Source organism: Lates calcarifer, linkage group LG11, assembly GCF_001640805.2.
Source record: "Lates calcarifer isolate ASB-BC8 linkage group LG11, TLL_Latcal_v3, whole genome shotgun sequence".
Lineage (NCBI taxonomy): Eukaryota > Metazoa > Chordata > Actinopteri > Centropomidae > Lates > Lates calcarifer.
This window is the reverse complement of record NC_066843.1, coordinates 21,670,958-21,815,136: the sequence shown is the minus strand read 5'-3', so window position 1 is coordinate 21,815,136 and position 144,179 is coordinate 21,670,958. Positions and strand designations below refer to the sequence as shown.

The 144,179-nt window shown below is 42.6% G+C and overlaps 8 protein-coding genes and 1 long non-coding RNA gene across 18 annotated transcripts; 1 reads left to right on the top strand and 8 right to left on the bottom strand.

The window, feature by feature from the left end:
- Positions 1-2,559: 2,559 nt before the first annotated feature.
- On the bottom strand, positions 2,560-5,331 carry hoxb1a (homeobox B1a). Its single transcript, XM_018698423.1, has 2 exons — positions 4,426-5,331; positions 2,560-2,906 (listed from the first exon to the last, which is right to left on the bottom strand). Exons 1-2 carry the CDS (start codon positions 5,285-5,287, stop codon positions 2,560-2,562), a joined length of 1,209 nt encoding a protein of 402 aa, XP_018553939.1. The 5' UTR covers positions 5,288-5,331.
- A 19,690-nt stretch (positions 5,332-25,021) lies between these two features.
- hoxb2a (homeobox B2a) lies at positions 25,022-29,657 on the bottom strand. The gene is made up of 2 exons (XM_018698430.2): positions 28,182-29,657; positions 25,022-26,579 (listed from the first exon to the last, which is right to left on the bottom strand). Exons 1-2 carry the CDS (start codon positions 28,663-28,665, stop codon positions 25,726-25,728), a joined length of 1,338 nt encoding a protein of 445 aa, XP_018553946.1. The 5' UTR covers positions 28,666-29,657; the 3' UTR covers positions 25,022-25,725.
- Positions 29,658-29,802: 145 nt separating this feature from the next.
- On the bottom strand, positions 29,803-121,424 carry hoxb3a (homeobox B3a). 9 transcript variants are annotated; one of them, XM_018698427.2, is made up of 6 exons: positions 120,527-121,424; positions 74,268-74,664; positions 49,080-49,146; positions 41,025-41,719; positions 36,563-37,437; positions 29,803-31,374 (listed from the first exon to the last, which is right to left on the bottom strand). In XM_018698427.2, the coding sequence occupies exons 4-5, from the start codon at positions 41,596-41,598 to the stop codon at positions 36,566-36,568; spliced, it is 1,446 nt and encodes a 481-aa protein (XP_018553943.1). In that variant the 5' UTR covers positions 41,599-41,719; positions 49,080-49,146; positions 74,268-74,664; positions 120,527-121,424; the 3' UTR covers positions 29,803-31,374; positions 36,563-36,565. The 9 variants fall into 9 exon arrangements, with proteins under 9 accessions (XP_018553943.1, XP_018553941.1, XP_050929757.1 ...); XM_018698425.2 differs by lacking the exon at positions 29,803-31,374 and having other exon boundaries at positions 33,659-37,437; XM_051073800.1 differs by lacking the exons at positions 29,803-31,374; positions 120,527-121,424 and adding an exon at positions 90,955-91,119 and having other exon boundaries at positions 33,659-37,437.
- On the bottom strand, positions 76,528-81,168 carry hoxb4a (homeobox B4a). Its single transcript, XM_018698434.2, has 2 exons — positions 80,283-81,168; positions 76,528-78,695 (listed from the first exon to the last, which is right to left on the bottom strand). Exons 1-2 carry the CDS (start codon positions 80,758-80,760, stop codon positions 78,394-78,396), a joined length of 780 nt encoding a protein of 259 aa, XP_018553950.1. The 5' UTR covers positions 80,761-81,168; the 3' UTR covers positions 76,528-78,393.
- On the bottom strand, positions 98,286-101,830 carry hoxb5a (homeobox B5a). Its single transcript, XM_018698431.2, has 2 exons — positions 100,912-101,830; positions 98,286-99,623 (listed from the first exon to the last, which is right to left on the bottom strand). The coding sequence occupies exons 1-2, from the start codon at positions 101,615-101,617 to the stop codon at positions 99,376-99,378; spliced, it is 954 nt and encodes a 317-aa protein (XP_018553947.1). The 5' UTR covers positions 101,618-101,830; the 3' UTR covers positions 98,286-99,375.
- hoxb6a (homeobox B6a) lies at positions 105,489-109,618 on the bottom strand. The gene is made up of 2 exons (XM_018698432.2): positions 108,829-109,618; positions 105,489-106,815 (listed from the first exon to the last, which is right to left on the bottom strand). The coding sequence occupies exons 1-2, from the start codon at positions 109,406-109,408 to the stop codon at positions 106,532-106,534; spliced, it is 864 nt and encodes a 287-aa protein (XP_018553948.1). The 5' UTR covers positions 109,409-109,618; the 3' UTR covers positions 105,489-106,531.
- On the top strand, positions 109,817-114,164 carry LOC108898533 (uncharacterized). The gene is made up of 2 exons (XR_001963450.2): positions 109,817-112,293; positions 113,251-114,164. It is a non-coding gene; the product is annotated as an uncharacterized LOC108898533 (long non-coding RNA).
- Positions 121,425-125,451: 4,027 nt separating the features above from the next.
- On the bottom strand, positions 125,452-132,237 carry hoxb7a (homeobox B7a). Its single transcript, XM_018698435.2, has 2 exons — positions 131,548-132,237; positions 125,452-126,529 (listed from the first exon to the last, which is right to left on the bottom strand). Exons 1-2 carry the CDS (start codon positions 132,116-132,118, stop codon positions 126,252-126,254), a joined length of 849 nt encoding a protein of 282 aa, XP_018553951.1. The 5' UTR covers positions 132,119-132,237; the 3' UTR covers positions 125,452-126,251.
- A 3,869-nt stretch (positions 132,238-136,106) lies between these two features.
- On the bottom strand, positions 136,107-142,709 carry hoxb8a (homeobox B8a). 2 transcript variants are annotated; one of them, XM_018698436.2, is made up of 2 exons: positions 141,475-142,709; positions 136,107-136,846 (listed from the first exon to the last, which is right to left on the bottom strand). In XM_018698436.2, exons 1-2 carry the CDS (start codon positions 141,905-141,907, stop codon positions 136,446-136,448), a joined length of 834 nt encoding a protein of 277 aa, XP_018553952.1. In that variant the 5' UTR covers positions 141,908-142,709; the 3' UTR covers positions 136,107-136,445. The 2 variants fall into 2 exon arrangements, with proteins under 2 accessions (XP_018553952.1, XP_018553953.1); XM_018698437.2 differs by having other exon boundaries at positions 136,107-136,843; positions 141,475-142,701.
- Between the last annotated feature and the right edge of the window lie 1,470 nt (positions 142,710-144,179).

Here is a 144,179-nt window from a genome sequence, read left to right as displayed (position 1 = left end):
TTAATGAGGGCCTTAAACTAGGACCTATTTTCTCAACTGGGTCTCTATATGATGTAATAAAGCAAGATCCACTCTGATCATGTTGATTTCGTGCTTTAGTGGTGCACAGTCACAGTTTTCAATTAATCAAACAAGCACAAATTATTTAACCTGGATCTGGGTTTCTGGGATCAGTGTCACACTTTGGACTGCTTGTAATCCTTCATCATTGCAATAATCATAGATGTAGGCAGTTATTGTATTTTTTTTAACCCTTTTTTTTTTTTTTACTTTCTGTACTTTAGAGCAGCAAAATTAATGTATTCCTGTGGCTGGAAACGCTGGATGTGTCAGCAAATGTGTGTAACTCATGAATAAATGAATAATAGTTTAAAGAGCAAAAAACATTTCTGAGCTGGATTGACAAAATAACATTTACTTGAGGTAGCTTGAAGTAGAAAAAGACAGACAGGAACATGATTGGGGTGTTTCTAAGGCAGCAGAACTAATACAACTCAGTCAGTCTGCTCTCATTCAAAAACAGCAGACATAAATACCAGTGACAACAGTTGACAGTACAGGCCAACATTTAATCTGACAACATTACACATATGAAAGAGATTTACTCCGAAAATTATGTGGAAGGTGTACTTTATCCCACTGTTGGACACACCTCCTTTTCATTTCTGTTTGTTGAACTTGCACAAGTCAGATTTAGACATATTTTGGAGTAAAACTATTCACATTCTGTGATTTTGCCAAGTTTAAAGTATCATGACCTTCATCAGTTACAAGAATTACCCTAGGGAAAACACCCCGTGCATATTCACAAAGTTTCCCATAACCCACAGTCAATAATACAAAATGGATCCAATAAGTTATTCTCCTGGGAGGAAGGACAGACAGTAAAATATGAATTGTCCAATTTTTCTACTCAGCAAGGAGGCATGTGTCTAACAGGCTTTTTTCAGTAGTTTTCTGTAATCATGACCCCCTGTACACACTCACATGCCAACACACACACACGCACACACACACACACACACACACCCCAAATTAACCCTGAGTCTCTATAAAAGCATCACAGCCTTGTGTCATCATTCATAAAAATAAAAAATAAAAATAAAAAAACACAGGAAAACAGAATATTTCACTGATGCATATTTGAGCTTGTATGTCCAAGTTACATGAAATCTGGAAGTCACCCTGGCTATCAGCTCTCTGTCTGAAGTGTTACCCTGTGGTCACATAGTGCAAAGGCCAGAGCTGTGGAGGTGAAATGTACACAGAGAACATTACATAAAGCATTAAAAATGAAAAATGATAATATTAATAAAGGTTTTAAAAGTGGAACAAAAACAGCTACAATTCAATCAGAAAAGTCAATAGTGTATTTTTGCCATCAGAGGCTCCCTGTATTCCTGATCATAAGGCTCATTTAGTTATACTGGGCTTAGACTGGTAAAGGATCTACCACAGCTTGTCATTTAATTGTTTTTTTGTTTTGTTTTGTTTTTGTTTTTGATTTTTTTTTTTTAGCTTTTGTTCTTTTCATTCTTCATGTCAAAATGACCATGTAACACACAGCTTTGTCTCTATTGACTTAAGTGGTTAAGTCTTTCTGGGAGAAATCTAGTGTCCCATGATGCTCTAAGTCCATATCACAGGTTGTTTCACATTCAAATGAATGGCAGAATGGAAAAAAGATGAAGACAAAACAAAACAAACAAATAAGAAACCAAATATCAAGCAGGCAATGTGCTATTCGACCTTAAAAACCCAATACCAGGCAAACCCTGTAATTCAGACATAATTCAAATATGCCAAAGTGCATCTTATCATTATCACAGTAGAAGGATCCATCATTACCCTGTAGCCTACACCAGATACTGTATGAATCATTGTACAGTTAAAAATAGCCCCTATTTTCCCATTTCAGACAAAAATGTGTAAAATAAAGTGTGTGTGAAAGTCCCACACTTCAGGAATGTCAAAGTTTTTGTTCTGGAATAATTCACCACAACCAACTCCTTAGGTTCAATAAGGCAGCGCTTACTGACCATTATGGCTGAGTCTTCTTGTCACCCCACAGCAAAGGTTATGACCTTAATGTATTTTGTGTATTTTGCATCAACCTTGTAACATTTTGCTCATGCTGGTTGACTCGCAGTAGATCTCATTTCATCACACATTGGCAGTCCCAATAGATCACTGTAGGTCATACATATATGGGAAAACTTTAAAGAAACAAAAACTTTCATCTAAAAAACAGCTGATTAATTATCACCCACCCACAGAAGCAGCAAACAGGCCAGAACAAGAAAATCTGATTAAGGTAACATGATGCAATAATTTCTCTGGATCGAAAAGTCTTTTCTCTACCTACATGTAAAACTAAGGAATAGGCCTTTAAAGCACAGGCGAAGGAGTGGGGTTGTCATCAGGAATTCTGGGACATGTAGGAGATCTGCAACTAAAGCTCAAGTAGGTGAGACAGGCTGATTATTAAAGAAATATTATTCTTTTAATGTATTACATCAAGAGGAATGAATTAAACCAGTCACATCGCCGGCCTGTCCACTACGTCTCCGAGCTCGGAGACGCGCCTGGAGACATGGACGCGGAGGAGTTGTCGGTGTCCTCCAGGTCCTTGTTGAAGCCACCGCCGGTCCCGGAGGAGGAGGAGCGAGCCGTGGCAGACGCGCCCTCCCGCTCGCGTTTCTTCTGCTTCATGCGCCTGTTCTGGAACCAGATCTTCACCTGCGTCTCGTTGAGCTCCAGTGTGGCAGCGATCTCCACGCGCCGCGCCCGCGTCAGGTACTTGCTGAAGTGGAACTCCTTCTCCAGCTCCGTCAGCTGCCGCGTGCTGAAGTTGGTGCGCATGGCGTTGTTGTGGGCGCCGGCGAGGCCGAAGTCCGACACTTTGACTGGATGGAGGGAGGGTGGAGAGAGACTGTTGTGAATGTGTTTATGGACCTATTCAGTTTATACAACTGACAAATAAACGAGGAGGATTTCACATTTGTATTGGCTTTGCTAAGACAAAGAAGAACACAGAATGTCTCCCTAAAAATATATCATTGTTTTCAACCAAATATATACACATACCAACATATGGAAATCAGGAAATAGACTGTTCCCGTTGTAAATGTCCCCCTTTCTTGTCTTGTGATTTGTGTATGATTAGTTATTCATGTTCATTTTATGGGTTTGAGTACGCTGATGCTTTTGGTGTTAATCGGGATATTTAAGCCAAGCTGGAACAACATGTGTTTCATTATCTGCACTAAAGTTATCTCCAGACCAACACGTCACAATGGGAAAAGGGGAAAAAGGGGTGGGGGTGCTTTTAAAAGATAACAGACCAGCACAGACTTCCCAGGGTGAAATAACCCGTCTGCTATATCCATTAAAAAGAGACACATACACAAAGAGAGAGAGAGAGAGAGAGAGAGAGAGAGAGAGAGAGAGAGGAAAAACATATCAGACATCTGGGACCATAGTTGACATCTATCAGAGCTATATGTTCTCTTTTATTGTTGTTGTTTTGTTTTGTTTTTTTGTTTTTTTTTTACTTTCAGGCCTAAAAGACAAAATGTGAGTGGTTAAGGCCTCTGTCATAATGAGAAAATTAAACGTCTTAATGCGATGCCCCATATATATGCGCAATTACAGTATAATAATTACATTTTTCTTCAAAATTATATCATAATGAAATTGTCTTCCATACTGGACGGAGATTATAGGCCAGCGCAGTAGGCCCAACCTAGGCCCAACCTCAGCAGTGTATATACATACACACACACACACACACACACACACACACATATATATATATAGAGAGAGAGAGAAATAGAAAAATGTAATTATTATACTGTAATATATGATGCCACGTTCGAAAATTCATTGGCACACGTCAGATTGTTGTTACCTTTTAATTCTTCATTGCTTACAATAAAACTAATAGGCTTGATTTAGACAAGAGAAAAGAGAAGGAAAAGAACAGTGGGAAATTAAAATTCACATAATAAATGTAGGCCTATAAAAACAGGAAATTTAAAATGAGGTCTGCTGGAAAGAATAAAAACCTCTATAGGCTTCATGAACAGTCCCATTTATCAAAGTGTTGTCTTTCACTTGTAAGTCGCTTTGGATAAAAGCGTCTGCTAAATGATTGAATGGAAATGGAAATGAACCTCTTGAGCTCCGTTAGAGACATGTCTATGGAACAGCTCCATTGCTGACTACAAGCTATATTTTTGCAGAAATGCAGAACAGGCCTCAGCGCTGCATCTTCAGGCCTCTGTTGGAAACCTCACACACCAACAGACTATTAAACATGTAGTCTGAACATTTTACTGTCCAGCTCCTTCATAATACTTATTATGACCTGAAACTCAAACTAACAACAAATTATCCACACAACAATCACCAGCCCTCTCTTACCTGTCTTAGGCGGGTTCCTCTTCACCTTCATCCAGTCGAAGGTCTGCCCCTGCCCGGCCTGCTGACCCTCCTCATCACCCCTCTCCCGGTCTTGAGAGACGGGCAGTTCCCCGTAACCTCCTCCGTGCGGAAGCCCCAGGTAGCCCGCTGCATCCAGACCCCCGCCGAGCTGCTGTGGGTACTGCGACCCTGCCAGAGCGCCCTGTGGCCCGCAGTAGGCCCCGGCCAGGGCCCCGTAGCTGGGGCCGACGGTGGGGGCTGAGCTGGGAAAGGTTGATTGATGATAGTAGGTGGACGCCACAGACTCCTCCATGAAATACTGAGGATGAACGGTGCTGGGAGGGCCCGCTGCGGCAACGTACTCCGAGCTTGTAGAACATGCCTGCCCCACATAGGCCCCGGTGTTGCCGTTATTCCCGCTATTATAGGGATGCAATATTCCGCTTTGTAAGCTTTGGGTTTGGTGAAGGTGCGGATGATGGTGGTAGCCGTTGTGCGTCTGCTGATGCTGTTGCTGCTCATGATGATGATGATGATGATGAAGTGGACGTTGCTGATGATGCTGGGTCACGCCTGTGGCCCCATGCACCCCTGCACCGCCCGTGCCCGCTCCGGTGCCCCCGTACAGCCGTCCATCCCCCGTGTAACTCGTGCTGTCACTCCTCGTTCCAGTAACTGGAGATTGGGATCCGGTGGGTCCCGTGTGGAAGGCGCCGGAGGTCACCGGGAAGCTCTGATGCTGGTCCAGAGAGTGGTGATGATGATGCAGATGATGGTGGTGACCGGATTTGGGTGCAGAATACGTGCCGCTGCCCGGTCTGTTACAAATAGAGTATTCCACAAACGAGTTCATGTTGTCCATGCAGACAGAGGCACAGTCTGACTGAATGAATGAAATGTAAAATTACCAGCAAGAGGCAGGAACCCAGAAGCAAAGTTAATAGGCAAGAAATTAGCTGGAAAAACATCAAAAATCGACAAATCCCATCAAAAGATATAAAACGAGTCAACAATGTAAAATAGAGCAAATAGTATGATGTGGAATCATAAGGTAGAACGAAAATAAATACGGGGGAAAAATCACAAAAGAAAAAGTATCTTAGAAAAAGATGAATAAAATGCGTCAATTGGAAATTTTCAGCAAAATCAAAGAAAAGTAAAAATAGAAACAGCGGAAACTTCCAGTGTGGAGGAAAAGAAAGTGGAGGCGGCACGTCCCAAATCCGACGTGCTCTGCTGTGATGAGTGTCGATGTGTGTGCGTAAACGGAAGGCCTGTCATTGACTCAACTCAAATTGCGTTTCCAATGGCTCATCAATGACAGTGGAAAATACCGCGAGAAGACAGAGGAGTGTCAGGTCACCTCTTCACCTCCACACAGGTTACACACTGTCTTCCTCAATTCCGTCGTTTCCCCCAAGACTGTGTTTTCCCTTTCCCGTGACTCTCTTTCTCCCCTCTCTCTCTCTTTTTTTCCATCTCTTCTTTTCTTACCACTGGGTCACGTGGCCCTTCGTGCGTCGCCTGTGGTGACCGGAGGCCAAAAGTTTGTCAGCCGGTGACGGGTGCGAAGGAAGCAGTGTGTGTGTTCACGTATGTGTGTGTGTGCTGAGGAAAGGAGGGGGACCTTTCGATTCAGGAGTGGAGTTTGCGCGCGCGCGCGCATTGGTATCGGCGCACGCGCCTCATCCATCACTTGCCGTGACATTAGCACGACAAAGAGACTTCAATCAAATCGGCCCATCAATCTGATATCAGCACGGATCTGTCAGAGCAAAGAGAGAGGCAGAGAATAAAAGAGAAGCTGTGAGCCAGCCTGCTGCTTCCAGCAAGCCTCCCCCCTGCAAAATGCCCCCAGAAATAACACAGAAACAATACAAACCAATGTACTGTACAGTGGTACTATGATACTAGTGCTTCTGGTCACTTTTTAGAACTCTTAACAGCTAACAGCTACATACTGCTGCTTCAGGTCAAGCCAGGTGTATTCACCAAGCAGTTCTCAAAACAGACTGTTACTGCTGTCACAGTGTTATTACTATTACTGCTGCGATGTTAGTAGGATAACAACTACTGGTAGTTTCTGAGATCTCACTGCCTTATCCCTTCATTGGTCTGACAAGGCAAGAAACATGAGCACTATAAGACTAAATTTAACTAATCTTGTCTTGTTTGTCTCAAAGCTGTCTGGCTGTTTGTGTTTGTTGCTCCATTGGATGTCTTTGGGGCCATGCTGGCACATTCCCAGATCTCAGCAATTTACTAAGTGAGTGCAGTGTTAGGAATGATGTCCAAACCCAAATAAGACTCAAGCCGTAATAAACTGAAGTTAAAATTACTGTTAAGTTGTGAAAGGAACTAAAACAGTCTATACAGTTGTTATCAGGTGTAGTGTTTTGTTGTCGTTTCACTAAAAGCAAGGAAACAGAAGTGTGAAAAGGCTTTAATATGTTCAAACCAACAGCACCAGTGTTCAAGAGAAACCATTTATTAACTTAGACTGTAAATCTGCCATGAACATCTTGCTGCTACACTGAGGCTAACACTGTGCTGAGAGCCAGCTGTTTGGCTCTGACAAGCAGACTGACTGACTAATCTCCACTGTAACATCCCACCTACATAACATGCCAGTCCATCTCCTGTCTCAGTCTAAAGATGCTTTTCTGTTTTTGCCATCAGCTCTGAACTTTTACCTTTTCTCCATCCTTACTTGACTAACACTGATCGTCACTTAAAAAAATATTGATTTAACTTTATCTATTCTTTGCACATTTTCCCTACAGAAAGCAGGAAATCTTTCTATGGATCAAAAGGTTTCTATTGATCATGCAGTGCACCACATAGAGCCAGATCACAGGGACTTTTGGGAATCACTTTACTTTTCAACAATTGGATTGGGAGGCCATAGATTTCGGATGGCTGAGTGTGCATGTGCAAGTGCATGCATGAGAGTGTGTGTGTTTGCTAATTGAATGAATGAGCTGATCTGTTATAGAAATGAGGTTAAGGCAGACAGGAGGCCTTCTGGTCGACCAAACCCTGCCGCTCCAGCAGGACAGGAAGCAGGGAACGCCTTGACAACAACACAATGTACTTTCTGTGAGCTTGTGTGTGTGTAAAACAATGGCTTGCAAATGTGCACATGATTGAACTTTTTACATAGAAGAGAGGTTTTGTTTGAGTGTATTTCAAAAGCAGTTTTTACCTTTTATTCTTAAATTGTGTGACTTTGAAGTGACACAATTCTTACCCATATCAAATCTTGCTCCTGAAGTGTGTATACCCCTCCCTCCCCCCAGCTATGACTGTCTCCAATGAACCCATCAACCATTTCTCCCCTCAAGACACTCTGCAAAGGGCCTGGCAGCAAACGCACCGCTGTCCCACTGCCAGGACGCAATCAGGACAAGCAGCGTGGGCGTGCGACAAGGACTGAGGTTAATGATCAGTGAGGGGCTGAAAGGGAGAAGAGGGAGAGCAAGTGGGCAGGAAGTCTGCAGAAACAGACTGCGACAAGAAGAAGATTAAATGACACCCACACGGCTGTCTGGGTGGTGGAGATACTATGAAAGTGTGAAAGAGAGAGAGAGAGGTCAAATGGTCAATGTATCTGCATTTTGTAAATTCATGTAGTCATTCAGCTCAGTCCTTGTTATTTCATTATTTGGTCAATAGTTTGCATGTGTTTATTACATTTTGTGTATCATTTCCACCTCATACTAATATGTGCTCTGTATCTGGATACATTATTTGGTTAATGACATCTGATCATAAGTCTTTCCATTTACAGCTGGTGATAATAATCATTGTCAGGTCACATCCAGTTTCAGTCCAGACTAAAACAGGGTCAGAGGCTGTGTGACAGTAAAGTTAAGACAAGACCAGTGAAGACAGTAGATGTCCTTAACTTCTACTGTGATTGTTGATTTTAAATACCATTATAGCTGAAGCTGAATGCACAGCAGAGCTGTTGTCATTAACTGAATTTAATACTTGTTCAGTTGTCTGACAGCAAAGATAGAGAAACATGTAAATGAGAATAACTATATTGTGAATCCAGCTGTATTAAAACATAGTGAGAGTGACCACAGAGAGCAGAGGGACACAGAACAGGCTAACACCCTGCAGAGTACAACAAAGTAGCTCCATCTTTTTCTGTAATGATGCATTTTAAACATTGATATACATTGTTGCCCATAAAGTTGGAATAAAATATTTTTTACCTCTTCTCATGAAATGATTGTGACAGTGTGATTTATTCTTGATAGATAACGTGTACATCTTCTCAAAACAAATTGGTAACAGGGACTCAGTATGTGATCATTGCACCTGGTCAAAGGTGATTACTGATGTGTATAAGTAGGAATAAAAAGAGGGAAAAAAAATATTCCAACTTTATGGGCAACTAGTGTAGTTGATGATACAGCACAATTGTTGTCATTAACCTGCATTCATATTGATTTTGTCAGATGGTGTCCGGCTGATACAATAATGGTTTAGTAAGCTAGTGTGTCTGTCTCAGCAACAAGATTACATCAGTCTTGTTGGTTTGCTGACTGAGAAGATGAAGAGTTTTAGCCTTTTTCAGCTGTTGTTGTTGTTCAGCTGCTTCACCATAAATCTCTTTAAAAAAAGAAGAAGAAAAAAACATTTTAAAATTTAGACAAATTAAAGTAATTGTCATCTTTTTATCTCTATACTTCCTGCATTGTGATGAGATCAGAATATGCAAATTAGGCAGGTATAGGACTATTCAATAAACATGGTGCTTTCCAGGCCATGAAAAGAATGCTACAGTTTGGACTCTGCAGCTAATGATTGTTTTCATTTCTAATTAGTCTGCAAATAATTTTTTCTTGATTAATAATAATGTAATAAGACCAACACACTTTCCTAAAACTAAGGTGACGTCATCAAAGTGTTTGTTTTGCCCAGTCAGCCTAAAAATATTCAGTTTACTATCAAATAAAACAAATCCACACAAATGGGAGGTTGGGACCAGGAAAGAGTTGTTATTCTAACTTGAAAGGACAAACCAAATTTACTCCACCAACTCAAAACACTTGTCAAACAGTTGCCTTCTATTAGTCTACTGACTGCAGTGACTCCTTGGTGTTGTAAAATAAGGCCTACAATTGTATCAACCCACAAGTTCTCAGTCAAGCACTTGGTCAGCACATAGCTGAGGTGACATGTCAGAGCTACGTAACATCAATCATCACAGCTTCATACTAAGCTGAGACTCACCTGGACAGCAGGGGAGAGCATACAGTGGCAGCAGAGGCCGAGTGAGAAAAAGTTTCAGTCCAGACTGTCAGTTTCCACAGTCTTCATAGTCTGTGCAGGAGGTCGCAGGAGCACACCCTGTTAGAGCCAACCAACTACATATAATGTTATAAAACAAATCTATCCAGCTATTAAAATGCTATATAAACAATATGTATGTAAAGCAGCAGTCATATCATTTAGCTGCTGTATATAAATCAGCTGACCAGACTTCACCAGAATCACACTCCTCTTAACAATAGTTTTTAATACTTCAGGAATTAAACCAGCCATATTTGTGTTGTAGACAAGAACTATCAAAGATTGTTTGCAGGCTATCAACATCATCTGTAATGAAAGCTGAGCCTCTGGCTGATAAAAGTCACCACTCACCACACAACACTTACTCTGTTAACAGAATAAATTTTCATAGTGCAAAGTCCAAGACACTTAGATCTTTTCCTTTTGACATGTTGGTAAAAATCAGTGGGCCTGCTCAGCATGTTTAAACATGCCACAGAGCATGGGTAATTGTTTAATTGCACCATGCAGTGCACCTGTGTGAAAGGATCTGCATTCCATGTTTCTGTACACATCTATTCAGGTTTATTTCCTCAGCTGAGCACTGACCAGTTAATCGCCAAGTTTAATTCAGTCTGTGGAGACATCTCAGCCTCTGTTGTCCCTCCGATGATCAGAAAAACTGAAGGCAAAAATCATCCCCTGCTGAACAACAACACCTATGCTCTTAAGCAGTTATGTAGATAAATAAATAAGTAAATAAAAAAAGACAGACAGCAAGTTTCATATGTGATATTAAAAGGTTGTCATGAAAATTATCAGCAGTGAGAACAAAATATTTTGCCCGCTTTATAACAAAAAAATTCTTACAGTCCCAAAGTGATGTTCCCTACAATTCCTTCCTCAACCCCTTTTCTACTGCTTGTCCTAATCTAATATTACACCCCCTGCCTATGGTCCCTCTGTGGTATGTGCTTGCTCTGCTGTGCATAATGAGTTTCAGCCTGGGTCTCTCCCTCAGGTTTCAGGGAGTGTCACAGCACAGAGTCTGCTCCTCTCAGAGTCTCAAATGACCTTATACAATCTCTAGACTGCAGTAAATGTGGTATTTTAATCCTTTTAGACCTTAATGCTGCTTTTGATACAGCTGATCATCTGTGTTTTACAATACTGTGTTAAGGACAAGGTTTATATCAAGGGCACTGCCCTCCAGTGGTGTGCCTCCTACCTAAGACATAGGACCTCCTCTGTTAAGATTTAGAACATCTCCTTACCTGCCTTCATCATCTGTTGGGTACATCAGGGCTCCATTTTAGTGCCCATTTTATTTACTTTGTATCGCTCCCTTGAGGGTTTATTCGTAAGCCTTGCACTAGCTAATGTTAAAAACCCTAGATAACTATCTAGAATAGCATGATAACATTAACTGGTTTGGATCTGTAATTATCTGTTTGCTAAATTTACTAATGTTGTTGAGCTAATTACCTGAGACCTATAGCCTGTTTACCTGTGTCGTCCTAGACCCAGCATTCACATTTCTCTCCAGACATTTTTGCAAACACACTGAAGTAAATTTCCACTCAAACCAGGAACTGAAAAACAGCAACTCATTCATTTGACAATATAGACAGGCACGTCATACGTGTGACATCTGTGTGATTGACACTGACTAACATTTAGCTGATAACAATGGCCTATTTTTTTGGAAGTGCGTACAAAGTCAAGCATGATTTTTTTTTCTCCCAGTGATATTTTTTTTCCCTGAGCCTTGTGAGCCCTTTATATCATCAGCCATGATTGTAAAGGCTAGTTTCTCACTTCTTTAAACAGGAGGACAGTTTTTTCTAAATATTGGTGAGCATACCAGTTACATTTCATGTGGTGTTCAGCAGCCATTTTATATGACAATACTGTACATTTCCACACAATGACACATAACTTGTTAGTGCTTGATGATCCCAACTGTTTAAATTGTTGTTTTTTAACAATATGTCTGTAGAATATTACAGTGTATATGTGTAACAATTTCTGCCCGTTTGCAGGCACTCCACAGTCTTCACAGACTGCCCTCTGTACCTCTTGTGGGGGGGCATCTGTCTTGTCTCAGGTCAGGAGTGGAATCTGAAGATCAAGACCCACCCACAATCCCAGACTATCTGTTACTGTTTGTGGCTTATTCTTCATGCCCATCCAAGATGTATCATAGTTCTGGATCAGGGTTAATTAAAAAGTATTAACAGAAAGACCTATTTAAAGTCGTATGCACTCTCTTACACACGGCTTCACAGAAATGCACCAATCTGGATGGACAAATACATTTCCTTTCTCGTTCGCCACCTCCTGACAGGTAAAATGACTCCAGAACCAGGAAGTTACACTCCAGAATTCCTGGAAAAGTGTGTGAATGTGTGTGTCTGTGTGTGTGTGTGTGTGTGAGTTTGGGGTGGGGGGTGGGTGGGTGTTTGTGTGTGTGATATGAGGGGCTTTCTGAAGATCATGAAAGATGATATAGGAGTGAGAGATATTGAAAGAGAGGAAGAAAGAGAGGAGTTGTGCATCCTGACTGCTGACATTGTTGCTTTAGCTCAGAAACCTGATCCACTGATGCAGACACATAACAGCATTTATTAGATTTTATTAATAACATTTACACACACACACACAACGCAGCTGATAGAGAAAGAGAGAGGGAAAGAGGCTGTCAGCACGGCGGAGACTCATTTTTTTCCATCCATGTTTTAATGCCATCAGATCAGATCTGATACTGATTAAACTGCATGCAGCCACTTAGTGTGGTCAGCTCCTTACTTTTTCCTGAGATTTTTTCATTTTCATCTGTACAGTATGTGACAATAAGTAGGTGGTCAAGTAGATCTTCAAATATATAAATTAACATATCATCATTATGTTTAGATGATAATGATGATACTACATCACAATTATAACTCCCAATAAATGTATTCGCTGCCGCAAATTAGTTGTATATGAATGTCAATTCTACGAGACAGGGTTGACTAAGCAGGTAACAGGTCTCTGTTTTTTTTAGTGTGATTAACTAATGTTGCTGGTAATGTTAACAAACCCTCACAGGCACCATGCAGTAGACATTCCTATCACTTTAATACACTGTACACTGTTTTTCTCTCAACAGTTTAGAGAAATAAGGCCCTTTCCTAAATATGTTTTCAGAAACCTTACAGACCTACTGTATATGCCTCTTGATGACTAGATTTTGCTTCATTCATCCTGAATGTGCACTGTCTTCTGATTGTAACTGTAATGCTGTATGGTTGATCATACTTCTTGTTCATTATGAAAAGAAATAAAAGCAAAATTAATCAAACATGTCCTGGTGAGCTCTGACCAGTGACTACATCTTTGTAGCAACTGCTACTACTGAAAATATGTCATGCAAGTAGGCAACAAATATCACAAGTGTAGCACTGGGACCTTTTGTACTTCATCACAGATTTTCCCATTTATTTCAGTTAGTAACCGTGTTTTGCTTGTCATGCTGGAGCAGCTGGAACTTTTGATTATGTCATCAGTGACATCATTATTTATGGTATATTCATTTTCTTTTTGTTCAACAACTGCTCATCCATAATTGTCACCATTGACACTGCTTTTCCTTGGGCCCTCAGAAAGACACCTGCCAAGTCTGGAGTTGATCAGATTGTCAAAAAAATTAAAGGAAGACAAAAGACAGGAAGACAGAGATTAATCACTTAATCACTAATTAGATACAGTGAGAGATGTCTTAGCAACAGAATCTAGTGGCATTTGGAAGAGCTGGACTTCAAGATACTCCAGTGTTGGCATCATCATGCAGCTTCTCCAGTCAGTGCTTGGAATAAAATAAATATCAGTTCAAATGTTCAAACAGAGGTCAAAGGTTGGAGGTCACAGCAGCTGTGTAATATTCCTGTGACAACAGAATGATAATAAGAGAGCAGCAGACAGCAGAGGAGTGAAATCAGAGCTTGAGGAGCTGGCTCAGTACTATCAGCCATCTCTGATAAGATGCTGTCAGCTCTGCTGCTCTTATCTACACAACACATTTACACCCAGACTACAGCAGAGAAGAGGGTCCACAAAGGACAACTACTGCCTCCATCTGAGAGAGAGCCTTTCATATTTTGTGCATGGACCTCTAGGTAAAAGTCAAATCACTTGAGATTTTAAATTCAAATGTTAAGTGAGAAATGTTGTGAGAACTGGAGTTCATATTTAGTATTTTTGTAATGCAGGTGGATCTGGACTGTTTCCCACTGTCTCTGTATCCAAAGTCTGATTATTCCACTGTGCCATGGAGCTCCATTGTTGCCTATGCACTTTTTAAAAAGTTAATAAGCCACATTGTTGCACTGGATAACATGCCCCTTAATTACTATAAACATACTATAGTTTATTTTGACTCCATACCACACACAGTCTGCTGTTTCCAGAAATACTCACTAGAGCACCAAATGTGGATGAATCCACCTCTGCAAACAGTCCCCAGCAAATGCAGGATTAAGTCCTGTTGGAGTAAAGTCAGAAGGAGTCAATGGGCTTTGAGCTGAGTAACACAGAGTATAAAGTAGAAAAGTAAAAGGCTTTATTGAATTCTGTTAAAATGACCTTATGTAAATACCTTGACCAGAATTAACTGAACAGATAAAACCATGAAACAGATACCTAATTAAATTTTTTGTTACAATACCTCTGTAAATTTTCATGTGTAACAGAACAGAACTGAGCAGTAATTTCCAGCTTATCTTGGTATCAGTTTGGTATCAGTTTGTCATTAAAAGTGTCTTCATCTGTCTTATGGAAGACCAATTTCTGAGCACATTAAAGTAAAATTGGAATTGTACTGAACAGGGCTGTAGGACAAAAATCTGGGCCCATATGCAGTTTCAGTGGGTTCCCTTGTCTGTTCAATAATCCATTGCCTCGTCTGTATGAATAACTGAATCAAGGAGTGTAAGCCCATGCATCTGTAGCAGTTATCATGGTTATCAAAAATTTATTGTCAAAGTCTGTACATTTTAAAATCTCAGTATATTTCAGCCTCTTTTCTCAACTTCTGTGTGAAGCTTTCACTGTGAGTTTTAGCAGCATTACAAAACATTATTTATATCATAGTTTTTAAGGTCTTCATTATACCTTGAGCATAAAAAAGGGTAGAAAGCCATCTTACTCTGGCCCCTACACTCAGAGAGTACTACTCTTTCTGTATTTCATAATAAAAACATCTCACAGGAATCATGTTTTATTTGCCAGTGAATTAGTTTCCAACTAGTTCAAGTCCAGTCTGTTGCAACATAGATAGATGCGAGAAATTATCTGTGAAACTATTAGTTCAGCCAACAGTAATAGTTAACTCATTATGCTATTAATGTTAATAATTGAAAATTACAAATAAAAAACTTCCAGGCTTTGTGAGGACCCTGGTAACTATGATGCCCCTGGTACTGAGACTATACCTTCTTTTGCATGGCACATTATTATATTCAATATAACCGTTCCAGGCTGTGCCAAGGACCTTCAGCATGGTTACCAGAGCATGTCATATGACCTAAGAGCTGTCTTATGTCAAAATTCATTTTTAGCTCCTTCTTAATCATTTTATTACCTCAAACAGTAGCTTGCTGGTTAGTGGTTTGAGCTGACCACTCAGCAGTCTATTTACTCTTAGTCTGTTAATTGGTCCAGTTCAATTGACTGACAATTGTCTATGTTGGTCCCTTGGTAAATACCAGTAAATCCTTTGGAATGGCTCTTTATTGACCTAAGAGACTGCATGGGGGACTTGTGTGCATCAACAAACACACAATGATTTGTGTTTGGTGTGTATCCCCACTGTACAACTCAATATACAGATGTGTCTATGTGTGATTGCATGGTTAGGGACAACTATCCAGCCGGCTCTCTCACACACACACCAAAGCTGTGTATTGATGGAACCCTGAGAGGCTGAAGCATTGATCATCTGCCTTTGACTCACCTAAAGAACAGATGATGACTTAGTTTACTTGATGCTAAAAACACCCTATTCACACACATAAGAAAATAAACAGAGAGAGGGATAAATGGTGGTCTGAACGCCTTTTATCTAATGCTGTGAATTGTTGCTAGAGTAATTGCTCACAGTAAATAAAACAATATGCTTCTATTTCTCAGTCATTAGCATTATAGATGAGATGAGGTCAACGGTCAGGGCCTTGGAAAATTGTAAAGTGATGTTAGATATATTGCAACTTATCCAAGCACATAATATTATCATATATAAATATAAAGACAGCCCTGATTACAAGACAACCCCTTATACCAACACATTTTTGTAAAAAAAGAAAAAGAAAAAAAGAAGCTACCAGTGCTGTTGGGAAAGTTCCCCCATGACACTAACAGAAAGTCCTTATCCTTGAACCCTTTCACTTCTAAGTATGAAACATGAAATACTTCCATTATGCCAGATTGTAAATTCCACATTTGTTTAGCTTGTCCGTCAATTGCACACTGACGCTCCACTGTCAGGCTCATGGGAGTGGCCAGAATGATTTTCTCTGGCAGTTAACATTTTTTAAATAGTCTTTCAGAGGTCCTTATCATAACATTCAGTCACAGTGATAACTCTTGGCTGCTTGACATGTGATTTTGTCCACTGTCTGTCTCATAAATTTATTCCCCTCAGTGGCAGCAATGTACATTACACGAGATGTCAGAAACTGCTGTTTGTTTAACTAGGCATTCTAAACACTTTTTATGCTGATTAAATCCAAAACACTCAGTAAAAACAGACTTGCAGAACCTCGTGAGCCTAACAGCATAACTGCTACAAATGACTTCTAATACAACATTCTCTGTAGGGGCCAGTATTACACTGGTACTCTCCACCCACCTTTACAATCATAATTTCAGATATCATATATCATCTTCAGTCCAGTATGGTAGATACTGTACACCTGGTGATGCTGGATGTTACAATGCAGTTAAATTGTGTAGTTATACAAAAGGTTTGCCTTGCTGGTTTTATTTATTTATTTATGTATTGTATTCAGATATACTTATTATACTTTATATTATCAAATGAAACCTGACAATTTGGAATAATGGAATTCAAGTCTCAAAGAGTAACCAGGAATTTTTACTCTCTTTTAACCTAAAACCTTTACCTGAGATTTTTCATTTATCCAGCAAAGACTAACTCAGGACAACATAAGTAGAACCTTACATATAGTAGAACAGATTAAAATCTAAACTGAGGCAATGATAGTGGGACTAGATGCAGTTGAAGTATTTCATTGATTTAGATGAGCATTTTTGAAAAAAAAACTGGCATTCAAGATACACTCACCAAGCACTTCACTGGGTTCACCTGTACACCCACTTACCCATGCAATTATCCTATGAAACAGTCATGTGGCCGCAGAGTAATATTTAAAGTCTTGCAGATACAGGCCAGGAGCTTCAGATAATGTTCACATCAAACATCAGGAATGGGAAAAAATGACATCTCTGTGACTTGGACTGTGGCGTGATTGTTGTTGCCAGATGGGCTGGTTTGAGTATTGAAACTGATGATTACTTTGGATTTTCATGCACAACAGTCTCTAGTTTACTCATGATGGTGTGAAAAACAAAAACCATCCAGTGAGCAGCAGTTTTGCAGATAGAAATTCTCTGTTGATGAGAGAGGCCAAAGGAGAAAGGCCAGACTGGTTGGAGTTGACACAAAGGCTATGGTAACTTAGATAACCACTCTTTGCAACTGCAGTGGGCAGAAAAGCATCTCAGAATGCACAACACTTCCAACCTTGAGTTGGATCTGCAACAGCAGACAGCCATGTTAGGTTTCACTCCTGTCAGCCAAGAACAGAAATCAAAGACAGGAAAAACATAGCCTGATTGACTCTTGACTTCTTCTGAGGTATGCAGATGGCAGGGTCAGATTTTGGTGTCAATGACATGGACTCAACCTGTCTTGTGTCAACAATACAGGCTAATGGTAGTGGTGTAAAAGAGTGGGAATGTTTGTCAATCATTGTTTGATTCCCACAGTTTATCTATCTATCTATTTTTGCTGACCATGTCACAAAGCAGGAGTCATCTCAACCTGGTTCCGCAAACATGAAAACTTTGGATTGTGGTAGAACCGGAGATTGGCAGCATTAATGACAAATCAGCAGAAATTAATAATAACAATAATAATAATTATAATACTCAGTATTATTACGGTGTTACTAATCAATATAATTATCACTGAGTGTAGATTTTTTAAGAGAATTTCAGATGTTATAGCTAGAGCTGGAGATAAATGTGCACCTTTCTGGCTATTTTGTTTTAGGGAGAGGAGCCACACAGGCCTGTCTGATTTCCTCTTTTCTCTTTCTGTTATTTATTGAACCCCAGGGCCAAATGTTAAGATAGAGTGTATTTTGTCAAAGGGACCAACATAAAACATAGGTTATGACTCTAGGCATCAGGATGGCAGGGATTTAACAGAGGGTGGCACTCTTTGTTGATGATGTTCTAGTTTATTTGAGAGGGCCTGAAAAATCATTGGTAAGAATGCTGTTTGAATTTGGGAAAATATGAGTTTGTAAGCTGAATGTACAACACAGGTTATTACTCTAATTTGTACTGCCCCAAATATGACTGTGGGAGGCTGAATCATTAACATAATTAGGAATGACCCTACCAAAAGATCTTTCAAACTTATCACAAATAAATTATGAGCCATTACCTTCAAAGATAAGGGCAGATATGCATAGATGGAATCTTATCCCTTTTCCAAGTCTAAGTAATAGGTAATTATGGTCAAAATGCACATTCTGCAGTTAGGGAAAGGAAAGAGGAGGAATGAAACTTCCACATTTAAGAATTTATTTCTATGCTTCACAGCTAGCTCCTTTGATATACTGGTGTATAAGACCAGCCAGACAGAAGGAACTAGGATTTGGAATGACTACTAGTTTCTCTCCACAAGCCACAATTTTCAGCCCAATTGGACAAGATGAAACCCTCAGTAGATCTAATCACTAAAAATATGTTAGAAGGTAGTTATTTCATGTGGAATCCATACATGTTGAAGATTTTCAGATGGTGAGCTTACGTTGCGGAATTTTTTCCCAACAGAGGAGATGGAAGATTTGGATCCCAGAAAAGGAAGGAATAACAATCTGTTTCTCATTTACACATAAAAGTGCATTAAAAAAAAGTTTTCAATCTCTACAGGACTTTTTTACAGGATGACTACAGCTCCATTCAACCAGTTCTCTTCACATGTGCTGAAAGCATCAGTGAGTCCAAAATGGTTGAAATAGAGCTCTACACACTTAGACCCATGCAATGTTTTCACTTCACTACTTTGTGAGCTTTTGGTCTATCATACAAGCCTGGTATACTCTGGTAAACCGAAAGCTCACAAAATAAAGTGAAAACACTACATGGATCTATGCATGCAGAGATCTTTTTGCCGGACAAACCTGGCCTAAAGTACAATGACTTTTTTACACATCTTAAAGTACAACATAATTTTAATCAGAATTGTGGAGATACAGACTGTTCAGCAGCAGAATTTTAGTTTCTTAAAATCCTGAAATCTGCCGTCGTCCCCTTTTCACCAAAAATGAAAACACCTTGTACTTAAGAAAAGTGGGGGCTTCAGGGAAAGTGTGCAGCTTTCAGTGGTCCTCAACTAACTATTCAAACCAGACAGAACACTACTGGAAAAAATATTATATAAAAGAATGAATGAAAAAATGTGGATTGAACCTGTCACTCTTTGTGTACATAATGTCTTAAGAAATTTGAATTGGAAAAGTGGTAAATAGAAGGCACCATGTATATGTTGTTCACCCTCATTGGGAAAATATATGCCAGGGTACTGGAAAGGAGGCTCTGACCAACTGTCGAACATGTTTGGAGTGAATTGCTGCCTCAAGTGAGGGAGTTTAAGCATCATCTTGTTCAGGAGTGATGGTAAGATGGGACGTGAGATTGATAGGTTGATCAGTGCAGCATCAGCGGTAAAGCAGACATTGTACTGAACTGAGCAGGAGGACAAGGCTTTCGATTTACCAATCAATCTATATTCCAGCCCTTACCTATAATCATCTTTGGGTAGTGACTATGATCATGAATAGGTGTGACTGATGTGAGTTCCTTCTGTGAGGTGACTGGACTCATCCCTACAGAATAAAAAACCAGACATCCAGAGGGTGCTGGGAGTAGAGCTGCTGCTCTTTCACATCAAAAGGAGCTAGTTCAGGTGATCAGGATGCCTCCTGAGCACATTCCAGTTGAGGCTTTCTGGGCATGTTCAACTGTTGTGACGGTCCATGGTAGACCCCGAACACACTGGAGAGACTATATATGTAGTATTCTTTAATGCTTTTGTTTCTTAATGAATGGAGCTCTACATTTATTAATGGCAGCAGAGTCACAAGGTAGTTGAGGTGGACTGGAAGGCATAACTAGTTAGGTCTAGACAAGTTAGATTAGCTATTCAGTTTTTCTGTATGAAACCAGACCACAATCTTTCTGTAACCATAACAAATTTCTGTGAGTACCTAAATGTAACCATAACCAAGTTTAACAATGCTGTCATCATTTTAAGGAGATATTGTACTGCAAGATGGGATATTATGGCAGAAAACAAATGTGTTATTATTTTACTGATATGATCTGTTTCAACGCATTATGACTTGCTAAATATGTAAATTAACAGTCTATCCTCATTATGGTAATACATAAGGTAATTCACAATTACATTTCCTACTGTTACAGTAGTTCTAAACATTATAATGACAGGGTTGCCTCCATACATGGTTTAATAAACCTACTCTGCTTGGAATAATATTAATATTGGAATAAAATTAAAATTCTTATAACTATGTCTTGTCTTTTTTGTCATCAAAATATCCAGGGTCTATGAATATGCAAATTTTGCTTATTTTGAAAGTCAAACCACTGGAAATAAGGTGTCTCCTTCTTAAAAACAAAGTGTATGTGACCTGCAGAGTTCAAGTTTCCACATCACACCATTGTTGCCTTCCAAAGGAGTTGTGATGTCACAAATCCTGCTGGTGTTTCCATGTTTTTAAACTCATCTTAAGAATTCTTTAGTGATCATTATAAGCCACTGTAAAACAAAGACAATGATGTGAATATTCTCAATTATGTTTTTTTTAATTCTATGATAACTGAATTATTAACGTTTTACTGATACATAAACTTAGGTTTCTTACGTTCTAATAAGCCACGGAGTCTTGAGATATAAATGCTAGTAAGACAGTATTATCATAATTCATCCAGTGAATCCTTCTGAAGAAGTCCCTGATGCAAAAGATGCCATCTTATCATCTTTCAGAAACTATTTGGAACCTATTACTTTGACCTATGCAGTATAAGACCTACCATGAGGAGACAGTTCTATTGACTTGCAGGTTGCAACATGTATCATCAACAAATGTCCACATATAGCAGTGAAGCAGGACTGACTGACTGTGAGAGCGAAGGTAAAGTTTCCTCTTGATGCCCAAGATGATAAAAATCTACCACTCACATATTTCACTACTGCCGCTAAGTGGGTGATCTATCACATCTGAGTTATGCAATATCACACACACAAACACACCAGCAAAAATCATAACAGTGATGGTGACGGTGATGCTAGAGATAAAGGAGCAGTCCGTGTATCACAGCATGGCAGCAGGCTGACAGGCGGTGACAGCCAGAAGAGAGAGATTATTGGAACACACACACACTCTCACACATGCACACACACACACACTCCCTCACACATACATACAGGCACTCAGAAGGTGAGATATGTCTCCCAGCATAGAGATGTACTCTACTGTAATCTCTTTGTATACAAGATACTCTTAGATGGATGGTTACAGGAGAGAGAGTGTGTGTGTTGCAGTGATTGTATGCCAGTCCTGTAGTCAATACGCTTTATAGGGGCTTGATATAAAATTAATATGTTAGTTTTATTTTAATTCAGTTTTAGTTAATATGTTTAGTTTTATACTTTTTACACAGTTTTTAAGGATAAGCCTGTCATACTATATGCTACATTTGTAAAAGTTTTTGTAATCATCCTGTAATCATCCTCTCCATGCTAGCCATGAATAGATCTCTTGCTAGTGAGAAGACACAGTAAATATGACATATAGACTATCTTTATTCTATACAGAAATATGTTCTAAACTTCAGCCAAATTGAATGTAATGTTTACAAGTCTGAATTAGTCAAGTCAAGTAGGTATCTTTATCAGTGGAGATGTCCAGTGGTTTATTTCTGTTTGTTTGCATCCCAGCAACAATGGGACAAGTATCACCTCACTGTGACTCTACACGATACCCCACTGGGAAAACACAATTCTACGCTGAGATTTTGTTCTGAAAGGTTTGTAACTGTAGAAGCCTTCAGCATCAGCTGAATGAGAAGTCAAAGCTAGATGACTTTTATCTTTTATTTTATTAACTTGAATGTGGCCAAATAGAACAGACTGCACTTCCGCCTGCCTGAAAGCCACACAGTGCAAACCAGATCAACCTCAGGTCCATGTAAGACACATATTGCATTTTATTATTATCATTACTGTTATTACTATATGCATATATATATATATATTTTAAAACATGTCCACAATGGCTAGTTTGTTATTCTGAAGGACTTTTAATGAATAGTTTGACATTTTAAAAATTTGCTTTTTCAGGAAAGTTAGATGGGAAGATCGGTGCCAGTCTAATGTCTGTATGGGAAATAATTGCTGGAGCCAGCAGCCAGTTAGCTTAGCTTAGCATACAGACCGGCCATAGTCTCTATTATACCTGTGTCTCAAACACCTCTGGGCCCACATGTATCAAGAGCCACACTATGGATCTTCTCTTAAGTGAGCACCTGACACTGTTCAAGCCTCAGGTATAGAAGTCAGCTCTGCGTTCTACGCTGATGGTCATTTAATTTTGATGGAATGTCTTAAAAGAACACGGGAATCCAGGGTCAGTATTAAAATATGTGTTTAAAATAGCACTTTTTACGGTTCTATACCAGAGCCACTATTTTTTTCTGTCTACATTATGCCACTAATTCCCATTACATTCAGACACAATATTGATTTTAAGTTTTATGCAGATGGAAGTCTTGGTATCCAGCCTGACAGGGGACCATTATTATTATTATTATTATTGTTGTTGTTATTGTTGTTGTTAGCAGTAGCAGTAGCATAATTATTGTCCTTTTGGTATTTTTATGGCCATGTTAAAGCTCTGTCTTGTACATACATACTTACCTGTTGTATTTGTTGTAGTTGTATCTATATTCTCTATTTTGCAATAACAAATCATGTGCATTGTGAAAAGTGAAATTGCACCTGCAGCTCAGTGAGATGTGATTCAACAGAGTTTCATGATGTCATTTTCCTGTCATTAATAACTAATTTAGATTAAATGATACAAAACATCCTGCTGCAGCCCAGGTGTTGGATACAGGACTTAGGAGCTCATAAACATACAAGAATGTCTTTTCTGATTGGATACTGTGCCTATTGGTTTCCATAGGAACAACATCTACACAGCACAGACCTCTGCTCACACAAAGACCTCATGTAGGTTTATCTCAGTGCAGCTTGTGTGTTATATTATTCCAACAGAAAAAAAGCCATATTATATTTGCTGACAGTTACTCAATAATCTGTCCTCATCACAATCATCTAACATTAATATGTAACCATCAGTCAGACACAGTGAATATGTAGGTCTCACAGTTCAGGGATCCTGTATAATTGTAGTAGTAAAAGTATAAATGTTTAAATGAGTGTAAAAAGAAAGTCAGAGTGCACTAATGCTTGTTAAGTTTGCTGGACTGTTAAAATGGTGTTGCTTACAAAATCCATATTGTGCCACTTAACTGAACACAATATTGTGTTCATTTTGAATGAATGATTCATTTCAATGTAAATATGTAGTACAGTGGGAAAAAAAAACCAATGGTTTATATAGATTCTAATGTATTCTTCCTCAGTTTATCCAGTGCTAATGGATTGAGCAGCAGCTGGCCAGTGGAGCTTTCATTTAACATTAGTAGGATACATTAAACACAAACCATTTTAAAAATTATTATTCATAGATCTTGTAGAACTTATAATGTTACAATATCAGGATATCAGTATGTATATCAACCAGCTGACTTTTCTTTGTATTACAAATTGTTAAATATTATTATTATTATTATTATTATTAGTAGTAGTAGTAGTTAAGAATAAGTAAGTAAAGCTATCAGCCATAAACCTGTCTTGACTGTCTAGCCTAAAAAAACGACTCATTCCTCTGTCTTTTTTACTTTCTCCCTCTCCCTCACACACACACACACACACACACACACACCATGCTTGTCACAGTGAGCCAGTCATCCTGTAATGGCTGCCACTGCTCATTGTTCACATCCTGCTTTGTCTTCAGCGCCATTTTGACTCTATGGGAGGAGGTGCAGCTACTTAGCATCATACACACACTAAAGGCAGGGAGCTAGCCATGCTAACTCACAGTTCAATTCACTTTCACCATAACAGCTTAAAAATGGGAGAGAATTAGCAATGCACTGAACCTCTTGCTCACACACTGTCAAGAGAAAGTGGGTCATGTTACTCTCTGGGTCTCACAAACTCAGTAAAAGGCTATACTGTTGTTACTCTGCTAGTTTCACATGGTGATACTACTGGTGGAGGGCTATGCTATGCTAACCATTAGCCCCTACTCAAAGGCAGAGAGCTAACCATGCTAAGTTAACATGTGGCAGAGAAAAACAGATCTTCCTATGGGGTTCAGACTGGTTTCCCTCTTTTTTATCTGCTCATTCTTTCTCAAAGTCAGCCTTATCTCTATGTAAACACACATGGGTTGTGCCATACTGGGCCATACAAGGCTGTATCAGACTATGTGTGTATGCTGTATAGTGTGGGAAAACTAGAAGGAGCCAAGAATTGTAACCTGAAATCTGTAGTCAGCCATAATTATGAGCCAGAATTAAAAAAAAAAAACATATAAACTAAAAAAAAGAAAATTCCAATTACCACGAAACTATAACTATATAGTTACATATATAATAACTATATAACTATACACACACACACACACACACACACACACACACACACACATATATATATATATATATATATATGTATATATATATATATATATATATATATATATATGCACACACACACATATATATAAAATATATAATTATTACAATATTCAGCACTCCATTAATTCATATTCTATAAAACAAAATAACATTGGCCACATCATAAATGTTTGTATGTTTTATTATTATTATTCCACTATGAAAATATATATACAATAAATAATTTGGATTTTCACTATTAAAGAATCTCAATAAATAAACTAGGGTCTAAAACTCGGGTCATCAGCAGGTCTTCCCTCTCGTTGTCTCGTTCAGAGAGAGAATGAATTCATTCTTCAGTTTAGATTTTCTAATAGCAGCCCAGCTATCTGCACCTAGACTCCAGTTCCTGAGAATTTATTAAGGATCCATGAAGCTGCACCAGAATGGACTAGAGGAAATAAATCCACACATACTGATAAGGGTTAATAATTTTGACAAAAAATTATCAAAAACAAGGAAGGCAATAAATACCTGAAATTTGGGCAAGAGGGAGAAAAAAGTCCACAACGTTTAGATCGTGAAAAAAAACTATTTTCCTTCGATGTTTAAAAAAAAGTAAAATAAAATGAATCGTATCTGTTTTAAACTACATTATCCGCAAAATAAAACCAGCAAGAAGACGAAAAAGTATATTTCAAAACGAACACAATTTTCATTCAGAAATGTTTCAGGAATGTTGCCGAGAAGCTTTTGTTCTTTTTAAAACAGTCCTTCTCCTCCGCTCGATTGTTCATCCACACAGGCCTGTCCGTCCACTCCTTTTACTGTTTGTTTTTGTTCGTTTTTAATTTTATTTTCGTTTACTATTAAACGTTGCAGCTGACCTCAGAAGTTGAGGTGCTGCAGGTCTATGGTGCACAGTGTGCTTGTGAACAGGTCGAAGTCCTCCTCGGAGAAATCCACCGGGCTATCCAGGGAGCTCTGCAGGCTGGGTGACAGGCAGGCGTCCCCGGCAAAGAAAGTCAGGTCGGGGAGCGCAGATGAGGAGGCGGCAGGAGGAGCAGGGGCTGCGGTAGCGGTGATGTCTCGCTGCTCGGAGAACGACGAATCGGACGCTGCCGCTGCCGCTGCTGCTGCGTGCCCGGACTCGCTCAGCTTCACCAGGCCCGGGATGTCGGTGGAGTTCGTGGCGGTGAACGACGGCGGGGAATGGTGAGTCGCAGCAACATCTGCGGGGCCAGATTCCCCAGGCAGCGATGGGCGTTCGTGACGGCTCAAACGGCCTCCCTCCTCTGGCGTGGGCTGTGCATTGTCCCCGCTGTCAGTAGCGTAGGCGGCGGGAGCAGTGGCCGAAGACGGATCGCCGCTCGCCGCCTCGCCCTCCACAACAGTTTCCCCGGTGCCCGACGCCTCCAGCGGCTGGCTTGAGTATGGAGATGAGGCGTCGGCGCCTTCGAGCGGCTCGAACCCGCCCGGGTCACTGGATTCGTGGCCCCCTCCTCCGCTGTCCCTGTGGTGCGTAGTCTGTCGCTTGTGTTTCATCCGCCGGTTCTGGAACCAAACTTTGACCTGTCGCTCGGTCAGATCCAAAAGGGCGGCGATCTCCACCCTCCTGGGCCGGCACAGGTACTTGTTGAAGTGGAACTCTTTCTCTAGCTCCAGCAGCTGCGTGTTGGTGTACGCAGTGCGCAGCCGACGGGACCCGGCTCCTCCACCATCCAGACCCGCCTGGCTCGTGTCTGCAGAGAGACGGAGACAAATCAAAGAGGGAGACAGAGAGATTTACTGTGCAAAATTTTAAACTACGCTTGTTTTATCTCGAATTTTATATTTCGTTTTAACTTCAAATTGTAATCTACTCCGTGATAACCCTGTAAAACCTCTACAGTTTTATTGCGCGCAAGATTTCAAGCCAAGAAATAAGCTGCTTCAGCACAGAGCAGAAATCCCCTCGGCTCCTCTCTCTGTAATAAAACAGTAATAAAACACAAAAGTCTCATAAAAAATACTCCCTCCAATTACAGTAGCAGCCAAACGTATAACGGTGAGAGCAGACCAATTTGGTGCTAGTTAAAAAAGAAAGAGAAAAAAAAAAAGAAAAGAAAAAGGAAACCCCGAACAAAGCCCAGATAAAAACATATGATCATAATGTCAAAATGGGTTTTCCCCCTCTGTAAAGTGGAGCGAGCCTGCTGTGAGAGGCTGCAGCGCGTGATCAGAGAAATGCAAGAGAGGAAAATAAATACATCATGGGATAGGGAGGAAATGTGCAGGGAAATGTGGGAATATCGTTGTGAAACGAATGTGGCGGTATCTGTCAGAAACACAGTCGTGACCAGCGTGGCTTTGTGAATGAGATCAGAAAAGGCAGGAAATTGGGCAAGAAAGGGAGACAAGAAAACAAGAAGTAACATTAAAAATGAATGTGGGTGGGATTTTGTGTGTGTGTGTGTGGTGTGTGTGTGTGTGTGTGTGGAAAAGCAAAAAAAATAATAAAATAAAATAAATAAATAAAATCAAATGAATGAAGGCCAGTGTAAAATACAGAAATGACCCAAACCTCTAGAAAATCAGATTGTGTGCAGTCCTGTGTGTTGTGTGTTTGTAGCTTATATCCCCAACCCCCCACCTCAACATAGTATGACCGCTCCTTTTGCTTCGCCATTATATTTCCTGCCTCAATCCAACATGGCTTCCATCTCAGTTGTGCTATGAATATATAATATCATGGCGATGCTGCTGCTGCTGCTGCTGCTGCTGATCTGAAGTCACACCACCCCAGGAACAGAGTGAGTGCAGCAGCAGTCATCTGCCGGCTGGATGAAGAAAAACGCCATCTGCGCGTCTTTAAGCACAATGAATGATTCTATATTGATAGAATGCATATTGAAAGTTTAGGTGCAGAAATATCAGGATGCTGCGACAAGTCTGCACTCAGAGTAAAGCTGATACACACATATATATTGGTCCTTTAAATGGCAGAGATAACGTGAGGAAGACGTTAATGGCTGCATATTTAAAGTCATAATGAGAGAGTGTGCACAGCACTGCAGCATAATGCAGGGGTCTAGATATGGCTTCCCTGTTGACACAGCATCACAGCACTGCACAATACACGTACACACACACACACACACACACATGTATATACACACGTACACACACGCTAAGGAAGAAAAAGGCAATGTCATCTAACCAAACCCATGCTGTATGGAATATGATGAATGTTAGATTATTTCTGAAGTGGATGTGAAATGAAGATGCAAACAGAAAATCAAAGTGCAAGCTGCTCAGCCCTCACACCCCCTCACACACTGGCTCCCGCATCCCAGCTTACCGACCTGTGGGTGACTCGATGCCCGCCGAAGCGTACCCGGAGGCGGTCGGCGACGGGGAGGACGAGGCGGGGGGGATGATGGATCCAGCACCGCTGGAGCTGCCCCCAGGCTTGGGGCACTTCTTGGATGACTTCTTCTCCTTCATCCAGGGGAACTCGTGGGCCAGCGGACCGGCTGGGGTCGCCGTGACCAGGGCAGGGGCCTGGCCTGGCGGTCCGGGCTGCTGGGCTCCTCGGTGGTGCGTCTGGAGGCCATTGGTGGCGGAGGTTCTCCGGTTCTGCTGGCTCCTAGCAGCCGGTCTCGGCTGGCTGGCTGTGCAGGGGCTGAGGCTGGGGATGGTGTGCTCGAAGGGAGGCGGAATTACTGTCGACTCCTTGATTGATGAAGTTTGAAATGACTCCAGGGCGGCGGGGAAGGACGTCAGGCACTCTGCTAGGGATGGCTGGCTGTTTATAAAACCGATCTCCCTTTCAAATTCAAAATTCATAGCTCCCTCAAACCGGTTTCACCCTCAAACGGCGAGACCCCCGAACAATCCCTTCCCCAAAATAAAAAAAACAAAAAACAAAACAAAACACATACACACGCACGCTGCACACACACGCACAACACAATATGGCTTTTAAAAAATAAAACGAAATGAAAAAACGCACGAGCATGGAGGTTCCCGACCGCAATGGCGTAAATGCGGTGTCTATATAATAATTGTGTATATTGGTGATATTACTAGCGTATGGGGACCTGGGTAAGCTAAACTGAAGAACTATGGGACGAAATTGCAGCCAATTCCTGGTCATGTGAGCCAAAACAGCCAATCGGGGGCCGGGGCCTGGCGGCGGCGATGGCTGTGGGAAGCAGCATTATTATTTTTCCACCAAATGCTGAGGCAAAGAGAGGCTACAGCACATGATAGATGCTATTGTTTTGTCTTAACGGGGGGTAAATTCTGGGGAGAAATAACGTGAAGGCGGCCGGTTGCCATGTGCGTCGTGTGGGCGGCGGGTCGGCGCATCCCGGCTCTCAAACAATGGAGCATCTCTCGAACATTTTTTCATTCCTCTGAGTGATGTAATGACGGTTAACATTAGGTGAATGGAGCTGGCCGGCTCTGTTTGCAATATGGCTCCATCAGAAAAAAAAAATGTTTACAATACTCAGCTCATTAATCTTATAAAGTGTGACAGAGGCTGAAAATCCCCAGCTTAGACAGTAAAAGTTGGGGAGGCTTTTAGACTGCGCAGCGGCCCAGGAGGAGAGGATGAAGCGGTAGTGAAGATGAGACAGAGCAGAGAAACAGAAACTTAGATTTAACTGTGAGGAGGTGAGAAGAGAGTCAGAGAGAGGGAGCCTGAAGGTGTGTAAGTGCACATTTTTTGTATTTAATAGGCTTTTCCGATGTATTTAATTATTCTACTTTTAAAATAACTATTGGAGTCGAGTATGTCTGTTGTTTTTTTTAAGAAAAAGAGAAACCGTAATATTGTCTAAATATAATCTCAACCTAAAATAGTCTCTGCGCACATGCTCCAAAATACTTCTTGCAAGCTACCACGTTTCTCACGCACTCTCCTCTGTGTGTGTGTGTGTGTGTGTGTTAAAATGTTCGGTGTGTTTACGCCGAGAAAGAGAGTTCACAGCGAGGTCGCTCCATGATACTATAAGGGAGGGGAAACCGCTGCAGACATGTTCCTCTAATAATAAAAATAACGATAGAGTTGCCGTAATGTGAATGCTAATAGTGAGTGAGTGGGTACAGCGATGCCCTAAGACTTAACAGGACGCGCATGTAGATTTTTATAAAGATCAGGACCTCGGGAATTTAGCGGATATTTTGGGAGGGCCCGTGGAGCCCCGAGTTGAAAAAAAAAAAAGAAGTGCGGTGATCAATCTTTCTCTGCCTGCAAAGAGCCTGACAGCAGCTCCGCTCTCCCTAAATAACAGCCTTCTCCTCTCTGTCTCTCTGCTTTAGGTCCACTATTCGCCTTGTTTTGTTATTCTCCCTCCACTTCTATGCGCGCATTGAAAACGTCACACAGAAATATTTTATCCAGTTAAAAATATATATCAGCTTCCAGGCTCAGATGGATAGAAGCTGTTTAGCTCTCTCCCTCTTTTTCCCATGCCATTTGGCTTCGCCCGCTAACTCTGAAAAAGAGCCACAAAAGGCAGAAACGTGTGTGGGAGTGAAGCCATTGAGCGCAACAGAAAGCACCGACAGTGAGTAGGCCGAGGCTGCACGGTCACACACACACACACACACACACACAAAATAAAAGCTCAAACACAGCAGACACATCAGACTCAAGCTGCTGACTGAGCTCCAGGATCACAATATGCTGCACCGCTTTGGTCAGACTCCCTTTTCTTTTTTTTTTTTAACTATGTCAGACAGATTATTATACTTTTTTTTTTTTTTGGTAAAATTCCAACATGTTTATCTGGAGCTTTTGGTGGAGAGCAGAAGCGCGGACAGCCTACTGAAGATGGGGACATTGTATGACTGATTATTTCAATGTTATTTTATTTATCAGTTACTGATAATGGCAGAGAAACTGTTTCTTTCCCCCCTTTAGCAACTAAATTTAAACTTGATTTAATTCTAATTGTAATTCATAATAATTGATATTTGAGATTTTGATTTTAAAATACATGGAAAAGCTCTAGATGTTACGTAACTAAAACCGTCATTCTGTTTAGTCTTAAGTAAAACTAATGACATTTTGTATCGCAACAAAACTACTATTATTATTATTATTATTATTATTAGTAGTAGTAGTAGTAGTAGTAGTAGTAGTAGTATAATTAGTATTTATAGTATTATAGTATTATTATTGACTCAAGTCAAACTGATAATAACTTGATACCAGAAGAGGACATCTGGTCAAATCTGAGCGTTTTAACAGACTGACCTGATTTTAACAGTTCTAATCTGAACAGTTCTGTAAAGCAGCGGTCTCAGTGAACGTGTTCTACAGTAATAGCTGAACTGTTTTCAGCTGTGCCTGCGCTGCTGAAGCGGAGCCGAGCTCTTCGTCTGTTTTTATGAGGCAATAAATTAGATCCAATCTCTGCTTATTGGTGTTTTTATTGTCTGTTAGTCCAACGGAGATGTAAAGGGAAGTACGGCCATTATTTATGGGAGCCTGATTTATGTCCCAAGTTTTAAGCTGCTCTCAGGCCTTTGAGCATACCCGTGCTAGAGAGAGAGAGAGAGAAAGAGAGAGAGAGAGAGAGAGAGAGAGAGGTGGGGTCGGGGTTAGAGACCATGTGACCAGGCCAAGGCGCAAGCCTCGGGACTTTTTTTTGTCATAAGCATTAACACAGGACAAATAGGCAGCAGGAGAATCAGCATGTTTCCCTGTATGAAAATGAGAGACAGAGAGAGAGCGAAAGAAAGCTGAAGAGAGAGAGGACATTGAGCAGATTTGTATGGAGTTCTCTGCTTTTGGCTCCTTTTTGTGTTCAGTGGCCACAATTTGGGTCATGGGTGACTAATCATGGGTGTCCTGTCCTCCACTGAAACAACTGGAATCATTTTGCTGCCCAAGAATAAGAATGAACATTTTCATACAGGGTGAAAGTAAAAAAACATCAATAAAAATCTAGGGAGGAAACAGTGAATAAAAGGTGTCAGTGAACTGGTGATTTCTTTTTTTTTTTTTAAATATTCAGAGGATTCAGTCAAAGTCAACATGCTCTGTGGGATTCTACATGAAGATATACATGAAATCTGTAAAGCAAATGGCTGACATCTACACAAGCCCAGCCACGGTGTGATAGGTTTCTCTTGTCTATTTCTGGCTTAACCGATCACCAAAAGCTTACTCATGGTCCACTTACTAGATCCTTCCAGAGCTTTCAGATACCCTCATGGTACCCTTGCTGACCATTTTCAGAGTAGGTAAGATCCTGCAGTACGTCAGATCACTCATTTTCCATAGAAGTGGCTCCTAATGACTTTAACTGGGATTTTTGGAAAAAAGCTGGAATGTTCATGCAGAGGAACAGATTTTTCATCAGATCAGGTTTCAGTGTCTTACTCAAGGACACCTCAGCAGCATGGGGTGCACATTTGAGGGGGTTGAACTCAAGTCGCCTCGTTGCCACTCCCAATAGTCGGTAACTTTAACATGAAAACAAAACAATTTTATGATATTAAATTGCAGCCTATGTCAATTTCCCCCCTAACTGTATTTTACTTTTGCAGACAAACTGACTCAGATGTTTTCTTCAGCACCAGTGACAGCTATCACTGCTGAATACACCTGTCAGACTCAGGAGATAAGACTGATATCAACACTTGACAATAAAGTATCAACACTGGTTCTGAATGACGTTGAGCTTTCACTGAAAGACTTTGAACAATAATTTAGAGATATCAGATAACACAGCAGACCTTAGAGGTCTGGTGTGCTCCTAATTGTGAAAAAGAAAAAACAAATCAGTTGGCAACAATCGTGGCTTTAGGTTTTTCATTCTAGTACAAGAATGATTCTTGGATCTAATCCTGATGGTAACTGGTATGGTATCTGAACACCAGCCACCAGCTAAAGCATAATAGGCGGTGACTGGTGCATTTGCCAAGCAGTGCTACCAAGCACTTTGGCAAGTAACCGCCTTCATCCTGAGTAGTTTGCAAAACATAGCGGAGACAAGAGTAGATTTAAAGTTTCCCTAAAGGTTAAACATGTTTCCTTTTACTGCCCGACATGTTACACAAAGCTCCAGGCTTCACATTTAATAATTGAGAACATTTTCTGACAGTGATGCCATGCTTTAGCCTCAGGTATTGACTCGATATTCAATACTGGCATAAGTGTCAGGTCATCTCTGAACCAGAGGAACAAAGTCCTGCCTACACTAGATCTGGGATTCAAGACCAGCATTTTGTCGCCTCAACCATCGCTTCATGGTTGAATATCTGTGGTCTAACTTTGAGCCACTGTGCACAATACATGACATGTCCACAAGATTTAACAGTTAATGATGCTTTTAAGGGATTTAGGTACAATGTTAGTGATGTTACTTTTAGCATTAGGAAAAAGCAGTTTTGTTTTGGACTTGATTGCTTTGTAATGTTGAGGTTACCGAGCTGATTTGAAAGGGTTATAAGGTGTAGCACTTTTGTAGAAGAATATATTATACTTTCAAAATTTATAATCAACAAAAATATGCATCATTGTAGATCTTGACTCACTTTACAAGTTGGTTGAGAATTCTGGTGTGCAGTAATTTGCATATTTTAGACTTTATGATTTTTGCCTCAGCTGGAAGCCACGGGACTGGGCAGTGGAGAGGGTTGTTTGTAAGTTGTCCATGACAATCAATACTAACAGTGTTAGCAGGTTTTCACCTCACAGTGACACTAGCTAAGAAACTGCTTTTTCAGGCAGGATTTTATGCGTAATAACATTCTAAAAATGATTCTAAAAACACTGTGAGTTCTTTCCTCTCGAGAATCTTAAAAAACTGACGATAGCTCTGAATAACATAACCTTTTATTAAAGAATTGTTCGACAGACAACTCTCTCAACAATGAAAGAAAAGGGATCTACAAATGACAAAGAAAGAAGTTGTTTTTCTCCAAAAAGACTCATTCTTTTTTCCAGCTAATAGTTTGTCTAACTTCTCAGACTATGCAAGGGTGGGTCACCAATCCCCATCCTTGCCTTTTTCCTTGTACAAGCCAAGACATTTATGTACAAGGGCCATTATAGGAACATAAAAACTACTTATTTTCCTCTAAAATACAAGAACTAAAAAATGTAACTTCAGTACAATGGACAAGAAGAAATACAACGTTTTTTTTTTTGTTTCATAACAGGTAAATACTAAAAAAGTACAGTATTTTTTCTTGATATAAATACATGAAGGATAAATAATAATACAAAACAGAAAGTCTTTTTAAACTGGCTATAACAAATAAATATTTAGATATGAATGTTCACTTGAACACACATTGGCGAAAGACGCTTTGATTGGAGGGCCTTTCGTCTTCAAAATAAGATTTTATTATTATTATTTTTTACCTTTAACCATCAAAATGTAAACTCTAAGTGCAACAATGATGCCCAGATGTGAAAAGCATTTGTGTAAATCTGCATTTTAAAAACCACTGGTTTATTTCCAGAACATCAGAAGTGCAGTGAGAGTCAGCACCCCACAGTTAGTTTTCAGTTTTTAACACTGGGTGAAACAGTCGGAGGGGTTGTAGTGTGTGCTGTCTCAAACTGCTCTTACTGACTGTTTGAACCAATAAACCAGTTTTTTTAAAATGTGTGATACACACCAGCTCAGATTTCTGGGACATGCATTTTTGTTCAAATATATACCCTGTATCCACGTTAAAAGTCAAGATATGTGAGAACAAAACAAAACAATATAAAAAGTGGACTTTTACACGTTGGCATGGTGCTAATGTAAGTGAACCCTTCCAAAGTGAGAGGGAGAGAGAGAGACAGAAAGAGAGAGAGAAAGAGAGAGGGAAAGAGAAAGAGAAAGGGGAGAGTGGGGGGGGGGGGGGTGACTTACCAAAACATAAATAAATAGTGTTCTCCACTCTTATTATTTACCCTGTGTCGAAGATGTGCTAAAATAAGAGCATTAAAATTTCTCTCCATGTCCTCTCATGTGTTTGTTTGAAGATGTCAACAGCTGGCATCCTGGCTGTGGATGTGTGTCAACGAAAGGAAGCTAGCTTAGCAATGCTGTGTGTGTATTTATGAAGGTGTGATTAGCTTATGTAGCTTAGCACACATGTGTGTCTATGGGAGCTAGTTCAGCCTTTGAGCTCATAGCTTCATAAACCTTGTTTGAGTGATGGGAGTGCGTGTGCGATGATGGATGTGTGTCAGGGAGCAGTCAGTGTGAGATTGTGGAAAATTTTGCCTCCTTCAGAAGCCATGTGCTGCTGCCACAGAGACAGTGGGTTACTTGTGATTCAGTCTGGACAGACAGAGACAGGTACGACAGGAGACAAAAAGAGACAGTGAAAGGAGGACCATCCAGTGGTTATTATGTGCATCGTGAAATAGGGGGAACAGAGGAAGACGAGTGCTGCCAGCTCCAGCCATATATTTCTGTTCTTCCTCGCCGACTGATGGAGAGGCAGAGCCCTCCACATAGCTCAGCTCGGCTGACAACAACATGTGTTGCCTGGAGGGGGAGAGAGCTCAGCGTCATAAATCTAACCACCTCGTTAACTGCCCATTAAAATCTCAACTATTTCATTTACCAGGCGGGAGAGCTGTTTCTGTATGTGTGTGTCTTAGGGGGGAGATTTTATTATCAAAGTACAATTTTAAACCACATACTAGCTCTAACAGAGCCATTATAGGCTTTTTTTTTTTTTTACTACAAGCTAGCAAAGCTACCACTGCAATTTGCTCCATCCAAGCAAAAATTGTTTGGAAAAGTCCAGTAATGCATTTGAAAACTTTGTGTCTAGTAGATTTTGCTGAGTAATTTAAATATAAAACATTATACAGAGAGATTTTTCTTTCATTTTAGATGTTTTTTCTGAGAAATATTTTAATGAAAAACTGACATAATTTCTTAACAGCGGTTTTGTTTGAATACAGTAGTTCATATTGCAGTTTTTAGATTTACTGTACAGTAGATTATTAGACTAATAAATAGTGACTAAACAATGGTGCTCACTCAGAGTAAAGTGTAAATTTCCATAAAAGGATTCATAGAAAATTGAAATAAAAACTGGTAAAATGAATCAAGCCCTCTGAAATGAAAAATAACTGGTAATGTACTCAGTTAATCAGTCAGTTTTGAGCGTGTGTTTAAAAGCAGCCTGTTTTTCTGATGCACTGTTAAAATGTTTAAATAGTTTAAAGTTTTTGTTCCCTCATTTTCTGTATGAGGGTGGAAGGTTAAAGCAGTAGAAAGTAAGTTCATGAGTTTGGTCCTAGCCTAAAAAAAATCTTTGAAAATTTTGGCAACTACCACTGATTTAACTTCTTTTACACTGAAGTATATCCATTGTAGCATTTTTTGGCAATGTGAATGATTTATGGTTTGGGAGCATTACTGCTACTAGTTTATGGACACAACTTGTGTTTTGTTGAAAGGAAGTGAAATTAACTGCACTTTTAAGGTACCAGTGAAAGTTTTGGCCCCAGTCAGGCTTGATGGGCTCTGAAGGCAGTGGAAACAGGGTGGGGCTGGCCAACACCAAACTGATTGTTCCCCTTTCTGGCTGTAGAGCACAGGTCAAACCACTGGATGGCTCCTGTCTGTCTTGTCTTGTCTCTCCTGTAGTCACATTGCAGCGGTAGAGTCCCCACATGTTAGTTAGTCTGTTAGTGAGTCACGTCATGTTACTTGTTCTGTTTTGTCTTCACTATTTCCTACGTTGTCATTTTGTTCCAAACCTGCTACAGGTGAGTGAGCTTGGGTGCTTCCTGGATTCTGCCCTGAGTCGAGGTGTGGTGCGCTGACAGCTCAGTGTACGTCGGGTGTGTGGGAGGGTCACAGGTACCTGGGGGGCCTCCCCCACCCACGTGGTGCTGGTTGGCGGCGGACATGGGCCCTGCGCCATTGTAGTCCATTGTTTGGTGGTGGGGTGGTGTGGGGCCAAGGTGGTTTAGCCCATAAATAGAGGGCCCAGATCCAGGCATGGGTTCCACATAACTGCCACCCCCCACGTAGACTGGACTGGCCTGCATGTTGGTGGGAGTCCCGTAGCCGGCACTGTTGGGCTGCACAAGGGTGTGGTGGGGATGGGGGTCACCATAGTCTGGGTCTGGGGCGCCGTACTTCTGCTGGGAGGGGCAGCCCTTCATGGTGACATTGGAGTAGGCAGTGGACATGGAGTAAGACACTCCCTGGTGAGGCTTGCCAAAAGATGGCGGCGATGGGGCATCATAGCCTGCTCCCCCTCCCCCGCCTCCCCCTCCCATGGGGTGTATTGAGTTGAGGAAGCTGGCGGAAGACTGCATTGGCAGGGGTGGGGAGCCAGTTGGCGAGGGCCCTCCAGAGCTGGAGCTCAGGCCCTTGGACTTTTGGTCCTTCTTGTACTTCATACGTCGGTTCTGGAACCAGATCTTGATCTGGCGTTCAGACAGGTTGAGCAGATTAGCCATCTCCACGCGCCGTGGCCGGCACAGGTACCGGTTGAAGTGGAACTCCTTCTCTAGCTCAACCAGCTGGGCGCTGGTGTACGCCGTACGAGCCCGCTTAGATGATGCTGATGACCCACTGGTAGGACTCTTCTCCCCACTGCTACCACTCTCAGCTCCTCCTGATGCTGAGGACAGAAAAGAAAACATTAAACAGAGACAGAAAAAGTGAATAAAACAGAGGGAAAATGATAACTAGGAGAGTATATGGGGAAAAAAAAACATTGCAAGAAAAACTATCAAAAGAAACATGAAGGCACAGAAAGAGAGTTCAGGGGAGGAAAGTGTGAGACATGTACAAAAATAATGATAGAGTAAGAAAAAGGTAAAAAGATGATGAAATAAAAATTAGGAGAACCAGAAAGGTAGAGTGAATAAAACACAATCTGCCTTCATGAAGGAGGAAATTGAGAGCATTCAGATTCTTAATAAAGCAGAGGGGGGTCCGGGTAGACCAACTGCATTATCCCTTGATATTAGTTGTCAACACTTCATAACAATGGCAGTTATTAAGAGACCAAGGCCTTGGTGCTGGCCAAGGGCAGCTAAATTGCATCTTGGCTGGAAACCCTGACAGCGACAGCAGCTTCAACACAAGAACTGAGGTTGACCTGCACTCACTTCAGTCAGCTAGCCAATGAAAGAGACACTTCTTAACACATTTATGTCATAATTGCATTGACTTCTAATAGAGTCTCTCAGAGACACTCCAGCGCGGAGTGAATCTGTTGAGACGATGTTGTGAAAAAGCTTCAATCAAATCTAGCTGATTTTGTTTCCAAATAAATTAGAAAAACAGGTGTTTACAACCTGTCTGATCCCTCATGTTTCTCGTTGCATTCTGAGATCCCAGCTATTACCTTGGTGTGTGTTATAATGAAAGAACTATTGGTAGTGTCATAGGACTTGAAATAGTTTTTTTTGTTTTTTTTTCAGATGAGCAACATGAGCAAAACGTAATAATCCACTGCCTCCACTGATGCAGCAATTCTGCAGGTTTCATGTGTCCCTATGTGCATGCTTACTATGTATAACAGTAGCTAAAGCAGTACAGTTCAAAACAAGCACTGAGTTCCTCTCTCTCTATAATGCTATCCTTCTCTCAACAGTAGAAACAGTTAACTCTAGTGTTTACTTCTGTGGACAGAGAGGTATACATCGTGTCATCTGTCCAATAGAGCTGTGGCTTCCTCTACATGATTGTTTGAAATTATCATCAATAAATATTCTAATCTCTCCTCAACACTCTGTCCAGTCAACTGAAAGACTTTTGAAGACTCACATTCATTATGGCAGAACAAATTTTTTCTCATTGATAACTACCAATTCAAATAACATCACATCTCTCTGCCTCAGTGACTGTTTTCTTTGCCTTTTATCACACATGCAGATGATATTCTCATTTATCACCCTGCTGTATTTTTTCCATTTCAAATGTCTGCTTGTCATTCTCCTCTCTCTGAAAATCTATTCATCTGTTATCGTGCATGACATTTAAATTCATCCTGTTAATATCTTCTTTCTTGCAGTGGCTTTCCAAGGAGGTGTGAAAAGAAGAGGAGGAGTCCCGAGAGGGAAGGAAGGAGAGCGATGGGAGGGCATATAATAACCAGAGGGTGGAGAGCAAGAAAAGAAGGGAGGGGTGCAGGGTGAAGAGGAGAATGTAAATGAATGAAGGAGGGTGTACAGGCTATTGGCAGCAGGCTTCTGGCAGCTGCTTAGCCAGGCTGTCCTATCACTGACGGTACTGTTACTGTAATGAACTGCTCAGTTGTCATTGATGAGAAAGTCAGCTTAAAATGCCAGGGAAGTTTCTCTATCCAGTCCATTTACTTCAGATTTGACACTAAATACTGTTAAAGGATCAAATACCTCACACTGCTCTGCCTTTCTCCTCTGATAGTACTACACTGATTCTGTGATTACCTTGTTTACAACTGTCTTCTTACTCGTTGAAACTATTTCTCGATGAATAATAGTACATCCTAGCACTCCTGTGTATGGGGTGTCCTCAGCACAACTTGTCAGATATGGTCAGTGAGCACAGGTTTTTGTAGAGGCCTATACAGACACAATGTTGCTGCACCTGCCTCCTCACTGTTACAGCAAAGCCTGAAGAACTCACTTCAACTTTGCCAAAGAGAAGTTCTAGAATGTAATTCCTCTTAACGCTACTGTTCTTACACTCTGTGCATGTGTCCAGATTAAAGAACTGTTAGTTGGTATTCGTGAGCTTTAAAAGTGCTGGTAAGTGAATTTTTCACTGCCAGGCTAGCTGTTTCCCCCTGCTTCCTTCTTAGGTCTTCATGCTAAGCCAGGCTAATCACCCTTGTGACTCCATCTCTGCACTTGACACATAGACAGAATAGTAGAAGTTAAATTCCTATACTGTTAAACTGTGTTTAATTGCTAGATGGATTACTGGATGGATTTTTTTCCTAATGAATGTACAATTATTTGTTTTGTTTTGTTTGAAGTGCAACATTTATAAACTACAGTGGGCTCACCAGGAGGTAGTTGTGGTGGATGTTAGGCATACAAAACACAGGGCTGTCACACAAGAGACAGGTTCACATCCACAGTCCTCTCTGTGATTAGGTTTAGATAACAAAAGTACTTTAGTTAAGGTTGTGGAAATATTGTGGTGAATGTGTTTCTGTATTAAACCATGAAACAATCTTTCCTCTAACTTTAACTGAGGGCTGTGAGTGCCTAAACATAACCACCAAAAAGTTCAATGATGCTGTCACTGCAGGTGGGTAATGTACTGCAAGATCATATATTTTGGTGGGAAACACTTTAGCTGATACATTCAGTATCAGCATTTTTGCCACTTCACAAATACATAAATGATCATTTTCTCTTTAATCCAGTTGTAGGTATGTTTCCTTCAAAATGTATTTGCTGCTGCAAATTAGTTGCACATATACATAACTTCTAGGAGACAGGGTTGATTCATCTAACTTTCCTTTTCCTATCAGAAAGTATATGGTTTTCCTTGTCTTGACAAGACACATTTTCCTCCTGCTTTTCTACTACTATCTACTTGAGCAGTCATCTAGGTTTGCAGGAATATTTGTCACACTGCCGTACATCGGTCCTTTGACTTCTTTTACTCTCAGCTGCTTAATATAGCAAGGAATGTTACCATACTGATGAGGTTTAGTCACTGAAAACTAATAAAATAACTTAAAAACTACTTTTGATTTTAAAATACTTTTATGTGAATATGGCTTACCAGACAAATGAGTTCATTTAAAAGTTGAATTAGTTGAGTAAAATTACCTCAGACCAGAGCAGATAAATAAGATAAATAATAACCAGCTTGACTGTTTGCCTGTGGTCATTTCCCTGTTGATTCAAGAACCTGTGGAAACCTATTTTACCATAATGGTCTGAGAAACCTTTTTAAATCCTCTTGGGATTTAGAGCTTGAAAGAGGATGTTGATAAGAGAGGTGAGGAAAGAGGGACATGGTGATGGGAAGGAGAAGGCACGATAATATGAACAAAGACACTAATGAGGAAGGGAAATGAATGAGGAAAGAAATGGATGGAGGACAGAAGGAGTTGAGAAAAGGAGTAATGAAAGAGAGAAACACAGACTGGTGAAGGAGGAATGATTATTCTGTTGAGCCATGTTGTTGCTGTGATACTGTGTGAGGGAAATCAAAGCACAGACAGACAGAAAGACAGACAGGTGTAAACTAACACACCGTTGCCAGAGTTGTTGCTGGGTGAACAGTTTTTCTGCTTGGTTGTCTGACGACACTCTTTCATCCAGGGAAAGATCTGCTTGGCCAGGGTCGGGTTGGGAGGCAGTGAGGAGGAGGAGGACGATGTGGAGGAGGAGGAATTAGACGACTTATTGGGGGCTGGTTTAGACGCTGAGGAGGCCCCATTACTGCCCCCCGGCTGCTGAGCCCCAGTATTACCGTTGCTGGGGTTGGGGGGCAGTGGGGGGGACACCTGGGAGCCGGGGTGGTGCTCAGGTGGCAGACTGGGCCGCATGCAGCTGCCATTCAGCTCCTTGGTCTTGGCTAGCTGCTGCTGGTGACCACTGTTACTGCCCAGTGACTGTAAAGAGCAGGCAGAGCGCTGGTACGAATCCACATCCAGATGGGTCGCCGACTGGAAGGCCGGCTGGTGGTGGGACACTGGGACCGGGGCATCGTAGCCCCCAAAGCCGTTGGCGGCTGCTGCTGCTGCCGCTGCCGCCCCCTGCACCTGGTAGGACGAGTAGCCACCGAAAAGCGTCGAGGAGTTGTCGTAGTATGTTGTCTTCTGCATTTCTGGGAGAAGTGGCGGCGTCTGCTTGTGCTCCGGTCCTTGTTGAAAACCACTGCCGGAAGACCATTTGGTACCGGGGGTCACGTGACGGTGTCTCTCCAACGGTCCCCTGCAATCTGACCTAAAAGGTTAGGAGAGGCAGAATAAAGAAATGAGAGCGATAAATCCATCTTCCTCCAATGAAAGGCGCCATGACATGAATAGAAACCACTGCTTTTCTTTCCTCGCCCCCCTCCCCCCCTCCCCCTCCGAGCCCAGTGCACAGCCTGCAGATGCTCTAGTGGAGGGGGCACGAGGAGGGCAAACTGCGTCCCCATTCTAGCATTAATGTTACATTTCCATGGAAATATTACCTTTATTCACATTGTAATTAGCTATTATTATTAATAATATTATTATTAAATGATGATAATAATAATAATAATAAGTTACGTAATAGCATATCCCCTGTTACTACCAATAATTATTCGTTATTAGCCTCTTATTACTGTGCTATTCACCAATTATCTTCATCTTTCGGCAGTTAATCCAGTGCAATTTAAACATAAAAGGAAATAAATTCTCTTCTCTGAATTGTTTTAAACATCACTAACTGCGGTATTTTTCTACTTTAGTATTTATTCATTTCAGTGTCTTTACAATAAAGCACGAGGCTTCCCCCATCGTGTCAGTGGTTATTCTAGCTGAGCGTGACATTTTGTTGTGTAATGGCGGCAGTGAAGTGGCCTGTTTGTATTTTCCTTGTGACTGATGTAGGTAGCCTATTTCTGTCAACCTCTGGCTATGATTTACTGTATTCCGTCTGCTGTTACCTCACTCATCCTCCAGCCCGGGAGTCTATCTTCCGGAAACGATAAGTGCTGCTGAATATCAGGCTGTTCTTTCATCGCAGTAGGCTTTTTTAACAGGGTAGAGAAAACTTATGGAGTAATTCATATTATTGCACGTTATTAAGATGTCCAGCCTAAAAGCTTTAAATGGAGTAACAAAGAAACGCGTATCGCGTGGCCTACTCCAAAGGTTATCACACTGGCAGAGTGACATGTATAAACCACATCTCTGTGTTGAAAAAGTCGATTTCCAAACTATTTGTAAAAAAAAAAAATATTATATATTTTTTTTTTTTTTTTTCGATTTTTGGATAAGGCGGTGAATAATGTTCCTGTTCCTCCTCTGTTTGGTTGATACGGTGAGCCTACAGGCCTACGACAAAAAGAAGCAAATAAATAATTAAGCTTAACACTTGGGCTTGGACAAAAGATTCCGTAGATAGATAAAGAAAGAAAGAAAGCTCGGAAGAAGCTTCACGAGTCAGTGATCCATTAGGGTCGAACGGCCAGAGTGCTCTATCATGGCCCCTTAAGGGAAAAAAAGAGAGTAGCCCAGGAAAAAAAAAAAAAAAAAAGCAGTGTGAGCCCCCATAGACTCCCTATCTCGCGCTCACCGCTGGGGTGGGCCTGTGGCCGCGAGAGGCCGGCTTGTCAAGCGCCAGAGAGCACCTGGCATTCATTTCTCTCCTCTGGAGATAAAATGTTTAACGGGGGAGAAGCAGAGGTGAAGCGCCTCTGCTGCCTCTGTCATCAGACACAAACTCAGCCTCTGTAGCGCTCCAGCTAACGACTGAGACACGCCAACTGTTAGGCCTACTGTTTCCTATTACCAATCCCCTGCGTTAATATTGCGACAACAGCCCACAGTGATATTAACTTGGCAAAATTTCAGTCTCATTGCGTCAGAAAATTGAAGATTTCGTATCTGGTGGTCTGTTGACCGACCTCACCGGACAAACGGAAAAACAATAAAGAATTAGCCAAAGCGCGTGCAAAATAATGTGACACCATCAGATGCCAGGCCTGAAGTAAAGAAAGATATGCAGAAAAAAAAAAATGAAATTATCTCGTGTGGGCTGTGCGAAAATGTGCATTAGGCTTTTTAAAAACAGAAGCAGCAAAGTGTGTCTGGATAATACATTTAAAAATAAATCAATCAATAAATAGCAGCTGGTGAAGAGGAAAAAAAAAGAGAGAATGTGTATGGTTCTAAAAATAAAACAAACAAACAAAAAACAACTAATAAATAAATCCTGTGTCAGATGTCAGTGTTTAAATGGGGTAAATTACGCTAAAATAATGTAATTCTTTATTATTCCTTTTTTAAAGATTAGACCGAGCAGCCCTACTCCAGCTCTCAGCACGTCACACATGTCAGCCATTTATCTTTCTAGTAGACAAGCTGGAATCCTAATTATTTACTCTGAGGAATAGTCCCAAGGAGGGAGAGAGAGAGAGAGAGAGAGAGAGAAAGAGAGAGAGAGAGAGAGAGAGAGAGAGAGAGAGAGAGGCCGTGGCAGTGAGTGTAGGAGGAATATGTTATTAAATCATATCGCTGTTTCGCCATTAAACAGGACACGTAATGTCTCTGCCACTAGCTTGTAGGACTAGAGCTTAATACAATCACCAACTTTACTAGACGCCTCCCTGAATAATCCACTTATACTGACAGAGAAACAGCCACCCAAACAAAAACAACAGAGAGAGAGAGAGAGGGAGAGACAGAGAGAGGTCGGCCTTGGTGTCCAGTGTCTGTGCTTTATCCTGGGATATAAAATTACAAATGGCGCCTGCCATGAAGAGCTATGCAGGCAGGGAGACAGAGGGAGAATGCATTAACTTGGACAATCCACGTATTCCTTATCCCATTAACACACATGGGGTGGGGGGGGGTTGTAATTATATTGAGCTGTGCCCAGAAACAATGAAGGATTGGCCTGATCAGAGCTATTGTTGCAATGTTCATGGCCTCGATTTAGACTGAAATCAATAAACAGTGAAGCCTGCATGTATGAATGGAATTATACTATTTAAACATATCAGTAAATAAAATAAAATAAATGTAAAATATTGGCAAAATAATAAAACGGAGGCCAGGGGGGAGGAGAAAGCGCCAGGGAGAAGTGGATCATCCATAACAGAAAAATGGTCGACCATTGCTTTGTAAATAAATAGCCATAAGTGAGGAAGAGACATGGACAGAATAGGAGAAGAAATGAGAGGGGAAAAAGAAAGGAAACGGACAGAGATGGAAGGCCGAAAGAAGGGGGGCTGCTTGCGGCGGGTAGCTGCGGCAGCTTAAAGCATTGTGAACTCTTCTTGAACCGGGATTGAAGTCTATTGGGCCATAAATCACTGAGCCAGCCACTCCGCCGTTCTCAAACTGCACAGCGAACAAACACGCTCTGTATTTCTGGTTTGTTGTTTGAGCTCGTGCATCACCGGCTGGCCTGCTTGCCTGCCGGTGATGCTCCTTACCTTCCTTAGCACCGGTGGTCCCGGTCCAGTCCGGCACGGACCCAGCAACGCCGCATCACAGATTAATCCTCACGCACATTCACTAGGTAATCAATAACAATAATAAATAATTAAATAAATAACGAATCCGATCGCTTTCTCTCCCGTTTTCCTCTCCCCCCTCTCTTCTTCTCTCCGCAAATCCGCTGCTCCTCCGGTGCTGTCTCGAGACTAGCACGACTGCTCGCGACTACCACCACAACAACACCTCCTGGAGCCAGCAGCAGCAGCAGCAGCGGCAGACCGGGCTGCGCGAGGGTGGCGAACCGGACACCGTGTGGCATGAACGACCGGCGGATGAGTGGGATGGACGGACTTAATACGTCGGTGGGGGGGCTCGATATAGGGGCAGAATTAACAGACGGGTTCGGTATAGGCTACAGGCAGGCTAGCTAGCACACGAGCTGAACGAGCGTACCGGGAGCCTGCCTGCTGCCTGCTCGCGCCCCCCCCACCCCCTCCACCTCCACCCTCCGCCCCAGCACCAGCACTGCCTGCACCGCTGCTGGCTGATAACAATGGCCTCAAATTTCTTTCTTTTTTAGCCTCTGTCGCTCAAACAGCCGGTCAGCCAACCACCCAGCCAGCCAGTCAGTCAGTCAGACAGCCTCTTCGGAACAAGTCCTCCACAATATGTCACCCCATCGCATTATGGGTGGTTGTTCGTCTGTCTTTCTATTCCCTCTCTCCTCCTCTCTTCTCGGGTCTCTTGCTTCTTTCCCTCCGTGTCTTCCTCCCTGTCTTGGGTCGGACTCCTCGCTTCGCTTCGGTCTCTATAGCACGCTTATTCCACACGGTTAGTGACAGTAATAGCCTGTAGTAGTAGTAGCTGTGGTGGCATAGGTAGTATTCTCATATTGTTGACAACAAGCCCGTCTATCAGTAACACTCACGCGGGTGTAACGGAGGAAACAACGGGGCTTGATTCACGGGCACGCTGATTTCACCCATCAAAGCTCAGCGTCACCCACAAATTATGCTAATTCCACTGAGTGGAAGTGAAAGGTGCAGTCAGTTATGTTAGCCCTAAAACCAGACATATAGGCCTAGAATATTTCGCAGTTCAGAATTAGCCTGAGTGGATATTTAAAAATAGACTTTTTATATATAGCAGTTCTTACATATACAGTCTACAACTGGCTATTTACACCAGGAGAACTTCGGCATAACTTTTACAACTCTACTTGTAAGCTAATGATAGCCTGCTGCTTGGAGTGGGTCACGGTGGACATGCCTGTGGATGCCTACCTTAGACAATTTGTATTATTATTAGCCATAGTGTGATGGGGGATCAGCTGTTCTTATTTGCTTAGCTTGATAGATTAGTTTAGGCTACAGTTTTTATTTTGCTGGGAAGATGTAAATAAAAATTATTGGTACTAACATTAAACTAATTTGCATATGCAGTCCTTAGGAAGCAATTAGGCTTACAATCTAACACATGAGAGAAGCAGAATATAAAACCATTCAGTCTGTTAAATAAACTATGGTAACAATGACTTAAGAGGCTGTATTAATATTATAGACCTAATGGAACAACATTATTGTGAACATGCTATGGACAGATTGTGTCAAACTAAAGAGGATAGAGCAGAGCTGATAGCATCCTTCATTTTTTAACCGAGGTGTACTTGTATAATGCATTCACTTTACAGTAGCCTGTAAACTATATTTCTCTGTTGGATGGCAATGCTGAGGCTTCTAAACTGTAGCCCATAAAGTTGGAATAAAATATTTTTTTTCTTGATAGATAATGAAAAAAATATTCCAACTTTATGGGCAACAGTGTATATTAAATATCATCATAGTGGCATGATTATTGTATATGATAGTTTTGTTTTGTTTTTATCCATCTTTACAGCAGCAGCAGGACCCCCCCCCCCAGCTCTTAGCATGTTTCCTTGTACAAACTTGACATGTAGTCTGGATTGTCAAAATTTCAACACCTCCTCTCCCTCTGCCGCTACTTCTACTCAGAAAGTTTTTTTAAGGGAGACCATAATGGAAGGGGAGACTGATATAAAAGGTACAGAGAACAGTAACCATGCAACTAATCAAGAAAAGGCCATTGAGTTTTCTATTAAGTAGCTCTGTGAGTGGCTGAAAGTTAGAGCTTTAAAATCTCCCTGTCCAGGTTTTTTTTAAAGAAGAGAGCCTATGTTCTTCCCTGTGTTTTGACTTTAACACACAAGGGAGGAAGACAAGAGGAAGTGCAACAACATGTGAAGAAAAAGGTGAAGTAGGCTAAAAAAAAAAAGAAGCAAGAATGACAAGAAATCCCAAAGGGAAAGAGACACAAAGCGGCGAGGCCAAAAAATGAAAATAACAATGTTTTCTCTCTCTCACACACACATACACACATACACACACACACACACACACTGCCCACACTCTGTCTGTATAGCTCTCTCTCTCCCACTTCCCTGTATTTTTATTATTCAGGACGCTACCCCTGTCGTTTATGGCTACGTAAGATTTATGAGTTCTCTCGCACCCAGCAGCGTGTGTGTGTGTGTGTGTGTGTGTGTGTGTGTATAAACAGCCGAACTTTAAAACAGATAGCATTCGCTGTGGGCTGCTGAAATGAGAGGATGAGCTCCGTGTAGGTGGAAGGTGGGAGCCTGAAATGTGTCCGACAGCAACTTTCCCTTCAAACCTCTTTGTGTGGACGGAGGGATCCTGCTAACTGCTGCTGAAAAACCTCATCACTCATTAACCAAACTACTAATCAGCAATTATTTTGTCCATGTCTTTCTTTTTTTTTCCAATGAGCAAGAATGTGGGGAGAGAAGAGCTTATGGAGAAATAAACAGTGCGGATTACATGTATGTATTGACTTGTAAAAGCACGCCGGTGCTTGTAAAGGATGGCAGTTATTCTTTATTTTCCTTGGATGGCAGACGCGCATCGGCGCCTCCGTGTTTCGGATTGAGTCACGGATATTGGGTTTCACAACTGAAACTCTGTGCCCTGCAGAGCCATGGAAATCCTCTTTCCATTTTTTCTTCTTTTTCCCCCTCTGGGACCTCAGACATGTAGGCCACTGAGGATGACACGAAGGAATTTCCTCTGACTACGAGATTTAAAAAGATATTTTTCCCACAGCTTTACTGTGTGGAATGGGAACACCGTAGGCCTACTGCCTGTGAATGCCAATTCTAAAATATATTTTATAAATGAAGTATGCTTAATTGTAATGTTTCTTCTCTTATGTGGTCTGAAAAGGAAATACTTTTAGGCATTTCTACAACTGTTACCAATTTGATGCTGCTGTTAGCGTTTGTTTCATTGCTGTTTATTACTTGTTGTGTTAGCATTAGTGTCATTACTGCAGTCACAGAGTGCTGTTTTAATAACTGTCTTATGATATGATGAACTGACCCTAGTATGTTTCCTGCTGCGGCTGTAACCCGCGGCCATCACACTGCCCTTCACACCTCTGGATTATATTACATTAGCACGTGTCATTACATTATATTACATCACTCACACATACGCACACATCCAGGAAACATTTGGCATGCACTCAGCTGCACCTCTCTGCAATTTCATTGGATTTTTTTTTTTTTTTAAAGAAATAAAGCATTAACTAAAAACAAAATCACCTACAATCTTCCTACATTTTCTCCACAGTAATTTATCTGTGTTAGCGTTGATTCTGCACTGGTTTTGTAAACAGTGAAATTCCAACATCATGGCGTCATCGAAATGTAATAATAATGGTACTAATAACATTACTTCTGCTACTACGACTACTACTATTTAATAATAATAATAATAATAATAATAATAAAACGTGACAAAATTACACAGATTTTCCTAAAACTAATTAGGCTACATTACGGTGAGCACAAAGAAAAAAACCCTCTATTTTTTCCATAATTGAATAATTAAATAAAGAAATAAATCTGATCACCGCCCATATTTATGAGGAGTTCTGAACATTCCAACAGAAAAGCATAGAAATGGCCTTACTTGCAGTTAACGAGGTTTTCAAACGAAATCGTCCACATTCTCCACAGCTTGTAGGTCTGCTATGTGTGTCGACGGATTGCACTTTAGATGCACAGATTTAAGGCCTCTTTCTAACACTGCACTGCACCACAAGTAATGAAGTAAAACAGTAAAACTTACCGAAAGATTTCCTCTTATTTCCCAATGTTTTGATGGAAGAAAACGGCTTCCAGAAAGCTCCTAAGAACTGCAGGAAAAAAAAAAAAAAAAGGGGGGGGGGGGGGGGGGGTAGAGGGAGAGAAGGGGATAGGAAAGAAAGAGAGAGATGCAATCAAAAGGTCTTGGTAAAATCCGATACAGAGCACAGACCTCTTGTAGTCTATCGAACGGTCGGGACAGGAGAAACCGCTGACAGGTACTGCTGACCTTAAATTATTCCCGGTGAAAATCCGGAATAAAAGCAGTAAGAGCAGAGAGAAGGATGAAGGCTGGGTGGAAGTGAGCTCAGATGTTATTGATTCTGCTTATCACATTACACATCCTATTACATTTACCGTTTTCCCCTGCTTTTAAAATAAATAAATAAATAAACAAACAGTGGACATAGTTGTCTGCTGTTGTGAAAGTCTGTAACATTTAACGAGGGAAATGGCGCTGCTTCCCATCACTAATGCAGATTTTCTTTCCTTTTTTTTTTTTTTAAATAGAACATTATCCATAATTAATTTGGAACAATTTTGTGAAAATAAGCTTGTGGAGCAGATTGTCTGTGCGCTACCAGACTCACAAAATAAGAGTAAAATAACATGTCCGTGTTTGAAGGTGTAAGAAAGACAAGAAGAAACTGAAATAACAAATAGACTGTTTACTTACACCACCGTCATCTAACTGAAATAACATAGCCGCTGCAAACTGCTGCCAGAACGTTACGACATAAAGCGGTGCATTAATATTACACACCGAGCACAAACAGCTACGATAAAACTAAAGTCAGCGTCTAAAATAGAGAGGAAATACAATCGAATGAGGTGCGTCTAAATCCTGACCGTGATCATTAATCTATAAGTATAATTGAAAACATGGAGTGGAAATTATCAATCAAACTATCAATACTGAACAAGCACATCGCAATCAGATTAAGAACAAAAACTCGGCAAACGACCTGGCAAATAAATACACGAAAAGGGAAAAAACGACTCCATAAAGCGAACAGCTGTTTCCCAGCGGCTCCACATCCACGCAGCCCATAAATAACACAGCATCACTCAAAGAGGAAACACGCGGCGGTACCAAACGGTCAGTGTTAGGGCCCGGTTATCCTCATGTGGGGCTGAGCACCCAGGGCAGGGGAGCGTATCCCGGCCGGTCAGACATCCATCCACTGCTGCACGCGGTGGTAAACATTTTTTCAAAGGTGAGTATAATTGTATAATCGCGTCCACGACCGCAGGATGAAAAGGGCTGTCCACGTTGTTGCATACTGGCTGTTGGTATTAAAGTGCTGGAATAAAATCTCTGGCTGCTTCTGTTTCTGCTCCTGACAGCTTCCCCCAAACACATAAATCAAAAGCAGGGATCCTCCGACCTCCCCGTACCAGCCTATACCACCACCACCATCACCACCACTGCTACTACTACTCCTACTACTATTAAGTTATTTATTGTTTCTCTCCATGCACTCACGCACAGCTCTGGCTGTCGTCCATCCCCATCACAACACCAGCCGGGGATTCCTCCCTCTCTGTCCCCCCCTCAGCCCCGCGGGTTTGTCGCAAATTTGGAGCCGCGGAGCAGGAGTGGACTAGTCTAAAGTTGCCCAGAAAGTGATGAAGGGGCCGACTAGCTTAGCCAGCTAGCCTATAGGCCGAGACAAAGGGAGGAGGCCGCCTCCAGAGCCCCAGAACAGCTGATGAGCCAAATTTTGAGTGGAAGAGAAGGCTGAGGAAGAGAGGGGGGATTTCAGTTGAATATAGAGGGGTGTTTTTCAAATGCTGGATGAGGTGAAAGTTTGAAATGAGTTATGGAGCAGCACCAGGGCAGCGGAAATATTCTGTAGGTGTTCATGGAAGCAACAAAGGGTCTGTTAGGGCATAATTTTACAGAATGTCTATTAGGTGATGGAACAGCAGGGTTAGGCTCCTGGGAGATGGATGTATGGAACAAAAACTCAAAGCATCAAAGTACATTTACTTAAATAAAGCAATTTTGTGATACTGACCCTTGACATGTTATGTTTTTACCTAATATTTCATAGAGAGAGCTATTCTCCTTTTATTTGAATTCTGTGCCTTGCAAGTATCCAAACAATGGTGCAGACTCCATGACACATTTTTTGCATAGGCTAATGCATCTGTAAGATAAACACTCTTAAAGGGAAACTTCTTCAAAAGAGCACTTTGCTTTTAATCAGATTAATCAGACCTTTTTTTCCTCTTTACTCTAAGGGTAGATGGATATATTCATGTTGCTGTTTACTGCTGCTGCAGCTTCGTTTTAAAGTCTCACATGATCTGAACAAACTTTATCACTGCTCTCTGCTCTTATCTCTGCCTGGTCTGCTGGTGCCGACACTGGCCTGACTTTGCGGATGTACTCGCACACACAAACATGTGTTCCTTCTCAGAACAGCTTCATATACAAATTCAAAGACTGCTGGATGTAATTAAACAGTTGTGGTGCTTTCAGGTTAGCTTTATGCTGTGTTTTCTTTGACCCTATACTTCTTTGGCCTTAGATCCAATCAAAACACAGTAGAAACACAAAAGAAAAAATCAAAACAAAAACAAATCCATCTGCAAAACAATGACACATGTTCAGACCTTTCATAGTGAGTATCAGTGCTGCAACTTTACAAACTTGGTAAAACCTTGTGGTATTTACAGGACCTGAAAGCCCACACTGAAGCACTCACAGTGACATATTGGTGCACAGCTCTGCAAAAGTGACCTTTGACCTGGAGGAGCAGTAGCTTAGTTCTTTATTGATGAATCTAATGGCAAAGTGCTCCAGAATCCCATTTTCATGTACTATTCTATGTTTTAATCCATAAAGTTTTAATAATTTTTTGGTTATAGTCAAATTTACAGAAAGCTGTTTAATTTTAAATTCAAACTATTATGATTCTTTTTGTTACTTTTATGCAACCAGCTGATAACAGGACAGACAAAAAGTAAGCCTACAGACCATGAAAGTAACTGCTATACTCCTCCAACCCAAAATAATCATGACAGTGATCATGATATGGGCTGAGAAGCTCTGCACATGTTGACATGTTGATTATAAGTATGTGTATTTAGTTACAAGATTATAGCACAAATATACATGTAGCTGTTGTTGAGTATCAAGGTTGTTTCTGCAGTTATTAACAACAGATTGATCTTTTCTCTGTTAAACAGTAGAGTCATTTGTTATTTTAGAGGACAACACTGTTTTTTTTCTCATCTGTCAGAGCTCAAATAGTCTGCACTCTAATTATAGTCCATGTAGTGGCGACTGTAGTTGGGCGTTAAAATGCCGCCCACATAAACTGAATGCCAACTTTGTGGACTCCTTGCAAATGGTGCAATAGGCCTATTAGAGATCATGGAGTGCAACAAAAATCTTTCTAAAATTACTCTGCGTCACACCTTTACTCTACTGAGATGCAGTATCAGACCATAAATCGATTCTCCAAAGCTAAAATATAAAGTAGTAAAAATAGCTTTTGGTACTAATAATAACTTGAAAATCCCTTAGCCTCAAACAACCTCAATCTGTTGATCCAACCCCCCATGTGAATCCAATTTCCCAACCTGACGTCATGTGCTGCAACATCAACAGGCTTCTGGCCACTTACATTCTTTTCAAATGATCTCCATGGTTAGAATTTCATTTGCTTTGGAGGATTTATCATGCTTCTTTTCCCAGAAGCTGAGTTCCTTGTTTTGGTCTCACTTCAATGGTAAAAACTCAACAAATAAAAATTGTACATTTAGAGCACATGCTCTTATGACACATATTTGTTTACAAATGTAAATATGTAAACAATGTAAACACATGGAAACATTTACCCATTTATTTTCTAACATCACAAGACATTTTTACACTTAAGAAAGGACATTTATAATCTATGGAATTGTTTTTCTTTGTAGATTCTAACAGAAGTACTAGTGTGGCTTACAAAAACAATTGAATTCACATCGAAAATTTGACAGTGACTTACCAAAGACCAACTTCTGTTCAAATAACTTCTATTCACATATGAACGTTTTTCTTTTTTTTTTTTCATAGTTGAATTAATTTTGTTCAAAAACACACAATCCCTATCTTTACTTCACTTTTATATACCTCAGTGCCATTTGACCTTTTGGGCCAGTCAGATCACTCGCTGCCATCAGATGACCCTCCCAAAAGACCAGTCAATACCCTCACGTTTTCCTAAAAATACATTTTTCATCACGTCCATTCGAAGTTTTCCTTGAAGTGTAATGAGCTCGAACGGTCATGCGGCAGCATTGCAAACACCACAGACACAGCCACACCAAATGGGCAAGCGACGACAAACCTAGCACTGCAACACATTTCATCTCCTCCCCTCCTGCTTTGGGCGGATGACACAACTTTCAACACCACTTTTCAGATGGCAGATATGCACTACTGAGAGAATCTGAGAGACAGAAAGAAAGACACCTTACATGTTCCTTTACAGTGTGTTTGTTTAAAGCGTGAGTCTCTGAGTTGTAAATCGTTCTTGGTTTGTTGTCCCATCTACCTGTACCTACCTATACTCAGTTATCAAATCTAGAACAGCAAGTAACCTGAAGCTTAATCAAGCTCAAATTAAACAACTTCTGTGTACTAACAACAACTTTATTTTGAAATCTGTCAGCCATGGAGCATTGTTATCTATACAGTTCAGTGAGACAGCCATAGGGAAATTTACAAAAACCTACATTTCTGTTTAGTTTGGTGTTTTCCATTTGCATTTTTTTCATATGCGCTTTGAGCTATTGTCATGTGAGTACCCATTATAGCCTATTGATTTCACAACCACTTAATGCGCTTCTCCTTATTTTGGTGAACACACTCTTTTCATTCAGGCTAATGAAATCTGAACAGATCTTCTACTTATAAAGTCTGTTGCTCCTGGCTGTAGATACATAACTGAGGCATTACACTCTTGCTGTTTGCAAAAGACCTATTTGAACCCTGATTAAGCCACAGCCTTCTGCTGAGGAAGACTAATTTTGTTCCCAATTCATGGTCTCACAAGAGTTTCCAGGGAGCGTGCACAAATTCACCAACAATCAGAGCTGAACTTAGACCTCAGCTAATTATTAACATGAGGAGAGCTCAGAGTGGCTTCAAAGCTGATAATGTTTCACAGGTTCTTCAGCTATGAAATTTAAAGTATTGTTTTTACAATATCATTTTTTCATTATCAAAAATTAAACATTATTCTGGCAGATACCTCTATTTATGCATTAACTGAATCTTATTTCTACATGCACAAACAGTTCTAGGACTTGTGTAGTCAGCTGAGCCATTTTCACGTTAAGTGAAACAGACCAAAACCTTTATGACTAAAACTTTTAACCAAAATCAAGTGTCTAAAACTTAACCAACTATACTGCATTGCATTAGGTTATCTTGTCTTGTATTACAGCTTATCTTATTCCATTGTGCCAACTTTCTAGCCCAGTGTCTACCCTTCTCTCTTGCTGCAGGCAGGGTCGCCCAACTCCCTGAAGTGCTTGCCCCTGTGTCACCAACAGTCCTGAACCAGAAACTCATGCCATCAGCGCCTTCCTTTGACAGAGAGTTAATCTTTATCAGAGATACTAATCTTTAACCTGAAACTCAAAGAAAGCCCTGATGCCAGGAGGGAGAGAGTAAGAAAGAGAGAGAGGAGTTGAATGTGTTAGAGGGTTTAGAGGGGGGTGGGGTGTGGGGGTTAAATTGCCCTTTCTGCTCCTGGGCCATGAAAAGTGCCAAGCTCACCAAGTCTGTCAGGCATGGCATGAACAAGGATAGATGTCTCTCTCTCTGTGTGTGTGTGTGTGTGTGTTCAGAGTGGTAGAACTCACAAACTGAAAGGTTCATAGTTACATTTCTGTCTTAACTCATGATATCAAAATTAAGTTGATAAACTATTTTTTAAAAATATTGAATTGAAAGCTCTTGGTGGTGACAGTGTGAATAACATTGAAATTCTGAAGTGTTACTATTTAACAAAACAGATCATGTGCAAAACTCAGCTGGTTCTCCAGTTAAATGTACAATGATATCCCATGGCTGATGGTTCCTGTGTGGGACCCCTCCACCCAGCCAGAAGGCCATCAGGGGGATTCGGGCAGATGCCTCAAAGCTTCATGCGTCAATTTGTAACTCTCAGATTGTATTAAGAATAGAGCCAAGGTTCTTGCTTTAGCTGCAGCTCTGGCAGTCACTTTGTCCAGTGACTGAATATCTTTTTCAAGTGTGGACAGTCAGAGCCTGTGGCTGCACCTTGACCAAAAAAGTACATTTCCAGCATTGGTGTGTCAGTGCATTCCAGGGACAGTAGCACTCAGTGATATGTGTTTGTAGTAATTTGTGGTTTGGCAGTGCCTTAAAGATGGATTTTACTAAGTTGTTATTATATTGCTTTGAGGCCTCATTACACTGAGTGTTGAACAACCTGCACCAGTACAACAGGCCAGTATCCATTTCCTAACAACATGCTCCTCTAATGACACATGGATAAGAATAAGAAGCCACTGATTGTAACATAATCAGGCCACTTGGCCCAGCAGCTGAGAGGCCTGCTATTAAGCCTGTTACAGCAGGAGGAAGCGGCTGTATGGATCTTCGCCAGACCTGTCAGCCTTTATACACTGCGACAGTGTTAGGCATGCCTGCCCCCACTATTTTACTCTGATGGGTGTCTCGCCCATGGTTTGTCAGTGATGTATGAAAAAATCTATTAAATCATGGTTGTATTGGAGTTGCTGTGGGTTTTTCATGACTTTAAAGTCTCTATACCTGGAAGTGAGCAAAAACCACCAAGGTCAAGCAAGCTTCCAGAGAGGCCCATTCAAAAATACATTTAATATCATGTCACTGAAACACAAAACAAAACAAAATTACAAATAGTCACATGTTATTTCAGTAGATTCAGTTTTTCTTGTACAGATACAATAATGCTCACAGCTAAAGAGATCTGAGGATATACTGTGCTGAACCAAATCTATTGGAAAAAACAACAACAACAACCACCATATGACCTGATTATGGGTCAAAACACTAGAGGTACAATAAGAAGACTAAACCAATGAGTAAAGTTATTTTCCGATACCTAAGTCTGGTCCCCCCATAACAAAGGAATCAAGAGGATTAAGACCTGGTGGCTAGTTGGTAATATTCTATTTAACGCACATATATTTTTTGTTATCCCCACGTCCAGCACATGCATAATTTGATTGTATTCTTATTTTGCGCAAGGTTGTTTCACATCCCTCAAATCTCCTGGACCTAACGCTACATCCGGCTGCTGTAATAACGAGAAAACCAACAAATTAGTCAGAAGGGTGGAGTTGATATGGAATAAACTTAGGTTTGTAATAATTCAAATTTAAATACTTGTAATTAGTCTAAACATTTACTCATGACCACTTGCTTAGATCTGGTTAGATGAAAAATCTGTTTTTGTAGGACCATTTGCTGTGTGTTGACGGGGGGGGGGGGGGGGGGCATGACAATTTGTGGCTAGGAGAGAGGGAAAGAGAGAGAGAGAGAGAGAGAGAGAGAGAGAGAGGGCGACTTCTTGAGTAAGCAATCTTTTCACACTATCATAAATCACGGCGTGCCTAACATGCATCTTCTGTCTTTACACCTAGCCGTCAGGTCCCAGTTCACTACGACTCTGTCTGCCATGCGCACACACATACAGGCTACCAGACGCACACCTCTCTGTCCAAACCGCACTCCGTGCTGCAAGTAAACCTCTTTTTAAATGACGAGAGAGAGGAGAGAGAGAGAGAGAGAGAGGGAGAGAATGGCGAGGCGCCCTTTTCGCCCTCTTGTCTGTTACCTATTCTGAAGCATCTGTCTTCAGCTGCCTTCACACACACACACACACAAAAAAAAGTTGGCCAGCATTAGAGCTTGCACACGGGCACACCCCGCGGATGCCTCTGTGATATCAAGAGAGACCACGGTCACACAACAGATAATTAATGACATGTCGAGTGGTGGAGCGCGTGGGATGGGGACGCCTCGAGAACACACACCGGGACACTGAGCGAGAAACATCCCGGCAGACCATACCTGCTCTCTCTCGACGTCTCTCCTCCTGGATCTCCTACTGGTGTTCCGTTTTTTTTCCCTGGATGCTCTCTGTTTTGGACGCGGGCGGACACACACCGGCTGGAATAAAGAAGACCACAGAATCTCCTCTTGGAAAACCTTGGACGTATTTTTCACTGATTTCGACTGCGTAATCACGCGCAGTCGGCCCGACAGTTTGGCTTTTTTCTAACGTGTATTCGAGTACAAAATGGCCCTAAAGCAGCATTCAGAGAACCCCGGTGTTTAAACCGCACTGTTACCTGTTATAACACTGCTGTATCCATTGAAACTAACGTAACTTAACGTAACGTAACGTAAAGCTCCAACAATTAAAGCCTACCTACAGCACACAAGCTGACGGGGACTGCTCGGTCTGGGGCTCGCGGTGCTACTTTACCCAAAAACACACAGCGTGCGCGCGCTTACCTCCCCCCTCCGCCTGTACTGCAAAATCCCCCCTTACAGCGGGCCAGTGCGTGCCTGGCCAGCACCTCGGTCAGGGCTCGCGCTTTCTTCTTCTCAAGCCTTATCTTACAGTATTGACTTGGCACGAGAGCAAATGTTGGGGTACAGCGCGAGCTCCGGTGCAGGCCCGGTAAACTGAACGCGTTTTCTTCTGGACTGGACGTGACGCCGTACTCCCTGGACTCTCCTCCTCTGTCTCCAACTCTCTCTACCTATTTTCTTTCCTCCTCTTTTCAGTGTTCTTCTCTCTCACTCCTCTAAAAGAGAGAGAAGGCTCTTCCTGTGCCATTTAATCTCGTTTACAAGTACCTTCCTTCCTCCTGTCGGTTGGTATCTCTGGTCAGAATCTCGGCCAAAAACACACCGGTGTTCTTTGGTTGCTAGTTTGCTAACTCTGCTGACCTGTAGCCTTTACAGACCCGGATATTCTAGATTCGCCTCTCAAACGGATCAGCTGATTGACTGGGTTCTGTAGATTATAGAGTATCTTGTTTACTTGAACCTGGTTCTCTCCACCGCTGTTTCTCCCTGCTCGGACCCCTGATTTTGTGTGTTCGTCCCCGGCCTTGCTGGTGCGGGATGGGCGAATTGACACCGTGAACTGTTTCTGAACCGGGCTGCTGACTGACAGCTCCTAGGGAGCCGGATTGGGGAGGGAGGGGGGATTCTGGTTCTTGTTCCTGTCCAATAAGGGGGTCTGGTTGAGGTGCACCGGGGGGGGGGGGGTTAGCGTGACCTGCCTGTCCGCTCCGTCTGCGCAAGGGCCAGGTGTTGGTTATTACATGGCGTCAAACTGCGAACGATCAGAGGAGAGGAGGATGAGGAAGGAGGTTGAGAGAGGGGAGGAAGAGAAGACATTCCGCTGTGATTTGACCTGGGTGTCCACACAGGAAACTGTTTCCGTACTGTTTGGCTTGTTTACATATTCACTGGTAGAATTTAGCCTGTAGGCCTCTAAGTCAGAGCCATGTACTGTGCGTTATTCAGACGATGTGTGACAACAGCCCAAACTTCAGCAAAACGCCAGTGAATGAAACGACCATAATCTAACCATATCTGTAGGCAGAATAATTTGACTCCGACCCCTTCCACCTGAAGGCCGAAAACTTCATCACACACAGATTCCACGGCCTCACTGAGGTCTGTAAATCTCAGGGAAGAACAGGAATGAGGTTGTTTCTATTTTGTGAGATATGAGCGGATTTAACTTAATTATTAAAATAGTCAAATGCAACTTGTAAACGAACAGACAGGATCGGGGTCCATGTTACTAGGACTGTAGGTCTTTATTTGTGGGGGTACGTTGGTCCTGGTGGTATTGACCGTTGTTCTCTGTGGAGATTAAATAAATCTCAAACAGACGCTCTTGGCTTTGCTCTCTCTCTATCTCTCAGTCTCTCTCACTCTCTCCCTCTGTGTGTATTAGTGTTATCTGCCCACGCATATATACATGCCTTCACTGCCACACACACACACACACACACACGCTGAGAGAGCGTGGGAGATAAAGCGAGGGAAAGAAGGAAGAAGGAGAAAGAAGTTCAATTTCACGACAGCGGTCATTATTTCGATGTATTTTTAGTTTGTCTCTCGCAATCATGAAAAAAAGAGAACGGAGAAAGAAAAAGCTCGTGCTCGTTGCCTCCTCGTGGAAACATTTCCGGCTCAGCTGCTCGGTCTCTCTTATCGCTCTCGTGCATGCTGCTCTCCGGTTGAAGGAGGAAAAACGCCGCTCGCGGGCTCGGAATACGGTTTCTGCCGTTCAGTTTCTCAATCACTGACGATCATAAATTAGAACGAGGCTTCTTACTGCATTTATTTCCGAACGGGAATCATCACCGCGCGAGGCGAGGACGAGCCCGGGAAGTAGCCTACCTGGTGCGTGGAGCCCGAGACTGGATATCTGCAGCCTGTGAGAGATAAGGCTGCTTATACTGTGGGTTAAATTCTACTTCAAATAAATACATTATTATTATTATTATTATTATTATTATTATTATGGCATTATTTTTCTGAAATATTCCTGTTGATTGTTGACTGATTTAAACACACGTTAACGCGTGCTGTTAACATTATTTTCCCCACACTTAAATCTTTGGCTTGTTAACGTCCAGCGGCTGCAGATTTATGAGGCCGAGCGGTTCTCTGATTTATGTTTTCGACGAACCCCCCACCCCCCTCCTGTTTTCTTTTTTTAAACTGAACTGCTGCTCTCATGGTTTCTTCCTTTTTCTCTAAATGGAGAAAATAAACCGATTTTGTCCTCAAGCGATTATTATGTGTAAACCTCTAATACAGAATCAACTCCGCGGCGTTTTGTAGGTTAGCTGAGGGCGGACTGGGGCAGTAAGCGCCAATTTTATGGATATGGAATATATTTCTAACATGCAGATGTTATTTCGTTTGTTCATTTTGTGTATTCAAAATGCTTTTTTTTTTCTCTCTCCCTGGTGTATCGAATATTCACGAGAATGCTTGAAAAGCAGCCTGCATGCATTTTAAAAGTGGATGCAATAAAAAAAGAAATATCTAAAAAAAGAAAAATATATATTAATTTATGAATTAGTATAAGGGGTATATATATATATATATATATATATATATATATAGAGATGAGATTTATTTTGCGTGGGGAACGACACAGTATGGCTGAAAAAGCCAGCAGTGAGTGGGAAGATGCCCCCTGTGTGAAGACTTGTCTGCCGTGCTTGCTTGCTTTCATGCCTCTCTCAGACGCGTGGGTCTGCACCGACCTTGTCTTTGACCACATGCAATAAAAGGATGTTTCAATCACGGTGGATACAAACAGATATGTGCATTTTTCTGTGTATCAGCCTCATTTGTTTGGAATTTCAGCCATTGCGAACAGTGAAGCGCCGCGGGAGAGGCCATAGAGATAATGCTGAATGTTCTTCTGTTCAACCAGAACTTAGAAGAAGATTTCACCTTATTTTAAAGGAGTTAATGATCGGTTAAATAAGCAGCAAACAATACATTTGGGATAAAGACTCTCTCTCTCCCCCTCTCCTTCACTTGTTTGCATCCTTTAAATGCGCGGGGCAGTATATTTTAAAGAAGAGCGCAGTTAAATTCACCAGAAGTGATAGTAATACAAATCTAAGGAAAATGCAATCATTCTTTAAATAGCCTCTGCAGCCCTGCGCATTCTAACAAGTCTTTTCCCACTCAGTGATTCCGCTCCAGTTCAACAAAACGCTACAATCAAACAATGAAGAAGAAAAATCTAATACATCAATGTACACAAAAACAAATTGCGCGTCTTATTGTGGCCCAGTAACATTTTCACTTGCCTCCTTTCTTCTGCTGACGTCACAATGGGCTGATAACGCCTTGCATAAGGTTTCGGTGTAAACATTAATTTCGGCCTCAGATGTCACGGTTACTGATTCTTTGACGACACACTGCAGTAACACGTTAACGTCACCCAGCTGCGTTTTTCACGTGTAACAACCAGACTTCTTCACATCTGGGTTATAAATAATAATGCAGCGGCAGCAGCAGCAGCAGAGACAGAATTGTATTTAGTGAAGCGTGAATAGAGAGAGCTGTGAATGCAGCGAGGCCTCACAGGAGTTGATATTCCCCTCCTGCAGCTTGGATAGCAGCAGTAGCTATAATGGATGTCAGACAGGGAGTGATATCGTTTCTCAACACCGTTTCAAATATTTGAACTATTTCAGCTGGGTTTGATGTGGAACTATCTTGCCAGACAAAACACACTTAACAGTGGACACATGCCTGGGATAAGATAAGATAAACTGCTTCTGCTGCCGTGTCCTCTTCACTGTGAGACTTTGAATGCAGCAATGTCAGGAACTTGTGATTTGACTCATTTTTAAGTGTGCTTCGCTCTAAACTTTTCCCTTCAGTGCAGGGCCATTCCCACAACCTACCTTCAGTGTGTGTCCGCAGCGGGCGGCCTGACCGGCGTTTGGTAATATGTTTCCAACGCTTCCCTGTCACCTAAATCAGATATGAGGTCGAGATACCCAGCGAAATATATAAATATAAACGAAAAAGGGAGGAAAGAAATCATGTCACTCCCCCTTCTCTCTCTCTCTCTCCGTCTCTTTCTCTGTCCACAGAAATGAGGCGGGATATTGTTTTTGACACGGCAGCGGACAGAAGCAATACACATTTTGAAAAGCGCTGCCTCTTGCTGCTACTGCCATTATTATGTGATGGGAAGCCGCGGAGCCGCTCTAATTTGGTTACACTAAGGTTTACACTGGTCGTGATGGCCGAATAGGGAGAGAGACAGGGAGGGAGGAGAGAGGATGCGGAAGAGCCCAGCCTTGGAAATGTAATTGTAAAGTGATTCCTGGTGCACATCTATCCATCCACCCAGAATGAGGAGCATGCATTTCTTCAAAACTCTACACGTGTTGTTATTATTATTGTTATTATTATCTGAGCTGATGTTGTATGGAGCCTATGCAATAAAATGATTTGACGCTGTGTCCTCTGCATATATTACCAGCTGGCCTCACACAAAAACAACAGCACACAGGCGTCATGAGTTATGAGGTTAGCCGATGAAATTACGTTTACTCCATACACCCCCCCCCCCCATCCTACTTGCTACTGGCGATGGAAAAGGCTAAAAATGGCACCACAACCAATTCACAATGTCTCATTGAGTATCTGCGTTTGATTTTCCGTGGCCGAAGAATGTAAATACAAAATGCAGCAGAATTTGATATGAGATATATGAATATAAACATGGAGGAGGAAAAAAAAAAGAGTTCAAAAATCCTCCCATCTCTGCATCTTATTTTCCTCGCCACATTTAAAGAAAAGAAGAAGGTCTGATTCACGTTGAAGGATTTGAGCAAAAGCAGAGACACTGAGTGCTGACATGAATAATGGCGCCCAGCTCCATTCCAGAAAGCATCCAAAGAAAACACGCCAGAGAGAAATGCATAAAGAAAGAAAAAAAAACTTTAAAAAAATGAAGCCAGAGTTGGTGTACAGTCTGGTTTTATCCACAAAGTTAACTGGATACCACACAAACAACTCGGGTCTCCTCTAAATAAACTCAGCAGCAGCACACAAATCATAATCGTGTTTTTTTTTTAACTAAAGTATAAGACATAAGCTGGTAGTTTTGATGAAACAAATAAAGCCAGTATGAATTCCTTTCTGAGTTTCTGTGCAAAAAAGTATTTTAATGATCGCATTTCAGTTAAAACCTGGGTCCTGGGCTAATTGTGCTTGTTGAAGTCATAGACTCGAACCGGCACCATTTAGCTCTTAGGTTCCCTTGGCAGAGCGACTTGGATTCACTCACACCTCCTGGCTAGATAGATGAGATTTTCCTGACCGGCAGGTCCTCTTTATGAGATTTCATGGCGGCCGAGGCGTACCCGGTGTGCCAAATTTAAACAAATCTCCCGTTAATTGGTCGCCGCAGTAATTCAAGACCCGGAGCTACAGCCAGCTACTGTCATACTGAGCAAGAAAAAAAGAAAACACCCAGAGTTATAATCAAGTGAAAAAAAAACGGGCAAATGAGTGTGTGAGGGCATGGAGGAGAAGACAGGCAGATACAGAGAAGGAGGAGAGCAAGGCAATGAAAACAGAGCCGGAACAGAAAGAGGAGGAGAACCCGAAAGAAGAGCCTGTGGTGAGATCTCTTCCTCCTCTCCTTCTTCTTCCTAGTTCCGGTGCATCATCGGTCCATCGACCGTCATTTTTCCCCACCGTCTTCCCACAGCGGAGGAAAACATGATTTATCGCGGGCACCACCATAAACAACAGCACTCCCTCACAAACACACAATGGCAGCCCCGGCCGCACGCTGACACCCTGCCTCACTATAAATCAAGAGAAGTAGCTAGCTGGGTAAAAAAAAAAAGAAGAGAGAGAGAGGGGAAGAGAGAGGGAGGGAGAGGGATAGACAGAGAGCTACGCGGATAGAGAGAGATGTAGAGGCAGACAGGAGGTGATGGGAGAAAGATGGAGAAGAATATCCAAGTGCTTCTTAAACTATAAACAGCCACCGGCTAACATTGCATCGCTCCGGCTCTCTCTCTCCCCCCTCTCCCCCTCTCTCTCACTCTCTCTCTCTGGTTTGCAGGGTGCTCGGTTGCACCGCTTCAACCTATAAACAATGGCTGATGATGATGGGTGGGGGGTCATGTGTAAACAACAATACAGCAACATGCACGATGAGAAAACACGGCGAAAGATGGGTATTTTTTGGGGCATATTTACCACGATGTTAAAATAGCCTATGATTCAGTGAGTGGGATGCGGGCGAAGGCGGCGCAGCGGCGAAGATGAGGAAGAAGATGTGTGGTTTCCCCCCATGCAGTCCCCTTCCTTCCGCAATACTCACGGTGTCCACAACGACCCGCAAGACGCACACCCGTCCAAATTTGTTTTATTGCAGCCTCCTTCTCTCTTTTCTCTTCCCCTCTCTCTCTCTGTTGGCGTTTCTCAGTGTCTCCTCTTCTCCCCCTCTCTCCCTCTCTCTCTTTTTTCTCTCTCTCTCTCTCCCCCTCTCTCCGCTGCTATAGGGGGGCTTGTATTTTTTTTTTTCTGAAAGGACAGTTGAATTTTCCACGTCAGACACACACACACATACACACATACACACACTGGAGGAGCACCGTGCCTTACCCGTTATATTCCTGACGAATACATATCTATTCTTTAACCTCTGCATTAATTATTTAATGAATCACGTGACGTGTTGGTCGGGGCGGGGGGTGCGGGGGTGCGGGTGGGGTGGGGGGGTATCTGTGCGTCTCTCACTTCGTGGGACGAAGTCGGACCCGTGAATGCAGCGTGATGCGGGACTCTGAGTTAAAACTGAACATAAAAACAGTAAAGAGAGAACTTGTGCTCACCTGTCAGCCTCCTCAGTGGGAGGCGATGCGCCCTGTGTGTTAATGTGTGTGCTGTAAACTGTAAGGTAAAGCAGCGGTATGTCTATAACAGACACACACACACAGAGAGAGAGAGCGATAAAAGATGATTGTCACCAACTATGTTCTTTTTAAAAAATGACTGCACGCCTCAGACTGTTTCTTCGTTATTCCTCACTGTCATCTCTTCCTCGGTTCGCCGTTACTCGGCAGAACAAGGGGAATTCCTTACATTGTCCTGTCTTATATTTCAAAGGATCTGTTTCCAGCAATAGGAAATATTCGATGATGACGGCGCATCGCAGCAGAGTTTATTTCTCCTTTTCGGAGTCATGTTCGCGAGTCCCGGAGCTAAACTAAATATTTAACAGCCGCACAGACTCAAGCCAACTGTGTCAGTGGAGATGAATCACGCCAAATTGTTTGATAATTATAATTCATGTTCCGCATCGACATAAAACCAAGACCAGGCCAGGCTTTTTCCCTCCACATCTGTGTGATAACATGAATCAGAATCTAATATTTTATTTGGACTAAACTGTCCAAACGTGCTCCTTCTTTTATCCCATGAACAAGTTTTTCTTGTGGGATGGCTACCGCGCAAACTGTAATTCATTTAGGAGAAGGATCCATTTATTTAGAAGGAGAGTAACGGACAGAGTGGTAGCACCAGAGGAGATAGCTGCAACAAAAAGAGATGGAGACAAACAGAGATGGAGAGTGTAACACAGATAGAAAGATATTAAGGAGGCAACAAAGAAGAAGAAGAGGAGAGAGAGAGCGAGTGAGTGAGAGACAGACGAAGAAACAACGGAGAGACAAAAACCCCCGTCGCGAGGCCGTGCAGGGCAGCAACAATAGACCGTCGGAATCCTTTTAGCGCTCTGTCTCCCGGTTCCACAGCTCGAGCCGCCTCTAGCAGAACAATGGAGCTCGAGACTCCAAGAAAATAAAGTGCTGAAGCTGGGAGGCTGTGTCAGGGCTAACCTAGCTGCTGGGTAGCTAACAAGAAACACTTCAAGGTCAAACAATGGGCCGCAGCAGCCTCAAGACACGCTGCTTCTCCTCACAGGAACACAGGCTTTCAAAAGAAAAACCTCCGTGTTAGGCTCCTCAACCACAGCACCTGCCTCCAGGTGGAAGAAAACACAAAAGCTCCATCAGAGGTATCCATTAGAACGACGCTCATATTGTTTTAGATTTTCCTCAGCCAATTTGGAACAACTGAGAGGCCAGGAAAGCAGTTTAATATCAAATGTACGCTGGGATTGGTTATTTCTAAAAACAAATATAATCTCCAACACGGCAAAGTGCAAAATAATTATCATGAGGGAAACACATGTCGTTTTAAACGTATGATCAGTGGAACCATTCTGGTTTATTTATGACTTGTTTTTGATGCACTAAAAACGCGCACACACACTGTTTTAAACTTGCCGCGGCGGTTCCCTGAGATTTTACCCACAACAAGATTGAAATCAAACATTTGCGGTGGTGATGATGGCGTCTGTAATGACGGCCATAAATTATAGCAATCACAGTGTGAAACAACAGCTAAGATAAGTCGCAGCAGAAACCTGGGCCGGCATGACAACAGCAATACGAGTCAGCTCTGTAAACTTGGCACACACACACACACACACACACACACGCACATTCATTCAATAGTCTCAACATCCGAACTATGACAGGCGGGGGTTGTAGAACCAACCAGAAAGAAATACATCCAACTACAGTGGTGTTCCGCTGCAGCTAACCATGATAATAATAATGCCATGACTGGTAGTAGACTACCGCCTGAGCTCCATCTGAGAACAAGGGGAAGGAAGAAATGTCTGAGAGGCTGGCCGCTTTATTTCATGAAAAATAAAAATCCATATATTCAGATATTTTTTTTTTTTTGAAGTATCTGTAACCTACAGTCAGTTCATTTGTGATACCGTGGCTTTCGTGTTACTAAAAGATCATTTGAACATTTATTTGGGGGGTGTAAATAATACTAAAATGATGCTGGAGTTCTTTGCGGTCTTGGGGGTCTCTTGGTCCGTGATGGATTAAGACAGGTAAATTCTTCCTCCTCGTTAATGATTAACTAGGCTTTGAATAAGAAAGAGAAACTGAAAATGTCTCTTTGTTAAGATGTAGAATGGCCGTAAAATTAAAGTGTCTAAGGCGTGATTAAGTGCTTACATTTGAAATCGCTAGAGAAAATTATCTTATTATTATTATTGTTGTTATTATTATGATCATTATTATTATTATTATCCAGGCTACAGACCGATCTGAGAAAAAGAGAGACAGTGTGAGAGAGAGAGATTGATTTACCAAGCCCCCACATCTCGCCTTTTACTGCGGCTCGTAAATCTGTTTAAGACGGCAGCGCGCGCACAGCTGTTTTTTTTTCTTTTCTTTTTTTTTTTTTATTATAAATATATCCCTCTCTTGCGCGAGACATGAGGTCTTCCCCCCGTCATGGAGATGCAGCATAGACATCCCAGGCCTCTCACGAGTAGATGTTAAGGACCAATCAAAATCAATAACCAATAACATTTGCGTAATCAAACATGTTTTTTATGCGTCTGTAAACATGTACGCGCTTTTTTACTGTTTTATCATTATCGTGAAAAAAAATCCGTAACTGCTATTCCAGTCACATTTGAAACCCGCCGGGTCTGTACTTTAAATAGGAAATCCAGGACATTTTAATGGGCTGTTGTGCTTGTTTTGTTGTCAGACCATGTCAGGACATTGATCCTGTCATGTCTGACTTCTGAGCAGTGTTAAAACTGTCTCACCATTGTTAACCGTATAAAGGCTGGAGAGAGCCTGCTGAGTTACAGTATACACCAATTACACTTTATATGGTTCACATTTTTACATTTACGCTCTGTGAACTGAGCGGTTCACTGTGGTTCAAAGCCCAGATTTACATCCACCAATATAACAATACACAGCCCGCCACAGTGGATGTGTTCTAACACATTTTGGCTAAATGCGTCTGTATTCGGATTCTATTTGGTTTAATACTAATGGATATACGCTCCTGGGCTGCTGGTGATAAAAACTGTGCAATTAACTGACTTTAAAGCTTTAATGGCTGCATGTTAAAATTAATACTTTTCAACAAATTCTACATTTGCAACCACATTTAACAGAATCGGTGAGGTCTATAAAGAATGATGAATAGCTTATATAAGAGTGAGCATAACTAATACACAGCAAATGTTTATACTATCTGTAGCACATCTTGGTTTGATTCATTGAAAGCTGATCAAGCTGATGGGATAAAAGTTGAGGTCCAAATTCATCGTTTCATTGTGAGTGTGGTGTGTTTGGCCTCTGATGTTTCTCTTGTTCCTCTGTTTTCTATAGCTCAAATATAAATGACATGGCTGCAGCAAAATCACTGTTGTCTGAACAAATGTGACAGGCTAAATTTGCCAAATCCGAATTCTGGTGTTTGTGTCTCAGATTTTCTGTTGACCGGATGTTAGAATATAGCAGCCAGCGAGTCTGACTCATTAAGAAGTAAAAGGCAGCGAGGGGCAGAGAGGTTCTTTCATACTGTCGTATCAACACGCTTATACAGACATGATGCCCCGCCGAGTTTGTCACTCACATCTTGGGGATACTGGCGCTACTTCTCTGCTCTGACAAACAACGGACCAGCACATTGTAGTACTGCTTGTCTCCATCTCCCCACTATGTGAAGCATCACCGCTACTAACGCTGATAAACAGCAGTCTCATCCTGTAATAAAGAATACGAACAAAAGGCTTACAGTTATGAGTCCCTGATCATGAACATGTATTTATCATGACTGAATCCGTTAGAAACATTAAACTGCTTTAATGCGTATCGGGTTGCGAAGTGATTCTATACAGATTTGACTTTTGAACAAAAAGAAGGAAACAAATTATTGTATTTTATTTTCAAACTAGCAGTTACAACTGTTGAAAGTCGTTCATGGTTTGCGCTCGTGGATGAGCAGCGCTGACCAGTGCTGGATCTTAGGAGGTCTTCGTTGCTCGAGGACACTGATTTGATCATATCTAAACTAGCTATTAATGAGTTAATTGTTCGAAATAACGAGGCTTAAAATTACCAATTGACTAAAGTTACACTACAAAGCACAGCCATGCCCAGTGTTGTACTACAAAGGCCTGGCTTATAAAAAGAAATTGTGTATGCGCATTATTTGGTTCTGTCTACTTTTAAACGGCTCACACGCTCCCTCTCTCTCTCTCTCTCACACACACACATAAGCACACACAGACGTTGCAGTAGTAAAAGCCTGGCAGCCATATATCTCTAGTGACGACCTCCTCCTGCAGCCCGCGCGCCTGCACCGTGACCTCCTTGGCTCCTCGCGCTCTCCAAAATAATAAATTTCTCGGGCAAAGCGGCTGCAACAAGCGCGAGGGAAGAAAAAGAAAAAAACACGCGGGCGATTTGTCTGGCAATTAGCAAACCACCGCGAGACTCCCAGGCCAGAGAGAGAGAGAGAGAGAGAGAGAAGCTGGTGTAACTGTGTTTTTATAGTCAGGTGTGTGTGAGTGTATGCCAGCCTATGGTGATCAATGAACCAGTGTACATGTGTACACACACTTGATGCCTGTACTTTACAGTGCATGTCAATGTGTATGCCCACCCGCCTGTGTGTGTGTGTGTGTGTGTGTTGTGATCCCTGAAAGCCTGCAGCTTCCTGTGTAAAGCTGCTGTTGAAACATCAGCTCCATCAGCTGCTTCAAACCCTCCAAACATCTCAGTGACAGCAAACTGTAAAGCAGAAACAGCTTATCTGAAGACTACAGGTCAGAGTGAGTAGAGCTGTTCACATCTGCCCACTGGCCAGACCCCTGCTGTATCATGCTTTTACTTCACAGTTATTTAACTGCTAATCCCACTGAGATTACAAAAACAAATCTCCTTTTAGATGAAGAAAAACATCGGGACAAGTCATAAAGTCGCAGAAAAAACAACACGTATTAACAGAGAAGGGCAGAAACCGACTTAAACTCACTAACAGTAATGTCTGCTTTCACTAACTAAGAGCTCAGTGGGCTTTTATGCAGCAGCAGAGCAGCAGGAGTTTTAATTTAACAAGCATGTTTTAATGAACCTGCATGAGCTCGGGGCAGAAATTAGATTTACTCCATTCAAGGCTTCAGGCTGAGAAACTTAACAAACTACTGCACTGCGTTTCTATATAGATCAAATAGCAGTAAAACTATAGAATGAATATGTTATAGGTTAACCTTTCACTTCTCTGGGATGCACCTATCAGCCACAACAGTAAAACCAGTAACTGCTTCCAATGTTGTGGCTGATCTGTGTATATTTCTAATATTATGTCACTTGTCATTGTGTTTACAGTCAATATACTGAATAGATTTCCTGCCACGTAGTTGTCTTGTTTTTGTTTTACTTTGAAAATGGCTCCGGCTTATTCTTATTGCTGCACTGCAAAATATTTCAAAGCATCACACACATGACATTTTACTGCATATAAGAGAAATATTCATTTAAAGCTGTCTGCACAAACAATCAGTGCCACGTTCAGCTCACCATCATACCTGTGTGCATGTTGGACCCCATACACCAAGACACAAACAACAGGCTCATCATCACTTGCACTTCATTTCTATCGGTAAAAAACTTCACATAACCACATATACCATAGCCCTGATTCAATCAAAGTGTTTTCACAGTCAAGTGTGTTATTACATTATTACAGTTACATTACAGATGTGAGTGTGTTAGGTTTTGTGAGCCATCCTAAAAACCATCATGACAGTGTGTTGGGTTATCAAGAGTTTTGGAGTAAAACTTGCTCTTTCTCTGCAGTCTAATATCTGTTTTTGTTCAGTTCAGTACTTTAATGTTCCAGGTTAAAACACACAGAGTATAACACAAATTAAAAAAAAAAAAACAACCCATAACCACATTAAACTAATGATCTCGCAAAAAAGTAGATCCACAAGTAACTGGATCTTATTTTTGTTTTTTTTCTTATTTTCTATTCTCGACTATCTCTGATGAATAGCTGTTAAATCTACAGTCAGGAGGAAGCTGACTCTGTAGTTTCTCATTTCAGCAACTCCTCCAACTTAAACGACCACATAAGTCGTTTGCTCATACTCTCGGTCATTTTCTGAAATAGCGCCCCTATGGCGTCAGACGTAGTTAAACACGTGATTAACCGTGTCATCACGGTTTTGGTTCTCTTTAGGCACAAACCCCACTTGATTAGATTTAGGAAAATATCGTGGTTTGGGTTAAAGTAGGTACTTTCTTAAGGTTCCAGGACCTTCATGGTTACAGTGATAAACATGCAATTAAGGCTGTGGGATAGCCATGGTTAAAACAAAAAAGGATGATTATTGTTTTCAAATGAGACAAAAAGCAGTGTTCTGTGTGCAGGTCCTGTGTTTTGTGGCTCCATCCTCCCATCCCCACCTCCTCCGTCTAACACAAATTTTGTGAAATCGCCTGACTGTCATAGAAATAACTAACATGTAATCTTAACATCCAGTTGAGAGCGGAGCTGTGTTGGGGGTATCCTTTAAAACAACACTGGCATGACTATAGGCCATAGATTGTTTAAACTTAAAGTTTTAACATGAAACAAGCTAATTACTCTGCACTGGGACCCCTCAAAATTGCTATACCATATATGTGATGCAGCACGTCCCTCTACCTTACAGGTGAGCTCTTCCTCTGGCAAATAACACAAAAGTGTAGAGGCACTGGCAGATCTCAAACCCAAGCTTTCTCAAGGTGCAAGATGGAAAACTACAGTATGTTATGATACACAGAGATCATAGTTTAAGATGGTCAGATAAACAAAACGTGACTGGTGTGATTCCAAGCATAGCCAGGAGTCCTACTGAACAGACCTTAAAGCAGCATTAAACCACATCCTGTTTGGACTTGTTGAGAGCAGTGAGCATGATCTGAAAAATATATATAGCACAGGTAGATTGCCACAATTAGAGCATAATGCATATAGTGCAAATTTGAATGACTTATGGTAGTTGTTAAAATAATTTCAATCCCTTTTAATACACAATTTCCTCATTATCAGTCTGCTGACTGACATGAAAACACAAGTTGTATGGATCTGAACAGAGCTTCACTGCTCAACCAGAAAATGTAAATGAGGAACTCATCAGTGAGTCTCGCAAGGCGCAAGAGATTGCATCATTTATACTTCTAATGTTTGATCAAATTTAAAATAGAAAATGAAGGGGCATACAATAGGCTGTGTGAGAGGCGTTGAGGGCACAGGAGTAGTGACCAACAGCATTTTTCCCATATGCCACCGTTCCTTTGATTAATCAGTACTCCACAGCACACACACACACACACACACCACCCCTCCCAGCTGTAGGTCAGATTACCAGGTTGGAAAATGACCAACAGCCACCAGCCCAACATTAGTAGATAGTGGTGGCTGCAGCTCAAAGAATTTCACACTTTAACGTTGCATTTTCTTTTAATTATAAGTCACTAATGAATCATATTGTCAAATGAGTGAATTTTACCAAACATACACTGGTGTAAAATTCTTCTCCTGAGTAGAGTGAGGCGTCACAGCTGGAACAGGCCTGGAAGTTAAAAAGCCTGCACAGCAGCTTTTTAGCAAGGCAATCAGGCAGTGCAGGCTGTGTTTATAATAAGGTCCTGGTCTGTCCAAATACTGTCCAGTATCAGGCTGCTCTCTGTTTCAGCATAGCACGCCTGTCTGACCCTCTCAAACCAAATCATAGTTAGAACGTCTCACAAAACCGTGCAGCACTGATTGCTGCACTGCAATTTTTTTTTTTTACCCTTCTGTGCTTTTTTAATATTATATCTTTATCTTTTCTTTGCTGCTGTAACATTTAAATTTCCCATTTATTTATTTATAAAATAAAGTCTATCTTATCTTATCTTATTGGTGGGCTCAATGATTTAGATTGAGACAGAGGATCAAATTTGAAAAACTCTCTTCTCAAATATCACAACTTAACATCTACAAAAGTCTCATAGTCTTATTGGCAAATTGTAATTATGTTTCCAATCATTTTCTACACTCCAGCCAGTCTCATCATCATAACGCCATTTAAGTAACAGTGAGCAGTGGCCTGTAGCTGACCCCTGCCCAGGTGGTTGTCTTGTCTGTCTGTCTATCTGGGTGTGGGAGAGGAGATATCGCCGCCGTACCCCGGGTTTACAGTGCCCTGAACTCGGATTGTTATGACTAAGTGGCCCGGGGGCTCTGGAGGTCTGGGAATGTCCGAGGGAGCGGAGGGTCCAACAGTCTTGCGAGGTCAAGGGGGACCAGGAGTGGTGGGGGTAGGAACGGTGTGTGTGTGTGTGTGCGTGTGTGTGGTGGGGGAGGGGGGTGTCAGCCTCTGGCTTCAGAGCCAGTGGACCTCATCGGTCAGAAAATCCTGTCCCCTGGTTGAACTCTCTGTGGCCGCAGCTTGGCCATTCCGCTGCTCCTGCATGAGCATTGATTTTCCCTCCTCCACCTCCCCTTCTCTGCCTTTCTTTCGATACCTGCCGTTTATATTTCTACCATTTGTTTCCCTTACTTCTCCACGCATCGCATCACGTCATGGCCTGCGTCCTCACGAGAGGCCGGAGCCACTGCCCTTTTATTTTTAATTCAGGGCAAATTGATTTCTGAAGGGGTCAAACAGGAGTGAGTGCGCTTCCTGAGGCCGCTACTGCTCGGCTCAGCAGATACCGAAGGCCTGAGCGCGCACGGCGACCTGCGATCGTTCGCAGTTCATTTGGAAAGCTTTGCAGATCGTTTGTTTTCGAGCTAAATTGTTTTGGAGCACAACCGAGAGAGTATCCATTAACCAGCGCTCCCCCTGTTCTATTAATTTTTCTTTTTCACCGCCCCACCCCCCCTCCCCCCAGTCGAGCTCCGTATTATTCATATTCCCACCACAGTCTCTGTAGCTTGTTTGCACCTGGCCGACAAAAAACACACACACACGGAACCGTATCTCATTAAAAGCTATAGGCCTAAACCACTTTATGACCAGAAACACAGCCAAGACAAAATGCATAATAAGCTCCGGGTGAACCAGGAATTATTCACGTGGGCCATTCTGTCATATATTACCAATGCACCTCTGAAATTTCCTGGAGTAATATGAGCCTGTACAGGCGACTGCATTAAATTGGTAGCCCAACTGCATCATACAGAAATTAATTTAAAAAAAATACACCTTTAACCTTCATCGTGAAATATCACAAAAATGAACTGTCTCATCACAACTACTTCTACAAAACCTTTGCGTAAAAGACGCACAGCACAGCACAATTCACGCATAACAACAGATGCAGGCCTCATGAGTGACAGACGCAAAAGTGACACCACCGCAGCAAAGGGGGACGGAAACAGTTGCACAAACTCAGGAGAAAACAGCACAACAAAAGCCAGTCATCTGTAGCTGTATACACTGCATGAAAACACACACGCAAACACACTCTCACACACCTTACAACACAAACAGCCCCTGCGCTAAAATGAAAGCCCTCGCGGCCATAAATGCCCCCTTCGCCTGACCTCGCCAAATGCGCACAGGGGCAATAAAACCATAAAAAACAGGCTTGGTGGCGTTTGCCTCTCCTGCGCTGAGGAGCAGGAGAAGCAAAAGACAGAAAAGGGGAGAGAAAATGAAAATCTCAGGCCTCTTACCTTAGACGCCAGTACTTTGAGCGACCTCTGGGCCATCTTCTTTTGCGCCGTGAGAGCTCTCTGACTGGTCTGTTGGACTTTCTTTGGAGGGATTTTCTTCTTTCCAATGAAAGAGAAAGAAGTTTTTTTCTTATGGTAGGATACTTGTGGGGTGTAAAAAATAGCTTGCTGATGTGTGGGAAGGGGAGGTGTATGTGGCCTATGAGTGTTTATGTGTGTGTAAGGAGGATGTGTGTGTGCGCGCGCATGTGTGTGTGTATGTGTTTGTGCGTGCGTGTGAGTGAGGGAGGAAGGGGGGGGGGGGGTGTCTTCCAAGACGTCTTCTTTCTCTTCTCCTCTGTCTGTCTCTCTGTTCCTTGCCCTCTGTATCTCCTGGCAGAAGGGGTCTTGTGTGTGGCTGTCGGATGACAATAGAGAAGGAGAAGAAGACAGAGAAGAAGTGTTAAAAGAAGAACATGTGATTAATGATTTTTTCTTGTATAATTCTCGCATTTTTCTTCAGGTGCCCTCCCCTCTGCCCTGTCCAGAAAATAATGGCTGTGAACTTTTTCAGAGGGGTGGGGGTAAAGAGTGGGGGTGTGGGCATTCTCACAAAAATCTGCTCCCATTCACAGAAACAGCAGAAGGCCTCGGCTGATAAAGGTGGCTTAAAAAAGAATTAGGATTCCTCGGTGGATTTTATTGTACGGTGTCACCCCGCACGCAAATTCATTTATTTCAACTCGGACTGCAAGTGCCCACGGGCTTCAGGGGTTATTGTGGAGGCACATATGTGAGTGCATGTGTGCGAATACTGGGGAGGGGATGTCTGTTTAGATGCTCCAATATAGGACATTTGGTGTGTAGCGAAAATTACAGCATTCTGACACAAATATTATCTTATGTGAGGAGAGGTGCACCGCCTGCGGGTCTGTGTGTGTGGTGGAGCCCGTATTAAGCCTTATTGCGTTCACAATATAAGAAGAAAATATATATATATGTGTGTGACTCATTTTCAGCAGCTGAAGGTTCATGTGAGAGAGCGTTAAACCTGCGTGAAAACGCGCCGCAAGCAGAGTGGTTAACGGTAATAATAATAATAATAATAATAATAATAATAATAATAATAATAATAATAGGTTAAACTGTGAAATGTATGGAAATGCATGTTTACAAGCTTTAATGTCAGTCACCATACGTTAGGCTTTCCGCCTTTTGGCGTAGTGTATGTGTGTGTCTGAGGGATACAGTTTGATAGGAGGGCGGTTTTTGCTGAAGGAGCCTCTCATAAATAGGAAGAAAACAGATAAATGGGCAGAGGGAGTCTCTGTGGCAAGAAGCCCAGGGAGAAATCAACCAACAAGTAATAGGGAATCTTCTCTGGGCCGAGAAATACGAACGGACCAATTTGGGGGGCACAGTTTTTTTTGTTTAAAGTTCATCGAGAGGAATGCTATTTTCTCGTTCTCCCCCCTCTTGCTCTATATTTTTCGATACCTGCTCTAAGAAAAGAAAATGAAAATTAATACGGGAGCCGCGCCTTACAAAAGAAGCCATTCGTCTTGTTGATTATCTATTTGGTTGTCAGGGTTTGAGCTATGGCGCCGGCCCGCTCCCTTTTTGTAATATATAAAAAAAATAAAACACACATGCGCGCACTGCACCGGCCTAGAAAACAACGATAGGGAGAAAAAACCGAGCAGAAATTACACTCATTAAAGCATTAAAAGACCACGAACCGAGATGCTATTTAATTCTTAACTTCAGAACCAGATGAGGAAAGGGGGTGGGGTGGTGGTGGCTGGGGGTCCCATACTCTTTGTCGGGCCGGTGAATGCGAGTGTGAGCAGCCGTTAAATTAACGGGAGAACGGGAGTGAAACGGAGGGACGTTCTGTGATTTAAAACGAGATTACAGGACGTAATGTACCAAGATCACTCAAGGCCGGGACAGATTAATCATCGAAGGCTCCTGATTTCTCCAGTCAGGTCGCTTTGCATTTGTAGGCAAAACCAACACTGAAATTAAATGAAATTATTTATTGTGTGTGCGCGTGCGAAGAGTTACTTTAAATCCATCTTGCAACAGAGGACAGAGGAGGAGGCGGCAGGAAGGAGACCTGCTGTGTACGGCAAACAGAAATAAGTCTGTTATAAAATACTACATTTTAGAAAAAGAATCAGATCTCTAATGGAACAGAAGACAGTTCGAACCCTGAAACCTTACACTGAAAAAAATCATTATTCTGAGAGGAGAAATTAGAGAAGAGGACAGAACATGATACATTTTCAGGCATTTATTTAAATTTCGATGGACTATTTACAAATAATAAGAAGGTAGACACTGAGTAGGTATAAGCAGGGAAAGGAGCCACTTACATATCAGGGACGGTAACATGTTCAACAATAACATTTTCAGTTATAATACACAGGCTATCATATCATCATCATCATCATCATCACCATCATCAGTAACGACAGAAACTGATCTTTGGAATGTACAAAAAAAATAACATCAATTGAAAAACACTTGCAGAATAGTAAAGTGGAGCGAGGAGGAAAAAACAGAGAGAAAAGGAGATGCAAAGAGAAAAAAGGAAGTGCGCGCGCATTTAATGTGCGGAGGAAAGAGAGAAAATGAATCAACACCATTCAGACATGCGATAAAAGGCTCCTTATTTTTCTGAATGTCTCTGGCTGCAACAATTACTTAGAATTAAATAACTTTTGATTCACATACAAGAAATGAAGAGCGCCTTTTGTATTGCAGATAATAATAATTATTATAATAACTCGTCACACAATTTAAAAAATATAAAAGCTCGAAAAGCTGTCACTTCATTCAGCGAGTAAGAGAAAATAAGGTTACAAAAAAAATAATATATCTATATATATATATATATATAAGTAGAGCTGAGGTAATAGGTAGTACATTGTATAGTGCTGCTTTTTATAATGTGTTCTTGAGCTACTTGTACCAGGATTTTGGTTTGAATATTAGTCTCCTTTGTTATAGGCAGCTTTATAAACCCTGTTTGGTACGTAGTGGAAAATGCTTTAATTAGACTTTTTTTTTTCCTCACTTGAATCACCCTGTCAGTCTGTTTCCTTGTATACAACATCACAAAATGAACAATCAACGGACCACATAAACGCTCCTCATCTTCACCAATGACAGCACATATCATTTTACAATCAACACTGAATTCAAAAATAACTAGAATTAAAATTTAAAAAGCTATAATTCGTCATTAAACAAAACAGAAATATGACCAGTAATTATTATAACGACGAGACACGAGAAACTGCCTGGTGTCATTTTGGATCATACCGGAGGTTACAGCCTGTTCGATGTTAGAGTATTAAGGTCGGCCATGTGTTTGTGTGTGTGTGTGTGTGTGGATGTAGGTGTGTGTGTGTAGTGGGGTGTAAGAATACTTCTCTTGACGAAACCAGAGTTCCATTTATTACACGTGCGTGTGTGAGTGTCTGAGTGGGGTGGTGGGGGGGGGTGAGGGGGTAGTGGTTTGGGGAGGGGTACGGGGGTGGGGGGTGTAGGGGCGAGGGGTAATGGGCAGAGCCGCGGTTCACCCCTTTGCTTTGTACCCGCAGAGTAAACATGACAAATGAGGCCCGAGTTTGGCATGATTAAAGATGAAAACGAGGATCCATCTTCACCAAAAAAAAAAAAAAGTCTCGGATAGAAAAAAGAAGGAAAGGAACCACACACACTCGCGCACATTCTGTTCAACCTACCGTCTTATGCTCCCTCATAGAGAGGGAGTGAGAGAGGGGTATAAAAAGACAGAAACATAAACGCCGAGAAAGAGAGTCAGAGAGAGAATGGCGGGGGTAAAAGCAAAGAAGCGACCGCATCGTTTTTTCTTTTCTGTCAGTCTCCTTCTTCGCCTGTTTTTTATGAATGGGGAATCTTCCCATCCACCCCTCCCACGTCATATCATAGTGTGTACCATCAGCACAGATCAGGGCCATACAGGCGGCGTAGACATCCCTCCCTCCACAGTAAAAGCGTTATTCCGGTCCAAAGTGCAGGTTCCGGTGGTTACAAGCGTGGCTGCCGGTTTGGCGTTCAGTTTGGGAATCGTGTGGGAAAACGGACACGTCAGACAAAGAGCCAAAGTACCGGGCTATAGGTGCCCGCTAGAACGGCTCTGTGAACCGGTTAGGGCCTGGGAGTTTGTGTTGCTGTTTGTTCCGGAGCGGACCTTGGTGTTGGGCAACTTATGGTCCTTCTTCCATTTCATCCTCCGGTTCTGGAACCAGATCTTGATCTGTCGCTCTGACAGGCACAGTGTGTGCGCTATCTCCACCCTGCGCCTGCGCGTCAGGTACCGGTTGTAGTGGAACTCCTTCTCGAGCTCCAGGACTTGCTGGCGCGTGTAGGCCGTCCGCGACCGCTTCGGTTCACCTCCTGTGTAGTTTGAACTCACTGTGGGAGGAAATGGGAATAAATGATCATCACAACATCAACCACTCAAGAAAAAAATACAACAGCCACGATACAATCACCTCCAGACCATTACTACTACTATTAATAATAATACGTGGTTAAACAATGAAATGTATGAAAATGCACGTTTGCACAAATGAATAAGATATAAAATATATTCATCATAATCATCAAGTAGCTAAATACACTGGCTGCCCTGTTCATTATAGAGGACGTAACACTGAGAAAACAGCACATCAAAGCACAGGGAGGAAAAAGTGTCAGTGCATTGTGAACATGCAACGAGGAGAAATAAAGACATGGCCACCGTGAATGGTCCCACTGTGACAGAATACAACTTACAACTGTAAGCCTGTTTCATCCTAACAACAAACCCTTTGTGTGTGTGTTCAAGCACAGCAGTTACAGCTTGAACACGGTCATTTTACACACACACACACACACAGACATGTGTTGTCAGGTGTCATTTTAGGCCCGGCGGTCGTGTGAATCGCTGGTGTCCAAATGTTGTGATTTGGGGAGCAAATCGAGACCACGGCTTCATCAAAAAAACTGGAAAAACTGTGCTGTTCTGAAGCGTTTGCGCGCAAACAACAAGGACTACCGGAAAATATGAGGACGTGAAAGCAGCACGAGTAGCGACGGGTCGAGTTCAGAGCCGACTGTTTTCTTGCAGCGGTTTTATGCACAGATTCCACGGGCTGAGTGCATCTATCTGTCTTGTATAAACTGGCTGAGAATAAAGGTGGTGTTGGGGGGCGAGGGGTAGGGGTGGGGGTGGGGGGGTGTTGGGGATGCAGCACCTACACAGTCATGATTCAACACATCCCCGAAACAGGACAGTAGTAACCAAATATGCTGCAACAGAACCCAGTGTGTCCAGAGACATGACAGCCTCGGTAACACTGCAAAGAGAAAAGCACATTAAATCGTTTCCTTACGGAGCGAACAGGCCGGTGCACTGGATACATTACGGTGACTCTGCAAAAGAGGAATTTTGACGCCGCTCGAACTGCGCTCCGATTATCCCGATACACAATAGGCAGCAAGTCTATTATAACATTACAGAGGAGCCGTAATAGACTGCAGCTATTCAGTGTTACAGTGGTGTTTTACGGCCGGCTCCATAAACATGAATATTTCAGCTGCCATAAAACTTTCCCTCCCCTGGAACAACGAGTGGGGAAGGAAGGCTCGACAGAGTAAAGTACACCGTTTATACAACCCGACCACTTAAAATCAAATTACCAAAGCATAAAATCTAACTTATGGGCTCGGTCTGAGTTGTCATAAGGCGAGGTATTAGAGCAGACGAGCCTGAGATCGGACTTCAAAAGGTACCTCAGCGCAGAGGTGTAATAAAAATTTATGGAGGGTGTAATTATATTGGCCCTGCAAACAGACGATCGTAAATCTTGACCCAAGGGCTACTCTTCTACTTCTAACAGAAAACAGGGAGGGGAAGCCATAGATTTTGACGGTGGACACCTAGCTGACTGCATGGGTTTCAACCGCAGGCACAAAGGCGCAGCGAGAGGGAGAGAGAAGTTTGCATGCAACACTTACCGATGTTTACATGGACTTTCTTCATCCACGGGTACACAACGGGGTCCTTACGAGTGCTCGCGGGGGAAGAAGTGCTTTGGCTGTGGGGTGTTTGGCCGCAAGACGGAGGCGGAGGCGGGCTGGGTGTCACCGAGTCGCAACGGTGACTCTGCTCCGGGACGGGGGTGGTCTGCAGCCCTGCCGGGGGGAGGACGTGACCCCGAGGGGACATCACCACCGAGGCGGGCTGCCCTGTGCGCTGGCACGGCGTGAATGGCGGCTCGGCTCGCTGCTGCTGCTGCTGGTGGTTCTGATGGTGTGGGTGGTGTTGATGGTGGTGGTAGAGGGAGTCCGGCTGAAAGGCAGCAGGCTCCTGCCTCTGAGAGCTGTAATAGTCCGGAGAGTGGCTGGGCAGATAGTCGCTCTGTGAGTATTCCTCGCACGGTGGGAACTTCGGGTCCACATAGTTGGAGTTGATCAAATAGGAGCTCATGGCCATTAATTTCAGTCTTTTTGTGGAATTGCACCTACTCGGAAAATATATAACTAAAATTTATATCTCATCCCTTTACTCTTCGGTTATTCCTGTTCCGTTGAACCCTCCTACTTTTCTGTCAAGTGAACAAAGTTAAGAAGCCACGTGACGGCAGCCGACCAATGGCAAGCCTCCAGGACAAACCCCGGATAAGGAAATGGGATTAAGCATACACAGAGCCCCCCGCACGCGCATTATCATATGGCCTCAGTTTGTGGGTATTCAGTGTTACAATAACCCCCCCCTCGCCTCTCTCCATATGCACCGTTCTCTCTATATAGCCTATCTCTCCACCACATGTCGGCACGCATGCCGTCCTAAGCAGGCAGAGAATCACAACAATAACAAAGCGCGTCCGACACGCAGAAAACAGGCTGCATTCCGCTCCAGCTGTGGCCGCGCATGGACGTACACGAGCAACAGAGCAGTCTACAGTACAGATCGGAGTCCTGCCTGATTGGAAACGAACTCTCTCCTCCTATTGGCGTCTGTCTGCAGCTTCTAACAGAAAAAAAGTAGCAGCAAAAAAGATAAAAAAGTAACGTCAGATTAAAAGTGCTGGAGGGGTGTGTGTGGTTTAAAGTGGCGCCTGCACCACCTCCTGTGTATATATTGGGTGTGTGTAGGGACATGCTTGCCAAAGTTTTTTTTTTCTCTCTCCTTTTTAAATCGCTAATAACGGGGAGTGGGAGAGTGGTCTGAGCTGCTGCTGCGCCGCCACCCAGCAGCAGCAGCAGCGTGTCAGAGATAAATCTGGCTTGTTTAGGATCGATAGAAAATTCATCAACTAATTCAGGTTACACGGCCTCCTAAATCACAGGCAGAGCTTTGCATTAAGAATGAGCCCAGCACCGTTTCCCTCCTTTTAAAACCCGCGTTACTCCAACAGGTATATTTAACTCCTCGTGCATTGTAATTCAGCCCTCAGCCAGGCTCGCCTTCTACCTTGCATGAATAAATAGGATTTATTTCCCTGCACATTCCGATATTAACATCACTAGCATAGTAAGTCCACGCGCCCCCATCCAGGATGTGCGGCCGCATTTTGTCCTTGAGTTGTGCGTTACTGAACAGAGACACACCGCTCTTTGTTTTTCTGTCTACAGAGAATTCATCTGAGCAACAGTGACCCGCACAGCTGTGTTTTTACTAACACACCAGCCATGTAACACACAGTCTCACTCTCTGCTTGTCACTTTCTCATTGTTACACAACAGACACAAAACACCAGAAAACAACAGCTTACAGACGCACAGACACTGGGCAGCACGCTGCTTTTTAATATTCATTAGCTACTCTGTTCCCAACATCCTAATAAGCTTTATGGTAAACTCTCCTTAATAGCACTAAATCAACAGCATCAAGACACAAAAACAAGAAATAAAAACACACTGCAAAACACGCAACGCTCAAAATGTAGTGTTATCACTGGACCTGAGACAAGCAGGCAAGATGATGGAGATATCCAAGTCCTTTGTTTCGAGAAAATTGACCGTCTCTAAATCGACCCCACCTCCCACCCCTCCAACCCCCTCATCATTTTCAGCAAGCCGACCGCATCATTTTTCAACAAGACTAAAAAAAAAAAAACTCCAGTTCAACCTGAAGTCTGCATTTGGCTTTTAAAAGTATGAGGCGGGTTGTTGATCGACAGAACTTTGGAGGAGAGCAGACACGATAGATGGACAATAGAAAACAATTTAAAATGCAAAATCACCTGAAATTAATATATTGAAATAAACCCAGATATTTACAATGCTCATCGCGGAAAGGACAAATCTCCCTCTTTCTTATTTTACACTAATCTGAAAACGAATTCAAATGTAAACCAACGGCTGAATGAATGAATAACCCATTAACCCAGATACAGGCCTGTGCCGGATCCATCGCCGCCGTCGTGTATAAATCCACTATATACTCCCCTAGAAGCGAATTTGTGATTGTTATAATGATTTTTACACAAATCCGGATCTACAGGGTAGATATAGAAGACAGTGGCTCTCAGGAGGAACAAGTTTACACCGTCGACAGACTTGTATTGCTTTCATAAACTCCCTGTCACAGCCACAGCGGAATATTTTCATCTCTGATCCCTGACCTCCTTCAGTGCTGGTGGGGATCTGGGAAATTAAGTTATAATGCTCTAACACTTCCTGTAAGTCAAGGTCGACGATTAAATGACTAATTCGAAAATAACAGGACAGAGAAATAAAAAGAAAAATAAAAGAAATATGTTCGTTTCATTTAAAGAAAAAGAAAATGGTGTAAATGTAGAGGAGAGATGGGATGACAAATGGGCTGCATCGAAGCTGCATTACAGGCCCTTTGAAATTATTTTTCCATATCCAGGTTTAAATGCGACACAGCGAAATAAATGTCGACAAGGCCTTTTCAGAATAAAGGCCATTCATATATATCAGATAATATTATTACATTCTGTGTAATGTAAAATACGGTTATTATTATCATTGGATTGTTTTTAATGGGAACATCCGGCCTCTGTCACAGACAACGATTCTGCATCCCCGTTTTATCAATTTGAACATTTCCCCGCTCAGTTTAGTTTCTCACTACTGCGTTTGAAAACGAACGTTCTATTCAGAATCAATCAGGATTTTTTAGGCATACCCACATTACAGTAGTAATTATGAAAATAAATAAATAAATAAAATTAAATAAAATTAAGAAAGGTTTTAAAAATCTTGGCAGATCTCGCCGTTGACCGTTTTACCAGAATGAACACAATTTACTGAAAGGAAAGACAGATCGCTTGGCACGGGGAAACACTGTCCTATCAGAAATAGTTCTGAATGATGTGACTGAAGAATGGATGGGCCAATGGATAAATGAATCCATGTTTCATCAGTAGGCTGCACTTTTTAACTGAATTTAAAAAAGTCATCTTACCCCCACAGCAGTGCCTTTCATTTTAATGCATTTAGCCTTAAACTAGTTTATATGACAGATACACAATATATTAGAATGGTGCATTTTGAAGAGCTGTATGTTTTCACGTACACATGGTGTAATTTCTATCTGCTCTTGTGCTGCTCCCACATTGATTTTGTGACACTGACACTGCTGCAGGCAATATTGCTGTTCTCCGTTTCCTCCAAAAGTTGCTCATACATCACCAGACCGGACCACAAACGCAGAGAGCATGGAGCCTCAGGAGGGAGAGTCACTGTCACCCTGCTTCTAACCTGCTCCCGCTCGGCTTCTGTGTCTTTTTTGTTGTGTTTAGTTCAAATACAACCCAGCATGGCCTCTCTTCTATTCTATTCTATTCTATTCTGTGCAGGTGTGGGCATACTTCTGTCACCTTGACCTCCCGCTTTGCCGCGGGTCATCTCAGGTATCTATCAAGGTGTGTTGGGTCTGACTGCAACACTTCCCGTCCCTCTGTCAAGTTTGTCAGTAGCAGCCATTCAGTTTAATGGGAGCCCTGTGTTTCCGGCTACAGGTAGTGCTAATCAAAGCTTCAGACACATTCGGAGACATTTAGAAGATAGGAGGAAAAAAATGCCTTTTTTTTTTTTTTTAACTAAATAGATATATGTAAACCAGACATAATGTAACATAATAGGAACAAAATAAGACAGAAACTCTCGCCACACTAAAAGCACCTGGTCGCAATTTTGTTAAATACACTGACGCATTTTTAAAATGTCCATTGAAATAAAGAAAAAAGAAAGAGAGAGAGAAAACGTTTAGTTTACTTAAATATCTGAAACCCTAACCTGTCACCACTGCATATGGCGGCCCACCTGAAAAACCAGACCGTCCTGTTTTTAAACCACACATGCATGATGAGCAAACTGCAGTCAGCTGCTCGAGAGATAAAAAGAAAAATAGGGTTTCTCTCGGCGGTAACATTTAGACGTAATATCACCGAACAAACACCGAGGCAGAGGAAGGATGACATATAGAAAAGGTCAGCGGAACTGGATCCAAACATGTGACTTTTATTGCGGGTCAATTCCGTTTACAGCTCAAACACCAACGAGCTCAAACGGAGGTGGAAATGTTTTTGTTGGGGTGGGGTGGAGGGATAAAGAGCAATAAAAATGTGCAGGGAGCGGAAGACAGTAAGGGTGAATAAATAACTTTAAACTCTCCCTCTCAATTTAGCAGCTTTGTAACCGTTTGTTACAGCAGCGGCCCACAAACTCAGTTGTTTTTGGCAAAGCTGCTGAAAAATGCTGCTCTCTGCTTCTGCTTCCACTGCGAGTTGGGATTAAACTCATGTCTAAAACGGATTCATTTTAACGAGCATTAAGGTAAGAGTTCACCTTTGTACAGCCTGGGGTCGCTTCATAATGAGGGGATAAATAGCGAGAGTTGATACTGAGGACTGACAGGCTGTAGCAGGCCACTCACTCTGCAAATAGCTTATGCTATTCAAACATTAGTCAGCTCTGTATAAAAGAATAGCTACATAAAGTTAGATTTGTGTGTTCACATATCCTTTTTAAATTCAACCCGAAACATTATATAAAAAGGCCAGGGTTTTTTTTTCAATCGCAGGCCTTAACTGGTAAAAAAAAAAAAAAAAAAAAGGCAGAATCAGAAAATGAAAATGAGCATATTGAAGGGTTAAACGGCCTCATTATCTTCAGCGACCGGACTTGTCAACGTTCTGAAATATTACCGCGGTGTAAAAGCTATACGAACAACGACGGAGAAGAGAAATGTGATTTTGCTCCTTTGTGCAGTTTGAAAAATAAATGGAGGTCCATTCTCCCTGTTCCCCTGGTCATTGTCATGCAAAGTAACAGACAGAGATAAAAATGAAGCGCCGCAGAGGCCTGCCCCTCCGTGTGGCAACTATTAATCTGAAGGTGTTTTCTGGGATAGCTATTGTGTGGAAGCTGGAGGCTCGGCTCTGAGTATGAGACTAAATTAATTTCAGAGAGCAGCAGGCGGACTAACCCTCTGCACTGTGCCAGGTAAAAGTAGGAAATATAAACAAACTGACCAAACTAATTCTGCTGCAACTGAACTGTGTCCAGTAATCAAACACTGCTCCGCTCTGCACATCTTTCTTCAGTCTGTTTTCCTGCACTGCGAGCTCAACGCGTACAAAGCGCCCCTGTCCTTTTTATGACTGATAAAACTAAAGTGCAATAGTATTGAACACAGGAAGAGACGTGATAGCTCCATGCCCCCGCACATACATCCCAACAGCTTGTAAAAATGAACTAGTGGCATATATGAACTGGTTTATGAACGCAGCCCGGTTATTTACAGCATTAGCACAACATTTGTATTGATGGAGGAGCACAAACGATGGAAGGAAACAAACGCTCCCTGTAGGACGGGAACATTTTATTCCACAGCCAGCTTATAATCAAAGAAACAGCACATTAGCAATCAGCAGAGGAAAATAAACAGCTGAAACCACTGCCGCTTTTAAACAGGCTCTCATTTCCATCAGGCTTCATACCATGTGCTTCTACATCAACAGCACAAAACCACACATCTGCATGCAAACTGATAAACCGCTGGTGCTGAGTCAGAACCATTGCAAATCCTGTTTATTCAGACACGGTGTATTTTTTTCTTCATCTTTTTCTGAGGACATTTTCATGCCACGCGGGACATTGTCAGCGAATTTCTTTGTCACTATTTAGAGATATTTTTTTTACAGCAGACAATCCTTAGCAATGGAGCTATTTACTATCCTGAATGAAATGATATAAAGAGCATTGTGGAAATCTGTTTTTGATTTGAGTTTCAGACTGAAGGAGGAGAAAGTTGTCCAGCATGACCTTTAACCTGACAGGCCACGACCTGGCCTTCACCGTTAGTAGCCATACAGTGGTGAAAGGTGTGTACGTGTTGTTGTGGTGGTAGACACATATCAAATTAGTATCTACCAACGTGTGGCTGACAAGAGGAGGCGAACATGGGTTCTAAGGCAACCTCAATTATTACCAGAACGTCTATAGTATAATTACACAAACTAATTAAACAGCACGATAATAACAGTACAGCGACGGAAATGGAACTTGCAAAGAGGAAACACGCTGTTCCAGACCGCGTGACGTGCACAGCCAGTCGATTAAAAATATGAATTGATGAAGTCGTTAGAATCTAAACTGTCTTGGAAAGAGGAGGAAGATGAGGAAGAGGAGGAAGAGGAGGAGGGGGTTCTGCGGCAGCTCCTGCAACACGTGGTCTCCCCTCCCTCCCACCATGGGCAAAGCACCTGCCACACACGGTACGAGCAGGAAAGCGGGCACACAAACACACGCACTCACACACACACAATGATATGCAAATGAGGCAGCTTCTTCTCCTACAAGGGGATTTCTATTTATTGTGTACTCACTCCTCTGTAGCTCGCGGACCAGCCTTTCCTCTCTGGAAACGTCGTCACATTGATTCCCACATTTTTTTTTTTTTTACTGTTGTTATTATTGTTACATTTTCTTTTTCTTGCTCTTCCTCTTACATCTCCAAAAAGCGGCAGCTGGGTTCCTCTCTTTTTCCTTTTTTCTCTACATAAAAAGAAGTATTCCTACTTCAGCATTCACACCTCAGTCCCCCCTCTCCCTCTCTCTTCTTTCGACGCCACAGGTTTTTTTGACCTCTTCGGGATTCTTCGTGGTATCTTTTAAAAAAAAAGTCGTTGTCATTTCCGCGGACACTCCCGCTCACATGCAGGCATGCACACGCGCAGAGACGCGAGCCCTCCGGTCTCCTATAAAGCGTAAACATGACTGTATCCGAACAGTATAGCTCAGATTCCGGGTTAAAAGGAACGGGAACACGCTGCATAGGTAGACCCAATTTATCGGTGATAATCCAGCGAAAACAAAGGCAACACCGCAGCGTAACGTTGCCACACCAGCATCGAGCACTCCGTGCGTGAAAACCCGACCAAATCGGCGAGAAATGATGGAGGAGGAAAAAAAACCCCTCACCGGTGGCCGTTCCCCGTGTTTCCCGGTGTTAGGCTACATCGAGCGGTTTGGGGCTGAGGAAGACCGAGCAGGGCTGCTGTGGAGACTGTGGGCTCTTTAAGGCATTAAGTGTTGTGTGTGTGTGCATGGACTCAAGTTTTCAAATTAATCTGCCAGTTTGGCACACTCTTTGTTTAACGGGCGAGGCGTGTCACCCCGCGTCCCCGGTACACATTTTAATATTGGTGAGACGCACTGACCTCCCGTTCACCCCGAGCACAGCCAAGCCCTTTCCCTCACCCCCTCCCCTCCCCACCCCCTTTCTTTATGCCATTTCCACCTCTCTCTCTCTCTCTCTCTCACACACACACACTCCCTTCTCTCCCTCATCCCCTCTTTCTATCATTTTGTTCTTTACCCCTCTCTCTCTCTCTCTCTCTCTCTCTCCTCTCTCCGTCATACTAAATTGAGTTGGAGTCATTACTTCGAAGAATAATGGTCAGCAGATATGCAGCAGGGAGGGGGGGTCGTCCTCTCTCTCACACACACAGATTTTTCTTTTCTTCCAGGATCATTTCTCCTTTTCCTTTTGTTGTATAAATATAAATGACACCACCGTGCACGCTGATATGTGAACCCGCAGCGTAACCGCAACATCACTTCAGAGTCTTATACATGAATATTTCGTAGCAACAAAAGTGTCGTATTGGAGCTTAGTTCGTATAAACAACCGTGTTCTGTGTTCTCAGCAGACTCTGAGCTGCGCCAGGATCAGACGCAGACGTATCAGGTGGATTTATATTGATGTTATTCGACTCTTTGCAAACCGGCAATGAATTTGGATCGAGTTAACTGCAGCCATATGTCCACACTTCCCCCACTACTGTTACTTTCCTCATATTTCTACCTTTTATCAATAACATGTCGGTCACAGAAAACAGATGCGAATTGTTGTCTTTTCTCTTCACTTCCATTTCATTGTGAATGTGTATCTTTTTTCCTGAGTAATAGGATTTATCTATATAAAGAAATAAATATTCATATGTGACGTTTTAGAAAGGCCACGCACGCGCAAATGATCATGATTATTTAAACTCGCGGCAAACTGCCTGTCATTACAGGCGCAAGTGCACTACAATCCAAATTGAATTCATTCAGTGAACTCGGGATGAACCCGGGAGAAAGACGGAACCTGTAACATAGTTATTCACTCATTACCTTTTGGGGATATGAGGGGGTAAACTGGATCAGGCGAAGCCGCGCCAGCCCCGGCCAGCGTGTTTACGTCAATAAACGGAGAATTTATTTGCTGAATTATCATCCACTACTAATCCACTCCTTCCAGCCAGCCTCTTACTCCATACCTAACCTAACAGGAGCTGAGATTAAACCGTTGGTCAGATCAAACAGGCTCACAGATTCCAGAAATTCTGTTTTTTTTTTTTTCTATTTAAAAAATGTAAATAGCCCATACCTAAATCAGGATCTGCTTCAGATTAAGTCTGCTTATTTATTCGTTTCTTTTACATCTGACTAACTTTGTCTAAATATCGACTGAACATGTTGCCAAGTTATTTACAACATATCATACAACAGCAATCAGCAAAAATAACACAGCGATACGAAGCTGCACAGAGGCTCAGATACGTAAAATTTAGTGTAGGTTATTTAATAATAATTTAATTCGTTACTTTGCGGCCTAATAATAAGAATGAAAGAAAGAAAGAAGAAAAGAAAGAAAGAAGGAAAGGAGACAGGGGGTGAAAAAATGGTTTGAGGCTCATTCCTCTAAACGAAAAGTAAACGAGGCCAGACATTAATCTTGCAGTGGAAAATCAGATAAGGAGAGTAATAATTTTTGGATGGTGAAAGAGATAAGAGACAGGGTTTGACAGGGTTTTGTTGATAAGGCCGAGGAGAGGAAGAGCTCTGCTTTGCTAAAATGGTTTGGGTATATATAAACAGCTGTTCGCTCCAAGCATAAAACCACCACTTTACAACCACTAATCTCTGGTTCTGCACATGAACACACACAGTGCTCCCGTCATACTTTTGTTTTTATTAAGAACGTATTAACGATAAATACTGCTCAATCTTTAACATGGAAATGAATATTCTTGCATTTTAACACAGGAAGGTTTCTTTCCAGCTACACTCTGATATTTCTGTCAGTAGCTAGGCCTACCAATTAGAACACGTGTTGCTAATGTAAATTATGATGAAGCGAGGGATACAATTATTTTACTTTATTTTATTTAGTATTGATTTTTTTATTATTCTAAACTTATCTGGACCAGGCATGTAGTTTCTACAGTTAAAGGTTTAAAGTTAATAATAAAAAAGGTAATTCTTGTTCATGTTTTTTATTATGGTAACCATAATTCACCTCAGTAAAACATTCTTTGCTCGTGGCCAATTTTTTTTTTAAAAAAAGGACAAAAATAATCTTATGGGACACAAATGTTGGCCGGTGTGAACAAAATATGGAGCCGAACACCTGCACCCCACCCAGACATCCACCCACCTCCCTCCTATGTCACCGAATACCTTCCCTCCCAGCACCACCTCCCACCTTTCCATTTTTCCTGCCTTTCTTTCCCCTTCATCTCCTTCTCCCTCTCCTCTCTCTGTACATTGACAGGAGGAGCTTTGCTTTTGTTACCAGGGACAGGAAGGGAAGGTCAGGCCCTCACCTCTCCTTTGCCTCCTGCTATCATTTCTCTCATCTGTACCCCCTCCGTACCTCTGCTCCTCTTACTCCCTCCCTCCCTCTTTTTGCCTTTGACATACAGCAATTGGTCTAGAGTCGAGTGAGTGAGGAGAGGCGAGGGCGGAACTCACGCACGACGGTGAACTTTTGACCCTTCAACTCCGTGAACCCTCTGCTGTAGGCTGCTAGTAAACCTAGCTTGGACATCCAGTCGGGCCGTTCTCGTGATAATAACCCTGGATTCGTCTTGCCCCCTCCGCTTCGCCTCCGGCAGGAAGACAAAGGGAAATAAGAGAGAGAGAAACACTGACAGTAGTCTTTGCTAGGACTGCGTTCACTTGTAGATTGCCCAGTGCTTCTGATTGAGCCTGTTACTGTTTAGCGGATTCAGGGGTTAGCTAACAGCGCAGAGGAAATAAATAACATAACATGAAGTTAGCTTAAATGAAGCAAAAACTAGTCAGCAGCGCCTCGTTAAAAAGGCATTTTATCTCTGTAGCTTACAGATACAGACGTGTTCGTGTGTCTCCGTTCACTCACCATTACTCAACTGCAAAAGACGGCGACAGTTCTGACAGTTGTGTATTTTAACAGCCAGCGAGAGACGGGAGGTTGTTACAGGTTATCGTCGGTTAGGACTCAGGAAGACGGGGGCGCGTGCAGAGAGGGAGGTAGGAATACAGCGGGCTCGCGAGGGATCTCGGGTTGGTTCTTGCTGTCCTCCTGGTCTAAAGCGGGCTCTGGTGGCGGCGCGAGAGAGCTGCATTCTCCGGTAAAATAGAATCCTCTGGCACACATTGAAACCATGGACTGGTGATTAAAACAAACTGGAGAAGGCTATCACTGAAACTCACTCATTCCTGTTTGGGGTGGAACGGCCTCATAAAACGGAGCAGAGGCCGTGGCGCCTTTCAGGAAAACAAACATTTGATATTAAATGCTTAGAAAGCTTCAGCTGTTCATAGCCTACCTACTCCACTCCTTATAGTTCAGCTATCACACAACTACTACTGCTACTATAGCAACATCTGTTCTATTAGGATCATTCCGTTATTATTGTTGTTATTATCTATATTTTAGTAAGACCGCAGGCGTTCTCTGTGTTACCCAGGCGTAAACTGAACACGGCAAATCCTGAAAAAAAACAAACAAAAAAAAAAAAAACAAAACAAACACAATACCCGCCCATGCCCTCAGTAACTTTAAATATTTGCAGGGTTGTCGACTTGTCATAACCCATCGCCAAGACAAACAAAACCTGTGCTGGTCTTACCCAGGCATTATGCACTCTCACAAAGCGCCACTGATAAAGGCTTTTGTCGAAGGCAAACACTTAAATAAACACTGAAATAAGGACCAAATCAAGCAGGGCTTGTTTAAGCAACAACATTTTCTCACACACACACACACATATATATATATATATATATATATATATATATATTTAAATATGGGATGTTTTTGTTTTCCCGAGGTAAATTTTTCACCCTCCTGAGCCGGAAGTGGGAAACACTAACAGACAAATAAAACTGAACAGTTGTTAATTCCTTTCCTCCATGTTAGTGAAGTAAACACACACGCATGAGGGACAGCGCCGTGCTGTGAACTCTCCTTCGCCTCCCGCGCCTGCGCAGCGCTCCTCTCCTGCAGTGCATGGCTCGAGCCTGTCTGCTGACCTCTTGGTGACTTCTCCCTTGCATTATTCATGAAGTGTGGCCGCGCGGTTCACCCCTATCAGTATGCAGAGGACATTAACGCTTCGCAAATGCCGATTTAAACGTAAAGCAATCACGAGAGGCGCTGCGAAAAGGGAAAATAGTCCAGAGGCAAGAGAGAGAGAGAGAGAGAGAGAGAGAGAGAGAGAGAGAGAGAGAGTGGATTCAGGGGACAAAGTATGATTTTCTGCCCCCCCCCCCTTTTTATAGACCAGGCTTCACAGTGTCCCTGAATATAAATGCGCAGTAATTTTAAAGAAATCACCTGAAATGATCAAAAAGCAGTGCCAGTGTTCCACACCAGTGGTTTCTGTAAAACACACACACACCCAGGATCTAACCGTACTTGGGTCATTCACCTCCCTCTCTCTCAGCTGTCCCGTGCCCTGCCAAATAAACTTACCAAACACAACAAAACACACCCCACTTACTCCCACACAAAGCCCGCGAATCTCTCACACTCAGGCAAACACACACCTTTGCAATGAAAAAGGGCCAGTCGCATTAGTTACTCACCCCACTCATCATCACCAACACAGAGACTGTAAAGCCGAGCTCAGCGCCTTCTGACAGCCTCGACAGGTTCAAAGGAGCAGCAAGCCCGTACACATAATACACATTATACACATAATGCTGAGGAGAGGCGGCTCTGCGGGCTGGAGCTGCCCTGTGTACATAAACGGGAAACAGATGACAATGACACACAGAGCAAAAACAAAAGAGCCCATACAGAGTTGCTGCTGCGCCTTCCCATGTCACAGCCCCTCTCACTTACTGTATCCCGACAAGAAAAGGAACACTACATTTTGTGTCATGCATGTATATGTCTGTGAAGCGCTGAGGTGGTGTGTGTGTGTGTGTGTGTGTGTTGGGGGGGGGGGGGGGTCATCATTAAAAGAAGGAAGTTGATGAAAAATGAAATGGGGAGTTTTTACGCCTTCCTGTTTACTGAACTGAAACTTCCTCCAAGACCCCCTACACACACACACACACACACACACACACACCACACACACACTTGTATATATATGGGTGGGGTATGAACCGTTATCTTACCTCGGAAATACACATTTTTGTCATGTTGGAAAAGAGGCTGACTACAAAAAAACATTAAAAACATGTAGTGGATACTGCGTGCAACATGCAAGGTGTATTATTATCATTATTATTATATTATTATTATTATTATTGGTAGTAGTAGTAGTAGTAGTAGTAATAGTAGTATTATTAATGGTTTATTGTAAAGTGGAATAAAAATACGGTCACCAAGATAAACGACCAAAGTGCAGGAACATGATAATTACAAATACAGAAAAATAAAATAAAGTAAAAAATCCCACGGGACACAGTTGAAAGGTTTTTTGTTTTTTCTCGAACAAAGTCACCTCTAATATTACGGACAAATGATTTTGTTCCGATATATGATGACAACATATGTTACATTATTATGAAAAAGTAAAATATTTTAATTGAGAGTTAGTGGCATCTGTTGGAATGAAATTAGCCTGTTTTCCATCATTTAGCAGAGAAACCTGTGCATCTTCCTTCTTGTTTTTTTCTCCACTGGTGTCTAAGTAATTTATGGTATCCCAGAACATGGCTCTAAATAACATTCTTGTGAAGTTTGTGAAAAATCATTGCAATGGCGGAGGGCAGCGCCAGGAATCCCCAGACTGAAAATGCATTGGAGCAGGCTGGTTTCACATGTAAAGTGAAGATAATAAATGAGAGTTTGAGAGCAGAGAGGGACTTCCGAAAGCAAAATCCTCTGCTGTTAGCGGAGTGCAGAGGACACCGGATTAACTGTGTGGTTGTGACGAGGAGAAATACACTCACATGTGAAGTAGGCGACTAAAGGTTTGAAAAACAAGGAAGAAAAAAAAGGAGTACTTCATTGAGAGAGTTGAATGGATTGTAAAAAAAAAAAAAAAAAAAAAAAATAGAAGAATTATTTCCATTTGAAAATACAGGACAGGAAGACGTTTGTCAAAAAAGATCATGCGATAAAATCTAATAATAATTCATATTTTAACACAAAAGAGGACATGAAAGAAAATTACAATAAATGCCTCTGTAAATTGTCCCATACGTCGACAGAAAAACATCATTAAAATAGATGAAGGTCCACTGCTGGCTTCAACCGTATCTCATGGCCTTTCTCTGCGAATGAAACCTCATTACACTGTATTATACTATATTTTCTTGTGTAAAAATGTTTCTTCCAGCTTAACAATAAATTGAAAGATGCACTGTCTAATATTAATAATATCCTAAGTATTCTGCTGAATCCCAGTGCTGGGAATCACCCATCTCTCCATACTTTGTGTTTGTCGGCCTCTTCAGGCGCCATGTTGCGGTCAGCCTTTACACAAAACGAGCTCTATTAATTTATTGTGACTCGCCTCCTTTGATCGACAGTTTAACCACCGGGGATTGGCTGGGAGTTGTGACGTCGCAGTGATTTAACGTTTTTAATTTTTAATTTTTTTATTTTTATTTTTGAGTTTGAAACTCCGCGCGGTATATACCAGCTTACCGGAATGTGAATGTGTGACTCGAGACATTAAACAATTTACATGATGGATCTAAGCAATAAGGAACGAGCGTGCACAAAGAGGGGACGGTGCCGCGTGACTGGTAGCCCGGCTGTTTGACAGCTTCAGTCCCGCTTCAGACATCAGAGGGAAATAGTGAGGAGAACTAATAAAGATTTACAGGGTCAGAGGAAACAGTAAGACACTGTAGCCTACTGTTAACACCTCCACCTTTTATTCATTACCCACCCTACAGTTATTTCATTGGTATTTTATTAATATGAAATCAAGTTATTGATTTCCTTGGCGGGATTGGCGAGCAATAATTGTGATTTTTTGTTGCTAAATACGGATTGAAACAAAAACAAGTACTTTACTGCTGACTGCAACCATGTATTTATTTCAGCGGATAAAACACTCACATTCTCAAACATGTTCCTTCAGATTTTCGAATGCTTCCCTGTCCTCGTATATACAGGGTCGAACGGATATATGACTGTCAGGAATTTTACTAGTGCTAGTGTTTAATTAGTGTTGTGTTTCACCAGTGTTTTGCTGTTAATTGCTTTGAATGTCGCCTCATAGAAGTTAATTTGGTTGTTTTAATGGTTATTTCTGTTGCCACGTGGCTTCATTAGTATTACTGTAAAAAAAATCCATTCATTGTTCATTCTGTTCATCCCAGTGGCTTCTTTTACATTTTTCAGATGTGTGTTTTGGGTGTTAAAGCTGACCTGAGGGTTAGACTGAATTTCATTAGCATGAGTGAAAAGCTGACACAAAGACGGTTTTACTGTCACACAGAATGTTTTTGTGTCACGTGGTTTGATTCCTGATTAATAGTGTGTCGTATTAAATTGAGCGTTGATTGAGTTATTGTGTCACTGATTCTGGTGTTCGCATGTGATCAGTACATTTTTCACCATGTGACATATGTGTCAATAATTTCAACATTTGGTTCATTGCCTTCATAAAAGTCAGTATCACCTGATATAATACATTTTCAAGACAACAAAATAGTCTAAATTGCGTCTTGAATTTTTGTACTAATGTGGTTTACACTGGGAGTTTGTATGTTCATTTGTGTGCCTTTTGCGGGAGTCAAACGGGTCAAAGCTCTGTTATAAAATAACTTGCAAGGACTCTGATGATGGGCCTTGGGAATGTTTGTATCCGCGACGCCTTTTCACTCACACCCATCCTGCCTGGAAAATACAAGGGCGAGGGACGGACAAAGATTTTCTTGTACCCAAGGACGTGTATTACTACAGGTTCTCTCTCTCTCTCTCTCTCTCTCTCTCTCTCTCTCTCTGTGTGTGTGTGTGTGTGTGTATGTGTGTATGTGCACGTGTGTGTCCTTGTCCAATTACTTCTTGGTTAATGTTAGCACATATGGGCATTCCTGCAACTCTTTAACCTTTATTGAAAACCGTACGCCATCGCCGTGCGTAAATGAAAATGATATGAAACGTAATCTTTCCAAAAAGGCTGCGACAAAGGACTCCACAACAACGTCACAACTTGATTGCTACAGGCTATATGTCCCTCTGATCCAGAGGGGACGAAAACATCTGAGTCAGATCGATTTCACACCTGAAATCAGGTAAAGAACAACAAAAACTGCTGCTTGGTAAATTCATCAGTGTTGTACTCAAGTGCAACAATCCCTGAGAACTTTATAAAGAAAAACCTCATGGAACAACTCAGCGAATTCTCCGACTTTTTCCTCTTCATTTTACTTTTGCAAAAATTGAGTCTGCTCCACACACACACACACACACACACACACACACACACACACTGATACACAACCACTGTACGAACCACTCTGTTTACTGCGAGCCACATACAACAACCCTCCTGTGCGTGTGTGCGCCATCATTACGCACACTGCAAAACGCATACACACACACACACACACACACACACATATGGGGGGTTATACAAACGTAGAACATCTGACTCCATCTATGACGCCACCATCGTCCGCGCGGCCCGGACCAGTCACAACAACGACTCTCAAATATCTGAAATACACCGGAGCTTCGCGGCATTCCGCGAGCGCGTTAATACAGCAGCACTACAGAGTGAGTGAGTGACATGGTAATTACACAGCTCTCTCTCTCTCTCTCCCTTTACCACCCCCACCCCTTCCTTCTCTACTTAGCCTCCACTTACAGGCAGCTTTCAAACACTACTTACTGTGCGTCCTGGCTCCCTCTCTCTCCACCGGGTTTTCCCAGCGTCCAGAACTGCACAGACCAGAGCTCGCCGGGATCCGCGTATGAACCGGAGCAGGACTAGCGTCCAGTAGTAGTGGCCTGCTCTCTCTCTCACACACACACTCCCTCCCTCTGCCGCTCTGTCTCTACTTTACTGACCTCTTTAGGATCCCTGGGAAGCCGTTAAACCGTCACTTGCTTTCTAGAATGTGAAATATATAGTACATTGTCAACTCCCCAAAACCATAAAACTAACTTTATGGACCCCACGTGACCAGGGGAGAGCCAGTGAGAGGTATCAGTCTGAGGCCAGACCCGATCTTTACGATCCAACTTGGAGATAAAAACCCTCATCCGTTTGACATGTAAATGTCAACGCTGCCTTCTTTTTTTATAGTTTGGCCCAAAGCAGAAGGGTATAGCTTTAAAAATATATCTCAGCGTACATACACACATGAGGACTCAGGAGATAGAGGTTGTGTCCAGATGAGGCTCGGAGCAGGACCTTGCCCCCCCCGCGGCCCCATCAGCTCAGAAACACAGCCGTGTATGAACAGAGAAACAGTAACAGCATCAGTCGGTGAGTTTAAAAGTTCAGTTGGTTGTTTACAGTAGTAAACCGGGAGAGGGTAACCTGATTTAGCCGGGCGTCGTGGCCGTTAGAGCGGAAAAGGAAGGCCACTTAGAGAAAAGTGACCAATTTGTCCACCGCGGGTAGTTTGTTGTCTTGTCAGGCTTGTTCAGCACAGATGAAAATTGGCGTGTGTGCGTCCGTTGTCTGTGTGTGCGTGTGTGTGTGTGTGTGTGTGTGTCCAGCATATTTAGTGATTAGTGAGCTTGGCTGCTGAAGGTTCAGGATGTTGTCGCCTTGGGACTGTGGCGTTCAAGGTTCAAGTGAGGCCTGGCAGACACAGGACGGGCCTCTGGACGGGTGTTTGGTGTGATGCGTCTTTACAGTTGGGTTTTTACTGCTTGAATGATTTTGTAGATAGTCAGTTGTTAACGCTATTTTGCATGAAATTTAGCTCAAATTGTGCACAAAAAATTTGCAAAGTGTGGCGGAGGGTGAAAACTTTCTGCAAGAATTGGATTTGGATGAGCTCAGACCCACAGGGCTTGTGAACTACTGCGCTTGCAGACTTCAGGACTCAGAGTTCAGAGTTCGGCAGTTCACAGTTGATGCCATATGAGCTTATACCATCAGATACAAATTTGCATATGAAATATGATTCACAATAAACTCACTACAGTAACTAGCACACATATCTGTGTTCTAACTGCTGCCCCAGCACAAGGCTGAAGGTTTCTAAACCTTTGGCCCGTGTGACTCTCATGGTTTCCCACCCCAGCTAAGGCATCTGCGCGACAGTTTGGTACATGACTACATAGTTAACTCCGTCTGGTTTCGATGACGAGTATGAGGAACTTTATTATTATTTTTTTTTCGTTATTATCTGTTTTACTCCAAGTTACAAACAAATACAAAAAGCTCATTGGCAGGAAGCTTACAGGCCTTACAGGACGGTAGCCATTTCCCTTACATGCGTGTACACACACACACTCTCTCTCTCTCTCTCTCACACACACACACTGCGACTACAAATAGTGAACTGGGTACATTTAAAAATGTCAGTATCTATATACATCCTTTCTGGAACATAGATCCAATAATTACAATAATAATAACAATAATATACAGTTACATTTTTTTCGAATAATAGAGCTATACACAACATAATGGGTGGATACGGAGAGGCCGGCAGGGCTGATTTGTTTTTACACTTACACACACACACACACACACACACACACACACATACACACGCACATACACTCATACCTTCCCTGCATCCTCAATTAAAATGGGAGCAGATTTGAATGAAAAGTAACTGGGGGGGGGGGGGGGGGGGCATGTTGGCTATACACTTGTTACTGGCAGTAAATAACTTACAATAAGAGCTCACATGCTAACTTTTCTAGAAAGCACTTTGTCAATTACAAAACATCGCACTTGACACATAAGACGATATTTAGACCTCAAACAACAGGTAGGTAGCGAGGTTGCAAGGTAGGACGTAGGTAGAAATGTTAGGTAGCATATTCATCCTCGACTCCTCTTTTCCGGACAACTATTTTCAAAACGACGAGAACATATAAGAACACTAAGTTATTGTTGTTGTTTTTTTTTTTCTTTTACAAGAGCAGGTACCACAGTCATTTTTTAAATTGCCCTAAAACACCAAAGACCAACATGCCGAACAAATAAAAAGTGCTGCGCTGTTGTACAGTACTCGGTTGATAATAGGAAGTGTTTTTGAAATCTAGATCTGGAATCTGTTTGTGATAGACACATTTCTTCATCACGTCTTCTTCTTTTGCTCCATTCTCTTCTTCATTTTTTTCTACTGTTCTGTCTCTTAGTTTCCTCCTGGGAAGCCTGTGCCTTTCCAAACAAATGGACGGATGGATTTTTAAAATGGGTTTTAATTTTTATGGTTGGAAGGCGCTACCGGCAGCGGCGAGGCTCATGCTTTTCAGTTTGTTGTCCTTCTTCCACTTCATCCTCCGGTTCTGGAACCAGATCTTGATCTGCCGCTCCGTGAGGCAGAGCGCGTGCGCAATCTCGATCCGCCGCCGCCGCGTGAGGTACCGGTTGAAGTGGAACTCCTTCTCCAGCTCGAGGGTCTGGTACCGGGTGTACGCGGTCCGCGCCCGTTTCCCGTCAGGACCCGTCATATCTGAGGGTTTGGAGCGGACAAAAGGCAGACGTGATATAAACGGGGTGATTATCTAGAAAGGCACACAAACACCGGCCAGAGAAAACACCATCAACACCTCACAAACACCTACACTATAACAGAACCAAGTATACTCAGTTGGATCAGCGCCACTCTGACGGAACATAATGTCTCACAAAGACACACACACACACACACACACACACACAGTACAGAGGACAGATTTCAGCCACAGTTTTATCGGAATCAGCGGCAGTCTTTCTTGACACATTTTATTTCTGCCATTTCCACTCCACAGCCTGTGCTAAAAAATGCTTTTATTTGTCATTTAACTATTTTCTTTCTTAACCACCCCTCACCACCGTTACCCTCTCTGTATTCCCACTTTTCACTCTGTCTCGCTCCCTTCAGGTTTTTATTGCCCCGTCCTCTGCCTCACCTCCCTAATAAAGTTCCCACACGTAAAAACGCTTCACTTGTCAAAGGAGCAACAGCTTCCAAAGCCTTCCTGGCCTTTCTTTCTTTTTTCTCCTTCTTTTATCCCCCCCCCTCCTCCTCCTCCTTACCCGGCCCTGTCTGTGCTCCTCAGCCCTGTTGGGCTTTACTCGGCTCGCCTCTCTCTCTGACAGATTTATGACGCTTTTGTGGAATTTTCTGAAATAAAAAAAAGAGGGAGAAAAGGCAGAGAGGGCAACCCTCCGGCGTCCCGGGCTTCTACAGGGAGGGAAATGTAGAACGAATTGCGCCCTGATGCACTGAGAAAACACGCTTATACCTCACTTCAGATGGTTAACCAGAGGGTGCCAGCTGTCCTGTTCAGTAACTTTCTGATTTCCAAATAAAAAATAAATAAATAAAAAACAAAACAAAACGCACAACTCTGTATCTGCATCAAAACAAAACGTGAACATTTGGTGTTTTTCTGGGAGATTCACACACCTCACTGACTGATTTTAACAGTCATATGAAAATATTAAATTGACGCCATGGAAAAGGCTTGTTGTGAACCGTGGCTAATTGTGTGCTGTTCAGCTATTATCAAGCAGCCAGTGTACTCAGATCATGTGAAAGCAGCAATAAGTCTGCTGAATCTTTAGCTGGTACACAAAGAAGCTCAGGGCACCGTGGCTCCCCATGTAGCTTCCTCAGCAACTTAACTGTCACCAACCCCATGTGTCCAAACATTTAGGCTAGACTACAATCTATCGAGCCAGCATTGTGAATACCATCTCCCTGGAACATCTATGATACGGAGCTGACAAGCTGTAAACACGAGAGCAGCATGTACCATGGCTAATGTGCAGCTTTCTCATCCAGGGGAATATCTGTGGTGACTGAGCCTCGCTGCCCGTCGTGCTGCCCGCGGCTGATCCCGCCGCGCCGCCCTCCTGTTTCTGCACGGGCTGCGTGTGTCCGGTCCTGGAGGGCGCGTTGCTGCCGTGTCCAGCGTCCGGGTTGTGGTGCAACTCGTCGTTCTCTGGCGACGCGTCTTCCAGCTCCGTGAAGCGCTGCGCCGTCCCGCCGCCGCCGCCGCCACCGGAGGAGTTGGTCGACAGGTTTGAAGAGCTGAGATTACCGTTTCCTGGTTGCTCCGACCGGGGAGACGAGCTCTGGGCACCCAGCTTGGTGTCTCCACCGCCGGGTGACAAGAGCGAGTCTGCCGCGGAGGCAAGGGAGCAGCTGGACGGCTGTCTGAAGCCCCTCTCCGGGGCCGGGGAGCCGAAGCCCCGGGAGTCCCCGACGACTGATCCGCCCCCGAAGTGTCCTCCGGCGTTGGCGGCGCTGCTGCTCCCCCCTCCCCGGTTGGTGACCGTCAGGTCCATGCCATTGTAGCTGTAGCCATAAGAGCCCGTCGCATGGTGCATGGTGGCGGAGGAAGAGTCCCTGTACGTCCCGCCGTTCATTGCGCCGCTGCTGGCTCCATAATTTAGCAGTTGATAGTCGGGGCCATTTGGGTAGCGCCCCGAGAACGAGTTTACAAAGTAAGAGCTCATTTAGGTTGTTTTAGAGAGTTGCAGGCTTACAGTTAAGTACTAAGGGGCGCTTGATTTGTTAGATTTCTCTTGGTCGTTATAACGCGGGTACTTTCAACGATTTATGATGTATTAGTGAATTATGGCGTTGCACTGTACTTCGTTTTTAGCTATGTATGCGCCGTCCAAATATGGGGGTGGGGTGGCGTGTGTGTGTGTGTTGGATGTAGGGGTGTGTGTGTGTGATGGGGGAGGTGAGGGGTGAGGGAGGAGAGAGAGAAACAGAGAGGGAGGAGGTGCAGTCACGTGCTTTTGTTGACCAGTCGTAAATTCTCGCCGATGACTTTGGAGAGGTAATTCATGCTCTGAGGTTTCTAATGATGAAGGGATGGGCGGGGGAAGCTGCCCCCCCCCCGCCTCTCTCTCAACCTTTATTCTGCTGCTGGAGGTGCCGGGGGTGAGCTCAGAGCGCCACCTACTGTAAACATAATTTATTGCACTGATGAAGACAGAGAAAGTGGACTCCAAAAGAGTCTGAAGGAGCTGTTATAAAATATGCTGTCCCCTCCTCTCTCTCTCTCTCTCTCTCTCTCTCTCTCTCTCTCTCTCTCTCTCTCTCTCTCCCACTGCACGTGTCTCATCTCTCGGGTCTGTTAATTGACCTTTGTTTAGGATGGAAATTAGCAACCACATACCATAAAATACACTGCTAATAATGGAATATTTTAAACGGCAACCAAACGAATAATAACAGCTACTCATTCTGTCTTCAACAACAACGACAACAAATTATTATTATTATTATTGTTGTTGTTGTTGTTGTTTAAATATTTTATTGTCATTAAAAAAATGAAATATTAATGATGTGTCAGACGTCACAAATGTGCGCAAAAACGTTACTGCGCCATTAAAAAGATACAGTGCAATGACTTATTATTTAGGCTGCTGGTGTTTTACATTGTTCCCTCTTTGCTGATATTATAACCATGCCTACTGCACACACACACACACACACACACACACATACAAACACTGCTACACTGACTAAAACTTAACCATGACTTTAACTAAAATAACTTCTTTGGCCTACAGTTGTGCTTCTTTCTTTCTTTCTTTCTTTCTTTCTTTTTCATTCTGTCCATCTGTCTCTCTCATCTTCCCTCCCTCCCTCTTTCTCCCTGTAGCCTCCCTTCCAGCTGCAGAGGAATGGTAAACCTGATCTGTGACGTCCAAACTGGATGGAAAGCTAATGATTTATGATTTGTTGATTCCCGGGTTGGGATGCATTTCAGCCAGGGAGCCTCTGTGTGTCTGAGTGTGCGCGTGTTATTGTAGTAGGCCTCAGTGTGCACTCTGGTGTGCATATTTCATTGTGACTCTGACACACACACACACACACACACACACACACATACATGCACACAGGCTGGAATATGGGGCAGATGAAGAATTCCAGATTTTTGTGTGTGAAATGATACAAATGAATGCACTCTGTGGGGAAATGTGTGTGTATATAAAAGTGCTCCTGCATGTGTTTGTAGCTACAGGCCACATTTCAGACACTCAGCTGTTTGCACACCAAGCATCAGCAAAAGAAACCAGCAGTTGGAATGGAAATCATTTTGAATATTCCAAAATAAGCGAGCAGATACAAAATGCTGCAAGAGGCTGGAAATCCACAAAACAGATATCAGATTTATTATTTGTTTTGATATCAATACTAAATCAGCCGACCGTTGGCCTGAAGGCAGACTGAAAGGGGCTTAAAAGCACAGAACCCAAACTGTGCCAGGAATGCTGGGACAGACAGGAGGAGGCACTGACCCAGTTGGCACACACTTCTGAACATACTCCCCTCATTATATATATAGATTTCCACCATCCCACTGAATATTTGTACCATGAAACAACTCGCTGCCCGTTTAGATCCAAACAAATTCCACGCTTTCAGATAAGAGAGGTCAGCAACTCTGATTTTTTTTTTTAGATTTTTACCATAAAATACAAAATGGAGAAACTACAGAGCATCTAACTCTTGAGTTGGATATAATTTCAGAGTCTGTGTATCAAATCCTATATCAGTTCCACTCTCCCTGGATCTTTCCTCTTTTTTGCTGTCATTATAATGTTTCCTTAGCTCCCCAGTTTGCTTGATGGAGCCACACAATCTGCGTCTACTCAGACTGTTCATGGATAAAAGCCCTTACTACACAGCAGATTTTTTATTTTATTTTTTAAAGTAATATAAATGTGGCCATAAGTCATTGTAATCTATAGAACACTTAAATTACAATATCAAGCTGTGCCCTGATGTTAAAATGTTGTGAAGATGCCTGAGTTTGAGAGATTTCCATATTCTAACTGCAGTTAAAATGATACAGATTTTGTTTAGTTTGTGGTCAAAAAGCTGTTTAACACTCAGCAGCTTTTTAAAACTCCTGAAAACTTTAAAACACTTTAAAATGTGGCTGAAGTGAACAATATCAATCACAGACTAAATAAAGAGCTGTAATACTCGTTGACCAAAATATGAAAAGCACTGAACTGTTGTACTCTCCCAGACAGTGTGTGTATTTAGTGCATGTTGGTCGGTAAAACGAGCCATCTAAGCCTCAGTGAAACCATTTCTACTGTGTTTAACATAGAACATCTGCCAGCATAGTTCACCTAACAGCAGACATTCTCTCTGCAGAAAACGAATCAGTAACTCTGGCATGGTCAGAGCCAGAGAGGACGTCTATACAATAACTAGACAAGTCAAATCAAATCCTCTGCCTGTTACACTGCTTAAACTTTACCAAATGATATTTCAATCAGAACATATGAGCCAATTTCTGTTATTAAACTGAACCTCACTGCAAAACACCAGTGACCATAGTTTATTGCACTGAAATAAACCATATTTAATTTAAACCTACTGCCTCTCACACTTTTACTGGCAAATTTACTATGTCTAATCCAGCTCAGTATAGTCAGTACGACAGGGAAATAACATTGAAGGTGCTGGCAGTTTACAGCAGGTGTTGGCTTCTCCACATGCTATTACATTGCATGGCAATGAACACATGCAGAAAATACACAAAGGTTTATGATATAAGAGTATTATAACAGGATGTTTTAACATTACAATAACATTTAATCTAATTATGGTATTTTCAATTAGTAGACATTATTGATATAGGGTTTGTATGTGAGTTAACTGCGAGTATAACACACAAAGTACAACGTGGTAGTCATACCAACTGTTTATTTATGTGCTGATGCTAATGCTGTTATTATGGTTTGTGTGTGTCAGCATTGCTGATCATTTTCAAGAGATAAGATAATATAGTAAGCGTTTTGTGTTCAGCCTGTGCATCAGTGAAACCCAAGCTCGCGCTGCTGCTGCTGCTGCTGCTGCGGGGATATGGACCTCGCGCGCCGGTCACTCAGAGGACAACCAGAGTTCAAAGGGTCACGAGGACATTGTCCACTTTGTCTGGGTGAAGTGTGTGTGTATATGTGTGACGTGTCTGGCTGGCCGGGCTCGTGGACACATCAACTTTCTCTCCCTCGGTCTGGTCATCAATTAGTTCAGCCCACTATCAGCAGCAGCTCGCGCCCCTTGCCGCGTCCCCTTCCGCACCGCCGCTTGCACTTACGCTGCCCCGGCCTCGCTCTCGCCTCGCGCGCCGTAAATATGTGCATGCCTGTTTCACATTCACAAGTGAGAGGCTAAAAGGTTTATGAGCCTGGAGCGCGGAAGTAACTAACCCTCTAAATCATAAATATAATATTAATGTTTGAGTGTTGACTTTTGATCTAGAGCTGAAGTGCCTCTGCACGTGAAGGTTTGAATAAATTAATTCACCATTTATCAACCAGCGACAACAAAAACAGAACTTCTATCCAATCATTTCTTAACATTTTATTGAACATTTCCCATAGGTAGTATACGTAATTACTTGACAAAAACACTAACATAAACAAACAATGTAAAAATCCATAAAATATACACTTTCCTGAACGATTTAGGTAGTTTGGCGAATAACATCAGTAGGTTAACACCCCCTCCCTCACGCCCTGTCTACACTGGAAAAGTAAAACAGCTCGAAAGGTTAAATTACCCCCACCCGCAATTCCATTATTTTCACCCTACACGGTGATTTTTCCTTTGCTTATTTCTATACAGTTTAAATATGAACACCGTATGATATACATACACTTCTCAGAGAGCTCCTCCTCGCTCCGTCGCTGTGTGTATGAACTCGTTTGCACGTATAATTGAAAGTATGATACACACAACACGTTTAGAAATAAAATAAAATAAATTTTGGTTGGGGGTGGGGGTGAGGAGGGGGTAACCCGAAGTCGAGTTCTTAAGCTTCAAAGCAAGTGCCTGACAGATAGGAAGTAGCTACATTTGAACGAAAATAAGTACAATAAGAAGTTAGGAGGTTTTATTGGAATGCAACAAGAAATTGTGTCTTAAACAGGTCGTCTCCGTTAGGTTACTTATTTACTGTATTTTTTAAACACAATGCCACAGACTGCATCAGCCCCTTTCTATGTTGCTATTTCTCTTTTTTTCACCCCGTTTCTTCAAACCATCTGCTCTCTCCTCTGCGGTTCCTTCTAAAGAGTCTGTCACACATTTTCCCCTAATTTTCAGACCAGACAGAGGCAAATACAGCCTGTAGTTGGATATAATTTTTTTTAGGTAGGTAGCGATATAAGAGGGATCAAAAAGAATTCTATGCTCCCTCTTTCTCTCCTCATCCCTCCTCAGGTAAAAAAAAAGAAAAGGCTACTTTTCCCAGAGTTTTCACAGCAGACAAACGTCTGTAGGAACAGGGACAGGGACAGGGAGGGATTAACCAGCTTGTCTTTTCATCCATCCTCCTCTTCCTCTTTTATGTTTCTTACATCAGTTTATTTCTGTTTTTCCCTCCTCTCTCAGTCCGTCCGTTTCTCCTCTTCCTCTGCACCGTTCACCGTGGAGGAAGAGGAGGAGGATGAGGAAGAAGAGGAGTTGATCAGCTTGTTCTCCTTCTTCCACTTCATCCTCCGGTTCTGGAACCAGATCTTGATCTGCCGCTCCGTGAGGCAGAGCGCGTGCGCGATCTCGATCCGCCGCCGCCGCGTGAGGTACCGGTTGAAGTGGAACTCCTTCTCCAGCTCGAGGGTCTGGTAGCGCGTGTACGTCTGCCGGCCGCGCCTCCCGGGGCTACCGAAAGTTCCTGAGAGAGAAGGACAGAGAGACAGAGGAGGTTACACTTTAACCAAACCAGCAAAACACACAGACTCTACCTGGTGACACAGAGCGAGGGAGTCACCCTCTGGCTGCCTTATTGTCCTATTCTATTCTATTCTATTCTATTCTATTTCCAATTACGCTGTAACTTTACCGAAAATCAGATTTTATTCGGGTTGTTCATATCATTTCGTCGCGCTCCCCACGCACCAATTGACAATCAAAAAAAAAAAAAAAAGTTAGGATTTAATCCATGTATCAGCCCTTGGTCAAACTGTGTCCTCGGTGTCCTGTGCGCTTTCTTGCATTCAGCTGTTTCAGTTATAATCTGTTTATAACCTGATGTTAGTAAAATTTCACTGAAGTGTTTGGGATTTTTTGTGTAACCAAAAGATAACAACACTTATTGATTTAAGTGTGTGTGTGAGAAAGAGTGTGTGTGTGTGTGTATGTGAGCGCGGGCGTGTGTATGAGAAAATTGCGTATTAATATCTTAATATCGTTGCTGGTGAATAGCATAATAATAATAATAATAATATATAATATTAATAATAATAATAGTAGTAGTTGTAAGCACAGTGAGGACAGTATATCCACAGGGTATTCCCCCGGTGAGGATCAGCTTCCAGGGTTTTAGTCTCCACTCATCCGCACTAACAGTATTTTGGCCCCCAGTGGTAAACAAATCGCCATGTTGTCAGTTTAGCAGCTTCAGCTTCTGTATCGATCTGAAAGACAGAGCCTGTATGGAAACCTGAGGCTGCTCAGGGCACATATCTAAATCAAAATATCCATAAATAAAAAAAAAAAACTCAGCTAAACCGGATTACGGAGGAGCATTCGGGGTTTCTTTGCCACTCTGTTCTCTCTCCAGCTGCCATCTTCAATTGTCATTTATAGCCCGCGTTGGGTTTTTATTCCTTATATCTTTCTTTACGGCGGAGCCTGTTTCCACCTCATCTGTCATAACTCGGAATGTCCTGCAGGGCTTTGTACAACAGTAGCCGTGCACTATCCAACATTATTCATTTTACTCTCAACAGGCCGTTTTCTGTGTTAAACAAAGACACTCGGCTTTGCAGAGCACAGTGACTTTACACTTCATTTTGCACACAACAGTACAGAACAGGACCGACCGGTATTTATTTTGGCGAGTCAAATAAATCAAATGATTTCCCCAGTAAGCTGTCCCTGCGTGTCTCACTTTCACTCCGAACTTGGCAGCGTTAGCAGCTCTGATTGTAGCTTTAATATCTAATCTGCTCGGTGAAGAATACACAGCGCATAACGCTGTCCACCGTGCAGGGTTAACGGTGCAGGCTCCACGTGAGATAACGGAAGAAAAGTTGTGATAAAAAAAAAAAAAAGCAGCTGGAGCTGTGACACCGCTCTACATTTATCTGCAGCAGGATATTAACAGTTTGTGAAAAGAAGTGAAGGTGATTTTTCTTTCTGTGTCAGCTGGTGAGGGATTTTTTTTAAATGTATTTTATTTATTTATGTATTTTTATTTTTGATCAGCAGACAGGAAACCCGGAAGGACATTTACAGTGAAAAACTGAAATGAAAACATTGGTACAGAGTCAGTTAAACAGACACCTCAGTGGTAGGCTTAGACTAGAGAGTGCATGCATTTAGTTTCTCTGCTATCTTTCCCTCTATCTGCTCCATGTTTTCACCCACAACACTCTCTGACAGGCTTCTCCGCTCTAACTTTCTTCCCCCTGTTCGGTAGCAGCGTCGGTCAGCAGGTCACATACAGTAACAGGAGCTACAACCCAAACAAACCCGTTTTATGACGGATAATAAAATACCGAGCACATGACTGACTGACAGGCCAACAAACGGGGATCATAAAGCAGCTACTGGGAGAGGAGGAGGAGGAAACAGAAAGGGAAGACAGCGCAGGGGCTGACAGCGGAAACAAACGTCAGTTTTATGACGGGGATCATAAAATATGCAAGAAAGAGGAGAAGAGGAGGAAGGAGAAGACACTCACCGTTGCACGCGTTCATCCGCTGCATCCACGGATAAATGGGGGCTGACGCCGCTTGCTTGTCGTCCATAGTTTCACCGAACAGCCCCTTCCCACTCAGCCCCGCGCATTCCGCTTTACGGTGCATGCCATCCTGGCTCAGCGCGAGCTGGTGTTCCTCTAGGCTGCACGGGTGCTCCTTGTCCCGGTAGAAAGTCGTGGCCGCCGCTGCAGCCGCCGCCGCCGCCGCTGCCGTGGCGTAGTCGCAGGCACCGGCTCCGGTTCCACCTCCTACACCGACCCCCGCTGCTGCCGCCGCCGCCGCGGCCCGGTGCCCGCCGTACGCTCCGTTGGCCGCCTGCTGATAGTAGGTGGACGCCGGGTACGATTTGTCCTGGTGCACGCCGCCACCGCTCGCGCCGTATGCCACAGCCGCGGCAGCGGTAACGGCTGCTGCCCCCGGGTAGTGCCTGAGCGGGTGGTCGGCGGCGTATCCCGACGAGTAGAGCGGGATCTGACCCAGGAACGACTCTGCCGCCTGGCCACCTCCACCCGTTCCCGGTAGCGTCACCGGGAAAGAGGAGTTGACAAAATAGGAACTCATCGGGAGAAAGTATGAGACGAGGAAAAAGACGAGAAGAGGAGAAGAGGAGAGGAGAAGAGGAGAGGGGAGGACAGGAGGGCACGAAACAAACACAACAACAACGTTCACGCGATGAAGAAGAAGGAGGAGTAGAAGGAGGCTAACGGCTAACGGCTAACGGTTCTCCCTCCCGTCCTCCTACCTCTGCCTTCCCCTGCCTGCACTTTATGATTTGTTGTGTTTTATAGCCGACAGTCCGACGGGCTGCTGCTATCACTTAGTTTATCACAGATTGGGAGGAGGGGGGTGAGGAGGCTGGGGGTGAGACGGGAGGGGTGGGGGGGTATCTGGGTGGCTGAGTGCCAGTGTGGGACAGAGAGAGAGAGGACGGGGAAGAACAAGAGAGAGAGTGTGTGCGTGTGTGTGTGTGCGTTTGTGTGCGGAGAAGACGGGATGGGGTGACGAGGGATGTTAGGTGGGGAGGAAAAGACCAGCTGACCTCAGACTGACCAATGGGGAGCTTCTGTGTCTGGTATTCGTTCGCCCCGAGAGGAAGAGATGGGGGGGGGATAGAACACCCCCCCCACCTCCACCCCTACTCCTTTCCTATTTCCCTTCTTCAATCTCCCGCTCCCTTTCTCTCTTTCTAATTCTCATTCAATCTCTCTTTCTAATCTTCCTCCGGTTCCCGGTGAGATTGCGCAATCACATCGGAATCCTCCGCGCGTTAAATTGATTCTTTCTCTCCCCGTGTGTCTTCCTCCGTCTGTTGTTAGACCCATAAAAAAGCCAGCAGCTCTCACACATACACGCACGCGCGCCCTCCCTGAGAGACATAGAGAAAGAGAGGGCGGTGGTGGTGGTGGTGGTGGGGGGCGGGTTTGCTTCTGCACCACCAGAGGCAACCGAATAATAAAACATATTCCCGGTGCTTTGCAGATAATACCGACCGCGTTAAAATGAATTTGGCGAGCATAAATCAGTACCGGAAACGCGCACGACTCATGTGTGATCCCGTGTGTGTGTGTGTGTGTGCAGCCGGGATGTGAGTTAGCCTACAATATAATGTGGGCTATACAGGTCTATAATTGAGGTGTTTGTGCATTTGTAATTGGTATATTTGGGTTTGCGGGTAGATTTATGTCCCCAGTCAATGTGTGTGTCCTGTTCTGAGGCTTCCACTGACTTCTTCTTCATCGTGCTTCTTTTCTCCACTGGATGAGTCATTGATAATCTGGAGGGGATTTTCCTGGGCATAATCCGATAGCTGTTAATGTTTTATTGATTTAAAATAACCCGGGTGACGCTGCTCTGTCTCGTGTCCTGCTCCGTGAATGGTATACTGTTTTAGGTCCAGGCTGGGCTGTCCTGTGGAAAATCCAACTCAAGTGTTCCAGGAGTTTTCTGCAGGAGCCGGTTCTTTTTGATCACCGTGTGCAGTGAATTATTTAGTCTGTCCTCTGACACTGATTAGGCTGAAATGTATAGAGAGAAGAAGAAAAGAAACAATCTTGAAGTTTCCCTCTTTTTTTTTTGCCGTCTTCTTGACACTGATTATAGCCTCGCGCCTGAAACCTTTCCCATCATGGTCATATATTCAGTGAAATATAGTCAAACAGCTTACAGTTAGCCTAAATGATACACGCTGCAGTCTTACGGAGAAAAAAAAAACGTACTTTTCCATATATCACACGTTGTAGCGCATCCGACAATTCAGGAAAAAGATTATTCTGAATCATTATTGATAATATTAATGCTAATGATAACAACAACTTGCAACTAAATAACAAAACTTAAAAATTAAATAAAACGGTACAAGTCAAACTAAATATAAAAAAGTTTAAATTAATGAAAATCTGGAAAAAATCTCAAGCATCTGATTAATTTTTGTTTTTATAAATAACTGATCATTGAAAGACAAATATTGAGTTGATTAAAAAAATAATAATCGTCAATATTTCACGTTTTAATTTTAATTTAACTACACGAATACTATAATAAAATAATTTCAATAATAATATATGGAGAACTGCATTTTATGGCTAAATTCTTATCATAAACGTGTTATTAGATTATTGTAATGTAACTGTGGCTGCTACTCGCACAACAGACACAAGAATTTTCTCAAATAAGTAATGAATAAAACCAAACCGTGTAGTAACAGTGGAGCTAGCTACACACACACACACACACACACACACACACACACACACACACACACACACACACACTATTACTACTAATACTACTATCCCACTACTAATTTTGTACTTTAGACTTTCAGACATTTTAAAGCAAGCTCACCACTGACCCTCTCTCCTCTTTCTCTCCCCCCTCTTCTGACCCGGCCTGCTTTTCATTCGCACTTACAAACGGAGTATGTGTCGCTGAGGTCGTAAAATAATCGCGGCCATAAATAAGTCTCCCTCTTTGTGTCTTTCTCTGTGTTTCCCCTACAGGCTCTGACTTGTCTGCATGGCCAAACTGCAGACAGTCCGACTGACAAATAGAGACAAAGACTCTATTTTTACTTTTACTTCACTCTCCATTGCTCCGTGTCTTCTCTCTTGTTTTCAAAGTAACAGAGCAGAGAGACGCATAAGTTTAATCCCTTTCTGTGCAGGATCACACAGACAGATGGGGAATCTCTTTTTAACTTTCATTTTGACCTCTCCCTCTCCCTCTCTTTCTCTCCCTATCGCTCTCCCCCTCTCTCTTTCTATCTCCCTCTCTCCCTCTCCCTCTCCTCTCTCTCCCTCTTTGGCAGGACGCTCCGTTTCCTCTCCGCTTTGTGGGAACGGGAAGCAGCAGCATTGTGTTGGACCTGACTGTGGTTTAATCATTAATGAGAACTAACAGTCGGGGCAGGACAGACATGGCCTACAGCCTGGGACACACACAGGACGGTAATACTATTATTATATATATATACAGCCTTTCTGTATTAGCACGGTCTTAACGTGTTTGTGGTTTTGGCATACTATGAACGGAACCCGCTCCGCAGCCTGGAGGGTAAAAACGACTCTCTGAGAGAGGACTAGCACAGTTAGATTTATCCAGTGTAGCAATTAGAACCAACACCAGTGTGTTGACACAGTAGGTTAATAACTGAGCTGCGTTTGTGTGATACAAGATTGGATTGATATGCTGTGAAGAACCAACGTGTTGAATTGAATGGTATCACACAGTGTAAATTAATGGCAGGCGTAGCAGGTGAAATCTGAGTGTTTCTATCAAATGCTGCATCGAGAAGTTTGCAACACCTAATAAGTAAGTCAGCTATGAAGGCTGAGCTGTTACTGATAATTTTAGCCCAACCTGCATGTATATGCAATTGAATTAGATAACACATGTTAAAAATATCCTATATGACCGACAGATTTAACTTGATGACAGGTGCAGGCTAATAACATTAGGCCTAAGTAATAGCACATGAAATTCTATTCAAACATACACACACTTTACGAGTCATTACAATAAAATACAGCATGGAATATAAGCATGGTAACTTAAAGTAGAATTATGACATGTTTTAAAAACACGTGACATAAAACTACAGGGTAGTACACCTAGAGCCTATGTCTTGGCTATGGCTCACAGATAAGCTACCTGATGTTATGAAATTATTTCTTATCATTCCTGAACACAGTTGCTAAAGCTACATATGCTAGGAGAAGCTAAATATTAGCCTCAGTATTAGCCCCACTATAATAAAACTGAGTTACAAGGCTAATGTGACCAACTGCATTATTCAATCGGACGTGAAGGCAGCAATATCATGTGACCGCCCTGAAATATTTATACTGTCCATGCTAACCGCATGTGCAGCCCTGTTGTACTGAGCGGGTTGTCTGTCGTTGCAGGTGTTGCATTTTGGGAGAACTGAAGGCAAATCTCACCAAATGGCAGAAAAAAAAGGAAGACTCGGGACCGGAAACGGAGACTGGAAAGTGTGAGACAAAGCGCGTCTGGTTGGAAGAAACAGATTATTATGTTAGAGAGAGTGAAGACGAGAAACACAACCTAAAGAAACAGACGAACAGAAGAACACGGCTTAAAGGGAAACGGTCTCTCTATTTACGGGTTCCATAGGTTACTGTGGTTTAACCAGGCTTGAACCTTACTGCTTGCCGTAGCTAAATATTGAGAGAAACAGGCATCAGTTGCTGTGCAGCTGGCCCCGACTGAAACTTTAAAGGCGATTTCTTTTATCCTTTATGTTCAGGTTATTCAAACCAACACAGGCCCACATATAGTCTATGACCAATGCAATCAACAGGCTGCTTTAAAGAACTCAGATACTTTTTATTGACATTAGGTTACATTTTTGCAAACTATGAGAATAAAATGAGAACAATAACTATGTAAATATAATAATAATATGAGAATAAAAAACTACAACTAAACATCAACAACTTCACTTTTACTACTAGTAGTAATAAATTAAAGTTCAGACGGCTGAAAGCTAAAACCAAAACAGGATAATATGTCTCTCATTAGAGACACCACCAGTGAGACAATAGAAATAATAATAACCTCCATCATGTGTAAGATATTCTATAAGATTTTCAACGGCAACAGAATGATCGTTACGGGGAGGTTTTTCATAACGGACAGGCCTGTGCGTTTTAAGCCTGCACTGTCGTGTGCAGTAAATCAGACTGGTGTAGCTGTGATTGAGCCGCAGTGTAAACAGTTGAGAGCTGCTAAAGGAACTCCAGGAATCTGAGAAACTTCAGAGATTATCGACAATTAAAGCTGAAGGAGTGAGACTGCCGCTTTATAGCTTTATGGCTCTTTTGTACCGTGTGTGTGTGTGTGAGAGAGAGAGAGACAGAGAGAGGGAGAGAGAGGGAGAGACAGAAAGAGGGGAGACCTCGAGACTTTTATGGTTTTATGACCATTTATGACTCCTTGTAAAGTCCGAGGAATGGTGACGAACTGAAAAACAGGCCCGCAGCAAACAGCAGATAAACAAATATACTGTGCTGAACACAAGGAGCACACACACACACACACACACACACACACACACACACACACACACTGTACAGTTCATCTGCGGTTCATTTTAGCCTCGGCAATGCTCAAGCCGCCTGCATTTCACACAGCGTTATTAACAAGTATTGTGAAATAATTAGACTAACTGTCTATGAAATTAAACCTTCTCTATTTATTCTATCGACTAACGGAACTTGTTTAAGCGTTGCAGAGAGAAAATGAAACCAGAAAATTTGTCAAATATTCCTTCACCGTCTGACAGAAGAGCAGGGATTGTTACTGCAGTTCTATTTTCAAAATATTATGATTTTTCTTTTTATCAATAAAAGTATATTTCCTACATGTTTTGGAATTTCGATATAAACCCATTAATGTATTTTGTATTATTTAAAATTAGTAACCCGTCAGACCCATTTAGAAATACAACAGTAGGCTACGTAAAAGAAAATACATTCAGAAAAACGGACAGTCTTATGGAATGATCACTGGGTGGTCGAAAAGTTTATTAAAGATATAAGGTTTATTTATTGATTTGAGCTTTTTGATAAGCTAGTATTAGTATTTAGTTTAACTTCCCTCGGCTACAGTGATGTAGGTGTTTATGTAGGGCTCGGTATACTGCGTAGGAAACGTGCATGTGTGTGCGCGCGCTGACCGACCCCTGCGCGAGTTAATGACAAACTGGAAGAAAATGCCTGACCAGTGTTTTTTGGTTTTAATGTATTTATCGTTTCCAGGCAGCACGAGCCGGCTGACTGTGTCCTTCACGGCACCGTGAGCTCGTGCTGTAGGTCAGTTCATCGGACTGTTACCGGTGGGCGCGAGCCCTCGGCCACAGAAGGGCCCCGGGATGAGTTAAAAATTAACGCACGGATGAATGCAGCATCACGGGGAGGGCCACTTGTTTTAGTCTAAGTTTCTGCTAAATAACAAGAGGCGGACACGCGCACAAGCAAGTGCACGTCATCAGAAACGTAAGTTATTAAACCTATTTTAGTCCAAATGTGTTATTGTATCAAAGCCATTAAACATTAAACACAACCAGTTGTTATTGCAATAAAAATAAAAATAATGATAAAATCAAGTGGAAATAAAATACACATCTGATGTCATCATATTATATTACTATTTGTTGTCTGACTATATATATATATATATATAGATAGGCCTACGTTTCAGTTGCTAATGAATGTTTTTATGTCTTTACCTCTGAGCCTACAATTACCAAAGTGAGAAGACACTTTGCATGAATACGGTGATGCATTTGCAGCATAATAATAATGTGGAATTCCTCTCTGATACCACCGTCCTGATAATCATAATCTCACTACACAGAAAATCCAATCGAGGTGTTTGGATGTGGAGAAGAAATAGATGGGAGGGGGGGAATATTGATTTTCCATCTGATCTTAATGTGCTGAAGTTGATTTTGAATGCCGGATTAAAGTCAGATGATGCTGGGGTCATAAATTAAACACAGCACCGTGGATTACTGCCTCCCCCCCCACCTTCCCTCCACAAGGGTCTTTCAAATGATCACACGCACAAATGAACACACCCACACCTGAGTGCATATATTTGGGGGGTTGCACAGCAGATCTGCAGATGAGCGCCAGTAAAGATGATGAAGTCACAGAGCAAGGACGAGTTATTAGTTTACACACACACACACACACACACACACACACACACGTTGCTTTGTTGCTTTATCGAAACAACGACCCTGACCAAATTTTGCATCCCAAGCTTCTGTTTCCTTGGGCACAACGCGCACGGGCGCGAGCGCGCGCACGCACACAAGCACACAACCAATTTAGGCGCGCTTGTGTGTTCTTGTGCACACAAGGCTTCGACCATGCATCATTCCCCACAGTGTAACAGCAGCCAGGCCTAGGCTTAGAGAGAGAGAGAGAGAGAGAGAGAGGAGAGAGAGAGAGAGAGAGAGAGCAGCGTCTCTCTCTCTCTTTCCATGCCACAAATCTGTCTTTGTCTAGGTTTACATCAAAGAGAGACAGAGGGGAGCCGACAACCACGAGACAAAAGACAAAATGTGCTCCTCACACATATAAACACGCTCACACTCGAGCTGCCTGCTCAGCTTTAAATCCGAAGAGGACAACAAAGTCAAGTCGCGGGCACATTGTGAGTTTGTGAACAACTGATACAACACAAAGCACACACACATTCACACACATACACACACAAGTGGCCAGCAGCACATCGAAACTACGATGAACAAATTATTAGCAGGAAACATAGCATGTGTGTGTAAGAGTCACTGACGAGTGGGCATTATCATGAGAACGAAATATGAGTGTGTGTGTGTGTGTGTGTGTGTTGTGTTTATGTGGGCATGTTTGCTACTATTTTAGACGTGACGCTAGATGGCACCAAAGTGTTTTGCAGGAGCGCACTGGGGCTTTCAGGGAGGCTCATTGTCGAGCACCTCCGCCGAACAGCAGCAAGGTCCCGGCTGTGTGTCGGTGCATCCACCGCTCCTCCATAACCCGGGAAACCAGGAAGAGAGAGAATCAGTCCCCTACACGTCATCTATTAACACATTACAGTGTTTATATCTGATGTTGTTTTCAGGGTCAATTAATACATTTATATTTCAACAGCCTCCAGACGGTAAACTCGTGACTCAGTATGGCTGGTATATGATATACAGATTGCCTGCATGTGATGGATTGGTTGATCTTTGCTGATAGTATAAATGTGGCGTACAAATACATGTTTATATAAATAAACGTATAAATATGATCTTGACTTAAGCTCCTTGTTGATGCACACACAGCACACACTGTTAATACTAACACTGCTGCTACAGATCATAAAGAAGACAGAATTACTGCTTCTGTCAGAACTGGGCAGCAATGAAAAATATAATATGAATAAGTATGAGATTATTATAATAAATTATTAAATTATCATATAATTCAATATGGTAAATATCTATATTAACAAAATAGTAGTATATACTAGCAGCAAAAAGAGCGATAGTAAATGAGGGCAATAGATTAGATTTATATTATTTATAAATATAGATTTGATATTTAATAAGACTGTGCAGGCGTTACAGTGTGTTTCTTGGGTCTTCTCTTTTACACACATGATCTTATACGTTTTAATTAAACATGAGCCAGTTCAGCGGAGACATGTTTATATCGTGGTAACGAAGTGAGCAACCGGTTTATTAACATTAAATTCATCAAACACAGGCGACGTTTTCATAAGACCGGGCTGTTTTGTTTGGTGACAGCGTTGCAGCACGAACAGACTAATTCTAAATAAAACACAAGGAAATACTCAGCCAATATCACGCATATGGGAAACGCAGCCGGTCACTACAACATATATGCCAGTATTGTTTAATTATTGCGAGCAGAAGTAAAGTCAAAGCAGTCACTGCTTGACCTCTATACACTGATGATTCTCTGTTTGAGAACTGATGAGAACTTCATTATTTACCTATTGGTTCGGAAGGGAGGAGAAGTGACTGTATTGATTCCAGATTCATACAGTCCGGGATATTTTGTTGGTCAGAGACCTGCAGTTGACCATTTTCCAGCAGAAAAAGAATGTCTCCAGTCAGAGGTGTTCGTGATGTTCAGTGGAATGTGTCAGCGCCTGTCCGGAGTCACCTACTACAGAGCGAGTGAGGAGAAGGGGCAGACAGCGGAAATCCCAAACTGTCCAAAATGCATGAATGTGAATGTGTCTCTGTACAAATGTCTTTGAGTGCGTCTTTTGGTTTATTTTGGGAAAAAAAACTAAACGAAAAGTTTGACCGTTAACCGTTTGTTTCCACATCAGCGCTTTATGACAGAAAACCAACTGCAGATTTCTCCATGGCTTTGAGAAAAAAATAAAAAAATAAAAAATGATCTAAAAAAATGATCTAAACATTATCACTGTATTACTCTAAACTTTAAACATTACTCTACACAAGCTGCAGTTCATTTAGATACACGTCGGAACAGCGGACACAGTGCTGGTATTAAATGTTAGTTTCACAGAAAACAACACACAGCGAGGGAAAAAGTGAAAGGTTGGCAAGAGTGTGTGGAAAAGTAACCTACCTCCGAGAGTGCAAAAATACAACCATGAGCTGCATTAATACTACTACTGCTAATAATAATGCTGCTGCTGCTAATAATAATAATAATAATGATAATAATAATAATAATAATAATAATACACATTGCATGTTGCACGCAGTGTCCACTACATGTTTTTAATGTTTTTTTGAAGTCAGCCTCTTAATAATAATAGGTCACTTGTCAGTGGTGTATTAGTCTGTACTAGTCAGCCTTAAACACAAACCAATAGTCACCTCGAATCTAAATCATGTAAATATTCCCTAATTCATTTCAGTTATGAACTGCCATGTGTTGACATTTACAAGTGTTTTTAAAAGATGATGTGCAATAATTTTTAGCCCAGTGGAAGAAAATCTTCTTATGTATCACTATGTGTGTGTGTGTGTGTGTGTGTGTGTGTGTGTGTGTATTGCATGGCTATTTTTCTGAGGAGTGAGAAACACCTTTATCTTCACAGGGCTTGTGTTGCGGTGTGGTAACATTTGGCTGAACCTCACTCACATGTGATTAAAAAGACTCATCATCAGGTACAACTTTATAAATACAACGCGTCATAATCTGTCACCGCAGAATGAACAAGCTACTGCTTCCATTCTCTCTAATTGATGTTTATTTAAAAGTCTGCTATTACTGACATTTTGTTGATGTGAAAATAAGAATGTTTCCACCTTTAATGCTCCTACAGGAATCTCTGCATTATTCACAGCACCAGTATTTGGTGCTGGGCTGTTGTGCGAGGCCAGTGTCTGGTGCAGTGTCTCATAAAGACACTGCTTCCTAGATGTAGACCTGGTGAAAAGGGTGTTTGAATGAGAGCAGCTCCGGGGTGAATCACCATTACGCAGGAAAACCGAAACAACGGGGAAAAAAATCCAGTAGTGGGCCAGTACTACGTCTTGACACACATTCAGAAGACCTGTTAAGACTTGGTTTTTGTGTTCTGGTTAGAATTAAGTTTAGTTTTGGGTTAAGGGTTGTGGTTAGGTATGGTTGTCATGGCTGAGGTTAGGATAGGGGACTAGGGAATGTGTAATGTCAGGGAGTGTCCTCACAACTACAGTAAGACCAACATGTGCATGTGTGTGTGTTTAGGATGAGGGGATTCTCTCCTGTAGAGGTGTTTGATATTTGAGACAGCAACAAATTGGAGACCGTAGAGAAGACAGACAGACGTGCAGATGTGTTTGAGGGTTGGTTGTGGGGGTGAGGGGTGTGTATGTGTGTGTGTGTGTGTGTGGGGGGGGTCTGACCAGTTAGCTGTAGGCTTAAAAAACAGCCCGGGCGCCGCAGGGAGGAAATGAGAAGGGAAACAAAGTCATAAAAGTGGGCTGGCCGGACCGAGACAGAAAAACATTCTTGTGTCTGAACACACACACTCACAAACACACACTCTCACACACAGTCTGTCAATCAGTTGAAAGAACCTGGAAGCTCTTTCACTGAGATCTGGAAGTGAAGCAATTAAAAACACACACACACCGAGAGCACAAAGGGAGAGACTGAGGCAGAAGGAGACAGTTTACCTGAAGCCTGCTGAACACACCAAATAAGAAACAGCCGGTAAAATGCCCAAACCAAAGCCTCTGCTCTTTAAAAAACGAATTCACATAAGTGATTAAAATGTAGATTCAACAAACCCAGCACACCTGCCCTCACATCAAAGCCAGTCTCTCTCTCTCTCTGAACATCTACCCCCTCCCTTCGTTCACCATGCGCCGCTTTGGGCAAAAAGACGTGAGCTAATCTTCCGGATCTCAAACAGCCGACTTTTAGCCGATGGATGTCTCTTTCGCAGCTTAATCCCACCACTTAGAGAGCCAGTTCATCTGGATAATTCATCATGCAGCCTAATCCAGCCAGGAGACGCATTCATCTTTAGATGGAAAGGTAGCTGCCCGTTTACAGCGTTAATGTATCAACCAGAGGCAGAATCACGCACAGCTCTACACTTTGACTTGTTTTGCTCCTGTAACAATGCGTGTGCAGCGGCGCGCGCTACACTGCCAGAGGAGGAACGTGCATGAACGACTCTTACCGTTTGTTGATAATCCGCCACGAGCCCCACACACCTGCAGTTTACTTCGGCGTCCCGCATGCAGGCAGCCAGGCACCCCGGAATGGCACGAGACAGCCCTACCGTGTGTAGACCGGATGGATGGATGATAATTGGATGGAGGGGTGGCGGCGCGAGGAGGTGAGGATGAGGAGGAGGAGGCATTGTAGGGGAGGGGGTGCGTTCCCCTGTTGTCACCCGGTCGTCAAAACACCGTCGTCATCTTCATCACCGCATCACCACCATCCTCGCGGAGACAAGTGACAAATTGAATAAAATGTCAAATAAAAATGAGAAATAATTAGCTTTTCTTCCGAGACGGTTTTCCCGGTCTCGGTCTCGCTTCTTCTTCGCCTCCTCACAGCAGAACTGTCCCCCACCTCGGTCCTCAGATTTAGCGTAAACGGCAGCACGAGACCAGACGGAGCACGGAGCCATAGCGAGGAGGAAGAGCGAGAAGAGGAGGAGGGGGGAGGGGGGCGGGTTGTTGTCAACGTCTCCCCGTGCCGGTTTCCATAGTCACAACTACAATTCTCATTAACTAGTCCGTTTAATTATAGTTGGGCGTTAATTTCCTCGCGGTCGCCGGGTTCCGCGCGACGCCTCGCGAGCCCCAGGCAGAGCAGGGGAGGAGAAGCGGCTGTTCGGGCCGGAGCCGAGTGCAGCAGCAATATAGCCGCTTGGGAAATCATAAAAAGTTCATGTTCACGTTAAGCGCGTCCACATGACCAGCCCGTCGGCCAATCCCCGCGCGCGGCCACTCATAAACTTGTATCACAAAGTTGTAAATTTTCATAAAACAACAAGGAATTTATTGCATTTCTTCATGGAGTGCTGTTAGAGGGGAGCTGCTCCTTCTCTTTCTCTCATTCTCTCCGCCGCCATTTTCTTCTTCTTCCGCCCTCTTTAAAAAAGCAAGCAGCCTCCAAAACAAAGAGAAGATGGGAAATGTAGCTTGTGTTTTCCTGGTTCCTGTGCTTTTTAATATCAGTATTTGTGTTGTTTGAAGGTAACACAGTGTATTAACGACAGACTGCTGTTTATGTGCTGATGGTGGACCTGAATGTGAATGCATCACGTCAGAGATAAGTCTGTATCCTGGTGCACTTTTTTTAATTTTCAAACCCAAGAGGTAAAAAAACAAAAGAAAAAAAAAATAGATTCAAACAGACTGATCGTCAGATACGTGAAATTCTGATGTTAATGACAATGTGGATTTGAAGATAAGAATATTTCCATGCCACTGCTCTGCATTTACTGTGAACACAAGAATACATTTTTTCTGAATTATTCACACCACCAATAATCGGTGTAGTGATGTTGTCCGGTGTGAGTAAACCTCAGCAGTGTCTCATAAGACGGCCAAGTTACCTAGATGTACATCCGGGAACAGGCGTGTTGGAATGACGCCTGACTGTCTAGGTGGCTGCACCATAACGCAGGAAAACGGAGAACAGCGGTGACCGCCACAGTGCTGGAAAAATCTGTTTCATGGTTGAAAACATTCAAATGTCATTATCAGCAGTCACCTCGTTTACATGATGGTGAGACGTGTTATTTTAACAGGTTACATACAGAGGCGTCCTCTCCTCTTCTATCTACCAACCTGCAGGGAGATGAAATATAGTATAGTACACTGTGCAGTGTTCAGTGTGAACTCTCTAAAATGATCTGCAGACACAGCAGCATCACCTGCACCGCCGGGCCGCCAAACCCCTGTTGGTGCGGGCCTAAAACGTCGTGCGTAAAAGCGATTTCGCATTGCGGCAAAGCATCACAGTTTTAACGGCCTGTAGGCCCGGAGCCGCATGGCGCTCAGAGTCACTGCAAAGACACATTGCAGAGATTTTTTTTTTAAAACACAAACCTTTCTTTACTGTTATAACCAGTCCAACGCGAGAGGAGATGAATCTGCTTCATAGGAAAGATGTGAAAACACACCTGAACGACCGGAGAGGAATTAGTTTTCTCCGCTGTTTTCTCTCCACATGTTAAATATTTAAATGCATCTATTTGTATTTGTTAGCGAAGTTCTTGTCCTCCCACACAGGAACCTGAGCCCCAATCTAACGCCTCCTGAATCTTAAATTAGATGCTGACTCCTTTGCTGCAGTAGGATAAAAAAAAAAATCGTTTGCCACTTCAACAACGCTAGAACCCAGAACTTATATACACCTAAGCTAGTGTTATGGACAAGGAATTTAGCCACATTTAAAGGTCCAACAGATCCGATTTTGCAGCCGCAGTGATCCGCATGTAACCGACAGCAGCCTACACAGTATACCCTGACAGCTCTGCCCCATATTGCTCGTTTCCTCAGTCCCGTCTTCTTCTGTTTGTAGCCTATCACAAAGCAATTTTACATTTAGGAATTTAGCTCACGAATAAAGCAAGAATTTCTGTCCATCCAAGCAGTTATCACCAGGACGAAAAAGAAAAGAAAAAAAACAGTGTCTCAAACGGAGCTTGGATGGTTATACAAAATCAGTTCACAGCACAGACGACATGCAGACTTAGTCCACACATTATTAAACCCAGAAAACTTGATTTTAAACCTCCAGTGACCCACACGTGACCTTTCCAAATCTCATGGTGTCTGGTTAGAAGGAGACGCGGATCCAACGCTTCCTCTATGCTAATTTCACAAGTTAAAAATTAATAGAGAATAAAGCAACAGCACAGAGCAGGAGGCACAAACAGGCCGCTCGATCCCTTTGTGTGTTTGTTGCTTTTATTGGGGTTTCCGGCCTTTTCATGGGCGCAATAAAGACATTAGAACCTGCTATAACATCCCCCCACTCACCAACGCTTTCCACAGCTTTATGTGCTCTTTTTTTGCTTTCCAGACTGCAGAGGACTTTCATAGGCAACCCTGTCTCCTAGAAATTGCGTTTGGATTTGGTGAATACTTGTGCACTTTCATAGGAGCAGACCTGGGTGTTGTTGTAGCTGCAGTGTGACTCAGGTAAGAGGTGGGAAACTGCCCGAGGCGGTTTTTGCAGAGAGATTAGATTTTAAGAGTCTTTCTCAGTTAAGAGGAGGTAAAGTTTAAAAATCAATCTCTTCTTCTTGTTTTAAACCACAGACACTTCAGTTAGGCTTCAAAATAAGATTCATGTAACCTTAAAGCTCCGACGTCAACTTTATTTTAAAAGAAAAAAATCTATACGTTCTGTGTAATTGTATTATCGATGTTTGTGTTCGTTGCAATTACATAGAAAAATCTGTTTGTAGGCAGTAAATACCTGTGCAGTATTTCAGTCAAGTTAATTATGAGACGATTGTTATACATTAAAGTCATTCTTATCGAATATATGATGATCGAACTGATGATGAGGGAAAACAATTTGTAGGTTGTTGGTACAATTTTCAGATGAAGAGCGATGAAGATACCTGAGTGCAACATATACAGACAACCAAGTCAAAATACAGCATTTTATATGTGGATTCAGGTTGTGTGGCAGTGTGTTAAGCGTTAGACAGTTTCAGAAACTAACTAACTGAATTCATTTATTTTTGAAGAAGGAAAAAAGGTGTGCTAATGCGATGACTCAAGTAGTTACTATATTCTCCTGGAGTTTTCAACCACACCTCATGGTCTTCATCAGCGCATGGAGGTGTTCTGAATCTTTTGTTTTTTGAGTATCGGATGCAGTTGTCCGTTTTTCAGTGTTGTAGATTTAGATTTATGTTATGTACATGTGAAACATATAAACATGCCTGTGCAGTTGGAAGATTAGTAATCAGTTTTCTCTGTGTAAATATAAAGATGGAAGCGTAAATGCTAAAAACGTTAACTTTGAGTTCTATTAGCTGTAACAGTCGGGGGGGGGGGGGGGGGGGGGGGGGGGGACCATTAATACATTTAAACCTGTAAACAAGGTGAGGAGGATATTTTAAGAGCACGTTGGTGCTCGTTACAGAGGTTTATAATCTGTGAAACTAATGATGACACCCTCAAGTCAAAGTGAAGCCTATAAAGGATTATTAGAACTTAATACTGTAATTTGAAAATGACACTTCTGGAAACATTCTTTTCTATAGGGGGGGAACTTTGATTAACACATGAAGCCACCGTGTTCTTTGTGAAGTTGTTGAAGGAAATATCGTGGGAACACAAAAATAGTCTCTTTTATCTGAACATGTGACCGTTCATATTCTCCTGTCAGAACGTTTAAACATGTGTAGAAAGGTCAGAACGTAACATCAAACCTCTTTTCATCTTAAACACAAAATGTTTGGTGTAAACGTCGAAGCCAAATTTTTTTGCCCAAGCAGAATTCACATGTATAATTTCACATTTGATTTATTTACTTTAGTTTAAGAGGCAGATTCATTCACGGTTTGAACTGCATGAAGCGTTAACTGACTTCTGATGAGAGAAGAATCATAGAGACTGTTTCTACACTGACTGAATGAAGAGACCGATCACACCTGACCTGAATGAACATGAGCTTCATCTGCCTCATGAACTGCCTGATGAGAATCCAAACTGACAACACTCTGCAGTATTTAGAGTCCTGTTTTCTTACTTACCTTGTCATAAAATATTTCCAAAGCGTCTCGTGGCTGGGTGAAATAAGAGCTGTTGAAACAAAGATTTGTCCAGAAAAGTAATCCAGATTTAGAAAACCACGTGTTGAAGTCGGTCTCAGACCATAAATGATGCCTGACAGTGTAACAGCGGTTGTTGTAATATTATTCATATTATTTTTGCGCTGTAAGTTTTGTCTTCCAACACAACCACAAAAATACTACAGTCTTGGAATATATCCAGGGAAGAGGGAAACTAAAATATGTGGCGACAAGTTAATTGTAGTTAACATTTATTATTATTATTATTATTTACATACATACAGGAAAAGAAGGACACAGCTAAGAGACATGACTAAACTCCAAAACAGCCATTTCTCAACAATGTCACACTGACAGACAAAGAATTTTATTGATTATTATTAAATCACAGTTGCACAGTTGAAGGTTTGATATTCATTATAATATGTCAGCATTAACAGGAAAAAAATAAAAACAAGCAAACAAATGACAGTCTTGGACAATAGTCTAAATAGATAATCCTCCACTAGAGATACATTTACAGAAGACTTTGGAACATTTAGACTGTAGGAGAATTTTTTTTTTTTAGAAGTTTAAATAATAAAACAGATTTTTAGAATGTGGCATTATTGATTAAATAGCTAGAGAAGTGTACAGCGTTTGCTTGGTGGCGTCGCAAAAAGAAAATAAGTTGGTGGAGGACTAATGAAATCAGTATTGTTTCAGTATGTAAAGTCTGGTTCCAGCCCTGCTGACACAAGTTATAATTCCATCCCTACAACATTTTATCTTCAGGATAACATGCTGTTTTTATCATTAATACGTAATCTTTCATCATTAAATGAGTTGGTAGTGTGATGACTTTGTCCCACTGTTGTTTAGAGAACAGGCTGCCTTCTCTCTAACCTGAAATAGACTAAGTACATTCATCTAAATACTACAGCAAACAGCTACGTGTATCTTCTAAGTTACATTTGAAATGTGTCTCTGACCGTTTCTCAGACTGGCAGTTGTTTGCTGGATGATAATAACCTGACTGCAGAGCGAAGGTCACTTTTTTCGGGTAAGTCTACACCACCAGCGAAATATCATTTGAGACCTAAGAGCTGAAAAACGTTGTTACTGTTTGTATCTGAGAGCGTCCTGTGGAGGATTAGTTCATTCCCTCCTCCTCATCAGCCTCCTCTTCGTGTTCGTCAGCCGCCGGTAGAGATGTCGCTGGGGATCCGGTCTCACTCACCCTGTTCTCCTTCTTCCACTTCATCCTCCGGTTCTGGAACCAGATCTTTATTTGTCGCTCCGTGAGGCAGAGCGCGTGTGCGACCTCTACCCTTCGTCGTCTCGTGAGGTACCGGTTGAAGTGGAACTCCTTCTCCAGCTCCAGCGTCTGGTGTCGCGTGTACGTCTGCCGGCCGCGCCTCCTGTCAGCGCCTGCGAACACAAGATCACACGTGAACCAAGTCTCTCCCACACACACCCGTAGTGTTCCACCGCGGACTGATGGGATGTAGCGGACAGGTGTTACACCGGATTCATAATATTTCACACAACCTGCAGTCCAGCCAAAAACAATGTCTTTGTAATATAAAATATCGCTGCTGATGAATACTTCTTAGTATCCAATGGAAATCCATTTCCTCCAGAAAAAGACAACAATGGACGAAAGAATATAACGCTAAATCAAAACTGTGATATTCTGCGGTAAAATATTATCCTGGACCTCACAGGTCACAATAACCAGATTATACGTTAAAAACATTCCTTACAGTGTTATCTCAAAGTCAAACTTATCTCAACTCATGTCTGTTTTGACTCAGTAAGTACAGATGTTGACATATTATGCCGTACTCCTGATTTACTGTAGGTTTTGACCTGGTGTGTGGGGTTGAGGTGATGTTTCGGTTCAGGATACTGTTTTCTGCCTGGAATTAAACAAAGCGTCAGGAATGACAAAGATAAAAGAAAACAGTTCAAATATTTAAAAAATCTGAATTTTCTCTTAAAGGTTTGAGATAGTACACAGAACTAATTATGATTTATTACGTCATACTCTTGATTTAAAACTGGGGATTCTGAGCCAGAGCCTCATTATTGTGTCTTTCAGTTTTTGTTGTGTTTGTTTTTGGTTTGTTTTCTGGTGGAAACACACACAGCAATGCTCCCAAAATGTCCCTCCATTTCACTGATGAATTTTTAAAACGTCACCCTAAAGGAAATATTATTGTGAAAAGGAAATGTGTCAGATCATTAACAGACAGGAAATATCTGAATATCAAAACATGCAAAAAAAAAAAAAAAATCAATTTCAAACTGCCACGAACTACTGAATTATAAGAAATATTTTTATTAGAAATATATATATTTTAAAATGGCATCATAGTATATTGGTTTACTTTGACTACATTTTTGCATATGCACAATCTAAACATAATGGTCACTCACTTTAAATGTAGCAATAGCAGTAAACTTGAATGAAGCCTCTTTACTTTCTTAATCAATAGCCCAACTGAAATTACACTGATTTCCAAAATGAATGATTAAATAAATACTTTGAACTTTTTAACCACTATCTTAGTTTTGTTCACTAGTCTCAGTCCAAGTCTGGAGGCCACTTGTTGCCACCTCCACTTCCTGGTGAACCCATTTGACATGTGGCTGGGTAAACACCATAAAACAGTTACTAAATTATGTGGTTAAACTGTGGTTTCAGCCACTGTGTGGACCAGTGCTCAATATTTACTTCACACACTGTTTACCCTTAAAAGAGATGCATGCAGCTTTGAGTCAACTACACAATTAAGTAGGGAATTTGGGGTTGAAAGAGAGAGCAAAATCTGACTGACTCTATGTGTGATGTCCTGTGGAGGAGCTCTCAGTGCAAAGTTCCTTCAATTAATAAAGTTAGCAGAAACAGAAACAGACACATACGGTGGTTAGTAATATGCTGAGAGTCAGGCTGTTAGTGTACAATAGACATGACGCGTTAGAGCGTTACTAATTTGATTCAAAGAACAAAAATCAATTGGTCTTCATGTCAAATATGCACAGATCAGTGCTGAGTAAGACCACTGAAATCATGCTGACCTCCTGTCTTCATGAGGTCACACAGTGCCTGAAGGTTAAAGAGAAACTGGGTCACATTTTCACCACACAGAGGTCGTCTATGGGCCACAGAAACATCTCAACTCATTTCCTCTGCAGATTCCCATGAAAAGAAAACTCTGTCTGCTGCACCAAAGCCTCCGGGAGGTAACACTGAGGATTACGATTTGAGCTTTGGATTATACCAGGCTGTTGCTGAACTCTGCCACAGGGAAACGTTAGCATCTCTGTAGGCTACATTTCTGCTCTTCTGCCAGATAATCTTGACATATACCTTAGCTCACACTGCAGGTCATCTGAGTGGCAACAAAAAGCAGTGACCAGCCTCTAAAAAAATCAGCCTGGGCTTTGTGACTGTTGTGCAGGCTTTAACAGCATTAGCTGGTATTTAGTGCAGGCTCGTAAACACGTGACAGAAGATTTTCTGTTGGTGTCCTCACAGGGCAAAACAGTGAGCAGCTGGGTCATCTGATTGACAACTTATAGTCTCTATGTTTTCACTTCTTTAATCATCAGCTAAAGCCACCACATTTCTGCAGCAGATACCTTTCCCCAGGTCTGACATAAATCTCCTGGACATAAATCCACAGCCTCCAGCTGCCTGGTTTTCTGGATGTTAATGAGCTCAAAAAAGATTTTTTTTTAAATTGAATTACATTGATTTGATATTGATTTTAAGCCTTCTCTGGCAAAGACTACAGGCCCTCACTGTCCGGACTGTAATTTGACACAGAAGATAAGAGTTTTATTACCCTCACTGCAGGACTGCTGCCCACACATGACCAGCACTGAGGACACTGAGGTCATGTCCTCTGTATTCTGTCTGGGAATTTGGGCTTTTAGCAACCTGAGGGTAGTTTACATTCTACACTAAAAATCTTATTTCACACATGGTGGGTATTGTACAGGCTGACTCCAGTGATTTTTACACTCAACATAATTAAAATTCACAGATTTTAAATCAGCAAGAAATAAGTAAAGAATTAAGGGTGTATTGAGCAGCCCAATTCAATTCAAAGCTAATTTCAAACAGCGCCTTGCATTACTCCTAAATGTAAATGTAAAAATGTATTAAATTATAGCCAATTAGTTCAGATCCTGACAGTTTTTAATGCTTGGCGCTGGTGGCATATTCCAGACTGGATTAGGGTTTGATACCAAGTCATAAAAGGATTCAGTATTTCTGTGAAAGATGATTTTGAAATAAAAATAAGACATCCATGTCAGAAAATAAAATGCACAGAAATCAGATTATTAATTTAACAACTGACAATGACTAAATTCTCAAAAAATCCAAATGAATTCAGAGGGTTAGGTGTCTGGGAGACTTGGGTTCAGCATTTCAAAAATCCTGCTACAGCCCAACATGCTCTCTCTCTCTCTCTCTCTCTCAAACACACACACACACACACACACACACACACACACACACACAAAGGGAAGGGAAAAACAAAGGTAACGTATTTATTTTTATCTCTTCTATCTCACTATGTGTGTGTGTGTGTGTGTGTGTGTGTGTGTGTGTGTGTAGGGTGGGGGTGTGAATCTAACCAGCCAGCTTGTATAACGAATTTATAGATTTTAATTTAGATCCGATTGCGATCCAAGGCATCGGAAGATGATTGGAGGGAAAAGCCGAGTCCCGGATGTTCCCGTTAACACTGGCAAAATGAGACAAACACGAGCCTATATTAAGGGAGGCGCTCGAGCTCTCACCGGGACGCGCATACGTGCATATAAACACATTAACACAGCACTTGTTTTATAAGTGTGTGTGTGTGTGTTTTATTTATATATTTTCTAGTTTCCTTCCTCTGTTTTCTCCTTTACTTTTTATGATAGTAATTATTAAAATTGTGACTGTAGTATTCTTACAGATCTGTAGCCTCCATTTCCAAAATAGTTTTCTTCATATCACGGCCATGAATTTAAAGCATATTTTATCTGATTGTTTTTTTAAACAACATTTTTATAATATTTGATCTTTTGTTGCCCTCTCTGCTCTGGTTAACAAAACAAAAGCCCCAAACGAATTTATCTGACTTCATGACTGTAAAACGCAACAATAGCCCACTTTTCATCTCATGATTTAGTTTTCTTCTTTTCATCCTCTTTATTACAACTCTCCAAATGAATAGCAGAAACACTGCTACACACACACATTGCTGCCAAGAGGCTCCTGCTAATAAGCAGAGACCTGATTTCTCCAAAAACAATTTAAGTGTGTGTGTGTGTGTGTGTGTGTGTGTGTGTGTGTGTTCTTTCTCTTCTTTCTGAGAAGAGAGAAAACTCATTTAATTAAAAAAAAAAAAAAAAGCTGATTACATTCAAACACAGAGTTGATGCACCGGTTTTCAACATAAACCAAATTTGTGCAGAGGCGCCGAGAAAAAGAATCTACAGCTTTAACCAACTCGTGTCTCGAGGTTCCGCGTCGCTGTTTTTGAGAGTAACAACTTCTCCTTCACTTATAGCACAAACAATCTCACCATATCTCCCAGTTTTGACGCGCCACCATTCACTATTTTAATCCAAGCATAAAACTAGTCTTTGTGCTGTGTGTGTTTGTTGTGGTTCGAGGCTCCGAGGCCCCGCATCCATTCAGCATCCGTCCCGCTGCCGTCGCACAAAGCCCGCTTTTACAACGTGTAGAAAGGGCAGGCATTCAGAGATCAAACCCATCTGCAAATTTATAGTGTTTATAGTATTAGCGGGTTGTGGAGACAGTACAATAGCACAATAGGCTTTCAGTGGGTCAGCTAGTACTGACAGAGAAACATAAGACTATCAGGACTGACAGGCTGAGCTGAACTGAGCTAAAGACTGAATATGAGCGTTAGCCGTGAACACCGGGAGAGGGAGAAGACTTTGTCTGAAGATTTTCTTCAGTTTCAGTGTGGTATAATACTCCAGTCACCCCTGCGCTCCCCTGTCCAATTCTTAAAACAATACCACCTAATGAATATTCAGCAAGTCTTAAATTATGGTTTTATGGAGGTCGCCGAGCCATAAAAGATCTGCAAAGAGAGAGAGAGGTTGTAAAAAAAGTGGCAGAGAGAATAGGAGAGACAGGCATAGTTCAGCTACCGGCAGTGGCCGCTGCGCAACCGGGCCAACAGTTTAAAGAGCGCTTAACATAATTATTGGGTCGAAATAATACCCCCCTCTCCCGACCACCACCATCACTACCCTCTTCTTACGAAAACATTATCCCCCTCCACCCCCCCACCTTCCCACCCCCGCCTCTCTCGCTCCAACTCACCTGTGAGGCCTCACAAATTAGCTCTCATAACTTTTCAATCCCAGGCTCCCCCTCCCCCTCCCACTCCCACTCCCCTACTCCTCACCTGAGCTTCTCATCCAAGGGTAAATTCGGAGCCTCTCTTGGTTTAGCTGGGACTGCTGCTGCTCTCTGCGTCTCTGCATCCTGCAGGCCGACTCGGGAAGCCTGGCGGCCAGCGAGCAGTGCTCAGGCGGACCGGAGAACGGCTCCGCGGCGCATCTCTGCAGAGAGGAGCGCAGCGGTACGGCTCCCTGCGCGGTATAAGCCCCTCCTGTGCGTATTTCTGCAGGGTTCAGAGGATGCGCACCGGGCTGAGTAACCCCGCTGCTCCCGTTTAGTCCCGAAAGAGACAAACAGAACCATGAGGAAGTAGAGGAGGAGGAAAAGGAGGAGGAGGAGGAGGGAGAAGAGGAGGAGGGGGGAGGGAAAGGGAGTCTTCCGCTGCCTCTCCCATTGGAGACATGATGGTGGTGATATCCGCTGGAAACGAGGGCGCACGAAGAAGACGCGGCAGGACAAGCAGAGGAAGACGGGGAGGGAGAAGTTGAAGAGTCTGTGAGGAGCAGAGCGGAGCAGCTCGCAGCGGCTTGTTGGTATTTGGAAAACAGCGCATTGGCAAAGTGGAGCGAACTCATAATTTGGCGCTGTTGATTTGTAGACCTGGGGCGGTTTAATGTCGACCGTGAATTATTGGCGGAGTATAACTGTCTAGATTTACACACAAAAAATCACCCCACCCCACTCTTCTCCTCCCCTCCCTTCCATTAACTCGCGGACCACGTGACCACGGGCCCACGTGATGTCAAAATGCCCAATGACCGACCGGGGTTCCCTCCGGATGCAGTATTATAATAGGAGAAATTAGCTGCAACACACACGGAGTGACCGCTGCAGCACACACACACACACACACACACACACACACACACACAGCTTACAATGCAATCTGTATTATACAATCAATAGGCAGCAGCTCGGAACGTGTCCACTAATCACCGCGCGCATGGAGTTGGAAAACAAAACGGCTGAGGCTGACAAATATCCAGCTTAGACTGAAGTTGTCCACTAAAAGCGGAAAACACCGTTAGATGTGATATTGATTGGAAGTGTGTAAAGTAGTAGAGGACTAAAAGAGGAGACGGATTCACCCTGTTTTCAAGGTATTATCGAAACCCATATGTAAAGACCACACGTGTGAGAGAGAGAGGGTCCCACACAGCACCACAAAACGGGCTGTTGTTAGCTCCCAGCAAGCAGAGTAATCGACGACGACCGTGTAAACAGCATTACAGGAAGTGAGGGACGTATATGAAAGCACTCAAACGTGTCATTTTGAAAATCGTTCTGCAATAAAGCTCAGGATGAAAGACTGCAGCAGCTTTGGCTACAAGAGGCCGCAAACCACTTTAATCCAGCTAATAATCAAAACATGGAGAATTATGGGTTACTTTTTTCTCAACACTGTGTCCTGAGCCTTGAAATATTGGAGCTGTAAGCTAAGCAAACAAAAGTAGGCCTCTCCGTGGGTGTTGAAGCAACCGAGAATTGATGTTTCAGAGAAGAAACGCATTCACCGATTCCATTATAAATTCCTAACAGAAAAAAAGATTGAACGTAACTGATGGCGTAAGTACCTCCTGTGTCTCCACTCTCCAGACCATTCAAGATAAGGTCTGGTTAGCTCTCTTCCCTGGCCCCGGATACTTAGCCAATAGAGGAAACTCACCTGGCCTGCAGGTGCTCGGCCCCGTGCACCTTAGATCTGTACCTGTGACGTTGACCTTTCCTCGCCACGCAACACTGAGTCCAGGAGGATAAAATCTCTGTGCTGAATGTAATGTTTACCAAACCAAAGAGGAGTTATGTGTGTGTGTAAAATTCAGGGAAGGATGTGGGGCAATTATAGGATTAGAAAGAGAGGGTTTGTTTGTTTAATCCACAAACATTGATAGAACTGTGTGAGTTCCGTAAAGCCCACAAGCAAAGCTTGGGTGTAATAAACCTCTCGTCCTCACGGTACCATGAAGTCATTTAACCTTTCAAAGGAACAAGTCTCATAGCGCTGTTCATGCAGTTGGAATGGTGGATTCGACTGCCCCGTGCTTAACATCACATGACCGCTCACCTATAGGCCTTATCATCTTCACCAAACATTTAACTCATAAATACCTGTCAGTGGGTTTTATTAACGGCAAATTTATTCAAGAATCTGCATAACTAATGTACTAGGCTGTATAAACAAAGAGGTTTTGCATCATTACCTAATGTTGTAGCCTTGTCATTTAGACAACAAGCCCTGTAACCTAAACGACAATATGGGTCGTTTGTCCCTATCCTCTGATAAGATGACTGAACGAATTTGCGGCCCTACAACTGCAGGAGACATGTCACTGAGAAACTGTAAAAAATACTGTTGAAATATTGTTGATGATGCTCACTACCCTCCCCAACAATAGTGTCCCTGTTAAGACCAGTGTTTTGTCCATCCATCCTCCTCCTGTACAGTGCCCTGTGTGAGAGGGTCAGTTGGGGCTCAACAGCAAACTTTTGCCCAAGGACCCCTTAAGAGTTCAGTCTGGCCATGTTCTGATTCAACTTTTGAGTATCAGTTCATCATATTGTTATTGTAATATTAGACACTGAATGTCTGTTCCTGACTAAGTCTAGAATCCTATCTAAAAATGTACTACAGTGTTGTCATTAAAACAAACCAAGTGTCAATAGACAGAAGTGTTTGGACAACTTCAAGTGGTGCTCCACCAGTTTCATCCATTAAGATCAGTTTACTTGTTACAAGAAGTGCTACTCATCTTATGGAAACAGCTGTACAATGATATCTGTGTTTACAGGGAGCTTTCCAAAGTGTAAAATAGCTTTCTCTTCTTGGCTTTGGTTTGAGGTGAAACATTTTAACAGAGATTCTGCTGTTAAAAATGAAGTTATGGAGTTTGAAAGAAGGGGACATTAAGTGTGAATCTGGCTATGGTGAGTCTCCTAACTTTAATGGAAATGTAACAGGCTACTAAATAGCATTTTAAGCATTTTAACGATTGAAAACTGTTTAATGGGGCAGTCAAAGATGTCCATTACTGTCTGTTTGTTAAAACAGAGATATAATGATATCCAGGCGGAATGAACAGCAACAGCACTGCTGTATGTATTTTGGGGGGACTTTTATTTTGGAAACTGTGTTCAGAAACCCATGTGGAGGACTGTGCGTCTTCACTCAGTCATAAATGAGCATTTGTGTGCCTATCTGCCAGTCAGATTATTTTCACCTGACGGAGGCAATTCTGGATGTGTGTGTGCAGTCTGCAGCATCTCTGTCTGTCAAACAACGCGCCCCCAGAGACGGAGCTTAGACGAAAAGTGCAGCCTGAATCTGTTTCCGAATTAAACTTGAAACTTAATCAGCAAAGATTTAAGTGTCGTGATAACACTGTGGGTCCCCACTGAAGTCTGAATAACAAGCTCTGGTCCAAACTGTATGAAGACTGAATGTGAAAATATATGCATGCTCAGTGTGTTTGATCTTCCCATATGGAAACAATCCGACCTCAAGTCGTCATCGTGATGATGATGGAAGGCAGTGTATACAGGCCTGTAATAATGTAAGTGGAGGTGGAGGACCGGACCATAAATAAAATGATGTTTGGATAGGATGTGGAGTGTGTGTGTGTGTGTGTACGTGCGTGCGTGTGGGTAGACTGGTGGGGGTGTGAGGTTGAGAAGGGTGTGGGCGGGGGGTTTCCGAGTCAAGGCTTAAATGGTTGGCCTCGTGAACTGAACTGTTCTATCAGTCTGGGTGCTGACAGAGTGTAGGGAGAGAAGACAGGAGGAAATTAGGTTTTAAGGAGAGGACGTGAGGGAGAAAAAGAGGGTAAGAGGTGGGAAGAGGGGAGAGTGTGAGAAGAAAGGTGAAGGAAAGGATGGAGAAACATTCCTTCCTATCTATCTCACTTTCTGATTATTGAGAGCAGACTAATACTTAAGACTTTTAATTTCTCCATAACTGCTCATTGAGAGTGAAACCAAAGTTAAACAGTACAATAAAACCAATACTTATAACCACTAGACTCACATCAAATGCAGAAAGCAACATTTTTATTACATTTTTTTCTCGTTTTTATTTTTATGAATGTTCTCTTTTTTTAATCTGCACTGTGCGCATGCTTTTTACCCAAAAAGAGAAAAAGGAAGACAACATAAAACACCATCGATCAAAAAACGAACTAAAAGACAATTAGAGTGTAAAAAAGAGACCCGACCCACTAAAATGGCATAAATAGGCAGTTTCATGTTGTTGGAAATTTCATTAATTGCTACGTCATCGTCATCATCATCATCATCATCATCAATCATTACCATAATAACAACAACAACAACATATAAGTGAGAAGTACAGTAAAAAGTGCACCATCATCATTTTTAACTTAAAAACTATACAGCTGCCAAAGATAAAATTGTTAATGATAAACTTCTAACAATATAGAAATGTTTCCACGATAATTGTTCCACAAAGAAATGAAGCTATCATTTTTCTTTCATTTTTTTGTTTGTTTTAAACACTAGAGTAGACTATGTTTGTTTGACTTGGATTGACCCCCCCTCCCCCTGCCCTCCCCCTGCCCTCCCCCCAATCAATTTTATCATTTAAAGTTCATGTTCTTGCTTCATTGCATTTTTTTTTCTCTTCCCGCGATTTCTACAGTCAGCAGACAGAGGCCACGAGGCCCCCTTCAATCCGTCCAGCTCATCAGTCGCCATTTTGGAGACTCACAAGTTTCTGTCCATGGATTGGATCGTGGAGACAGCGGGGCAGTCCGATGGCCTCAATTAAGACAAATACAGCCTCAACCCACCCTCACCCCTCCTGTCCAACATGTACACCCTAATTGCCTCACATCTCTCTCCCCTCTTTACCTTTCTCCCCCGACCCCCCGAAATCCACCGCTGTCCTCCCTACATTTGCTTGTGGGTTTTCTCGCAGCAATCCTCACTGACGGGGGCCTGTGATCCCGCCGTGCCCGCCACCGCCACCGGGCCTCCTCCTCCACCCCCACCTTCTCCACCTCCTCCACCACTTCCGCCGCCCTCCCGCAGTTCCTTCTCCCTCCTTTCCCTCTCCACGGCCTCCTGCTCGCTCTTGCTGCTGGGGAACTTGTCCTTGTTGTTCTCCTTCTTCCACTTCATTCGCCGGTTCTGGAACCAGATCTTTACCTGCCTCTCTGTCAGGGCCAGCGCGTGCGACACCTCGATGCGGCGTTTCCGGGTCAGGTAAGGGTTGAACAGGAACTCTTTCTCCAGCTCCAAGGTCTGGTAGCGGCTGTAGGTCTGCCGGCCACGCCTCCTACCCGCAGCTACTGGGGGGGGGGGGGGGGGGGGGGGTAGAAAGAGGGGAGAAATTGTAGGGGGGGCTTTATTAGAGACACATCAGTGATCCAGTGATTATTTATTTATTTATACATTTTTATAAATGATCACTAAATGCTATATATATATATATATAGCAGTGATCCAGTGATTATTTAGGCTAATCCTCATGTGACTGTAGTGTCCAGGGATCCCATAAAAGGACGCGCTCATGCACACACACATACATACACACACACCACACACACACCACACACACACACACACATTTTTCCTACTACTCTTCAGACATAAGTCCATCAGGACATCAGGAACACACACGGCACCACGAGCCAACTGCAGTCATTATAAAAACTCTTTTCTAACAAAGACAGATCTACTGAGCACTTACAGTGCTGCACATAAATATTTGATGCTATAAATACATCGTAAACACTTTTAAAGGAGAAAAAATGATCCTGCGCGGTAAAAGATCAGAACAGAGCTGACGCCAAATTCGAACAAAGACTTTTAATTAGAAAAATAGTGCAAACAATGAAAAGTAAATATGAAGACAAATTATTTGTAAAAACCTTTACTGAAACCAACAGGTCATTTATTTCGCTGTCTCTGTTTCACAGCTCTGGATAAAGCGCGGACAGAGAATCCCAAACACAGACGCAATATAAAATGCTCAATACCTCATGAACACGCAAAAGGCCATTACCTTTCTTACACACACACAAACACACACACACACTGGGCAAGCGGGGAGGAAAATGACGTCAGTGGAGAACCTGTGAAACAGTGTGATTCACCTGCATTTTATGAACCAGGAGAAGACAGACACGTGATTGGGAAAATAATTGATCATATCTACAGTCCGTGTTCCGTCAGACCGCCTGATACTAAAATCATACATGCTTACACCAACAGCACATGTAACCACGAAGGCCTGGCAGCACAGTCCTCACGTTAATACATACAGTGTAAGTGATTATGTTTCCATTAACGCGTTGGTCTCTCTCTTTGTCATTATTGTCATATATGCCAGTGATCATAAAGCTTTTATCTCAAGAGTGCTGCTTCTAAATCACTGATCTGAGGGGAAATTCTGACAAATGTACTGATGTGTGCTCATAACCATAAACAGAACGGTGAAACGGTGAAAAGGGAGCAAACTACAACTAATTTAAAATTGACAGAATTCAAATATTTTTAGTAGCCAAAAGACATGTTGGGGGGAAAGTGAATTCTCAGATGCCATGTATTTCTTTACGTAAGGATGGAGTTGGAGTTTTTTTTTTCCCACCTACATACACCTATCCTCTCTCTCTCTCTCTCTCTCTCTCTCTCTCTCTCTCTCTCTCTCTCTCTCTCTAGGACAGTAAAGTTTCAGGATTAAATTAAGGAAGAGGGCAATGACTTTGATGGAGGCACATTTGTCACTATAATCGCATAGAAGCCTTGTATAGTCTATCTGCACTGATCACATTATATTATGACATAAAGCCTGCAGGTAAAACGGTGAAAATATCGCCAGTATCTCTTATATATCTGCCACGAGCTTAGGTCCTGCAGGATGGGCTCTACTTTTAAAAAGTGCTGCGACTGTCTCGGCCTCATTAGATTTCCACATAGTGTCCCTCTATGGGCACAGAGATGCTATTTATGTTAAAGCAGCCAGAAGAAGAAGACAAGGGAGTCTTTATGGAAATGCATGAACTTGTAAGTGATGTAAATGTCTTGTATGTGTTATCTGTCACAAGGCTGGCGCCGTGATTTCGTGCTATAGAGACTAAAGGAAAGTGGGCGCCACATTCACCGCTGTCACCAGCCATGAATTAAGGGAAATGGGAAACACTTTCCTGGATAAAATAACAGCACGGACGCTTTGATCCGACGGGTTTTTGACGGCCCAACATGTTCGGGGAATTTAACCCCCCCCCCCCAACCCTGCCTCACCGCATCACGCCGATCATATATACCTCTCCACTATATCTTGCTTGAAGCATCAAACAGCTTTTGGAGAAATAAATCCTACATTTTTTGTCAGTAATTTGGCATTTGCCTTAACGTGAACTGGATGATTACATGCAGTTTGTTCGAGAAAATGATACAAGCCTTGGGATTATGAAACATTTTTAAAATCTATTACATATGAAACCTTTACAAAGCCAATTAAATAAGTCCTAAACAAAATGTATGGCAGTTAGCAGTTGACATTTTGGAGGAAGGAGAAACGAGGTTTCCACTCGACAAAGATTCCAATGAGACAAAAGATACTGATGCCATTACGGACATACATTCATTCATCGGCCTAATCAGATCTTTATAATATTTCTTTTTTTCATTTTTAAGGTCGTACAGAGAAAATGATCTATCAAGATTTCTAACCGCAGCGGTAAAAGTCGTAAAATGGGCTCATATTCACGAGTTTAGAGTCAGACTCGGTTATTAAACCTCCAGCTTGGGGGCTCAGGAGTATTTCAAAACAGAGGCTATTCGATGAGTAGGAGCCTCCTTCGATACTGGGGTTATAACATAAAATGTGTGGAGGTGTGGAGCAGGCGATTTTCCTCTTTATAATACAAATTATGAAATGCACCTCCTCATTAAAGGGAAATTTCCGAGGTAAACGTGGTAACCACCTCCCGCCGCTGTGCCCCATCCTCCCGTTTCCCCCATAAAAGCCCGTGCGCCTGTTTCTGCTATTATAACTAATAAATCTTTACACTGAGAAAAGACAATATCCCACCGTACCGCGCTCGGGCTGTAACCTCGTGCGCACAAAGCATTATCGCGTAGCGGTGCAGAGCTGCACGGCTTGGCACGCTTTGTTTCCTGTTTTGACTCGACTTTTCGGCCCCCGGATGATCGGAGCTGCTTGCACCCGGATCGGCACGCCGTTAAGTCCGACTATACTCTATGAACACTATTAATCAGTGGCCTAATCACTGTCATCATTGGTAAAGAAGGGTTAAACCCCTTAACAAGTCGTTTTTAGCCCCGCGCCTGTTTGGTTGGTCATATTTAAAGCTGGAAGTGATTTGAAAAGCCGTTATACACAGGGGAGCGGGGGGGGGACAAGTGTTAGAGGAACATAACAGAGGCTTTAAAGATGTAGATTATAACAATTTACAGGCAACACAAACAGGAAACCTTCAATACAGATACACAAGCAGGAAAACACCGCTGGAAGGCAGTGAATTGGAAACGCTGCAGGAAAATTGTTCATGTCTTATAAAACCGCAATTAGTAAATTAGCCTCTCTTATTAATGTTAGCTTAGCAGGTGTGCAAAAGAAAAGCAGCTCTGGCTGAATTCAGATCTGAGTTGTTTATTTGTTTTTTATTTTTCTATTGTATGATCGTAACCATAAACCGCAAAGTCCTGTACAGACCATAACCCGTCTGCAGTCCCACTTAAAAAAGAACAGCCAAGAACATAAGCAATAAACCTCTCTCTCTCTCTCTCTCTCTCTCATACAGTGTCACACACACACACACACACACACACACACAACAGCACAACACAAGAAATATGGGCTCAAACAAAATAGGCTACTATACATGTCAATCTATTCACTGCTCTCTCTCTCTCTCTCTCTCTCCCTCCCTCCTCTCTCTCTCTCTCTCTCTCTCTCTCTATCTATCTATCTATCTATCTATCTATCTATCTATCAACACACATTTTGAAATTCTCTTCTGTGATTTCAAGTCTGATGAAATCGAACCAATCGGGTCTTATCTATACTCACAGACTGTGTGTGTCACAAACACACACAAGACCACTAAGTGTTCAGACGTGCACACCCACACACCAAGACACAAGAGCAAACCAGCTTAAATCTGAACCACACGGACATTTACTTGAGCGGCTAATTTTGATATTTGAGTAAACGGATCAGACAGTTAACACATCACACACGCTGTGAAGGTGCTAGAAGCGAGTAAAAATACCTCCTTTTCCTTTTGCTCTTTCCACACACGTACACACACACACACACACACACACACACACCATACACATGTATTCCCACCGTCTTTAACCCTGTGGGGAACTGACCATCGTGCAGCCAAATAGTCCCAGAGACCACAGGCAAGTCATAAAAAATATATATAAAATAAATAAGTTGAACCCGAGTCAGACAGAGTCAGAGCTGCACGTCTAAATGAGTATATGCTACATCTAACAACTCTTCCCCATCTGCTCAGAGCAGGGCTTTCTGGTTTTTGGATGGGCTTTCTCATGAAGCAGTATGTGAGGTTCAGCTCTCCCTCCTCTCAGCCCCTCCACCATCATATTTTCGACTACTCTCTTCTCTCTCCTCGAGCTTCTTTCCTGGATATATGACCGGGGCAATTAAACCTTAAAGCCATTCACAAGTTTTGGTGCTGCCAATAAAACCATAAACGTGCTTTTGTCTCCCACTTTGAACACAGGAAATACCCTCCTTAAATTGCTGCTTTTAAAACAACTTCTTCAACTTTCTCCCACTGTTTCCTCTGTGTTTTCTATCCTCCCTTACCAGGGGAACAGTTTAGCTCCTGACACGGACTCTCTGCCCGCTATGCTTTGAACAAGGCAAAGGATAAAAAGAACACAACCCTTGTAGTCAGTCCCTCCGTTTCCTCACCTTGCGGCCTCATCCAGGGAAACAGCTGCGTCGGTGAGGGGCTCTGCTCGGTTCCCTCCGCGTCCTCGCCGCCGAGCCCCGGCGCGCCTCCCAGCTTACAGTCGCTGTACTGGACCAGATCCGCGTCCTGGGCCCCGAAAAGCGTCTGCCGTTGCAGGGCGTCGTATCCGTAGAAGTTGCCCGGCTCGCCGTGGCAAGTGACCGCGCAGGGGCTCTGCTGGTACGGGTTGCTGGGCAGCGTAGAGGCGCTGTGGTGGTAGAAGTCCTGGATCTGCGGAGCGTGCTGGAAGGTGGCGCCGGAGCCCGGGCCGTACACCACGGTGGGCCGGCTGCCGGCCAGGTCCTGCGCGAAACCGCACTCGTAGTAGTTCGGACGTAACGAGTCCCCGCTTTTATATTTAGAGAAGAGAGAGTTGACGAAATATGAACTCATCTTTTTTGTTGTTGTTTGTTGTTTCAGTTTGTGTTCGGCTCGGCGGCAGAGCGGGGCTGAGGGAAAGCGACCGGCGGCTTTCAGTTATGTTTCTCTTTTTCTGCTTCTGTCGTGTAGGTTGAGGCAAAGGAACACCGACACACAGAGAGAGAGAGACGGAGGGGAGGGAGACAGAGAGAAAGTGAGGCAGGTCTGCTGCCGGTGTCGGTGACCGTTGTTGTGGTGTTTCCCCTCACGGCCACAACAGACGAACCGGTTGCGATGTGAGTAACGGTGACGGCAGCCAGCCAGAGCGGTAACAGCCACAACCACCACCACCACCACAACAACAACAATAACAACAATCACGCCGATTCCATAAAATTTCCAGCGAAGAAGAAGAAGAATATGAAGGAGAAGAAGAAGGAGAAGGAGAAGTAGAGGAGGAAGGGCTCGTGCGCATCACAATTCCGGTGTTAGCGCTGTAAGCGGGAGCCCTGTCGCGCTCTCAAACGGGTTTTCCGTGATTTACTCCTCTGCAAATGAGTTGTTTCATATTTTTTCTCCCTCTCTCCCTCGCTCTCTCTTCCTCTCTCTCTCTCTCTCTCTCTCTCTCTCTCTCTGGTTCTCTCTGGCGCGCGCTCTCCCCCTCTCTTTCTCTATCTCTCCCTCTCCTCCTGGCCCTGTATGTGTGTGTGTGTGTGTATGTGTGTGTGTATGAGTCGGTTTCAGGGATAATTTGCATCTATTATCAGCTCTTCATCCCATTGGCTTTTCCACGCACATAGGCAAACGTGCACGAGCACACACACACACACACACATGAAGTCTATTACACTTTTTTCTCTTCTTTTTTGCGCCTGTGCCCGCACGCGCCTGTAAGCCTAGATGATATTCTCCCGGCGTCTACTCGAAGAGCTCCGCGCGCCTCTTGTAACGCAAAGGGAGAGAAGAATGGAGAAAGAGAGGAGAGGGAGAATAAAAAAGAAGGGGGGTTGAGAGAGAATAGGAGCAGCATCAAGCCGGATCGGAGGAGGAGTTGGAGGAGTTAATGAGAGTTCTGCCGCTTTGCATCTGATCAAATGCACACAGCCTACACAAGCACGCACACACACCAACTACTCCTCCAACCAAACAAAAGGAGACGGAGGTTTTTATCTTAACTTTAAAGCTGAGATTGAGGTTGGTTGATTATGGTGATGGTAGGGTGGAGGGGGGGGGGTGAGTAGATGGGGGTGGGGTAGTATTGCATTGCATCGTTAAGAGCATCTCTCTCTCTCATTAATTGCTCTTTCTCATCTCTGCCCATGAATCCTTAAAGGAGAGAGCGTGGCTGCATGGGAATGAGGCCGGAAAATGTCAGGCAACCGGGGGAGAGAGGCTAACACAGCAGAGACACAGAGACTGAGTGGAGGGGTAGTAGACCTAATTGGTATCGTTTTTAACAAGTACTAGCCTATAAATGTAATTGAGGTTTTAAAACCAAAATCAGTTGCCGGAGCCTTTCCTGTCTTCCATTCCACTCCTGACTGCTGCTGGCGGTCAGCTCCAGGGCCCTGCGCCGCACGCTTTCTGATCGTGGTATACTTTTCTAAATATGATCTCCATAAACATGTAAGGAGGGCTGGGGAGGGTAATATCCTAGGAGAAAGTGGCTGTAAACGCTTTAACAAACTATAAAGCTCCATAAAGCGGAGGGGCAGTGTTTGCTTGTTTACGTCCTCGCAGCAGAGAAACAAACAGGGTTCTTTTACGACGCGCCCTTTGCGCGACCGGAGGCCGTAAATGCCTCATCCATGGCCGGTATTTAATTGTCATTTTCGCCCCGTTTTCCATACGGCGGTTGTCCTCCCTGTTTGAGCAGAGGTAGAGGAAAGGCTTTTCTAACGAGGGATAAGTTGTGGGAAGGTTAAGCTCGGCCTTGTAGAACAGCCGGGGCTCGTAAAAAAGCAAGATGGCCTGTGCAGCGATTAGCCCAAAAGACTTAACTGTGGAGGTTTTTCTTCTTTGATAGAGATTTCAGGTCTCAAACCTGCCGATCAATCAGATATGAGGAACTGGTGGTGCAGGCTCCTGCAGGTACAGCAGCCCGTGCAATAATCAGAAGTTCATCTTTTGATTCTGGTAATATTATTTTGTTTGGAGCTACTGCGCGCTCATATCCGCCAAATAAAAATGTCATTACTCGAATTTTATTTATTTAGATTATACAGCGCTGACACAAGAGGCCTAAATGTTGCCAGCACCCGCTTGAATTACAGACTGTGTTGTGTTAAATCAGCTGATTGTACGC

Coding starts and splice junctions, on each gene's coding strand:
- hoxb1a (XM_018698423.1), bottom strand. CDS start 5,287: ATGGACAACATGAACTCGTTTGTGGAATACTCTATTTGTAACAGACCG. Junction 2,907..4,425: donor GAGGAACCCGCCTAAGACAG/GTAAGAGAGGGC, acceptor CCCTCCATCCAG/TCAAAGTGTCGGACTTCGGC.
- hoxb2a (XM_018698430.2), bottom strand. CDS start 28,665: ATGAATTTTGAATTTGAAAGGGAGATCGGTTTTATAAACAGCCAGCCA. Junction 26,580..28,181: donor GGGCATCGAGTCACCCACAG/GTCGGTAAGCTG, acceptor GTCTCTCTGCAG/ACACGAGCCAGGCGGGTCTG.
- hoxb3a (XM_018698427.2), bottom strand. CDS start 41,598: ATGCAGAAGACAACATACTACGACAACTCCTCGACGCTTTTCGGTGGC. Junction 37,438..41,024: donor CAGCAACAACTCTGGCAACG/GTGTGTTAGTTT, acceptor TTCTGTCCTCAG/CATCAGGAGGAGCTGAGAGT.
- hoxb4a (XM_018698434.2), bottom strand. CDS start 80,760: ATGGCCATGAGCTCCTATTTGATCAACTCCAACTATGTGGACCCGAAG. Junction 78,696..80,282: donor GAAAGTCCATGTAAACATCG/GTAAGTGTTGCA, acceptor TTCCTCCCACAG/TGAGTTCAAACTACACAGGA.
- hoxb5a (XM_018698431.2), bottom strand. CDS start 101,617: ATGAGCTCTTACTTTGTAAACTCGTTCTCGGGGCGCTACCCAAATGGC. Junction 99,624..100,911: donor AAAGCTGCACATTAGCCATG/GTACATGCTGCT, acceptor CCAAACCCTCAG/ATATGACGGGTCCTGACGGG.
- hoxb6a (XM_018698432.2), bottom strand. CDS start 109,408: ATGAGTTCCTATTTTGTCAACTCCTCTTTCCCGGTGACGCTACCGGGA. Junction 106,816..108,828: donor GCGGATGAACGCGTGCAACG/GTGAGTGTCTTC, acceptor CTTCTCTCTCAG/GAACTTTCGGTAGCCCCGGG.
- hoxb7a (XM_018698435.2), bottom strand. CDS start 132,118: ATGAGTTCGCTCCACTTTGCCAATGCGCTGTTTTCCAAATACCAACAA. Junction 126,530..131,547: donor CCCTTGGATGAGAAGCTCAG/GTGAGGAGTAGG, acceptor TTGTGTTCGCAG/GCGCTGACAGGAGGCGCGGC.
- hoxb8a (XM_018698436.2), bottom strand. CDS start 141,907: ATGAGTTCATATTTCGTCAACTCTCTCTTCTCTAAATATAAAAGCGGG. Junction 136,847..141,474: donor TCCCTGGATGAGGCCGCAAG/GTGAGGAAACGG, acceptor CCCCCCCCCCAG/TAGCTGCGGGTAGGAGGCGT.